This window comes from Oryx dammah, unplaced genomic scaffold, assembly GCF_014754425.2.
Source record: "Oryx dammah isolate SB20612 unplaced genomic scaffold, SCBI_Odam_1.1 HiC_scaffold_26, whole genome shotgun sequence".
Taxonomy (NCBI): domain Eukaryota; kingdom Metazoa; phylum Chordata; class Mammalia; order Artiodactyla; family Bovidae; genus Oryx; species Oryx dammah.
The window spans coordinates 95608204-95752382 of record NW_024070210.1 but is presented as its reverse complement, the minus strand read 5'-3'; the positions used below and the strand labels follow the sequence as shown (position 1 = coordinate 95752382).

Below are 144179 nucleotides of genomic sequence, written 5' to 3'. Positions count from 1 at the left end.
TTAAATTGAAGAAAGTAGGGAAAACCATTAGGCCATTCAGGTATGACCTAAATCAAATCCTTTATGATTATACAGTAGAAGTGAGAAATATATTCAAGGGATTAGATTTGATAGAGTGCCTGATGAACTATGGACAGAGGTTCATAACATTGTACAGAAAGTGGTGATGAAAACTATCCCCAAGGGGAAAAAAAATGCAAAAAAGCAAAATGATTGTCTGAGGAGGCCATACAAATAGCTGAGAAAAGAAGAGAAGTTAAAGACAAAAAAGGAAAAAAAGATATATCCATTTGAATGCAGAGTTCCAAAGAATAGTTCACTCACTTTTTGAGTGAACAATGTAAAGAAACAGAGGAAAACAATAGAAAGAGAAAGACTAGAGATCTTTACAAGAGTAGTAAAGATCCAAGGGAGTATTTCATGCAAAGATGGGCACAATAAAGGGCAGAAATGGTATGGACCTACCAGAAGCAGAAGATGTTAAGAAGAGGTACCAAGATTACACAGAAGAACTATACAAAAAAGATCTTAATGACTGAGATAACCACGATGGTGTGATCAGTCACCTAGAGCCAGACATCTTGGAGTGTGAAGTCAAGTGGGCCTTAGGAAGCATCACTCCAAACAAAGCTAGTGGAGGTGATGAAATTCCAGCTGAGCTATTTTAAATCATAAAAGCTGATGCTGTGAAAGTGCTGCACTCAACATGTCAGCAAATTTGGAAAATTCAGCAGTGGCCACAGGACTGGAAAAGGTCAGTTTTCATTCTAGTCCCAAAGAAAGGCAGTGCCAGAAGTGTTCAAACTACTGCACAATCGCATTCATTTCATATGCTAGCAAAGTAATACTAAAAATTCTCCAAGTGAGGCTCCAACAGTACCTGAAACAAGAACTTCCAGATGTTCAAGCCGTATTTAGAAAAGGCAGAGGAAACAGAGATCAAGTTGCCAACATCTGTTGGATCATAGAGAACATGAGAGAGTTCCAGAAAAACTTTCCTTCTGCTTCACTGACTGTGCCAAAGCCTTTGACTGTGTAGATCACAGCAAACTGTGAAATTCTTAAGAGATGTGAATACCAGACCACCTTACCTGCCTTCTGTGAAACCTGTATGCAGTTCAAGAAGCAACAGGTAGAACTGGACATGGAACGACGTACTGGGTACAAATTGGGAAAAGAGTATGTCAAGGCTGCATATTGTCATCCTGTTACTTACCTTATATGCAGAGTACATCATGTGAAATGCTGGGCTGGAAGAAGCACAAGCTGGAATCAAGATTGCCGGGAGAAATATCAATAACCTCAAATATGCTGATGACACCACCCTTATGGCAGAAAGTGAAGAATTAAATAACCTCTTGATGAAGGTGAAAGTGGAGAGAGAAAAAGTTGGCTTAAAGCTCAACATTCAGAAAACTTAGATCATGACATTGGGTTTCATCATTTCATGGCAAATAGATCGGAAAACAACAGAAACCGTGACAGGCTTTTTGCGGGGGAGGCTCCAAAATCACTGCAGATGGTAACTGCAGCCATGAAATTAAAAGACGCTTGCTCCTTGGAAGAAAAGCTATGACCAGCTTAGCATACTAAAAAGCAGAGACATTACTTTGCCCACAAAGGTCCATCTAGTCAAAGCTATGGTTTTTCTGGTAGTCAAGTATAGATGTGAGAGTTGGACCATACAGAAGGCTGAGCACCAAAGAATTGATGCTTTTGAAACTGTGGTGTTGGAAAAGACTCTTGAGAGTCCCTTGGACAGCAAGGAGATCAAAGCAGTCAATCCTAAAGGAAATTAGGCCTGAATATTCATTGGAAGGACTGATGGTAAGCTGAAGCTTCAATACTTTGTCACCTGATGCAAAGAGCTGACACATTAGAAAAGACCCTGATGCTGGGAAAGATTGAAGGCAGGAGAAGGGGATGACAGAGGATGAGATGGTTGGATGGCATCACTGACTCAATGGACATGGGTTTGAGCAAGCTCTGGGAGATGGTGAAGGACAGGGAAGCCTGGCGTGCTGCTGTCCATGGGATCGCAAATGGTCGGACACAACTACATGACTGAACAAAACAACAGGGACATTTACATTATAGAAGTTGGAGACAGGTTGCCCTGAGAATTGGAAGTGACTTCGAGCTGTTTAGGTAAGGAGATCCATGGAGAAGCCTGGCAAGCTTCCCAGCAGCTGAGAGAATATCACTCTCCTATGTGGGGAGGAAATGGGCTACACAGCACAGAATTCCCCCCCTGCCCCCATGATCTAGAGATGCTGATCTGAGAAAGCCCAAGGAGATGATGATTTTTCTAAGTTTTATAACTGTCATTTTAACAGCAATACTTCCTTTATAATTCAGAATGTTGCAAATAGTTAATTGATTAAAAAAAAAAAAACCTAGAACAATTTTAGAAAGCAGAAAAATTGCAGATACTGTGCAGAGAGTACCCCACACCCAATCTCCCCTGTTATTAACATCTTAGGTTAATACAGCATATTTGTTACAATTAATGAACAAACTAATGTTACAATTAATGTACCAATACTGATACATCAATATTAACGAAAACCCATACTTTTTCAGATTGCAAGGGAGAAACTACTCAATTCTAGATATAGAACTGAGAATGGGCAGATTAGATTTGATTGGATTGTCCTATATGAATACAACAATGAGGAACCTGGGTAAAGAATCAGACGAACCCCGTGTTGTTTTCCGAGGCTCTAAGGAGGCAGCTTAGGGCCCCTCTGGCTATTTGGCTGGTTAGAAGCACTGCTTTGTCTTGGTAATGCTACTCTGACTGTTCCTGGAGGATAATAACTGTGCCGTCTGGTCAATTTATTAATCTAAGCACACGGTATAAAGCCTTTAAAAATCTTGTGTAAACAACAGGGAGTTACACTGAAGAGACATATGATTGTATTCGCTTCAAATGCAGTTAGTATTCATAAGTTATTTTGGACTTTTCCTTGAACACAAAAATATCTTAAGTACATTTGATAATTAATAAATTAATATTACAAATTACCATGAGAATGATGTTTATACTTGGATCAAAGTATTTTTATTGATATGTGACTCTTTCAGTAATATATTAAAAAATAACTTGAATGTGTAACCAATTCACTTTGTTCTCATATTTTGAATAATAACTTTATTCTTTTTATATTATTAGAAATTAAAGCAGTACAGAGAAGTACAAAGTAGAGGGTAAAAAATTATAGAGAACCTTACCAACCTGAAATAATACTGTAAACATTAGCCAAACCAAATTCCAGTAACCTCTAGATGGATGTTTTTCTAGATCTCAGTCTATAGGCAGTTTTTGAAAGCTATATATGGCTATATAGAAATAGTTTTATCAAAGTGGATAAGGAAGGAAGAGAAATGGAAGGAATTTCAGGCTGGAAAAGTTGTTTCTTTAACAAAGTCGAATCTTCCTCTAAGGCAGAGGTCACAAACTCAAGCAGCTTTAGGACCAATGAACCAATGACAACATGACTTGTGAAGTAAGCTATGAATAGTAAATTGTTGGTGTTATTTTCAAAATAAAAAAACTCTCTGATTACATTGGCAGTTCACCACTGAGTAGGTCAAAGAAAATGAAGAAGTAAAATATTTTTGTAGTCCACTAGCCATAAGCAGCCGACAGCTCTCTAGGCTGTTACCCTTGCAAAGATTATTGAAGGCAGGAGGAGAAGGGGATGACGGAGGATGAGATGGTTGGATGGCATCACCGACTTGATGGACATGAGTTCGAGCAAGTTGGTGATGGACGGGGAAGCCTGGCGTACTACACACCATGGGGTTGCAAAGAATAGGACATGACTGAGCAACTGAACTGAAGAAGTTACAGTCAATTTATTTTTTAAGTAATGTATTTCACCTTAAAGTAGAATTGACTGATACCATGCCATAGAAGATTAGGAAACCAGTACTCTTAAAACTTTATTTCATTTATTTTGTGCATTATATAAATTAGCTCTTTTATCTGTAGATTAAATTTATGCTTTCAAACATTAAAATATTTAGATTTAATTTCATAAACATAATTCCCACTTTAACTCTTGTTTCTAAATGGACTTAATGTTCACTGCATGTTATCGCATTTTCATTCCTGTACTCTTTATTTTGATAATCTCTTGGTTGGCTTGTTTTTAACTATCAGGTTTCCCAAAAAGAACTCATGAAAACTACAAATATGATTATATTTGAGAATATCTGACTTTTGCTTTAATAGCCAAATAGCATTGTGGCTGAAAATTATAAGCTTTTCTCAAAATTTGCAGACATTGCTGTGGCAAAGTCTGAGGCTTGTTGACTTCTTTCCTCTGGTGACTTAGTTTTTTCACCTAGATTCCTGAAGCATGTATTCTTTATCCTTGGAGTTTGATAATTTCAGCAGAATTTTCCCCAGCATCATCATTCTATATCAGGTTCTTCCAAAATACAATTTTACTCTTCCATCAAAGTACAGACTCAGTTTCCCCCACGTTATAGGAGTATATATTCACTGTGATCATCTCATAGAGGGGAGATGGGCTCCCCAACCCAAATTTGGTTTTCTGTTGAGACTGATGGTATCACACATATACTCCAAGAAGACAGGAAAAGGCTTATTACTCACACCATGAGGCTTTCTGGGGTGAGCAGGACACGCTCCCAACAGGTCCAGAAATGGAGATAGCAGGGGAGGTGGCTGGCTTGGGGCTTGATGGTGTTTAGGGAGGGGGGACCAGGAGGAGAGTTCTACACAGTTAGGGGCTTGTGCAGTTTGAACGTCCTGCCAGTGCCAACGGAGGGAGGGGTGGGCCTTCCTCATCAGTTTGCCTGAATGTGGGTCAGAAGGGAAGGGGGAGAAACGGGGCTTGAAAACTGTCAGCAGTCACAGAAAAAATGGAGTCAGACTATTACAGAGGCCGAATGTCTCTGTGTCTGTCTTTATTGGGTTCTTGCTTTGGGGACACAGGTATCCTCAGGCTGACTTTTCTTTGTTCTCAGCATCCACTTTGTGTTTGCCTCTTCTTTGCATTTGCTATGAATAGCCCTTCCTTTCTGTCGCTAATTCAATTTGCAATTGTATCTAGTCTGTCTCGTCCAGTTTCTGATTTACATTTTAGGAAACGATGTGCTTTTAGTCCTCCATTTCTTTCTTTGATTTTGCAATGCCTTTTACACCTAAGTTTGTTGTTTCATCAGGTTATTTTTTAGCTCTTGTTCCACTGAATTTATTTTTGTGTTAAGTTCTGTCTTGAGCAAGCACATGGCAGCTGGCATTTTCTTCTATTAGGTTATAGTTTATCCTAGATTGAACTTTTCATCTCTTCCTTGTATGCAGTATACCCGTTTTCCCTGCTTTATTGGCCTACTTTTCCCCTCCCCGAGGGTCACTCGAAGACTACTTCCTGGGGGTTCCTCCATCCCCCGTGGAGCCCTGCCTCTGCCTTCACAGATGTATATTCTCTAAGGATGTCCCATGATTCCCCCGGCTGACAGTTGGCACAGTCCCCACATCCTCTGCTCCTCCCCAGGTTGGAGACTATAAAGAGAATTCTGGCTTGTGGATGCCTTCTTTTCCCAGCACTGTTTCAGCAGTTTGGGGATCACCTCTAAGATGCATGTTAGGCAGTACAGATGCTCGTTCTTGTCTTGGCAGATGCTTATTTCAAGTGGATTATTAAATACTGCGTGGTGCTTCCCTGCTTGCTTGCTCTTGATGGGTGGATTTTTTTTTTCCTGTCTCCTATTTGTGGTATTTGCTGTTTTAATATCCTTTACTAATCATTGAGTAAAGGGAAGTCGGCAATTGTGCCTCTGTGGGTGTGTCTATAAGGGAAGCAACATCCAATTCTTTTCAAATTGTGCTCACTGATGAAAATTACTGAAGAAACCACTCAATGTTTCACACATCCTATGTGTAAATATCTGTCCTGTTAATGGCACAGGTCTCTGAGAGGTTGAGTGGAGGAAATTAGGTGCAAATGAAAATGGAGAGGTGATAATTTGAAATGGTTTTCAACTTTAAGTTTGAGAATAGACCAGAAAGGGGATCTATTCATATATCACAAAGTATATATATATAAAGTTTTAATAAAAATTTCCCTCCCATTCCCTTCCCCACTCTCCATTCAGTTAAAGGTGGGTGAACATAAATACCGTTTGTGGGAACAAATGTGGCCTGCGCCCTTGACACTATTCCTTCTTTTTTTAAAAAATCTAATTAATGAATTTATTTTTGGCTGCACTGAGTCTTTGCTGCTGTGTGTGGGCCTTTGGGTTGCAGCAAGTGGAGGCCACTCTGTCGCAGTGTGCGGGCTTCTCATTGCGGGATCGTCTCTTGCTGTGGAGCACGGGTTCTAGGCGTGGGGCCTTCAGTGGCTGTGGGACCTGAGCTCAGCAGCTGTGGCGCACGGGCTTGGTTGCTTTGCAGCATGTGGAATCTTCCCAGGCCAGGGATCGAACCTGTGTCCCTGGCACTGGCAGGCAGAGTCGGTTCCACCGTACTACAAGGAAGTCCAACACTTTTCCTTCTTTTCTTTTTTCCCCTAAGCTTCCTGCTTGCTTTTCACCTCACATCCTGGTATGCAAATACTCAAGGAATAGTTTACATTTATGCTCTCTTGATTCCTAATGTATCTCACATTAAATAGGAACATGCACAAAACCAACTCATAAATTAAAATATGTGACTTTAATACTTCATTCCCCTGAGAGTCTGGGAGAAAATGTGGAAACGTTACTTGTTTACCATCTAGAAGGTTTTTCTTCCCTGACACCCAACCGATTCACTTTCACTTGTCAGGCAAATGCTGACGACAGAGCTAAAAACAGGTCTAGAAAGTGTGACTGAGGCTGGTGTGGAAATGAGGAGGTGGCGGGAAGGAGGAAAACTGGGCCAGTGGCTTCTACAAGTGACTGTTCCAAGCAGCTGAATGTGGCTTTTGTGTTTGCTCATCGTCTGGGGATGGGGCATGGGTGGCGGGCAGTTCTCGTCCTCTGCCAGGATGTGACTCTAAACAACCTTTGATCATGAGTTGTAGGACTACAGGCTTTCACACTGTTAAGGACCTGGGTCAAATCCTTGGCTAACCCATAGCCAGAATGACTTGGATTATAACAAAATGCTTGTACCCTTCAATTTGATGATCTATATCAAGAGCTTATTTAAACGGTCATTTCAGCTAGACTGGGCTCCTCGGGCTCAGATACTGTTCTAATGGCTGAGTAGGTATTATCCCTCCTCCAAAGATAACCATTCACGTCTGTGGCTAGAATGGATTTGGACTGGATTCCTTGATGTAGCCAAGGTTGACTAAAGTGTTGGAGGAGACTTCTTGGGGGGAGAAAAGGCCCACACTTTGGCTCTACTTCACTGAGTGATGAAGATATACATCATGCCCAGTGGGGAAAAGGCAGTTGCAGAGTAAGGCTACACTGCAGGACACTGCCATGGGGACCTTAAGAAGGAGGGGCTCCGAGGTCTTCCCTGGAGGTCCAGTGGTTAAGACTCTGTGCTGCCTTTGCAGGGGACGCAGGTTCGATCCCTGGTCAGGCAACTAAGATCATACGTGCTGTGCAGCCTGGCCATGCCACCTCCCGCCCGCCTCCTCCCACCCCCCGCCAAAAAAAATGGAGGGGCTACTAGGACAAAGGTCATACTGAGTTCTCAGGACACAGGGCAGGGCTGTAACCGATCTCACTCCAACCTGTGCTCTGATACATTTTGGTAAAACAACTAAGCACACACGAATAGAAAAGTTGCATCTATCAAAATGAAAAATCAAAAGAGCTGAAGCACTCAAGGCCAAGCAGCTCTTGTGCTGAGATTCCGCTCTAAGAGTAAAACTGTCTTCAAGTTGTATTGTATACCTCCAGAGAAGGAAGGCTTAGCCCACTGAGTCCCAGGCTTCAGCCTGCTGCTGATTTTCTCAATAATGTGACCCAAGAAATGCTGAATTATTCCTGTGATCTTAAAGCCCCTGCAACTTGCTGCCAGGCTTGGCAGGGCAGGGATTGGAAAGATCTCTGAAGTGAGTGTGGGCAGGCTTTGGGCCGTAGGCTCTTTCGTACAGCTCCAGGACTCACTTTATTCTACCCAACTGGTGGGAGCTCTGGATTTTCCAGTGGCTGCCTAGACGTTCCAGGTGACATATCTTAGGGTTCAAGGGAGGTGTGAACCATTGGATAAATCTGGACCAAAATAAGACAGCAGATTGGAGAGAGTTTGCAGACAAATTTTCCCTCACTGCAATCTCTTGGCTATTGCAATATACAGTACCTTGGTTCGGACGGTGAAGAAACTGCCTGCAATGCAGGAGACCCAGGTTCAATCCCTGGGTCAGGAAGATTCCCTGGAGAAGGAAATGGCAACCCACTCCAGTATTCTTGCCTGGAGAATCCCATGGACAGAGGAGCCTAGTGGGCTACATGGAGTTGCAAAGAGTCGGACACTACTGAGCAACTAATATTTTCAACTTTTTAACTTTCAAGACAGCAAACTGGAAAGAGTTTGCAGAGAGAAAATTTTGCCGCCACTGCAATCTCTTGGCTATTGCAACATACAGTGCCTTAAAATAGTTTCTCTCAGAAATAAGCCAAGTTTTATCCAAGTCACGACATCAAAAAAGAAAGAAACAAAGAAGCTAGGTTTTGAAGCTGTGATAAGCTGGATAACATGCCACCTTGTATTTGCTTGCTTCCTTCCTTTCTTTGCCCTCATTCCTAGTTCCCTACAGGTACAGCCCCCAATGAAACACCAGCATGTAACTCAGGTTGCTTTCTAGAGAACCCAGACTAACACAGAATGTAAAAAAGAGGTGAGTTTGGCAGAAGTTTGCAATAGAACCAAGAGTATGGAAGCAAATTTGGGGCACTGAGCAGGTTTAATAGACATAATAGATCAGGGGCAGCAGATCTAGACTCTGGGTCCATCATAAAGACGAGTCGACAAGTTGTGGGGTCAGGAATAAAGTGTGGTTATGGAGTTATGCCTCCAAGAGGTACATTTCACGTTCTCCAGCAGGTGGCAACAGGAAGATAACTACCAGGACTTTCCCATGTAGTTTTGGATATGTATGCCTGTACTCCAGAGATTACAGAAATATTGGCTGACAGTCTCATTTTGGCGGTGGAATTATTCACTGCATTAAGTCTTTATAGGAAAAAGAAGTAACAAGAAGTGATCACTCCATCAGTGAATATGAAGAGAAATAATATCAGAGTGTCCACTGGACACTCTTTTGCTAAAACCTTGGAAGTCTGTGCTTCGTTTTATACGGGAAACTAGAGCAATTCTCGCACATAGAAATCAGGCTGTTTAATCCCCACCACAGCCCGGGCCGCCGAGGTTTTTCTCACCTCCCTTTTGCAGATCGGGAACTGGAAACTTGGTACAGTAAAGTGCTGTTTCAGGTCATACAGCTTCAGGGCTCAAGCTACCCTGAGGCTCTTTGGCTCAAAACCCCCACTATGGTTTCGGAGGGAACTGAGAAGGAGATTAACCTCTCCTTCTCCTAGAGATTCAACATAGTTTTAGCTGGTTAGCGGCTCAACTGCAGGCAATGAATTAAGACATAGGGGAAATGATTCACAAGTTGAGGGAATTGGGACTCTATTAAAATGGTGTTAGGTAAGGTAATGTGTGTTTGTGTCAGAGACCTATAATTTATGTAGATTCACATGCACTTTTTTTTTCAGATACTGCATAAATTGGGAAATGTGTGGAGTATTGAGGAACCAAATATATTTGTATGTGTTCAACACACTGTACCATTGACTCAATTATCCATGTGGGGATTGGTGGTGTTATTTGCTCAGTCGTGTCCAACTCTTTGCAACCCCATGGACTAGAGTCCGCCAGGTTCCTCTGTCCGTGGGGATTCTCCAGGCAAGAATGCTGGAGTGGGTAGCCATGCCCTTCTCCAGGGGAATCTTCCCGACCCAGGGGTCGAACCCAGGTCCCCGGCATTGCAGGCGGATTCTTTACTGTCTGAGCCACCAGGGAAGCCATGTGGGGATTACTCACTTTTTAAAAATGGATTAATTAATTTTAATTGGAGGCTAATTACCTTACAATATTGTAGTGGTTTTGCCATACATTGACATGAATCAGCCATGGGTGTACATGTATTCCCCATCCTGAGCCCCCCTCCCACCTCCCTCCCCACCCCATCCCTCAGGGTCATCCCAGTGCACCAGCCCTGAGCGCCCTGCCTCATGCATCGAACCTGGACTGGTGATCTGTTTCACAGATGATAATATACATGTTTCAATGCTAGTCTCTCAAATCATCCCACCCTCGCCTTCTCCCACAGAGTCCAAAAGTCTGTTCTTTACATCTGTGTCTCTTTTGCTGTCTCGCATATAGGGTTATCATTACCATCTTTCTAAATTCCATATATATGTGTTAATATACTGTATTGGTGTTTTTCTTTCTGGCTTACTTCACGCTGTATAATCGGCTCCAGTTTCATCCACCTCATTAGAACTGATTCAAATGCATTCTTTTTAATGGCTGAGTAATACTCCATTGTGTATATATACCACAGCTTTCTTATCCATTCATCTGCCAATGGATATCTAGGTTGCTTCCATGTCCTGGCTATTGTAAACAGTGCTGCGATGAACATTGGGGTACACGTCTCTTTCAATTCTGGTTTCCTTGGTGTGTTTGCCCAGCAGTGGGATTGCTGGGTCGTATGGCAGTTCTATTTCCAGTTTTTAAGGAATCTCCACACTGTTCTCCATAGTGGCTGTACTAGTTTGCATTCCCACCAACAGTGTAAGAGGGTTCCCTTTTCTCCACACCCTCTCCAGCATTTATTGCTTGTAGACTTTTGGATCACAGCCATTCTGACCAGCATGAGATGGTACCTCGTTGTGGTTTTGATTTGCAATTCTCTGATAATGAGTGATGTTGAGCATCTTTTCATGTGTTTGTTAGCTATCTGTATGTCTTCAGGGAGAAATGTCTATTTAGTTCCTTGGCCCATTTTTTGATTGGGTAGTTTATTTTTCTGGTATTGAGCTGCATGAACTGCTTGTATATTTTTGAGATTAATTCTTTGTCAGTTGCTTCATTTGCTATTATTTTCTCCCATTCTGAAGGCTGTCTTTTCACTTTGCTTATAGTTCCTTCATTGTGCAAAAGCTTTTAAGTTTAATTAGGTCCCATTTGTTTATTTTTGCTTTCATTTCCATTATTCTGGGAGGTGGGTCATAGAGGATCCTGCTGTGATTTATGTCAGAGAGTGTTTTGCCTGTGTTTTCCTCTGGGAGTTTTAGATTATTCATTTTTAATTTGCAATCTGGCTTTTCCTTTCAGTTAGGATGTTTCAGGGCTGCTCTTGGAATGCCAACTAATTAAAATAATTTAAGTAAAACATAATTAGGTACAAAAATAAAATCCAATCTTTTCTCAGCTCCTGAGGATTCTGCAGCTGAAATGTAACTGTAATTCATCCACTATCTTTTCATTCTCCAGCACCATTTTATTGCAGAGAACTTTATTGCTTTCCATGCATTATCATAGTAGTTCCCTATCTGGCTTTCCTGCTTACCTCTTCCCCATCCAATAATCATTCTGCTGACAGTAATCTTCAACAAATAAACACACCTCTCAACACAAAATTTTCTTTGCTTGAATACACTTAGTGACTCATCAGACTGAATGTACATACCAAACTGATGATTTAAGGCTTCTTCGTGCCGCCTGCCCCAGGAAGCTTACCTGATCAAAGCCCCATGTCTTATCACTCTTCCCAGCTCTGAATCCTCTTAATGCACTCGATGTTTTTCTCTAAGGGAGACTAAGGTATTCCTGAACTCGTGTTGTCTTTCTGCTGTCCTGTCCTTTTATTTTATTTAAAATATTTTTTATTTTTATTGAAGTTTAGTTGTTTTACAATGTTGTATTGCTTTCTGCTATACAGCAGAGTGAATCCGACACACACACACACACACACACACACACACACACGTGTGCCCCCTTTGCCAGCACAGAGCACTGAGCAGTGTTCCCTGTGCTGCGCAGCAGGTTCTCCTTTGTTTCCTATATTCTTACAGAATGCTGCTGCTGCTAAGCCGCTTCAGCCGTGTCCGACTCTGTGCGACCCCGTAGACAGCAGCCTACGAGGCTCCTCTGTCTTACATAATAGTATATATCTATCTATGTCAGTCTCCCAGGCCATCCCAGCCCTCACCCACTTTCCCCCTTGCTGTCCATACATTTGTCCTCTACCTCTGTGTTTCTATTTCTGCTTTGTAAATAGGTTCATCCGGACCATTTTTCTAGATTCCACATATACGCATTTATATTAATTAGGGTCTCCACAGGAATTCATCTCAGCTACTATGCAGTACAGTAGCAAAGAGATGGGGAAACAGTGGAAACAGTGTCAGACTTTATTTGGGGGGGCTCCAAAATCACTGCAGATGGTGACTGCAGCCATGAAATTAAAAGAGGCTTGCTCCTTGGAAGGAAAGCTATGCCCAACCTAGAACAGCTTACTGAAAAGCACAGAGATTACTTTGCTACAACGGTCTGTCTGGTCAAAGGAAATCTACTCTGAATTCTTGGAAGGGCTGATGCTGAAGCTGAAGCTCCAATACTTTGGCCACCTGATGTGAAAAGCTGACTCATTGGAAAAGACCCTGATGCTGGAAAGACTGAAAGCAGGAGGAGAAGGGGAAGACAGAGGATGAGATGGTTGGATGGCATCACCAACTCAGGGGTCATGAGTTTGAACAAATTCTGGAAGTTGGTGTTGGGCGGGGAAGTCTGGTGTGCTGCAGTCCATGGGGTCACAAAGAGTCGGACATGACTGAGGGACTAAACTGAATTATGCAGTACCTAGCTTGGGGACTGACCCCAAAGAGGTGCAACTTGCCTACTTAACTAACGGCTCTAGGTGTCTCACCACCTAGAGCCAGACATCCTGGAATGAGAAGTCAAGTGGGCCTTAGGAAGCATCATTACGAACAAAACTAGTGGAGGTGATGGAATTCCAGTTGAGCTATTGTAAATCCTAAAAGATGATGCTGTGAAAGTGCTGCACTCAATATGCCAGCAAATTTGGAAAACTCAGCAGTGGACACAAGACTGGAAAAGGTCAGTTTTCATTCCAGGGCCAAAAATGTTCAAACTCCCACACAGTTGCACTCATCTCACATGCTAGTAAAGTAATGCTCAAAATTTTCCAAGCCAGGCTTCAACAGTATGTGAACCATGAACTTCCAGATGTTCAAGCTGGATTTAGAAAAGGCAGAGGGAACCAGAGATCAAATTGCCAACATCCACTGGATCATTGAAAAAGCGAGTTCCAGAAAAACATCTATTTCTGCTTTATTGACTATGCCAAAGCCTTTGACTGTGTGGATCACAACAAACTGTGGAAAATTCTGAAAGAGATGGGAATACCAGACCACCTGACCTGCCTCCTGAGAAATCTGTATGCAAGTAAGAAGCAACAGTTAGAACTGGACATGGAACAACAGACTGGTTCCAGATCTGGAAAGGAAGACGTCAAAGCTGTATATTGTCACCTGCTTATTTAACTTATATGCAGAGTACATCATGCAAAATGCCAGGCTGGATGAGGCACAAGCTGGAATCAAGATTGCCGGGAGAAATATCAATAACCTCAGATATGCAGATGACACCACCCTTATGGCAGAAAGCAAAGAAGAACTAAAGAGCCTCTTGATGAAAGTGAAAGAGGAGAGTGAAAAAGTTGGCTTAAAGCTCAACATTCAGAAAACGAAGATCATGGCATCCGGTGCCATCACTTCATGGGAAATAGATGGGGAAACAGTGGAAACAGTGTCAGACTTTATTTGGGGGGGCTCCAAAATCACTGCAGATGGTGATTGCAGCCATGAAATTAAAAGACACTTGCTCCTTGGAAGGAAAGTTATGACCAACCTAGACAGCATATTCAAAAGTAGAGAAATTACTTTGCCAACAAAGGTCCATCTAGTCAAGGCTATGGTTTTTCCTGTGGTCATGTATGGATGTGAGAGTTGGACCATAAAGAAAGCTGAGCACCAAAGAATTGATGCTTTTGAACTGTGGTGTTGGAGAAGACTCTTGAGAGTCCCTTGGACTGCAAGGAGGTCCAACCAGTCCATCCTAAAGGAAATCAGTCCTGAATATTCATTGGAAGAACTGATGCTGAAGCTGAAACTCCAATACTTTGGCCACCTGATGCGATGAACTGACTCATTGGAAAAGACCCTGATGCTGGGAGAGATTGAAGGCAGGAGGAGAAGGGGCGACAGAGGATGAGATGGTTGGATGGCATCACTGACTCTATGGTCATGAGTTTGAGCAAGCTCTGGGAGTTGGTGATGGACAGGGAAGCCTGGCATGCTGCAGTCCGTGGGGTTGCAAAGAGTCAGACAGGACTGCATGACTGAACTGAACTAACTGCTGACAAATCCCACGGTCAGGAATTTTGGTCTTTTATCCCCTGAGTGTCTAGCATAGTGCCTGGCACACAGTAGGTGCTCAGCGAACACTACTGAATGAATAAAGTACCAAGAGCACAGGCTCTGCACCCACGACAGAGCTCCAGGGATGCAAACACAGGAAGAGCAGTGGCAGCAGGACACGGGATGGAGCTGTCCTGGGCCCCTTGAGGGAGCGATCCCCAGCCCTCCCAGCTGTGCAGGCAGTGCGTAAGACTTTTCCTCAAAGGAAAATCCATGTGTATATGTACGCACTCCTAAATATTTGTTTATACACACACTATCTACATAATACATAAAAATATCCTCACTCCGTATGTGTATGCATACATATGGAGTGTATACATATAATATCAGTTCAGTTCAGTTCAGTCACTCAGTCGTGTCCAACTCTTTGTGACCCCATGGGCTGCAGCACGCCAGGCCTCCCTGTCCTTCACCAACTCCCGGATCTTACTCAAACTCATGTCCATTGGGTCGGTGATGCCATTCAACCGTCTCATCCTCTGTCGTCCTCTTCTCCTCCCGCCTTCAGTCTTTCCCAGCATCAGGGTCTTTTCAAATGAGTCAGCTCTTCTCATCAGGTGGCCAAAGTATTGGAGTTTCAGTTTCAACATCAGTCCTTATGATGAATATTCAGGACTGATTTCCTTTAGGATGGACTAGTTGGATATTCTTGTAGTCCAAGGGACTCTCAAGAGTCTTCTCCAACACCACAGTTCAAAAGCATCAATTCTTTGGTGCTTGGCTTTCTTTATGGTCCATCTCTCACATCCATACATGACCACTGGAAAAACCATACCCTTGACTAGACGGACCTCTGTTGGCAAAGTAATGTCTCTGCTTTTGAATATGCTGTCTAGGTTGGTCATAACTTTCCTTCCAAGGAATAAGTGTCTTTTAATTTCATGGCTGCAATCACCATCTGCAGTGATTTTGGAGCCCCCCAAAATCTATTTGCCATCAAGTGATGGGACCAGATGCCATGATCTTAGTTTTCTGAATGTTGAGCTTTAAGCCAACTTTTTCACTCTCCTCTTTCACTTTCATCAAGAAGCTCTTTAGTTCTTTTTCACTTTCTGCCATAAGGGTGGTGTCATCTGCATATCTGAAGTTATTGATATTTTTCCTGGAAATCTTGATTCCAGCTTGTGCTTCTTCCAGCCCAGCGTTTCTCATGATGTACTCTGCATAGAAGTTAAATAAGCAGGGTGACAATATACAGCCTTGATGTATGAACCAGTCTGTTGTTCCATGTCCACTTCTAACTGTTGCTTCCTGACCTGCATACAGATATCTCAAGAAGCAGGTCAGGTGGTCTGGTATTCCCATCTCTTTCAGAATTTTCCAGTTTATTGTGATCCACACAGTCAAAGGCTTTGCCATAGTCAATAAAGCAGAAGGAGATGTTTTTCTAGAACTTTCTTGCTTTTCGATGATCCAGTGGATGTTGGCAATTTGATCTCTGGTTCCTCTGTCTTTTCTAAACCCAGCTGGAACATCTGGAAGTTCACATATAAAATAGGTAAATATATAAAAATGTGTGTGTGTGTGTATACATATATAATAGGTTAAAAAGTACATGTAAGTAAATTAATTCGTGTGCAGCTTTGACTCGGAATGGCGAGAGATGGGTCAGGACAGCCGGGGCCGCCCCCTGGCCCCTCGGGGACCGCCAGAGTGCTAGGGCGCGGCCGCAGCGCGGTGGGCGTTTGTGGCTTGCTGTCCGCCGCGCCGCCGTTGGGTGGGCTCCGGGCGGCTGATCCGGGCTGCGCGGTCCGGGAGCCGGGAGGCTGGCGGCGGCCGCAGCGCCCATCCTGCAGGAGAGCCCCAGGTCGCCCGGCTGCGCGCGGGGCCCCCGTCCCAGAGCGGCGCGGGCAGGGCCGGCCCGCGGATGCTCCTGCTTCTGTCCCCGGGCGGAGGCGGGGCGCCGGCCGGCGGAGGCGCAGCGCGGGAGTGCGGACGCGCGGGCGCCGCCCCTGCGCGCTGGCTCTCACTTGCGCGGGCTTACAGTGAGTCTGGAGGCTGCGGTCGGTGCGACGGGGTCTTGTCACTGTCGCTGTTCCCCGAGGCTGGTAGCACAGGTACCCAAGCCATCCTGGAGTTGTACTGAAATCACGTGAAAAAGTGATCCGTTTCTATTTTCAGTCCCTTCAGACTGAGTATGAGAGAGTCCCATTGGTCCTTGGATGGTCTTTAATACCTAACACGTGTTAATAAATACACCTTTCAATCAAGATAGAATAGGCCCCAGGTCAGGAGTTTGGGGCTGGTAACAGCATCTGACCAGAATTTGATAACATTGCTTTTGTTTTCACTTTCTTTTTGTTCATATATATATATATATAGTTAATTTCTATTCATGGTAGGTAAGGTCGGCTGTCGATGGTGGTGATACAAAGTTCTGTTTTAAAATAAAATTAAGTAAAAATGACTCCATTTATTGAAAGATAAGTAATAGTGTAGTTGGTTTGTGGATGCAGAAAAGTGTGGAAGTATAACAGGCTGGAGAATGACTTCCTTGTGTCTAGACTGGACAAGGGTCTTTTTGAAGAGACTTGTCATTTTGAAGTTTTTCCGTATTTGATTGAGCTCTGAGAGCTAATTCCTTTTCTCACACGTGTCCTGGGTGACACACTACATCGGTGAACCATATCCAACGTGGTGCAATAGAATTGTTTTTATCACATAATTTGAAGCTGATTACGGTTTAGGCAGGGTTTTATTTTTAATTAGTTAATTTTAATTGGAGAGTAATTACATTATTGTGATAGTTTTTGCTACGCATCAAAATGAGTTGGCCACAGGTATACATGTGTCCCTCCCATCCTGAACACACCTCCCACCTCCCTTCCAACCCTATCCCTCGGGGTTGTCTGAGAGCAGCAGCTTTGGATGCCCTTAAGCAGGGTTTTAAAACAACTGTGTACTTAGTGACCCCAAATGATATTGCACATTAGTGTTTGTTTTTATTCCATTATCTGCTATGTAGGGTGTTTTTTTTTTCTTCCTTTTTTTCTATTTTTGGTGTAATTGCCACTTCCCTCCTCTCACTCTTTTCAGAGTTCTGAGTTAAGGGGTACATAAACATCCACTTCTAAATTGATACAGTTCCCCACCAAGTGCAGGCTTTCCTAAATAGAGTCCCTGGCCCAAGAAGAAAGAGAAAATGTGCCAAATAGACATTTTCAATAGAAGTACTTCTGGGGGTATATTTTGGAAATGTCCTGTCTTCTTTGCTGGCCGTCATCCGTTTTTCTTAATTTCACTTTATAGCAGTCAGTTGTTGAAAACTTAACAGTCAACTGTACTTACAGCAATGACAGTACCACTTGGGGAAAACTCACTTTAAAACTTTGTTTTGTGAATTTCTTTAGCATGAAAAAGCAGTGTCCCTGATAAATGAAATAGATATAGGAAGATTTCCATGACTGCTCACCCGAATTCTTCAAAAGCCTCACCTGAAGGTTTGTATGTTTGAATTTCTATAGCTTATAATTTGTTCTTATGATTCTACTGCAACTCTAGGTTTCTACTTGAAGAACTTTTTGCAAGGTGTTGTTCTGCAGCAATACTGGAGAATACTGGGTCTTAATGGCAACCCACTCCAGTATTCTTGCCTGGAAAATCCCATGGACGGACGGGCTTGGTGGGCTACAGTCCAGTCCATAGAGTCATGAAGAGTCGGACACGACTGAGTGACTTCACTTTCACTTTTCACTTTCATGCATTGGAGAAGGAAATGGCAACCCACTCCAGTGTTCTTGCCTGGAGAATCCCAGGGACGGGGGAGCCTGGTGGGCTGCCGTCTGTGGGGTCGCACAGAGTCGGACACGACTGAAGTGACTTAGCAGCAGCAGCAGAAAGTTTGATGATAGTCCATGATCAAAAGTTTGGGAAATTCTGTCTTCATTCAAAATACTGTTTTTAAAAAAAGTTATGGAACTTTTCAGAGTATATTTTATGGTAGTGTTAATAATAAATATTTAAGGGTGAATATTGTGTGCAGAATTTTCCATACGTATTTGACCATGGAACTGTTTTATCTGTTTTGGGACAAAAGCTTTGTGGAACTTGCTTTGGGAAAATTCTGATATCATGATTTCATTTTTCCTCTTAATAATAATTCTGTGGTTTTGCTATCAACCAGTATATAATCTTTCTCTTCTACTTTTATTTCAAGAGTGTGGTTATCTTGAAAGTATTGATAGTTGGTAATTCACTACTTGGTCACTAAACTTATTTCTTTATTGGGTTATAGAAGAATTATGAAAATCAGACACAAGAAATACCCAACTCATTACCAGAAACTAGTGTAATCCAATATACTTTGTTTACAGAAGTCTAGAATGGGTACCATACATTTCAGAAAGATTGATTTTAAAACTTTAAGTTATCTCATAGATTGACTTGTGGGTACCACATTTCCCTATTATGATAATTAGGTCTTAGTATATTAACATAAAGGACAATCACAGGTGTAAACCCCAGCATATAGAAATGTGTGAGGATTTTGGTTGTTGTTGTTACAGTGTGTTTAGGGTGCTGCTGGCATTTCTCTATATAGAAAAATTAATATCCACTTTCCATTTAAAATTTAAGTTTCTTGGACACTTGATTTCTAATTTTATAACATGGGCCTTAAATTTTTTCTCCCATTGAGAGGATAAAAATGAATGTATCTCTTTAACTTTCTCTTTAATGCCCATTTATGTGTGGATTACTTTTGGTACAGAGGGAGAAGTTAAGCTGCTGTTGGAAGCAAACAATATGACTTACATTTAATATTTATCTGCCCAGGGATGTTGTTGGATTAAGATGTTGAAGAGTGTTTGGAACTTTGTTTTAGAGCTGTGTTCTCCATTTGTTGTTCTGCTCACATATTTTAATATTTTAAGCTCCACCTTCTTTTAAGGGTGCGTGTGTCATGTATCAGTTAACGGGGGGAGATAAATGTTTCCTTGTCCCCCTTCACTCCAAACCACTTTATTAATAAAATGCTTTTGAAGATCTTAAGAATGTTCTTTTGTTTTTACTCTCTCTCTTTTTTTTTTTAAAATCTCACTTTCTTATACATTTTGAGGACATTGAAGTTTGTTTTTCTATGTGCTCAATCACTATTTTTATTTTGTCAAAAAAGCACCTCATTTGGCGTATGTTAAAAGGAATCAGTTGACAAACTTGGGTGTTAGATTGTACATATTCATCGAATTCAATGCAACACGTGGCTCAGTGATTATACATTAGTAATACTGTTATTCTGCTCCTCATATTGACAAACTCTGGTACTGTAAGTCATTATTTCAAGAAGGTATATGGTAGTCACAGAAAATTACATTAAGCGATTCATAATTCAGGTTGACCCAAGTCTTTATGTTCAAAGACTGCCTTTATTAACCCACATAGTTGTCCCTAATCCTCATTTCTGCCAGCTCCTCCCATAAGCTTCCTGCACATTCATGTTAGAAAGAGTGATGGATGGTTTCTTTTTTTTTCTTTTATGTATAAGGAATCTCATGGAGAGATGGGTTTTAGGGTCTCTAAGGTCAATGCAGAAGGTGACGATCTCATAGAGACGAGACTGTTTCAGGGAGGGAGAGAATTCCTTAGGAAAGCACCGCGCTGGATCCTAACATGACACTTCTTCATAAGTCAGTTTCAGTTGTATTATTTCTCTTCTGAAGTTTGTTGGAGCTGTTTGCTCTTTCTGTAGTGGAACACTTAGATTTGGGGTGCATGTTTGTCTTTTAGCCCTAGAATCACCCTAGTACACGTGAGATCTCAGTACACACTGACCGAGGAAGCAGAAGACACATTCTGCATCTCACACTCACACTGACTTCAGGACTTAACTCGTTCAGGGAATGGTGGCCCTCATTGTTTAGTCTGGAGAAGGAAATGGCAACCCACTCCAGTATTTTTGCCTGGAGAATCCCATGGACTGAGGAACCTTGTGGGCTACAGTCTATGGGGTCGCAAAGAGCTGGGGACGACTGAGTGAGTAAGCAACAACAATTATTTAGTTAGTATTCTATCTCTGTTTGCAAAGTGTATAGTTGAAGTCATATAAGTGAATCCTGTTTGAATTCACATAAATTAAAATGTCACTCTGTTGTATTAACTGATGGCTTATTTACGCTTTGTCCCTTTTGTGTCTTTGCAACTTATGCCTTCAGAATCTTCAGGTTCTCTTGTCTTAAAATTTAAAAGTACGACTATATCTATTAAAGAAAGGCTCTAACCTATCACCAGTCTCTTACTGATTTATAGGATTAGAGCCTGTGAGGAGAGAGAAAAGTTTCTTAAACATAAACTCACTGGTATTCTGTCTTTGTCAGGTAAGTATATTCTTATAAAAATCTTGTAGGTAAACAAATATTCTGTGTGTCCTAGTGGAAAAAAGGAGGGGATAAGATAGTATAGATTTAGGTGTTAACTTTTAAAGTGGGAGGAATGTGAGTATCTTCACCTAGTTGGTGCCAATTTGAGGAATTTTAATATGATTCCCTGTTTTCCTTCAAACTGTATTGAGTTGGGTTCTGTTGCTGCAAGCCAAGTTATTTTAATTGAATTTAGATTCAGACATGACTGTTTCCCATGGCTTCCATTCCTGTAGGCTCTAGTTATACTGCTTTGTACAGTAAGGGTTTGCCTTTATTTATATTCACCTATTAATTTTTCATTTTAGGTTATTAAAACATCACATTCATTAGTATAATAATTAGAGAGTCTTATCCTCCTAAGGACCAAAACATTTGAGAACAACTGTGATATTTAATTTCTTATATTTTAAAAGGTCTGGCTGAAGATTTTGATTTGAGTTTTGTCCCCATGTTAATATTGTTGTAGGGAGGTTTAGACTTATTAAATAGGTGTGTGTCCTGGAACAAGACATTTCTCTGGATCCTAGTGATTTCTACCATCCGGCTAAAAACTAACCGTATTACATTTGGTGGATAGTGGAGAATAAGGCGAAGGATTTGAAGGTGGCATTGATATGTACTAAACACAACACAGGCTTTGGGATCACACTGTTTACCTCTTGGGGACTAGCTAAAGAATCTCGAGCAGGTTACTTACCTAGTTGAGACTTAAATTCTAGTCTGAAAGTTTGGACAATAATAGCAACCTTTCGAGGTTTTTCTGGAATTAAATCAGTCGTGTATGACTCTCTTGCAGCTCTGTGGACTGTAGCCTGCCAGGCTCCTCTGTCCATGGGATTTCCCAGACAAGAACACTGGAGTGGGTTGCCATTTCCTCCTCCAGGGGATCTTCCCGACCCAGGGATCCAACTGTGTCTTTTGTGTCTCCTGCATGGGTAGGTGGATTCTTTACCAGTGCACCACCTCAGAAGCCCTTAAATATGGTCAGAAATGTTAAAGCATCTATTACAGTACAGCACATTCATATCTTAATTTTTTTAAAAAGTCTTTCCAGTTTAGGGCAGGAGACTAGAAATGCCTAGCTCCTTATAAGGCCGTTGTTAAGTTTTGCCAAAAGTGAAACTAGTTGTGAAAGTAGAAGGCATAAAGAAGATAATTCCTTCCTCTTCTTTTTTTTTAAAAAATAGTCTCTCTATTATCTTTAGGATAAATTTAGGAAGAAAATGTTTAAGGGAAGATTCAGTTCAGTTGCTCAGTCATGTCCGACTCTTTGTGACCCCATGAATTGCAGCACGCCAGGCCTCCCTGTCCATCACCAACTCCTGGAGTTCACCCAGACTCACGTCCATCGAGTCAGTGATGCCATCCAGCTATCTCATCCTCTGTCGTCCCCTTCTCCTCCTGCCCCCAATCCCTCCCAGCATCAGAGTCTTTGCCAATGAGTCAACTCTTCACATGAGGTGGCCAAAGTATTGAAGTTTCAGCCTCAGCATCAGTCCTTCCAATGAACACTCAGGACTGATCTCCTTTAGGATGGACTGGTTGGATCTCCTTGCAGTCCAAGGGACTCTCAAGAGTCTTCTCCAACACCACAGTTCAAAAGCATCAATTCTTTAGCACTCAGCCTTCTTCACAGTCCAACTCTCACATCCATACATGACCACTGGAAAAACCATAGCCTTGACTAGGCGGACTTTTGTTGGCAAAATAATGTCTCTGCTTTTTAATATGCTATCTAGGTTGGTCATAACTTTCTTTCCAAGGAGTAAGCGTCTTTTAATTTCATGGCTGCAGTCACCATCTGCAGTGATTTTGGAGCCCCCAAAATAAAGTCTGACACTGTTTCCACTGTTTCCCCATCTATTTGCCATGAAGTGATGGGACCACATGCCATGATCTTCGTTTTCTGAATGTTGAGCTTTAAGCCAACTTTTTCACTCTCCTCTTTCACTTTCATCAAGAGGCTTTTTAGTTCCTCTTCACTTTCTGCCATAAGGGTGGTGTCATCTGCATATCTGAGGTTATTGGTATTTCTCCTGGCAATCTTGATTCCGGCTTGTGCTTCTTCCGGCCCAGCGTTTCTCATGATGTACTCTGCATATAAGTTAAATAAGCAGGGTGACATAGATCTATTAAATGTCCTTACTGAATATTGTTCTTTGGTGCTAGTGACCTTTCCCTACCTGTTTGAACCAAGTGAAAAAGGTTAATAAAGCTCTACAGTAAAACAATCTGACTAAAAATAAAGCTGCATACTTAATAGAAAGCCTGGCCCTTTGGTTATAAGTGGGAGAATATAACTGAATGTTTGATGAATGCAGAACTTTCATAAGATTTGAGACTATACCAGTTCAAGTTTAAAATAAAGAGGAAAAGAAGTTCAAAACGTACAGATCACCAGATAAGAGTATAAATTATATGGGAAATTGTATATAAAATAGAAATTAGAGAGGTTTTGGGCATCCTAATGTTCCATCTATACTGAAGATATAAAAAATTAAAGTGTCTTCCAATTTTGTATTTTTAACCAGAGAAAAGTCGTTTTCTGTGAATACTTCTGTTTACCAAAACAACCACTGACTTGGTTCTAAAAGAGTTAGATTATTTAAGTCCTGTAAGAATTTCATCTGAAATAGTTTTAGCAGCATACAGTATCAGTAATTATGATATGAAGTCAGCATAACGTTTGCATCTTCTAAAACTGGTTTGATATTTGCTTAGTGCAGTTTTACCCAATGATGTTAGTGACCTTGAGAATTAAAAAAAAAAAAAGTTGCAGCAGTGTCCTGTGAAAGAAGTTTCTGTAACCTGAAGTTAATTTAAAATTACTTATGATTGTCACTTATTTTGGCTCCTAATAAAATCCAGTTACAATTTTAGGACCTAGCAAAATTCAGTTAAAATTTCTATTTGCTTTATTCAGAGTACGAAGGAGTAAATTTCCCCCCTAATTTGTTTATGGAGACCTACTTTTCATAAAGGACTTAAACAAAAGCATCTTGGGTCAAGGATTTGCATAAAATATTCGTTTCTCCCAATGCAGTTAAATGAATCCTCTTTCAGAAGATGTTCTTGCTTGCAAAGATGATCATAAAGTCATGCCTATTCCCACATGGAAGAAAATTTGTTATATGAAAATGCTCAAAGGTTTAGGACAACCTGGGGCAGTTTTTTGAGGAAGCTTCAAACAGCCCAAGAAAGAAAGGACTCTTTTGAGGATCAGAGTGATGCAGAGGCTTCTTGGAGCAAAAAGATAAGCCAGAGTTCAAAGGGGAAGACTTGAGTTAGGTAGGGCTTTCCTGGTGGCTCAGCTGGTAAAGAATCTGCCCGCATGCCAGAGACATGGGTTTGTACCCGCGTTCGGACGATCCCTTGGAGAAGGGAAGGTCTACCCTCGCCAGTATGCTGGCCTGGAGAATTCCATGGACTATCCATGGGGTTGCAAAGAGTTGGACACGATTGAGGGACTTTGACTCACTCACTGAGTTAGGTAAGTGATGGGAGGGGTGTTAACAGGAGTGGGTAGCTCAGTAGCTTTGGCCCAAGGGAAGGAATGTGGGGAGGTGAGCCTAGATAGGTCACCAGAGGTCCCTTCACTGATATGAAGGGATGTGGGATGTTATTGGCAGAGGGGAGTCACTGAAGTCTTCATAGGAATCAGATAAAGACGTTTCTGATTTAAGAAAATCATCATGACCACAATATTCTGGGTAAATTTAGGGTAGGAAGAAATTGTGGGCAGTCGTTTTAGGATGAGATGGCAAAACTGAGTGAAGAAAATTATACCTACCCTTACATCACCTGTAATTGCCTAAGATAAGATTCACCTGGAGAGCTTTTAATTATTGCAGATTATCACGATTTTCATCCGCGAGTGGTAACCCCAGTAGGACTGGCATCTGACAGGGAATTGATCATCTTAAAAACAGTTTCATGCGGTTTTATCTCCAGATGGCTGGGGAAATGCTGAATATTCATTGGAAGGACTGATGCTGAAGCTCCAATACTTTGGCTACCTGATGGGAAGACCTAACTCATTGGAATTGACCCTGATGCTGGGAGTGATGGAAGGCAAAAGGAGAAGGGGGTTGCAGAGGCTCAGATGATTAGATAACATCACCAACTCAATGGACATGAATTTGCGCAAACCGCGGGAGGCAGCAAAAGACGGCATCTTCACTGGCTGTAGTGTATGCTGTCCCAAAGAGCTGGACGCAACTTAGCGACCGAACACCACCACCACCACCTGGAGGAGGCAGGTGCTGCTTGCTTCCCGTTTTGGTCCTGCTTACAAGTATGAACCCTGCTACTAATATGAACCCAGCAGTTCCTGGAAGAGGGTCCCTGCTCACTTCAGGTCGTCTTAGTCAAAAGTGCCTTCATATCTCTCCGAACGTCAACTTCCCTAAATGAAAAAGGTTTGAGAGTGTCACTTTACCGTGCTATCTCAATCTGTCCTCCGCCTGTTACAGGCCCAGGCATAGAATGCTGGTCAAGGGGCGCTTTTCTTCTGGGAGCTGGCGGATTCGACACACGGAGCCCTGGCCCCAAGACCGTCGGTGCCCCTGATGATCCTGGGGCTTGCCGGATCGTGGACTACAACTCCCAGCATGCTCAGAGCCCCGCCCTCATCCTGCCAGGTCTCGCGTGAAGTGACGCAGCCTCGGGAGAGTTTATCAGGGAGGCTGCCGGCCGCTGGTATCCTGTTCTCCCTCCCAGGTTTGCGTCTGGGACCTGTGTCGCCACAGGCACAGCGCCGCTCACACCATGGCTTGGATCCGGACTGCGCAACAACCTTTCGAGAGACGTGGGTCTTTGGAGCCTCTTTAGTCCCGGGCCGCAGGCAGCTCCGCGGCAGCGGCGGACGGAAAGGTAACTGGAGGAGCCGGGCCTGCCCTCCCGGGGGCTCGGGCTCCGCTGCTGAGGAGGAGCCTGGCCCCCATCCCCGCCAGGCCCGGGCCTGGGGCCTCGTGCTGCCCTCACTCAGGCGGGCTTACTCAGGCTCGGAGCTTGGCTGGACCGCACCGTGCAGCTTTCGCTCCGCCTTCTGGGGGGGGGTTTCCTCCCACCGCGGGGTTCCTCAGCGATGACGCCCCCGCGGCCCCGGCCCCGGGCCCCGCCTCTGCCAAGCCGGCCTAGTCCTGGACAACCCTTCCTCGCCTTCAGCTCCCCAGCCTCCTACTAGCCTTGCCCCGGGAAACCATCTTGAGCCAGCCCCTGCCCCTAATCTCCGCGGTCTTTCTTAGCCTCGCTGGGTGGAAGAGGCGGTGAGTCAGCCCAGGCCTTTCGCCTCCTGGTGGCGTTGTCTTGCATCTGGTAAAGGAGAAGTCAGAGCTCTGCGGGGCAGGGGGAGGGCCGGGCCCCGGGAAGTGAAAGGGGAGGTGGCCTTGTCGGAACGCTCCCTGGACTCCGAGGTTGACGGAACTTTGGCTTCTGCGATGCTCTTTACTAAGTGTTTGCCGTCTGAGCTTCATCACGGTAGGGGGGTCAGTGTAGCAAGTTGAAAGCAAATAACGGCTTCCTCAGAGCTTCGTTTGAACTCGGAGAAATGGGGCTGAAATCTGCCTTACAGATGGGCCACTTATCTGTGACCTTGGACAAGTCACTTCTCCTTTTTAGTTTCTTTCTTTTAAAGTGGGAGTAATCAATGGATTGCTCCAAGGGTTAAAACACAAGATAAGCGTTGTCTGAGTATCAGTCAGTACTAGCAACAAAGAATGAATTTATTGACTTGGTCCCTAGCCCCTTGCTGTGGGTCAGGTTATTTTGACCCTGAGCCCTAACTTACTGAAAAAATGAGTATAGTATCTCTTTTCAGGTTGTTATGGCAAAAACATGAAATACAGGGCGATGTTTGGCAGACTCTGCAGGGCTGTGCCAACGCTGGTTGTTTGTTGTTCTCAGAACCTCTGGAATGGATGGACTCTTCCTGAGCAGTTTTGCTAATTTGCAGCAGCTGGACAATGCTCCTCATTAATAGCTGTCTGTCGGCATAATCGTCGCATCACCTCTCTCTGGTAAGGGGACCTTTTCACTGTGCATGGCATCTTTGTCGTATCATGGGTGTTAAGATCAGTGACGGGCACGCTGAGTCCTTTGACTTCATCCTTTTTTTTTCCTCCCTTGGCATGTTTGTCACTCATTGGCTCTTTTATGTGTTAAAGCCATAAAACTGTGTGCCTGTTGAAAGAACAGCATTGGAGCTAGTCTTTGGTGTTCCCTGTAAGAAAATACCCTTTGTTATTTTTATTAGGTGGCGGGGAACTCAGCTCAAAATCTGTGTAGGAAAAGTGCCTGGATCCCAGTCTTTCAATGGCTTCGAGACAACCAGAAGTGCCTGGTAAACTTAGTTCTTTTTGGTAAAGTTATGTTTTACCCTTTAAGGTTTTAAACTAGACAGAAACCACTTTTTCTGAACCAGATGTTAATAGTTACTCTCTGCCATTCAGACTTACTATTTAAATTATGCCAGTCTATTGTCCTATTAATATAATCCTATTAATGATTAGTATTATCTTATTATCACATTAAGTCTTATCATATTATCTTATTAACCCACCCAGGGTGTGAACCCAAAATCTAACTTGAAAGAGTACCTTTATTGCACTTAGTAGTAGTAGTTAGTAGTTTGTCGCGCAGTCGTGTCGACTCTTTGCGACCCCATGGACTATGTAGCCTGCCAGGCTCCTCCCTCCATGGGATTCTCCAGGCAAGAGTACTGGAGTGGGTTGCCATTTCCTTCTCCAGGGATCGAACCCGGGTCTCCCGAATTGCAGGCAGACGCTTCAACCTCTGCGCCACCAGGGAACCCCTATTGCACTTAAGGGTATGACAGATTTATCACTTTCTTATGTATCAAATCAAAATTCAGAATAGTTCTTGTACCAAAATGACTAAACTCACCGCTTTTTTTTGTGAGGAGGAGGCAGGAGATTGGGAGGAATGAAAGTCAAAGCAGAAAAGACACCAGCCTGATTTCAAGGCAACTTGAACTTAGTTATGAGGATATTCACTGCAATTAGTGAGTCCTGGGTTCTTTACAGGGTGGTAATTTCTGGGTTAGTGAAGTCACTGATCCTTCCTTGGGCTGTTTTAGTGGGAGTGGTTAGTGATTTTTAAAATCTGAATCACTCAGTTTTTAAAACAAATTAAAAAAATCTGTTTATCATCATCCTGGCTGCACTGGTCTTCATTGTGGTGTGCGTGCTGCTTTCTCCAGTTAAGGTGCACGGGCTTCGTTGCCCCATAACGTGTGGGATCTTAGTTCCTGGCTAGGGAGTGAACCCCTGTCCCCTGCACTGGAAGGTGGGTTCTTAACCACTGGACGACCCGGGAAGTCCCTGAATCAGGTTTTGATTCTCAGTATAGGTGATAGTGCCTGTCTCTCAGGGTTACTGTGCAGGTCACACATCAAATAAATGAAAATTGTGAATCAAAAGTTAATATTGAATAGTTACTTACTGCCCAGAAAAATTTTTGTTTTCTCATATATGGGAATATGTGTGAAAGTCCCTCAGTCGTATCCGACTGTTTGCGATAGTCCATGGAATTCTCCAGGCCAGAATACTGGAGTGGGTAGCCATTCCCTTCTCCAGGGGGTCTTCCAACCCAGGGATCCAACCCATGTCTCCCGCATTGCAGGCAGATTCTTTTCCAGCTGAGCCACTGGGGAATATATTTCCTCATAAATACTACCTGACTTTATTATTTTTAGGAAGGCTATTGGGATGTCTTCGGAGAAGGCAATGGTACCCCACTCCAGTACTCTTGCCTGGAAAATCCCATGGATGGAGGAGCCTGGTAGGCTGCAGTCCATGGGATCGCGAAGAGTGGGACACGACCGAGCGACTTCACTTTCACTTTCATGCATTGGAGAGGGAAATGGCACCCCACTCCAGTGTTCTTGCCTGGAGAATCCCAGGGACGGGGGAGCCTGGTGGGCTGCCGTCTGTGGGGTCTCACAGAGTCGGACACGACTGAAGTGACTTAGCAGCAGCAGCAGCAGCAGCAGCACTGGGATGTCTTTAAGATGTTTGTGAAATTGCTCCCAAATTAAGTGGAGGGATAGGAGTCTCCCCTCTGTCTTTTGGTACAGATCCATCCTGGGTCTCAGCCTTCCATCAGCTTGTGCTTCAGTTTGTCTTTCGTTGTGGTTGTGCTGACTGTAAACTCCCTGTGGGCGTCTGGGCCCCAGGGTTGCATGCACCAGGTTGCTGCTTGAAGGGTGGGGAGCATGGAGGGTGTGAGTGCTGGCTGATTTCACCTCACACTTGATAGTGGGGTGTTGTTTAAGATCCGTGCCTCAGTTTCCCAGGCTGGAAAAGGGGAAGAACATCTGCTTAATGAGGATTAGAAAAGATGAGGGATGTGTGCTTAACAAGGAAGGGTACTTGGTCATTGTTATTTGCTTATGTGTGTGTTTTGAGTGAGATAATCCACATACTATACAATCAGCCATTTTAAAGTGAACAGGTCAGTAGCGATTTTTAGTGTAGTGACAAAGTTGTGCAACCATCACCACTGTAATTCCAGAATATCTTCTCACCCCCAAAAGGAAGCCTTGTCCCTGCAGTAGTCATGCCTTATCCCTGCTGTGGCTCCTCCCTCCACCCAGTTCCAGGCAACTACTAATCCTCTTTCTATGGATTTGTTGGTAATTGTTACAAATCATAATAGTAAGGGTAACTGCTTGTCCCCCTCTGTGTACATAGAATGTCTTTGCTGGTTTGGGACTTAACTGCCACACAGGTTGATGTTTTGGAGAAAGTGGTTGTGTAATTATAGCAAGAGGAAAATGTCAGCCTGAAGGCAGGATTGGGGATTAGTCCTGATTTGAAAGGATCCTCAAACAAAGTGAACTTTGCTCCCTGGTCTGGTAGAGCTGAGCGCGCCCTTGAAGTGGGAGCCTGGGTCAGGGTGGGGCGTTCCAGTGGGCAGGAATAGCAGGGTCAGCTGGTAGTGCTTTGAGAGAATGGTTGCCAGTAGTTTCTGGATGGACGTTGCCTCTGCTCTTTTGAGTCATAGGGAACATTTGAAACTGTTTTGGACGCTGCTGGACACCCAGTGTGTCCAGCATGTCATATTGCTCTTGTTTTCTGAGGAGATGTAGGGAAGGCAGGATTTGTCACCACTGAGCCTTCATTCACTCATCTATAGTATAAAATGGGAACAAGACTTCATATTTTTTGGGGGGGGGGGGTGGTGCAGGCCATGAGGCTTATGGAATCTTCGTTCCCTGACCTTGGATTGAACCCGGGGCCTCAGCAGTGAAAGTGCCAAGTCCTAACCACTGGACTGCCAGGGGATTCCTAAGACTTCATATCCTCAGTTTTGCCTGAGTTGAGATGCTTGGGATTGCCACGGGGGCAATGGCCTAAAGAATACAAGCTTTGAAATCAGGTGGGTTTGGGTTTTGATTCCTTACTGCACTTTGAAGTTATGTGACCTGGCTCAGGTAAATTGAATTGTTTGGTTTCCTAATCCATGAAGATGGATTAGGGCTGCTGTGTGGGTGAAGTGGAGAATCCAAAGTGGCAGGCTGAGAGGAAGGGCTTTGTCCTGTTTCCTTACCTTGCCTGGGTTAGCTCTTCCAGAACCAGCCGCTACTGCTTTGTCCCAGAAGTGTTTCAGAGCCTTCCTGCCTACAGACAGATTAGTTTAAAGCTACCAGTATGTTCAGCTGGTGAACCCATCCTGACCGGTGTCTCTGTTCTTAGCTCTTGAGCCTAGTGGGCCTCTAGGCAAGATGTCCCTGCCCATCGGGATGTGCCGCCGGGCATTCAGCTATGATGATGCCCTCGAGGACCCTACACCCATGACTCCTCCTCCATCGGACATGGGCAGCATCCCCTGGAAGCCAGTGATTCCAGCGCGCAAGTATCAGCACCTCGCCAAGGTATCTGGCCCTGCCGAGTGCCGCTGGCAGGCCCAGCCCCTCCTTCTCCCTCCTGTGCTCCTGAAGCTGCCGGTGGCTCCCAGCACCCAGCGAGTGGGGCACCCACTCATCTCTGTACATGTTAATGTTCTCTGTGGGGTTGGTGGGCCTCTTCTCCTTTATCATTTGAAACTAGGGTGGCCTTGTCTTCTCCCGTTACCCGCCCCTGCTGTTTCCACAGTATTAAGTCCAAGCTCCTTAGTCTGGCTTTGCATGATCCTGGTCCTCTGAACACCATGCCCCCCACATGCTGTGATCCAGCCTTGCCAGTTTCCTAAGATTTCTTGTGCTTAATAGGGTGTTTGATGCCTCTGAGTCTCTGCTTGTCACTGCTCCGATTGCCTGGAACAGTCCCAGTCCCCGTCCTGTCGTCCTGTTCCATCTGTCTGACAAACGGCATCCTTTGAGTCTTAGCTCGATATCAGTCTCTTCTGTGGTCTTCCTCTGTCCTCCCAGTAAGCCGTCCCCCTGCTTTTCAGGTCTCCAGTGTCCTCTGGACCCTGTCAGCATCCCTGCTGTGTGTACGGCACCCTCCATTAGCATCCTGGGGGCAGGGCTGCGTCTGATCTGTACCCCTCTGCAACATCTGGTGGAGGGCGTGGCAGACGTGCTGCACTGCTCCTCGTGCGACCCTGTCTCGGGTGCCCGTCCTGTGCCGTCCCCGGGGAGCTGCCTCCCCATTGGCCCTCCTGCCGCAGGCCCACGCGCCGATCTGCACTCACAGCCCTCTGTGCAGCTGGGCTCATGCTGCTTACATGTTGGCTGCAAGCGTGTTATTGGAGCCTCTGCTTCCTGACTGTCTGTTCTCACCTCTTGACTTCTCACGACCAAGATGCCGGAAAGTGGGCCCACTGCCTGAATTAGCTGGTGCTCCTGCTGCTGCTAAGTCCCTTCAGTCGTGTCCGACTTTGTGCGACCCCATAGACAGCAGCCCAACAGGCTCCCCCGTCCCTGGGACTCTCCAGGCAAGAACACTGGAGTGGGTTGCCATTTCCTTCTATGCATGGAAGTGAAAAGTGAAAGTGAAGTCACTCAGTCGTGTCCAACTCTTAGCGACCCCATGGACTGCAGCCCACCAGGCTCCTCCATCCATGGGATTCTCCAGGCAAGAGTCCTGGAGTGGGGTGCCATTGCCTGAATTAGTTAGCCTTGCCCAGTTCAGGTGACTCCTCCTCACCCACACCTGCGGTCGTGCTGCACTGTGGGGTCGTGTGACGGCTTGGGTCCTGAGGGCAGGTAAAGCCCCCGTGTAAGCAGCCCTGGGGGTGAACCCCGAACAGCCTGTGCCCCCGCCGTGAGCCTGGCCTCACCCCCGAGCCAGCGTCTCATGTGAGAGATGAAAATACTTTTGTCATGGAGCTGCTGTGGGGATGAAAGAAGAGAGAGCGGGGAGGCTCCCATCTTCCGTGTGGAGCCGATGCTGTGACTGTGGCTCCCAGCCCACCTCTCTCGGTAGAGCCGTATCTGAGCCTTCCTTTCCAATGGGGGTGCCCCACTCACCCGCGCCCGCCCTGTCAGGCTCTTAGAATGGGGCGCCTCTTGCCGTCGCCATGAAGGCGTCCCCTGCAGCTCCAGGCACATTCCCCACATCAGTCATCTACCAAGGTCTGACGCAGTCAGGTGTTGAGGTGGAAGCACTCGGTGTAAAAAGTGCTGGCAGTACCAGGAGAGAAGGGCCCGGCAGCCTGCCTGTGGCGCCAAAGCAGCAGGCTCCCGGGACTGGAGCAGGAGATCAGGGCGGCTCCTGATGGGGCTTGGGGCTTGGATGGCGGCCCACCACCCTCTGCATCTGTGAAGGCTCCTGCTTGCTTCACGAGGCAAAGAATGTGCGTCCAGTCTTCGGTTGTGCCCCAGCTGGGACAGCTGACGTTTGGAACAGCCGCTCTCCACGGGGAGCCCAGCCTGACTCTGCGTGCATGCTTCCACTGGTCCTGACTCTCTACGCCCTAGGCATCCGCGTCCCCACCCGCAGCTGTCCTCCAAGTGAGGAAGCAGAGGTTTATTTAGGTTTTACTTCCTTCTACTCCCCTCTATTCTGACCATCTTTCCTCTCAGCTCCTTTGGAGAAGCAGAGAATAAAGAGGAAGCCCACTTCTCTGCTTCCAGTCAGCGCTGAGCACCGCGTCAGGTGCTGAGCTGAGGGAAGGCAGCATGCTCCAGCTTGCTCGCGTGAAAGATGAAGCACTATGGAGACTTTCTGGTTTGTTTTAAATGACCATTATTGGACCTTTAGAGCCGTGGTCCAGAAAGTGTGGTCTTGGGACCTGCAGCATCAGCATCACTTAGGGGGTTGTTGGAAATAACGTTCTTGAGCCCCTGCCCAGACCTCCTGAATCCCCTCTGCGTGCCCAGCAGCCCTCCAGTGGATGCTGGTGCTCGGCAGAGTTCCAGAACTACTTAGTAGATGCAGTGGTTAATCACGTAGGAATGGTGCTCAGGACACAGTCAGCACCTAGTGATAGGTCTCCTCTGCGTCCTTAGGGCATGGTAATACAGTGTATTGGACACAGTCCGGGACGACAGTAAAGCCCAGAGCTTCAGATTCTGGCTCTCCCACTTCTATGAATATATAAATACAGGCTCTTTGTATCATGTTATATGTGCTGTCGCTGTGCATCATATATATCTATATATATCTAACCAGGTGGGGAGGACAGCCCCCTTCACGTGTTTCCTCCTGAAGGGGGCTGAGGCTGTGACTCCGTGCCTGGCTCACGCGCCCCCTCCCCTCTTGAGCAGGTGGAGGAGGGAGAGCCCAGCGTCTCCCCACGCACCCCGGCCCTGCCGCCGGCCACTGACAGTGCAGAGAAGGCCCCTGTGGTGAAGGCCAAAGCGACCCATGTCATCATGAGCTCTCTGATCACAAGTAAGCCTCTGCGCCCTCGGAATAGAGTCAAGTGGGGCGGGGGAGAGCTGAGTCCCCGCAGCCAGCTGCCAGGGGCTCTGCATGCCCGCCTGCCTCAGCCTGTCCTCAGCGAGCCCCGCCGAGGCCAGCCTGGCTGCTCAGGCGGTGCCAGTGCTGAAGCTCCCTTGAGGCGGGAGATTGACCCAGCGCTTTTCCCTGTCCATCAGCGTGGCCTGGGGCAAGTTGTCTTAACTGTGGCGGCTGTTCCCCCTCCATGAGGTGGGGGATCTGGCCGGCAGTAGGTGGCAGGGTTAGATAGCACAGTGCTCAGGGGCTGCTGCTGCTGCCTTCTCAGGCTCTGCTAGAGGAGACCCCCTGAGGCATCGCCCACCTGCCCCGCACTTCCTTTTTTAAATTAAATGGCTCAGAGTTGTTCCTTTTCCTGGACCTTGAGGCACCAGTCTTTAGTCTTAAGAATATGTGATTTATGGTCCTGATGAGACCAGAAACAAGATAGCCTGAATTAGAAACATCCTGACAAGTTCTCTAAACTCAGTGGTTCTGGAGGGTCCTTGTAGTTGCTGTGGGAGGTTAACAGTTGCTAGATACAGAGCTCTGCTTGTCCGCAGCAGCCTCTGCCGGGGGCAGGGCACGTTGGAGGTCAGAAGCCCTTGTGTATGCGCTCGGGGAGGGTGCCAGTTAGTCTTGGGCAATTCCTGAAGAGCTCACCCAGGAACCAAAAGTTCAGACTCTTACCTGGACTTAGTTTCTTATTCACATAGAAATGCACTGTTTGAATCAGCAGCTACTGCTTGTATTTTGCAACCTTGAGAATGTGTCCTGGCAGTGTTAAGAAGCTTAGTCATTGTTCTTTCTGTGCAGTAGAACTTCTTTATTGAAAATACAGGTTACCAACAGCATAAAACATCATAGAACCCCAGTATATATTGTTATCACTCAGATACTTATTTGGCTTAGTTATGTCCACCTGTAAGCATATTTTTATATAATTGTAGGTATAATAAACCATTTTATTTTTTCAGCTAATACTGCCATGAACTTTTGATGTTGCTATAATCTTAATTTTTTAAAAAAAAGCTACATTTAAATTAGTGTATTGTATCCATGAAGAAGTCCTTTCCTGCTTTTAAAATTTTCAGGGGACTACCTGGCAAGACTGGAAAACACCTTTATACGTTTAGTGTGTGTGTATGTTTTCCCTTGCTTCTATTTCTGATGGAAATAAACTAGCCCCTTGGAAGGGGAAGAACTAAGTCCTGAAGGGCCTGTGGCATCTGCACTTGTGGCCCACAGCCGCCACATTCTCATCCATGAGGGGTGTATTACGTAGAGGGTACAGGTTAAGCAGAAATTCCAGTCGTCCAAGACATCACTGACACTGATGATGAGACGATCAGATGTTGTGCCAGGCCCTGTGGCGGGCAGCTGCGCGCACCACGGCAAGCCCTGCATCAGTAGACCTTGGCCAGTTCAAGGCACATTCTCTCTGGTTTGGATCTAAGTGCTACCCTGGTGCCGTCTGGCCTAAACGTGGCCTGGTTTCTCTTTGGGCAAAGGTCTTAGAGAGGGTGGTGAGTCTCCGAGAAAGCTTTGTATTGGAGAGCTTGCACTGTTTCTGAATGTCAGCTGCCTTTTCCGTGTTGCATGTCTAAATATGAATAACACAGAAAATGTCCTGGGGTACAAATGAGAGGACAGTAAGGAGTGTTTCCCTGGAGGATGGCCGGCTGTCTCTTTAGGAGTACCCTGCTCTTTAGCTTGTGTCAGGGGCCTTCCTTCTGCTCAGAGACGCTTTGTGGGAGATTCAGAATTGCTGCCATGATGCCTGTCTGGGGGATCCCCTCTCAGACGGCCAGTGTGCGCTCTTGCTTCCGGGGAGGATGGTGGCTATCTGTTACCTCCCCCAGGTTGCGATGGGAGGGGGCGCTGGCCATAACTGTCATGTCTTCTGTCCCCAGAACAGACCCAGGAGAGCATTCAGCGTTTTGAGCAACAGGCAGGGCTGCGAGATGCCGGCTACACCCCCCACAAGGGCCTCACCGCTGAGGAGACCAAGTACCTTCGTGTGGCAGAAGCACTCCATGTAAGCTTGTTCTCAGGAGCTGAACACACACACCCTCGTCCTTTACAGCCTGAGCGCGGCTGTGGCTCAGGAGTTCCCAGCGCAGCTAGCTGGGGGTTGAGGAGAGTGGTAGGGAGAGACTTGAATGAGGAATTTAGAGCTGGTTTAGTCCCCCTCCAGAGTGGTCGCACTTGAGCTGAAAGGTCCAGGGCTCTCAACCTCGTTTCTGCTTATCTGCCTATAAAGCTTGGGTTGGTGGGATTCTGGGCTGATCCGTGTGAGCACGTGATGGACAGCAGAGCCAGCGTGGGTCACTCTGTGTGCTGGTGAATGACCGAGGGTGAGAAAGGAGAGTTGGGAACCTCAGAGGTAACGCTGGATGGGAAGGAGTGTCAGGTTCTAATTTAATTTTTAAAAAATTAAGATAGTGTAGAATTGGGATGTTTTTGCTCTTTGATTTTTAAAATTGGAACGACTAATTTTCAGTAGGGCTTTTGTTGTTTAGTCACGAAGTCCTGTCTGACTCTCTGCAACCCCATGGACTGTAGCCCACCAGGCTCCTCTGTCCATGGGATTTCCCAGGCAAGAATACGGGAGTGGGTTCTCATTTTCAATTTCTCCAGAGCATCTTCCTGAGCCAGGGATTGAACCCACCTCTCCTGTACTGGCGGGCAGATTCTTTATCACTGAGCCACCTGGGAAGCCCCTTCAGTAAGGTTAATAAGGACCAAATAATTGTATCAATAAAATAGTTTTAAATGATTTCCTTTCAGGGACTATCATTTTATAATTAATGCTGCTTTGAAGATTTATCAAGCATTCATATTCACTTCATCTTATTAATTCTCTGACATAGACACTATTACCCGTGTTTTGTAAATGAAGAAACAGGGGTTTAGGGTTATGTATTTAAACATCCTGAGTATCTGAACTCAAATCTCTGGATACCCTATTCCCTGTGGATTCTTTCTCATATTCCAAAATCTTCTGAGAATTTGGCTCCTGAAGGGGCTTACTCGGAGGCATGAGATGCAATATATAGAAGGAGGAATAATGTAGAGTTAGTGGCCTGTGGCAGAGATACAAGACACTGGAGACGATGGTTGCCTTTTGTAATGAGTGTCCTGGATGATTTTTGCACACTACACATAAAACTATGCTGTGGGGAAGTCAGGGTTGGTTTGGTGTCCAGCTGAAGCTCTCAGACAAGACAGATGCTTCTGGAGAAGAGCACTGTCAGCCTTTGACACTGAGAACTTTCCAGGCTGTCATTCTGAATTCCCTTGCCCAGTTCACCCCATGTAACCATGGGACTGAATCTGGCACATCTTCTGCGTCTTGGCCATAGGAGTAGAACATGAGATGGCTGAGATGCCAGCTCACATAGCTTCCCATGCTGAGGGTGGAGAGGATTCACACGTGGGCACTGAAGCGTAGCCTGGGCATTGGCACACTAGCCACAGGGCATGGAGACGTGTGGAAGCCTTGGCCCAGGAGCAGTGAGACAAGCAGGCTTGTCTCCCTGGGAAACTGCTGGTCTGTGGTTAGGCGTCTATTTACTACACCCAGAGCACCAGGTGGCTGGGTACGGGAGGGAGAGGCTCACAGAGGGAGCGTTGAGCTGGAGAGAGTGGCGCGCTGAGGCTGGGCCTAGGAGAGGCAGGGAGGGGCGCTGAGGAGGGCCCGTGGCGGGGCTTCTGGCTTCTCCACTTACTGGCTGTAAATGTGCGGAAATCAGAAGCTCTGGTGTGAAGTTAGTACAGAGATGTTTGAGATGCATTTGATGAAAACATGTTTTTAAAAGACGGCCTTTAACCTAGCATGGCAGAGCCCGAAGAACATCTGTCCTGTAATCCAGATGGGGCACCTGTTAACATTTCCTTTTCCTGAAGTTAGTGTGAAGCAGGTTGTTTACACCCTCACTTAGCTGTTTTGTATCTGCTCTGAATTTTACAAAGTCTCTCTTCTTAACCCATGTGAGCAGAAACTAAAGCTCCAGAGTGGAGAGATAGCAAGAGAGGAGAGGCAGCCGGCTTCCACGCAGTCCACCCCGAGCAGCAGCCCCCAGGCCTCCCCTAAGCAGAAGAGCAGGTGAGCACCTCGCCAGCCCCAGCAGCTGGGGGCTCAGCCCGAGGCTTCCACGTCAGGGGCGGGAGCTGGTGGTCCCTGGCCTCAGCAGGGAACACTTCTAGAGCTGGAGCAAAAGGATGTGTTCCCTGGCATTTTATCCTTTCTCTTCCAGAGGCTGGTTCACTTCTGGTTCTGCCACAGCCTTACCTGGCCCCAGTCTTAGCACCATGGATTCTGGAAGCGGGGATAAAGACAGAAGCTCGGCCGATAAATGGAGCTTCTTTGGACCAAGATCCCTCCCGAAGTCTGAGTCAGGTGGGGCACCCTCTTCACTAAAGAAAGCAGCGTGGCGGGCGTTTGACCACGTATGCTGGTAACTGCCGACAGATCTTGAAATTGTCTGCTCTGTGGTTTACTTCTGCAGGAGGCTTTGCCATCCAAGCCTACAAAGGAGCCCAGAAGCCTTCTCCAATGGAAGTGATGCGCGGACAAGCCACCCGAAGGGCGGAGGAGCCAGCAACATTCAAGCCGCCCAAGATGGATATCCCAGTGATGGAAGGGACAAAACAGCTGCCACGGGCCCACAGCCTCAAACCCCGGGACTTGAATGTTCTCACACCCACTGGCTTCTAGAGCTTTCTGTCCCGGGGACTCTGCATCGAGGGTATCGAGCCCAGCTCCCTTTACCTTGGCTCTGACATAGGAAAAGTTTTGTCTTTGTGAAAATCAGACTTAGGCTAGATGGAGACATAATTGGTTTTTGCGAAACATTAGTGCAAAGCTTGTCCTTGTGTGGAAAAGCCATTTTGTATTGCTTTAATGTTAGACTAAACTTGAGCAGTGGTGTATGGGGACCTCCCCAGAACTTGGACCACTGCTTACTAGGTGACTGTCTGCATTGTTCCAAAACCAAGGCTTCAGGATTCCTTCACCACTGTCCAGGTGCGCGTGGACAGACCATGGCGTGGGGATGTCCGTGGACGAGTGCAGGCGACTTTGGTCCTCACAGCCGTGCTGGTGCTGGGTGCTCCGGTCTGGTTAGTCAGGAAACCCAAGGCCTGCTTGAGATCTGGGTACAGCTAGGAGCCAGCCCCGGCAGGGACCCCCCGTTTGTGCTGGCACCGGCGTCTCCTCGTGTCCTGGGGGACCTCGTGGGCCCCTGTGTCCCTCAGCCAGCCCTTGCTGTGGTACCTACTGCTGGGGCCTGTGCTGTGGGAGGGGTGCTTCTCTTCTGCGTGTCACAGAACAAACACTAGTCTTAACACATCCTTTGTTGCACTTTAAAGTGACATTAATTTAGCTTCCATTTGGTTGAAAACTTCCTAAAGGAGAAAATTCAGTCTACTGGCTTGCTATAGATAAATGGATGTTAAACATTTTTAAAGAGGTGGCAGCTGCAGTTGGAATGTAGTCTTGAGGTTCATGGGAAACTACTGTCTAGTTTGATTTTCTTGCTCCAGGCTAGGGCTTCAAAATTTTTTTCCTGGGAGGCGGAAGAATTAAAAAATTTCTGTATGCAATCATTTTCCCCTCAAATGAGCCTCATGCCTTTGTAAACATACCTCGCTGAGGAAGGAACTGGGGAAGCCACTCGCATCTCTCTTCACTGTACATGTGCAACCACTGTCTTGAACACCGTCTGTTCCTGCTGTCTTTTGCTTTGGACAGTATTGTGTCTACACAAGGAGCTGAGCTGACCTTCCCCCAGAGACACCCTGGAGTCTCAAATGATCAGAATTAATTTATTTGTGTCTTCTGTTATGCTTGTGTCTCTTACTTGTTTCGACAATAAAAATCCGTACTACTTTCTCAAATGTAGATGGAAGTTTTTTTTCATTAAGTTACTCCATTCTGCCTGCTCAGTCATGAAGCCTAAGCATGATAAACTTGATATTTTGAAACACCATTGCCTTTTTATTGTATCCTTTTAACATCAATCTTTTATGCAGCACACTCAATACTTTTGTTTCTATCCCCCTTCATTACATTAGGTCTTAGCAGACTGGCCACAAATAGGCAATATCACAGGTCCGATATAGGATGTTTGTTTTCCATTAGGGAGACAAACATCTTTCTCTTTCGAAACAGGTTCTCAGTACCTTGAATGACGTAACATTGACGTCTCAAATTTGTTCAGCACATGGATTCTTTTTTTCACATCTTGAATGGAAATGTTAAACATATAGTGCATACAGTATTACCTGTTTCAAGAAAAGTATACATAAATAATTTATTAAATATATACACCGTATGTATTTTAAGTCATATCTGAGAAGAGGCTAGGACAGGGTTGTTAAAAAAAAGATGTTTACTAAAGAGTTATCATAGCCTACAGATAAATAAGGTAGGTTTGGTCCTGTTAGATTTTAAACTACTTTCTATCCTGGGACTTCCAAGTAGTTGGTGGTGGAGTTCAGGAGGTATTCTTGGCGTTAGTGCCTCGGACGACCTTGGGCTGCTCCGGGCCTAGGGAGAGGCCTCCGCGTCAGGGTTCAGGTCTGCGGCAAAGAAGAGCAGGAGCCTGAGGAGGCGCACCTTGTCCTGCAGCTGCGGGACGAGCGGCTCCCCGAGTGTGCGGACCAGGCGGCTGCGGAAGGCCTCGATCTGCTTCTCCACGTCTACCACGGAGATGTCGTCTCCCTGCTGGGGCTTGGGCTTGATTCTTTTGATTATTAAGTCTTTCCGGTCAATCACTGAGCTCCGCAAGTGCTCTGCAAGAGGGAAAAAGTCAGTGGCACTGTTCCGAATGACTTTCTATTCCTCTATGACTGGGGAAGACGGAATTTTGGTAGCTAGGGTGTAGGCAAAGATTTGTTGATGAGTGACTAGACTACAAGTCAAAGGCCCATTTCTGAAAGGCCCTTTCTTCTGGTTCTCTCTGGACCTCAGGTTTTAGTATTTAAAAAAAAAAGCCTTGGTTTTAGTTCTTTTTCCTTTGTTGATTTAGACAACAAACCTATATTAATGAAACTTTCAAATGGATATAATTGGAGAACTATTCTTTGAAAAGAATTGCAAAGAAATATTAAATTTTACATGGTAAGTTTGTCATGATTTTGGTTTGTTGTAATTCTATTGAAAAGAATCCATTTTGTATGTATTGCAGGATAGACCAAATGAATAAATATATTTGTGTTGTTGAGAATAAAGCAAGGGTTCTCACTATGGGAGAAAAGACTGAATTAAGGAACAGGAAGAGGAAGAATTCTGTGGAAGTGGAAACAGGTATCAGTATTAACTTTCATTGTTTTTAAATTACATGATTTACTAGCCCTTGTCAGAAAGGGCCTAGAAGTAGTAATAACTGATGGCTGTCCCAGCAGCAATCAGCAGACTCAGCACTAGATCTTGCTTTCGAAATACTATTTCCCACTCCCCACTAAAGAATACCAGAACTCTTGGCAAAAAGGCTGATTTTAGGATCATGGCAAGGAAGTTACAAGGGGAACCTGGAACTTTTTTTATAAGAAAGTAAGGGAATGCTTAGAAACTAATGGGGACATATTAGTTTCTGTTGGCCACATTTTGAACAATATGATGGTAAATAATGGCCAAAAAAATGGGACTATAACACACTGAATTTTAAAATGTCCCAAATCCATAGTAAATAAGAGTGAGTGCAGGGAGAAGGGAAAGGTCATTTTTATCAGAAGGCCAGTTAAGAAATGTAGCAGGAATACATAACTAGAAACGGACCACTTTTCAATCTACTAAATCAATTCAGTAGTTCACCAGATGAAAGGCTGAACAGGATATTGAGTCTCAAAGTTTCACCCTCTGGGAAGAGAACACAGGAGAAATCTCTTAGGGACTCCTTGACCATACGGTCCACCTTCACATCAGTGAGCCCACACTGATGTTCCTGCCTCATGATGTAATGCACTGGGAAGGGGTGGACACCCTCATCTCTTCTGTGTTCTTGCTGCTCATGAGAGAATAACCTGCCCACCCCAGTTGTGCGGTGTTCTATGAACTAACTGACATGGACTCTTCAAAAGTGTCCAGTTACAAGAGACAAGTAAAGGCTGGCAGCTGTGTTAGATGACAAGAGGCAGAAGAGCACACCAACCAAGCACAATGTGTGGTGCTTGACTGAGTCCTGACCCAAAGCAAAACCAAACAGCAGTCAAGGGTGTTACTGGCACCTATTAGATGACATTCTATCAAGGACAGAATCAGAGGGATAATGAATAATGGCATGTAGGAGAATATTCTTAAGCTGAAGTATTTAACAATGAAGGGTTATGATAGCGCAACTTACTCTGAACTGGTTCAGCAAAAAAAAAGTATGTGGATAGAATAGATAAGCCACATATGGCAAAATGCCACATATGGCAACAGCTTCTGAATCAAGGTAAAGGTTACAGGAGTGTACGTCAAACTACTCCTTAAGCTCTTCTGTAGGTCCAAAAATAAAATGCTGGGGAAAAGTAAAAACTTCTAAAGGTACCCATTACAAAACCATGACTCGGTCCCAGCAGGGCTCTGGAAGTGTGTGGAATCGAGGCACACAGGGCACAGGGTCACAGGCAAATGGAGGGGAAGGGCCCTGCAGGCCTTTTGAGTCCAGGTGCACCAGAGACCATGCCAGCATCATTTTATCCATCTCATTTATAAAAGGGGGAATGGCACCTTCATTAACAGGGTTACTAGAAGGACTGAACTACAGGGTCTAGAAATTTCAGAAAATAGAATCAACTGAAAAAAAAAAAGTATAATAAATAGATTGTAGAATATCCAAAAAGTCTGCAAACAGGAGGCACAGCTGCTCTGAGATGTCATCATAGGGGCATTTCAACATTTAATCAACGTTACAGTGAGCGCCTACCCTGCCTCTGGGACAGGGCTAGGCTCCGAGGAGACAGTGGGATCAGAGACCTGGATCCAGCCCTCACGGACTGACATTCTAGCCGCAGGAAGCCTGACAGTGAACCAGTCAACAAAGACAGTTGTGGTTTTGGTGAGTGCAACCAAATAAATAAACTGGATGCTGTGATAAACAGGAACACTGAGGATCAAGGGAAGCGGTGCATTCTAGCTGGGGAGGGCCTCTTAGTTGAGTCCCAAAGGATAAGGAGGTAAGCATGCAAAAGTCTAGCGGAAAAGCAGTCCATGTAGTGGGAAAAGGCGCAAATGCCATGATGTAGGAAAAGTTGTTTGGAAAACTAGAGGTTAGAGCTGGGTAGTAAGAAGGAAAACGGGACTAGAACAGACTGGCAGGCAGCCTGGGTCACAGACCAACATGGAGTTTGTCTTCTGAAAGCAAAAGGAGATACATGGAATGTTTTAAGCGGTGAAATGTGTGATACTTCAGTCTGCTACTGGGGAAGAATGATCACAGGGGACAAAATCCTTTTAGTAGAATTTGATTTTCTTAAAGCATGTGCTACTCTGAAAAACATGAAAACGACTTCAAAATAACAGAAAGAATTGGCTGCAAAGAGAGGGATAGGGGAGACTTGGGAGCAAGAGGAACTTGGAATTTACTAATACAGGAAATTCAGAGAAGCAAAGGTTAGCAGTGCCCACCTACCCACCGCCCAAGGGGAGGAAGTCCTGGCCAGTGGACTTGAACCATCCTGGCCCAGCCGGCGGGGCTTTGGATTTCATGCTTCAGTAGGGACGAGAGTTCTTACTGCAGAGGTTCTTGGGGTTGTCGTGTGAGGCAGTCTTTGCAAAGGGCTTATGTGGCATAAGGCCTGGCTCAAGATACTTGGGCTGGGAGTGCTATTACTAGTCCCTGGGTCAAAACTAGGGCTAGAGGTTATCATGTCAAGGTCATCGTCACCAGGGCCTCCAATCCAACGGTCACATGGAGCCCTTTACCGTCTCTGCAGCTCTTCCATGCACCTCCGTGTCAGTATCGGCAGAACCCTGGGTGTACCTTCAGCCTCGACACCCCTGCCCTGCCACACCCTTGTCACCATTACCCTCGCCTGACCTCCCGCGTCCTCAGCCAAGTTGTTCGCCACCCATCGGGCCTTACGTCAACCGTCTTGCCGGGCTCCCTTCACTCTGGAATCAAGACGAGTGAGCTCCCTAGCCGGGGGCCCTTCACGCCCGCTCCTGTCTAGGCCCACGGTCTTGTTTCCTGCTGCGCTCCCCTTGCTCACTGAATCCTAGTCCTACTAGTTTGCTCTACGTTCCTTGGACTCATTAAGTTGTTTCTGGCCTCAAGGTCCCTGGACATGCTGTTTCTTCTTTCTGGGAAACTTTGCCCTCCCTATTCGCCTGGCTAATACCAGTACTTCACATCTTAGTCTGAGTATTACTCCTTTAGGGAGGCCTTCCTGAGTTCCCCCATAAACAATTTAAGTCCTACTTTTTCCCTTCACAGCATTTATTTTCATCGCAGTTATGTTACTAGTGTGATGGTTTGTTTCAAGCCAATCACTTCACTAGACAGTTAAGCTCTAGGAGGGCAGGGGTCACGTTGGTCTTAGACACTGACGTTTTCCCAATGAGCCAGGCACAGAGGAGGCACTGGGTAAATATTTGTTGTCTGGATGAATGTATGAACTGAACCGGTTGTGCCTGAGTCTGCTTTTCTCCCCTCCGTGGATGAGGCTCCTGCAGGAAGGCCGTGTGTGAGACTCTCCTTGGAATGAACACGTGTCTGACTTCCACATCACCCTCAGTGGCTCAGAGTGAAATTCAGGAAAAGCATTTTGTTCATTTAAATACCATATGTTTAAATTCCTAGATTCATAGCTTTAAAGTATATTCTAATTACTCACATGCATCAGGAAAACTCACAGCATATGGCAGCTCATAATTTTGGGGAGGCTCGGACTTGAGTTTCATGGCTGTGAAACTGGGGTGTGGGGGCTCACTTCCCTCAGCTCAGGTGACAGCCCAGCATCCACCTCTTAGGGGCTGCTGTGCTCTCTATGGGAACATTTACAAAACGTGGGGGTTCAAGATACATTGCTCCCCAAGGCCAAGGGTCAGTATGAAAGTAATTTAACCATGTATAGAGAGTTTAGAAAGTGGGCATCAGAAATTCCTCAGAACCTCATCTTCTAATCTCATCTCGGATTTCACAGAAAATTAATTTCCTCCAGTGTGTCTCCACTGTACACAGGCTCTGGCAACAGACCTAGGTTTGAACCCTGGCTCCGCATGTACTTTCCTCTCCGCTTCTGTCTGCCCATATGTGAAGGCGGTTGGTGCTCATCTCACAGGCTTACTGGGTTAGATAAGCCAGTGTATGTGACTTTGCCTATGTCCTCTTCCTCTCTTCCTCCTTAGAAGTTCCCACAAACAAAGGGCATACTTGGACTCCCCAGCCTCTTTCTTTCCTCCCCACCCTTGGAGCTGGACAATTCTGTGTGTGTGCTCAGTTGCTTCAGTCGTGTCTGACTTTCTGCGACCGCGTGGACTATAGCCCGCCAGGCTCCTCTGTCCATGGGATTCTCCAGACAAGAATACTGCAGTGGGTTGCCATGCCCTCCTCCAGAGGATCTTCTCCACCCAGGGATCGAACCTGTGCCTCCTGAATTGCAGGGGGATTCTTTATCTGCTGCGCCACCTAGGAAGCCCATTGGACAACTCTGCTGCTGCTGCTGCTGCTAAGTCGCGTCAGTCCTGTCCGACTCTGTGCAACCCCATAGACGGCAGCCCACCAGGCTCCACCGTCCCTGGGATTCTCTAGGCGAGACTGCTGGAGTGGGTTGCCATTTCCTTCTCCAATGCATGAAAGGGAAAAGTGAAAGTGAAGTCGCTCAGTCGTGTCCGACTCTTCGTGACCCCATGGACTGCAGCCCACCAGGCTCCTCCATCCATGGGATTTTCCAGGCAAGAGTGCTGGAGTGGGGTGCCATTGCCTTCTCTGGCTGACCTCAAAATGCACTCAATGATGTCCTCCACCCACTTGAACCGGGCAGAGATGACTAAGGAGCCGTCACAGTAAAATGCCTCCTGATAAAGACACTGACTATTTCAGGGAACCATTCAGTTGTGTTCTTCACAGGACAGTTTTCAAACTTCTAGTTCTAAATATTTCTTCTCCTTAACTCTTTTCCAAAGAAGTTGAAAAGGATGCTAAGGATAAAACAGGATTGGAACACCCCATTTATTCTTAGTCAGTATACACTGGTCTGAGAGCTTCCTCTCCCTTATTCAAGGCAGAAAATAATATTGTGTAATAAAAGTAGATCCCATGTCCACCTTAAATCACTATTGCCCCTGACCCAGGTATACTCCCTGGGAAACAAAACAGAAATGAACAACAAGTATTAAAGGTGAACTTTAAACAAAACCAATCTGCTTTAATATTAAACTTTCTGCTAGATCTCCAAAAGAAACAATTACATAAACTTCAGTGAAGCTGAGGACACATGGAATTTGCCTTTGGGGCTTTGTTCTTAAAAGGACAGGTACCTTTCTTTGAGCATGTTAAAAAATGCACAAACCACACAACCACATGTCATGGCCTTGACAACGCTCTGTTATGTTTTAGTTACAAGTATCTGAAACAGAGAAGACCCTTGTAGCATACTCCTGGCCTGGCCACAGGCAGTCTGAGAGTCAGCAACACTGACTGAGCACTTTCTGCTTTATTTCACACTGCTGCTGCTGCTAAGTCACTTCAGTCGTGTCCAACTCTGTGTGACCCCATAGACGGCAGCCCACCAGGCTCCCCCGCCCCTGGGATTCTCCAGGCAAGAACACTGGAGTGGGTTGCCATTTCCTTCTCCAGTGCATGACACTGAAAAGTGAAAGTGAAGTTGCTCAGTCGTGTCCGACCCTCAGCGACCCCATGGACCACAGCCTTCCAGGCTCCTCCATCCATGGGATTTTCCAGGCAAGAGTACTGGAGTGGGGTGGCTTTATTTCATGCCTATTAGCAATTAAGTCTTGGCAAGTTATGTATTATCATCCCTATTCTATAGAAGGAAGAAACTGAGGTCTAGAGATATAAAATTAGCTGCCCAACGCAGAGTAAGTGATGGAATTTGGGATTCAAACCCAGAACTTCTATATTCAATCCAGTGCTTTTAATTTTTTTTAATGTTTCTGTAATACCTTCCTCAATTCCAGGCAAAAGAGGGTGTAAGGATCATCTTATCTTCCCAAGAGCACTGCCGAGCTAAAATCAACCTCAATATGATCATGGCAGGTAGATCATGTATGTGTGTATATAGGTGTATACATATATACACACACACACACACACACACACATGTATATATATATATATATTAAGGACAGAATAAATGGCAGAAATAGCAAGGACCTAAAAGAAGCAGAAGAGATTAAGAAGAGGTGGCAAGAATACACAGAAGAACTGTACAAAAAAGGTGTTAATGACCCGGATAACCATGATGGTGTGATCACTCACTTAGAGCCAGATATCCTGCAGTGTGAATTCAAATGGGCCTTAGGAAGCATTACTATGAACAAAGCTAGTAGAGGTGATGGAATTCCAGCTGAGCTATCTCAAATCCTTAAAATGATGCTGTTAAAGTGCTGCACACAATATGTCAGCAAATTTGGAAAACTCTGCAGTGGCCACAGGACTGGAAAAGGTCAGTTTTTATCTTACCCAATCCCAAAGAAAGGCAATGTTGAGGAATGTTCAAACTATCTTACAATTGAGCTCGTTTCACATGCTAGCAAGGTAATGCTCAAAGTCCTTCAAGCTAGGCTTCAACAGTATGTAAACTGAGAACTTCCAGATGTACAAGCTGGATTTGGAAAAGGCAGAGGAACCAGAGATCAAATTGCTGATATCTGTTGGATCATAGAAAAAGCAAGAGAGTTCCAGAAAAACATCTACTCTGATTCATTGACTGCGCTAAAGCCTCTGACTGTGTGAATCACAACAAACTGTGGGAAATTCTTACAGAGATGGGAATACCAGACCACCTGACCTGCCTCCTGAGAAATCTGTATGCAGCTCAAGAAGCAACAGTTAGAACTGGACATGGAACAACAGACTGGTTCCAAATTGGGAAAGGAGTACGTCAAGGCTGTATATTGTCACCCTGCTTATTTAACTTACATGCAGAGTACATCATGAGAAATGCCAGGCTGGATGAAACACAAGCTGAAATCAAGACTTATGGCAGAAATATCAACAACCTCAGATATGCAGATGATATCAATATAATGGCAGAAAGTGAAGAGGAACTAAAAAGCTTCTTGATGAGGGTTTAAAGAGGAGAATGAAAAAGTTGGCTTAAAACTCAACACTCAAAAAACTAAAATCATGGCATCCAGTCCCATCATTTCATGGCAAACAGACGGTGAAAAAGCAGAAACAGTGGCAGATTTTATTTTCATGGGCTCCAAAATCACTGTGGTTGGTGACTGCAGCCATGAAATCAAAGGAAGCATGCTCCTTGTAATAAAAGCTGTGACACACCTAGACAGCATATTAAAAAGCAGAGACATCACTTTGCCAGAAAAGGTCTGTATAGTCAAAGCTATGGTTTTTCCAGTAGTCATGTATGGGTAAGAGTTGGACCATAAAGAAGCTTTTTTTTCAGGATCCCCTCCAGGATCATGTTTTGCATATAACATTCATGTGTTTTGGTTTGATTTTAATCTGGAATAGCTCTTCAATCTTCCTTTGTTTTTAAGACATTGGGACTTTTGAAAGCATAGGCCAGTTAGTTTGTAAAAGGCCCTTCAACCTGGGTTTGTCTGGTGCTTCCTTCTGATTAGATTCAGGTCATGAATTTTTGGCACCTAAGTGATGAGGTGTTCTCAGGGTATCACATCAAGAGGACTGTCAGTTTTCTCCCTTGTAAACTTACTGTCTTTCCTTATGTAACTTGTAATCACGTTAGTTTTCCTAAGGGCCTCGTTAATCCTTGGCTGATCAAATCACTCCTATTTGGAGCACCTATTCCACCATTCTCCTTGTTGATATTTGCCCCTGAGTGCTAGTTGACTGATTAGCCCCACTCTCCCAGATCCTCCCTGGCTTTGCCTGTGACTGGGGCAGAGCCACGTTCACAGCCTCACATCACCTGCAAGATGTGCATGTCGACCTTGCCAGTGACCTTCTGTGTATTTGTGTCATATTGACCCATGTTTACAACATCCAAGTCAGTGAGCAGGAGACCCAACAGAGGTTCTGCAGTGACGGGCCAGGGAAAGCTGCCAGGGCTCGGTCAGGCCATTACTGAATCTTGCTCATGTTAGGGTAATTCATTTACCTACACAACCCTAAGGACTGTGAGGACCACTGTGGTATCTGCCGTAACAAAAATACTACGTGAATTCTTCTGTTTCAGAGCAGCGATTCCAGCTATGTCCTTTCTCGTTTCTTGCAATTACACTAAGGAACAATGATTTACGGAAGTTAACAGGGTCCCTTGCGTGACTTTAATTCATAATAATGTCCACTGCCAGACTCCCACACCACCCGGTTTGTGCCCAAATGCTCCTTACCTCTTAAAACATGCTGGTAACTGGACAACAGGAACTGTAGGTGCTCAACCAGCTCATCCCATTTCTGCCACTGGGTTTTATCTGACTGCAGAGATGGTAAAAGCAGTTGGTAATAAATTCTTTCCTCAGTAAGAGGTTTATACAGTTTTTAAGTAACTTAAAAAAGCTCAAGGATTAAGGAAAAGGTGGTCTAGGCCTGGGACTGAAGTAGGGAAACCATACCTGACACTTGAGCAGTGACGTGGAATTGTTCAGAAAATAGAGGGCCTGGGCCAGAGACAAGGGTAGGCGGGTGGGCGTCTCACAGCTGTGGAGAAATATGATTTCCAGCACTTTGCAGCGTAGCAGGTGGCTTTCCATGGTAGTAAAGAACATCTCTCTGCATGGAGGAGAGAGAGAGAGTGCACCATCGCAACTATTATTTTAAGGAACATATACCACAATTCTCCCTGAAGGCTCTAACCTTTGCCTAAACCAGAGAAGGCTAAGAAGGAATACAATGAAGGCCTACAAAATCACAAAGCCTGTGGACAGGGCAGAAACAGATTCGTTCATGAACTGACAACTGCCAGAAAACTCCTTGATGTTTGAAAGCGAGAGACTAGTTTAGGACACTTGAAGAATTACAGCATACTCTAACCAAGAGAATTAATCATGAGATTAAATGTTTCTGAATGGCCATAAAGTGCCATAATTGGCACAAAAGAGGAATATTATTAAGAGGAATAAAAGAGGGTATTGCTCTCGAAAAGCTGATGGTTGAACAGGGGCAAGAAGTGTGCAACAGGAACCTAACGCGCAGGGCCGGTGTGGACACGGTGTGGTGGTGCCCCCGTGACGTGGACGGGAGAGCAGCCTCTGACGGGGAAGGCAGCACGGGTGGCAGTGGGCTAGGGGAGTAAGGAAGGCCCAAGGTAAGAGGCACTCCAGTGCTAGGAGAGACACGGCGAAAACCAAGAAGCAAAGAAATATACACATCTGGGGCGCCACAGCCTTCTTCAGTTTCAAGTCTCTAGGACTGAGGAGTCCCTGAGGGACTTGGCCAGCGAGGGTGGGCTGGAGCACACTCAGAGGCTTCTGAGAAGGAGAGCTGTAAAACAAAGGCTGAGCTTCGGGAAGGTGAACCCCACTGTTCTAAACACAGCGTCAGCTTCCCCCCAGAATGTGATGAATCTCAGATGCACACGGTGCATCTCTGGACTGCCTGAAGGCTTTTGCCTGAAGGTTTGGTTGGTGGTTCTTGCCAGGTCTGCGCATCAGAGCAGTTTCTGAGGAGTAGGCAGTGAGCAGATAACGAGATGGCAGCAACAGAACCTGCCCCAGATATCAAGGTTCTTTCTTCTACAGCTGTCCCTTTGCAGTGGGGCAACATTTGGAAAAATAGGGGGCTCTTGGTGCCACTGCCGCTTGTAACAATGATAAATAACAAAGTATCTATTCATTTTTATTTTCTTCTTCCCTTTCCTTTTGCTGTTCCACCAGACATGTTATTAGTGTAAAAGCAAAATTTTAAAAAGCAGAATAAATAATTTTAAAACCTTTGCTTAACATTCTAAAGTATTAAAGTCTAAAATATTTATGAAAATCCATTTGATCTCTTTAATGTATTTTTTAGTACCATTCTATACCTTCTCTGACAAATTTTCTTTAATACAAAGGACTCCAAATTATTACATTCCTAAGATATTCGCCAAATTCTTTTAAAGTCTAATTTCTACTCTGCATTTGGTGTATGACTTTCACAGACAGTTGATCTATTCAATAACTTTTAATTTCAAACTGTATTTTCTTTTCCAGTTTTGACTCCAGAGCCTGCATTTGTCCTGGTTTTATAATCCAATATGGCAAACCCAGAAATATACAAAGGACAAGAAAGTAATTTTAATGTGTTGGACATAGTAGGAAATGGAGATACAATTATCTATAGCAATTCAAATTCACATTTTAAAAACAAGATAGAGAGGAAGGCTAACTTCCAGATCCAGCCTTAACAAGTATACCTGGTATTGGATTTACTCTCATTTTATCAACAATTATAAACCCGAACAAAATATATGAAAAAATATTTTCAGGCATTGGATAACCTACTACAAATGACTATTGTTCTTGAGAGAAAGAGGAACAAAGGTGGTGAACTCCATGTTTACCCCAGATTTCCTGCTGGGGGCACTTTCTAACTAAGGCCAAGGAAAGTATGGGTCCTAAACAGAAAGCAGTGGATTTGTTGGACAGAGCAGAGACTGGAAGTCAGGGGAGCTGAGGTGGCTGGAATATCTGTAATGGTCCCCCTTGGCACATGGACAGGGAGATAGCCAAAGCCTGGGAGAGAACAGTTAGTGAGGGCTGTGAGATGAGTGGGGATTCGGGAAAGTGCCCAGTGTTGAGAGAGATGGGGTTTCAACGAACTAGAAGAGAAATCTCAATTGAACATGTTGGGCTTTCAGGGACAACCCCAGAAGACTAAGCTACAGGACATTAGTCTCTTAAGAAAGGCTGCTTTAGAATACCCTTACAATTCCTAGAAACAAGCTTCAAAAGGAGAAAGCTAATTTGCTAATAAATCACTATCTGCCAGATTGGAAGTCAATATTCTTTAAAGGAAATCAGCAAATTTCAGATTCTCAACAACGGACCATTCATAATGTTAGGCATGCAATAAAAAAGTATTAGACAAGGGAAAAAACAGGAAAATGAATCCATAACCAGGATCAAAATGCCCAAAGAAACAGACCAATAGATGACACAATGTTGGAATTAGTAGACAAGGACTTTAGAACAGCTGTTATAAATATGCTGATTAACCAACCAACCAAGATCTATATACACGAATGAATAGAGGGGGACTCTCAGCAAAGAGAAATGGACACTCTAAGGATGAACCAAATGGAAGCTCTTGTTCTGAAAGATATAATATCTGAAATTAAAAAAAAATTCACTGGATAGGCTTACCAACAAATTAGGCACCACAAAAGAAAAGAAAAATCAAGGAGGAGGAAGTGCAACAGAGAGAGAAAAAAAGACGAGTCAAAACAAAATAAAACAAACAAAAAACAATAGTAGAAAACACCAGAGCCGTAGTGTTCTGTGGAACAGTGAGACACAGCCTAGCATATATGTACTTGAATTCCCAGAAGATGAGAATTCAGGCCAAAAAAAAAAAAAATGCCCAAGATATTTCAAACTTTGATTAAAAATATCAACTCACATATTCAAGAATCTCAATAAACCCCAAGCAGGGTAAACATAGTGGAAACTACAACTAGTTACCGTAATCAAGTAGACAGAAAAAAAAAAAGCAGCAGCCAGAGAAAAATGACACATGACCCAAAGGGAACAACAGTAAGAAATTCTAATGACTTCCCATCAGCAAGCCAGAAGAGAGTGGGGCAGCTTCAAAACAAGGAAAAATGCCTATCAATCTAGAATTCATATCAAGTAAAACCACTATTCATAAATGAAGGTGAGATAGCATATACGGACAAACAAAAGCTGAAAGAACGCATTACCAGTAGACTTGCCATACAAAAAATATTAAAGAAGCTAAGTTCTTTACCTGGAAGAGAAATAATACCAAATGGAACTTGGATAGTCAAGAAAGAAAGAAAGAACACCAAAAATGGTAACTGTGTGGATCTGATATGTGTTTTTTCCAGCAACACTAAGCAATTAACTCAGTTTTGACACTATTCATCATAGGGTCGGATTCTGCAGGTTAAGGGCTCAGGCCTACAAGGCTGCCCTCGAATTCTCTCTTTAGATGCCAACCCAAAGTCCAGGTTGTCAATCTGTGTGCTTCTGAACCACATAACTATAGATGGGAGGTTCCCAGGACCCCCACTTAGCTTTGATTAATTTGCTACAGGGCTTACAGAACTCAGACAAACCCTTTGCTTACTAGGTTACCAGTTTGTTATAAAAGGTATAACTCAAGAAAAGCCACATGGAAGAGATGTGTAAGGTACGGGGCAAGGGTGAGGCATGTCCATGCTCTCTGGGTGCATCACTCTACAGGCAGTCTCCACCTATTTATCAACCGGCTCTCTGGACCTAGCCCTTTGGGGTTTTCAAGGAAGCTGCATCAGACAGGCATGGCTGATTAAATCAGTGACCACTGGTAACTGAACTCAACCTCCAGCCCCTGTCCCTTCCCTGGAGGAGGGGGTGGAGCAGGAGAGGGGAGGGCAGTGGAGAGCTGGAACGGAAAGTTCCACTCTCTATTCACGTGGTTCCCCTGCCAACCAGCCCCCAACCTTCAGGTCACCAAGTGGTTTTCTGAAAGATACCTCATTAACGGAACAAAAGATAAATTTATTAATTACTCTTATCACTTAAAAAACTCCAAAAGAGCTCTGTGCCGGGAACAGGATGAAGGTCTCTCTCAAATGCGCCCCCACACAAGCTTGGATGGTAAAGAATCTGCCTGCAATGTGGGAGACCCAGGTTTGATCCCTGGGTCAGGAATATCCCCTGGAGAAGGGAATGGCAACCAACTTCAGTATTCTTCCCTGGAGAATTCATGGACAGAGGAGCCTGGTGGGCTGCAGTCTGTGTGGTCACAAAGAGTCGGACACGATTGAGGATTAACACTTACTTCCTTCATATACATATTTCTTATTACAGGTTACAATATCACAGATAGGTGGAACAAAGACCGCTCCCCACCCCCATCCCTGAATTTCTTTTAAAAACAACTGTTTAAAGCAAAAACATGATTCCATCCCAGAGTAAAATGCATGACAACAATAGCACAGATAGTGGATGGGAGTGGATAAATGAAAAAATGGTTATTAAGATTTTAACATTACATGTTATGACAGAGTATTAATTCAAGGTAGACTCTAATAAGAACACATATTGTAATTCCAAGAGCAACCATTAAAGAAATAAAACATCTCTGAAAAAGCATTTGATAAAATTTAATATCCACTCATGATAAAAACAGAAAACTAGGAATAAGAAGGGAAATTCTTCAACTTATTAATGAACATCTACCAAAAAAGTCCTAGAAATAGCATCATAATTAATGGTGAACTGATATTTTAATTAATCAATAATTAATTAATGAACTGAATGCTTTCCCCTAAATCATGAACAAATCAAAGATGTCTGCTTTCCTCTGGATCATAACCAAAGCAAAGATGTCTGCTTTCCCCATTGCTATTCAACATAATATTGGAAATTCTAGTCAGTGTAGTAAGGCAATAAAAGCCATACTGATTGGAAAGAAAGAACTAAAACTTTTTCTACTTGCAGATGACATGATGATCTACACAGACAATCCCAAGGAATCTCTGGCATGAGAGCATTTTCCATAAAAGAAAATCTGATAAGACAGATTTCATCAAAATTTAAAACTTGCTCTGTGAAATATCTTGTTAAAGAGGAAGAAAAGACCATCTACAGAATGGGAGAAAATATTTGCAAACTACAGATCTGAAAAAGGATATATCTAGAATATAGAAAGACTCTGAAAACAGGAAAAGGCAAAAAATCTGTTAAGAACATGAGAAAAGAAATATTTTAGTAAACATGTTATACAATTGGCAATTAAGCACATGGAAAGATATTCAACTTCATTAGCGATTAAAGAAATGAAAATAAAAATCACAATGAGATACCATCATACACTTATCAGAATAGCTAAAATAAAAAACTGTTTTAACAACACCAAATGCTGGTTAGGATGCAGAGAAATTGGATCATTCATACTGCTGGGGAGAATGTAAAATGGTAAAGCCACTCAAAGAAACAGTTTGGCAGTTTCTTAAAAAACACTAAATAAGTAGCTACTATATAATGCAATGGAGAAGGACATGGCAGTTCGCTCCAGTCCTCTTGCCTGGAGAATCCCATGCACAGAGGAGCCTGGTGGGCTACAGTCCACAGGGTCACGAAAAGTCAGACACAACTGAGTAACTAACAAACAGCACATAAAGCAAAAATTGCACTCCTTGGCATTTATTCCATGGAAATGAAGATTTATGTTTATTCACAACTTTGCACATGAATGTTTATAAAAGCTTTATTCATAATAGTCCCAAACTGCAAGCAACACAGATATCCTTCAATGGGTAAAATGGTTTAAAAAAAATACCCACACTATGGAATACTATTCAGCAATAGAAAAAGCTACCACAACCTGCATGAATCCCAAGAGAACTATACTAAGTGAAAAAGCCAATCCCAAAAGGTTCCCTACTATATGATTCCCACTTATATTATATCTTGAAATGATCTAATTTTAAAAATGGAAAATAGATAAGTGGTGGCCAGGGGGGGGGGGGGGGGGGAGTGGGTAGGGTTATAAAAGGTCAGAATTAAAATCCTTATGGTGCTGGAAATGCTCTAAATCCTATCTTGTATCGTTCTTGGTGTCCTGATGGTGACACAGGCACTAAGTTTCGCAATGTTACCACTGGGCAAACCTGTACAAAGAGCACATGTGGTATCTCTGTACTATTCCTATCAACTGCATAAGAACCTATAACTATGTCAAAATAAAATTTTATTTAAAAAAGTTAAAAAGCTTTGCTTGTGCTCAGTCACTTCATTCTCTTTGAGACCCCATGGACTATAGCCTGCCAGGCTCCTCTGTCCGTGGAATTCTCCAAGCAAAAATACTGGAGTGGGAGGCCATGCCCTCCCCCAGGGGATTTCCCAATCCAGATATCGACCCCAGGTCTCCTGCATTGCAGGCAGATTCTTTACCGTCTGAGCCACCAGGGAAGCCCAAAGGGAAGAATAGAAAATACTTGATTAAGCCAAAAGAAGGCAGAAAAGGAGATAAAAATGAACAAAGAACAAATAGTAAGCAAATAATAAGATGACAGATGTAAAACCAATAATTAATTAAATGTAAATGGAATAAATAACTCCAGTTAAAAGGCAGAGATTGTCAGCTGCATAAAAAGCAAATCCGACTATATGCTGTTTACATTAAACATACCTTTTATAAAAAAAAAACTTTATGTTAGACTCAAAGAAGAGTTGCAAGAATAGCACTAATAATTCCCAAATACCCTTAGTACTTTTCATTCAGATTCCCTAAATGTTAAACATTTACCATATCTTCTTTATCCTTAATATCTTTTAACTTTTTTTTTAACTATTTGATAGAAAGGTGTAGGCATGATGCCCATTTATCCCTAAGTTCCTCAGTGTATAATTCCTAAAAACATTTTCTAAGGTAACCAAGTGAGTGAGTGAGTGAAGTCGCTCAGTTGTGTCCCGACTCTTTGCGACCCTGTGGACTGTAGCCCACCAGGCTCCTCCCCCATGGGATTCTCCAAGCAAGAGTACTGGAGTGGGCTGCCATTTCCTTCTCCAGGGGATCTTCCCGACTCAGGGATCGAACCCGGGTCTCCTGCATTCCAGGCAGACGCTTTAACCTCTGAGCCACCAGGTACAATGACCAAAAAAAAAAAAAAAAAAAACCCCAGAAAATTAATCTTAATGCAACAGTATTATATTAACTGTAGACTTTAATCAGATTCTTTTCATTGTCCTAATGTTGCTATTATTAATAGCAAAGAAATCGCAGGTTAGCACTGCGTTCAGTTGCCTGTTTTTTTCAGTGTCCTTTGATCTGGAACAATTCCTCATTCTCGCTTTGTCTTTTATGACATTGACATTTTGGAAAAGTGCAGTTCAGTTTTTTTCATAGGACATTTCTCATTGGGGATTTCGGATATTTATCCATGATTTGATGGAGGTTATGCATTTTTTGGCAAGAGGACTGCAAAAATGTTTTGTGCATCTTATCAAGGAGCATATGATGTCAGTTTGCCCCACTGCTGGAGTTAATTCTGATTACTTGACTCCATAGTAATTTTTCACTTCATAATTAATATCTTGTGAGAATATACTTTCAGACTATGCAAATATTTTGGTATGCCACAAAATTTCATCATTTTAGTACCCAGTCATACCTGAATTAATTATTATGATGCATGCGGCTCAGAGGGTAAAGCATCTGCCTGCAGTGCGGGAGACCCAGGTTCAATCCCTACATTGGGAAGATCCCCTGGAGAAGGAAATGGCAACCCACTCCAGTACTCTTGCCTGGAAAATTGCATGGACAGAGGAGCCTGGTAGGATATAGTCCATGGGGTCGCGAAGAGTCGGACATGACTGAGCGACTTCACTTTCATGATGAATGCCAAATGGTATTTTCCCCCCAAATTCATCATTTCTTCTTATATTTATTAGCTGGCTTTCTACTATAAGGAAGAGAGCCCCTTCTCTTCCTTCCTATTAGTATTAGAATCATGGGTTATTATTCTACCCAATAGTGTGTGGTCTTTTACTGCCAATATTTATTTTGATTCTCAAATTATCTCAGATTTAGCCAGTGGAAGCTCTTTAAGCTTCTTTTGTCATGTTCCGAACATTCTTTGGACATTTCCTCACTTTTTGGATCAAGATATTCTGGGCTCATTTTATACTTTATCTCAGGCCTGGAATCGGGCATTTCTTCTTTTTTTAACATAAATTTATTTATTTTAATTGGAGGTTAATTACTTTACAATATTGTATTGGTTTTGCCATACATCAACATGAATCCGCCACAGGTATACACGTGTTCCCCATCCTGAACCCCCCCTCTCTCCTCCCTCCCCATACCATCCCTCTGGGTTGTCCCAGTGCACCAGCCTCAAGTATCTAATATCATGCATCGAACCTGGACTGGCGATTCATTTCATATATGATATTATACATGTTTCAATGCCATTCTCCCAAATCATCCCACCCTCTTCCTCTCCCACAGAGTCCGAAAGACTGTTCTATACATCTGTCTCTTTTGCTGTCTCACATACAGGGTTATCGTTACCATCTTTCTAAATTCCATATGTATGTGTTAGTATACTGTATTGGTGTTTTTCTTTCTGGCTTACTTCACTCTGTATAATCGGCTCGTTTCATCCACCTCATTAGAACGGATTCAAATGTATTCTTTTTAATGGCTGAGTAATGCTCCATTGTGTATATGTACCACAGCTTTCTTATCCATTCATCTGCTGATGGACATCTAGGTTGCTTCCATGTCCTGGCTATTATAAACAGTGCTGCGATGAACACTGGGGTCCACATGTCTCTTTCAATTCTGGTTTCCTCAGTGTGTACGCCCAGCAGTGGGATTGCTGGGTCATAAGGCAGTTTTTCTTAGCAAACTCTGGTTCCTTTTAGTGTAAACTAGTATTTAGAAACAAAGATCTGAGTACTAGGTCTACTCATTGCTACTAGGGTGTAGTTGTTCCTATGCTCTCTTAGTGGGTAGAGGTAGGAAAGAAATGTATGAATGCACACACACATATAATATATATATAAGTGCTGACACATCTACATTTGTTCCTGTGTCTATCTATTTATTAGGAACCACAAGTTCATACTGATGCCTCCAAATCCAATCCAGCACCACAGGGTTCCTTCTGTCCTTTCCACTTTTCATATGTGTAACTCCCTTCTCTGACAGTGAGAAACTTGGCTCTCGTTATCCACAATACATTTAAGTGTTTAATCCTAGAATACATATAAGATAGTTTTTGAATTGTTAATACTTCCTGTGAAAAAGAAATTTACTAACTAGAGTTTAATATTTATTTACACTTCATTTTTTGTCTTTAGCCTGAGGGTATTTAGTCCAAATACTGCGTTTTAACTTACTTGGATGGGCTGGGGAAGATGAACAGTTATCATAAAAGGATAGTATTAGGGATCTTTGTGGTGATGGAACAGTTCTGCATATGTTGATTGTCTTGGGGACTATATGAAGCTACACATTGTGATAAAACTTAGAACTACATATGATGAGTGCAATCTGGGTGAAATGGGTGAATATGTTCTGTAGATTATACCAATGTCAATTTCTTCTTTGTGATACTGTTACAGTTATGCAAAATATAATCACTAGGGGATAGGCAGTGAAGGGTACAGAGGACCGCTCTTACTAGTTTTTGCAACTTCCTGTGAATCTTTATTTAAAAATAAAAAGCAAAGAAAAAAAAGTTGCTTGGGCTCGTCCTCCCCGCAACTCTCATCCCTCAGCCCCATTTAAATGAATAATAATTCATTTAAAACACAGGTTAATTTGTTTGTATTGCTTGTTAGGCTCTCCTCCAACTTCCTTACTGATTTATTTTTCTTTTTTGAGTATATAAAACATTAACATGGTTCTAAAAGTCTAAAAGTTATAACTATACAAAGAAGTATATTCAGGAAGTACTATACTATCAATACCAAATTAAGGTCATTATCACTCCAGCCCAGCACCCTAGCTCCTTTCCAGCCCATCTACCCCTGTATGTAAACAATTTGATTGGTCTGCACTTATCTTAACTATGTTTTTTTTACAATTATAATAATGTATATTAAAAATGTTCTCCTTCTTATATGTATGTTTATTATGCATACTTTATGTATTTTGCTTTGTTTACTTAACAATATATTTTGGAAAACAGTTCATAAAAATTTTGCTATTTTTAATATTTACTCTTTTATAGCTACATCTTCATTGTGTAGATATACCACAGACATTCAACCACTGTCCTATGTATGGGAATTTGGGTTGTTTCTAGTATTTTGCAATTATAAACACGCTGTTGTGAATATCATTTTGCATATGTATTTTCATACTGTTAAACGTGTATCTTTAGGATAAATTCCTACACATGATCTTTCTGGGTCAAGAGGTTATGTACATTTAGTTTTGTTAGATATTGTAAAATTCCACCACACACACCCCCGCCCCCCACAGGCTGTAACACTTGCCCACCTGTACCACTTGTAACACTTGTACCCCTTTGCATTACCACCAGCCATGTATGGCACCTACCTGCTTTCCCAAACCTTCACTAACAGAGTGTTTTATAGTACTTTAAAATTTTTACTATTTGTATAGGTTGGAAATAGTATCTCAGTGTAGTTTTAATTTATATTTATTTATTTTTTATATACATTTCTTTAAAGATAAATGAAGTTGGACATTATACAAAAACAAAATTACTATCTCTAATAAACATAGATGAAAAAGCCCTTAACAAAATATTAGCAAATTGAATCTGTCAATAGAAAAGAATAATATATTACAATCAAGTAGCGTTTTTATTCCAGGAATGCAAAGTTGGCTATGATTATTTCAATAGATGAACAAAATACATTTTATAATTCAAATACCTATTCTTCACAAAACACTGAATATCTTAGACAAAGAAGGAGGCCTCTTCAATCTGACAATGGGCACCTATGAAACATCCACAGCTAATATTATATTTAATGGTCAAAGACTGAATATTTTTCCTCTCAGATCAGGAATAAGGCAAGGATGTCTCTTCTTATCACTTCTCCAACATTCTATTGGGGGTACCAGCCCTTGCAATAGGGTAAGACAAAGAAGGAAAAGGCATACAGATTGGAAAGGAAGAGATTAAACTTTTCATTTGCAGACAATATATTGTATATATAGAAAATTCTAAGGAAATCACAGAAGAATTCCTTCTAGAATAACTGAATTCAGCAAGGCTGCTGGATTTCTACCACTATCAATGAGCCACTGGAAAATAATAGGTCATATAAGTTATACTTTTGTCAGAACTTTGGAATGATACCTATGTAAATTAGTTTATATCATTTAACTGCATGTAAACTATACATAAACTTTAAAAGATGAAAAGGTAAGGCCATATAAAGTATCTTCTAGTATAATTTGGGATGGTTGCAAATTTTCCCTTCCTGAAAAGTTTTAAATTAGGACCAGGTTTCATTTAAACTATTTTTGTCTATGTTTAGTTTAAATTTGTTTACAGTTACCCACTCCTTAGATTTCCCATCTCTCACTAGAATCTGGGCATAAATAAATAAACAGTATGGGAACTGGATCCAAATGAAATACTAACAAAGTGATAGAGCAAGCATGATTTTATGAATGCTTCCTTCTGGCTGACCATTGTAACGTACTGCCTTCTTTGAACTGACCTTGCAATTAGGAAGTCCTAGGTTTAAATCTGGATTCTAAATCTGATTAGCGATATAAACTTTGGCTAGTTATTTAACTATTTAGAGTATTTTTTTCATTTGTTAAATGGGAACAACATGATAAAGCTTTATAAAAACATGAGATAATTAATGTAACAATGATTGGCACATTGTATGGATCCAATTAATGTTTGTCTTAATCTTAGCAGGATAGTTTAACTAAATCTTTATTACAATTCTATTTGGAATGAAATTTGCTTCTAACAGAGGAACCAGAAATGTACAAGAGTAGTCTTGGCTACCAACTGGGAGCTTGCGGGATGGGGTGGGAAGCAGAAAAGGAGCTGACAGAGATTCCCTCAAGGGTTACCGCCCTGCAGTGGCTCTCCCATGGTTATTTCCTGTTCCAGCAACTGTTCATGACATTACAGTCATGGTAGCTTATTTTCCTTCCTTTGGATTCTAAAATTACTGGTTCAAAGGAGGAATCATTGGTCCTAGCCAAGAACTCGTATTTCTTTGTCTCTTCCTAACGGAATGCTTCACTAATTAATGTTTAGAGAAAGTGAATTCCCTACTCTTAATATCTGGGCTCATTCTACAGGTTCAACTGTATTCACTCTTGGATCACCTCTTCTTCCCCTTATATGGACAGGCCTATTTCACCCAACAAGACTTTAGTGAACACTTATACCAGGCTCTCTGGCTGAGGGTCAGAGAAGATGGTAGTGCTTAACAGCTAAAAACTTGAGGAATGACTAAAGTTATTAGACAAATGGATAAAGTGGGAAATTTAGGCTGCATTTAAGGTACCCTGCCTCTTCCTAAGAAATTATGCCTTAGTTGCAAATAGTAACAGTTGGTTGAGAAACTATTTCTTTCAAAGGTTAAAGAGACAGGAACTATTTCTCTACCCTTTTCCCCCCTAATTTAACTACTGTTTGGAATTTTCTTTTGAAATTATGTTCCCAGATCAAAAAATAAAACAAAGCTAAGACTCACCTCTGACTCCTCTCAGGAATGTCCAGCACAAACCCAAACATCATTTCAGCAATTTTATTGGAGCTGCACGTGGGGGTCCTGTCCACCTCTACAGCGATAGACAGCATCCTCTGGAGCTGGCATACAATCCTGAGTCCAGAACACAGAACACAAATGAGCAGGAGGGTCCCTGCTGGCTGGGATGAGGTGCCCGCCAGTGTACTAAAGGCTCTTGTAAAGCACACACTAGGTCAGGGAGAACTACTCAAGCATCAGCATGCTTTTATTAGCAATTTCACCTACCTGAATCCCTTTTGCCAGATCATACTATCAACCTCTCAGAACCTGGGGTTGCGCTACAAAAGCAAGCTGCTTTTAAATTCGAAAATAGAAACATACAATCTTTTAAGAAATATAGTTCTTGTTGCTTATCTATTTATTAAAAAAAAAATGTTGGCCATGCCACAAGGCAAGTGGGATCTTAGTTTCCTGACCAGGGATCAAACCTCTAGAACCTTCCTCAATCTGCCCCTGCATTGGAAGCATGGTGTCCCAACCACTGGACTGCCAAGGAAGTCCGTAGGAACATATAATCTTAAGGATCTAGAGAACTTTAAGGATATCTAACCTAAAACTTCTATATTCTACCGGTGAAGAAACAGCTCAGAATGACTAACAATTATCTGAATTTCTTTGATAGGAGAAAATACAAATTTACTACATAGTTTTCTCCTGTTACCAGTTCCTTTACAACAATCTTTCCCTAAGTTCAGTGTCAGAATTTCAACTGGTGAAATGTGACCCTCTCTCCCATCAGACCGAACTGTGGGAGAGACCCAGGCTGAAGGAAGGAATCTGAGCAGCCCCTCAGAAGGTGAGCCTCACCTGAAGGTAGCCTTTTCTAATGTGCGCTGTTATTTGTGAGGCAAAGAGGGGCTCTGTTTGCAGAAAATCTGCAGCCAGGGACACAATAGGTAGACCAGAGTCAGATCAGATTCTGGCTCTGCAATGACAAGCTATTCAATTTGTGACAAATTACTAAACTGCTCTGAGTCAAAATTCTCTCATCTCAAAAAAGGGGAAATAACACCACCTATTTCATAAAGTTGTGCTGAGTAACAGATCTGGCATATAGGCACTAGTTAATGGTAAACAGCAGTGCCTATTGTTGTTAAGACCATGATAAATTTTCAAGGACTCTAATTTTATTTTTCTAGTATCTACTTATAATTACTATTATCTTTCTATTTTACTATTAGCTTTCTCTTAAGGAACAGTATCTGCCTCTCTCTTGGTCTATATACTGGGGTTCTGACATAATCTTATTTTCCTACTTTAGGACCTTCCCCATTCTGCCCAAGCAAATGCTTCATCGTTCCAAAACATTCTTCCTTTAGATACACAATTGTCTCCTAGATTAGTTAAAATCCACAGTACTTATTTAAGAATCTGGTCAGTGCAACTAAATTATAGCACTGTGAATTTAGTTGCTATATTTGAACAAATGCTATATTTGAAATATCAAGTTTAACTGGCTTTATAAACATAATTGACATAGAATAGCAGGTTACTTGTACAAGGCCAGCTCCAGCCCATAAAATCCTGGCATTTCCCCCAAAATGCCAAGACCACTTTCGATTCTGTTAAAGAAATGCCAGGAATTTCTTTCCGGTGCAGTCTGAGGGAACGGGACCTGATCTGGTCTGAGCCATTGCTGTTACAACTTGTTGGAACCTGCAGGTTGAACTGCTATTCTTCTTCCAGGACCGGAGGAGAGAGACCCAGGCCCTTGAGGATTAGAGGCTGCTAGAATGTCCACTACCCATGAGTCCCCATCTGTCAGGGGACAGATGAAGTGGTGAGTGGCTTTGATCCTGCACTGTCTCTGGGAATCTAGGAAGGGGAGGCACTGTTGTTCGCTTTTGCTCCGCTTCAGCTGAATTCACTTAGTGATGTCCTGTTCACCTAGGGAGAAAGATTTGCTTTTGTTTTACCTCTGGAATTAGGAACTTAGCCTTTGGTCAAAATAAGGTAGTTTTTAGTAAGAATCAGCCTATGTTATAAGAGCTGTTAATTTTGGGGAAACTGCTCATAGAGAGTGGTGCTAGTTTCCAACACAGTAAACCGCAGAGCTCCAGGAAAGATAACTTCTGTCTGCTCCTTACAGCTGATTGGCGTTCTTTGTCAGGTTAGGTTGGGAAGAAGGGTGACTACTGCTGGTCTTCAAGATTCCTTTTCCTGGAGAGGTTTGATTCTCATTTGGGGGCTTGATTAATCTGTCTTCAGTTACTGCTCTGATCAACCACTTGATGACATCCCTGCAATGGAGAGAAAGATAAGAAAGAAAAAGTTTAAACTTCTGTCTTACTGTTAGGGTGCTCAGAACTGCAACTTTAACATGGACTCCTAGACACTTAGATTTCCCTAAAGGCAACAGAGAGGAGCCCTTAGGCTATTTTCAACATTTTACAAGTCTAATGGAAACCCTGCATTTAATTGCAGGAAGGTTACAAAGATAACTAAAACGTCAACAATTTTCTTTAAGTTAGAATTGTTGAAAGGGATCTCCAAGGTTAAAGTGTACTACCTGTGGCTTCCTGACCAGGAACATGCCTTGACAAGGCACAAAGTTGGACTAGACAACCTTGCTGGCTTTCTATTATTGGGCTAATAACCAAAGGTTAGAGTCTGTTCAGTGTAGTCATATCTTTTACAGGGTGTAGGTGCTCAGTGTTAGGGAGATAAAAGCTTCTCATACAGTCCACATTTAATTTTGTTGCCTTCTAAAATCTCACTAATAGTAAATACTTTTTTAAAAACCCACAAAGAAGGGAAGAAAAGGAAGGCAGATAATAACGGTAAAAATCTGGAAGTTGGAAAGAAAATGAGTACTTCACAAAACAGAATATTATATAGTAGTGGAAATGAATACACTACAGTGGATAGGTAACAATATGGACAAATTTTAGTACACTATAATATTAAGTGAAATAAAAGTACCAACTGATTACATACAGCATGATACTCTTATAAACAGCTAAAAGGAACTAGAATAAAAATATATACTTCACAGGAACACATACAGATGCAATAAACTACATGAAAAAGAAAGAAAAATGATGAACATTTGGGATGCCAATTACTTTGGATGCAAAAAGGTGCAAAAGTGGGTGATAGAGTATGGATGTGTGGTTAGATATAGGTAACTGTCAAGGTCCTAGCCTTTGATTTAAGGGGTGGGGTAAGAGATGCTGATTACAAAATTCAGAGTAACCAATTAGCTAAGTGAATAAGGCAACTGTCATATTTCGATGATGTTTAATCTAACTCTATGCCTTTGGCAAAGGAATACATTTGAACTGACTTGGCAGAATTGAGGAAGCTGAGTCCTAAGCCACCAGTAGAGAAGAGTAATCCTATTTAAAGGCAGTACAAGGTTTCCGTGAAGTTAGGATAAAAGAGGGTAAATTAAAAAATAAATATAATGGTTTATAATCTGTTTAAGAAACTTTGAGAGCCCTAGATCTTCTTTTCTAATCCTGAAGACTACAGGTTAACTCTGTGGAGAGATAAACAGGGTCTCTGGACTAGGATATCAGGCACAGCTGGGAAACAAAGGCATCAAAGCAAAAACAGGGGCGTTAAGTAGACCTGCGCATGCTCAGTGCAGAGATCCTCGCCATCTTCCCACACCTGTCTTTCAAAAACCTGGCATCCTGGTCTCTATCCTTCACGGAGGAGATCTGAAGTCTTTTCTGGAAAACCCATCCAGCCCAAGCGGAAAGATCTAAAGTCATTGACAAGGTATTTTCTAAGAAATGAGAAGCCAGTTCCACCTACAGGAAAACTCAGAAATGACAAGTCCTCACCTGTACTCAGAGCTTCCATCAGCTTTTGAGCACATCAGCTTTTTGCCCTTAAACAAGAATAGAGCGCCAAATTTTTCCAGACATCTATGGACATATTCTAACAGAAGAGATTAAGGGAAAAAACCCCAAACCAACCCGCCTCTCTCCTCAAAAAAGCAACTTGGAGAAAACAGACATTATACAGAAAAGTAACAAAAACAAAAGCTATCATTAGTAACATCAAAGATATTAAAAGATACAGATCTAAGAAAGAAAAAGACAAGAACAGATTCCTATTTATTAATTTTAAAAAGGAACATTTAAAGAAAAAGTAAAAGAGCTCTTGGAAATTAAAAATATAGTAACAGCAATGAAAACTCTATTTTCCAGAAATGAAGGATATGAAATGGCCCACTGAATGTCCAGCATAACAGATGAATATAGATCTAAAACAAGTATACTGGGAAAAAAGATTCTGCAAACATCCAGAGAAAAAAATCAAGGCACATACAAAGAATCAGTAATCAGAGTAGCCTATGGCTTTTTCACAGCAAGAAGCTAGAAGGCAATGGAAAATTTGGAAAATTTCCTTTAATACTCTGTAGAAAAGTTATTTGTAACCTAAATATCTATACTCACACGAATCAATGTGTGGAAGATAAAGATATTTTCAACATACAAAAACTCAAATTTTACTTCCCACATACCTTTCTAAGAAGCTACTGGAGACTGATCCATCAAAACAAGGGAGAAACCCAAGAAAGAAAAGATATGAAACATATCCAACACTGGGAACAGGTGAAGGGAATTTCACATTTATGATAGAGACTTGGCAAAGAGGACAGCCAATCCAGGTTAAAGGAGGTCGAAGTACTCCACCACAGACCTTCAAGAAGAAGAACTTCAGAAGTGGGAACAAACGTCTTGACAGGATATTTAAATCAAACAGCAGAGAATTTGGGACTGACTTCTGATATGCAAAAGAATAGGAGGAAACTAAAAATGAGGCAATTACTAACTCTAAGGAAAACAAAAAATTATGAGTGGAGGGAAAAGTAATCATAGTTTAGTACTGGGCTCAACTCTAACTAGCACACAGTTATAGTGATCAGAACATCAAATACTGATCTAAAAAAAATTCTGATATAGCTATATGATGGTATGGGGGCTGGGAAGTGTATGTGTGTGTGAGGACGGAGAGAGGAAAAAGAGCTAACTCCTCATCTTACAGGTGGGGAGTCAACAGATAGTCAATAATAGTCAATTATAGCCAACAGCAGACAGCAAGGAGATCCAACCAGTCCATCCTAAAGGAGATCAATCCTGAGTGTTCATTGGAAGGACTGATGCTGAAGCTGAAACTCCAATACTTTGGCCACCTGATACGAAGAGCTGACTCACTTGAAAAGACCCTGATGCTGGGAAAGATTGAGGGCAAGAGGAGAAGGGGACGACACAGGATGAGATGGTTGGATGGCATCACCGACTCACTGGACATGAGTTTGAGTAAACTCCGGGAGTTGGTGATGGACAGGGGGGCCTGACGTGCTGCAGTCCATGGTGTCGCAAAGAGTTGGACACAGCTGAGCGACTGTAGTGAACTGAACTGAACAATAAAACATCAATAATTAGCAACACAGGCAAGTTATTCAGCCATGAAGAAGTTAAATCCAAGAAATCTCTTAAATGAAAGAGTTGAAAACAGTTACCCCTGTTGGAAAAGAAAATGGGGGTGAGATCATCTGGGGACAACTATATTTCTTAAATTGTATAGAACTAGATTACTCTTTGTATGCACAGTTAAAAAGAAAAGAAAATCCCTTAAGGGGCCACATGGAGACTGACTTACCACCACTCTTTTAAAAGCTTATTTTTGAGGTATAATTTATATAAAATAAATTGCACACGTTTTTTGTTTAATGAGGTTTTTTTTTTTTAATTTTAAGACAGAAAATGGAAATTTTAATTGCACCAAGCTGAGGATTACAACCCAGGAATAGCCTCTACTCTGGCAACTAAAGGTCAAAGCACAGTTATATCATTTGATGAGTTTAGATAAATATATGCACATATCCATGTACCACAACCTCAATCTAATAGCCATCTCTTATTGAATCAAAGGGCTTCCCAGATGCTCAGACGGTAAAGCATCTGCCTGCAATGCACGAGACCCGGGTTCGATCCCTGGGTCGAGAAGATTCCCTGGAGAAGGAAATGGCAACCCACTCCAGTACTCTCGCCTGGGAATCCCATGGATGGAGGAGCCTGGTAGGCTATCGTCCATGGGGTCGCAAAGAATCGGACATGACTGAGTGACTTCAATTTAGTTTTAGTTTTTTATTGAATCAAATATAGCTGGTTTTCTCTCAGGCTGGAATTGACTTTTTTCATTAAGAAAGCACAAAATAGTGTATTTTATTTGCATTTAGAGGTCATAAATTGCCATCTTTAAACTCAAGAGTTTAGTGTTGGGTACACTGAGAGGCTCACGCCCTGAAAGGTGGAAATCAAAGTGAGCAACTTGTTAACGGACTGAGTTGGGTTCATGTCTCCCATCTCCCAATTCAACGTCTAAGCTCATAAAGCAGAATGGTCAGGAGAGCTGCTGTCACTATTTAAATTGTTGTTTTCAATTTTATACCCAGTTATGCTATCCTGTGCTCTTGTAGTTTCGCTACTTACTGATTTTCTACCCCTATAATTAACATGTAAACTTTACAAAAAATGCCACATTCACGGAAATGGATGGAAGCAGGCAAACCTAGGGAGAAAAAGCCGTTGTCATTGTTATTGCTCAGTTGCCCAATTGTGTCTGACTCTTTGATACCCCATGGACTGCAACACGCCAGGGCTCCCTAGCCCTCATCATCTCCCAAAGTTTGCCCAAGTTCATGTCCATTGAATTGGTGATGCCATTCATCCATCTCATCCTTTGATGCCCTCTTTTCCTTCTGCACTCAGTTTTCCCAGCTGACTGATAATCAAAAACATAGTGAAATGTCCTTCTTTTTTAATTAAAGGAATTATAATAGTCAATATCCCATATTGGCCTGTGAAAACTATTCTTAACAAATATGTAAGAACATATGAGAATGTATATGACTGAAAAAATCTCAGTGATGTTTTAAAAAAAGGAATGCTGAAGAGAACAGTTTCCAAAAGAAGCAAAAGAAGGGGGTAGTTCCAGGATGAAAATTCTAGTCTGAGATCCCTACCCTAGAAACCACATTTCCCCCTACTTTTATAAGGATATGGTAGTTTCCCACTCTGAAGCTTCTAGAAGCTTTAGCCCTGATTTTACAGAAAAAACATGTGTTTGCTACCTTATTGTATCTTGTTCCATGTAACCTATTATCATAAAAGATTTCTCAGAAAGCTCAGTTCAGTTCAATTCAGTCGCTCAGTCATGTCCGACTCTTTGCAACCCCATGAATTGCAGCATGCCAGGCCTCCCTCTCCATCACCAACTCCTGAAGTTCACTCAAACTCATGTCCATTGAGTCGGTGATGCCATCCAGCCATTTCATCCTCTGTCGTCCCCTTCCCCTTCTGCCCCCAATCCCTCCCAGCATCAGGGTATTTTCCAATGAGTCAACTCTTTGCATGAGATGGCCAAGGTATTGGAGTTTCAGCTTTAGCATCAGTCCTTCCAAAGAACTCCCAGGACTGATCTCCTTTAGAATGGACTGGTTGGATCTCCTTGCAGTCCAAGGGACTCTCAAGAGTCTTCTCCAACACCACAGTTCAAAAGCATCAATTCTTCGGCGCTCAGCTTTCTTCACAGTCCAACTCTCACATCCATACATGACCACTGGAAACCCAAAAAAGATGTCCTTTTCATTATAGGGGACTGGAATGCAAAAGTAGGAAGTCAAGAAACATCTGGAGTAACAGGCAAATTTGGCCTTGGAATACAGAATGCAGCAGGGCAAAGGCTAATAGAGTTTTGCCAAGAGAATGCACTGGTCATAGCAAACACCCTCTTCCAACAACACAAGAGAAAACTCTACACATGGACATCACCAGATGGTCAACACCAAAATCAGATTGATTATATTCTTTGCAGCCAAAGATGGAGAAGCTCTATACAGTCAGCAAAAACAAGACCAGGAGCTGACTGTGGCTCAGGTCATGAACTCTTTATTGCCAAATTCAGACTTAAACTGAAGAAAATAGGGAAAACCACTAGACCATTCAGGTATGCTGCTGCTGCTGCTGCTGCTAAGTCGCGTCAGTCATGTCCAACTCTGTGTGACCCCATAGGCTCCTCTGACCCTGGGATTCTTCAGGCAAGAACACTGGAGTGGGTTGCCATTTCTTTCTCCAAAGCATGAAAGTGAAAAGTGAAAGTGAAGTCGCTCAGTCGTGTCCGACTCTTGGCGACTCCATGGACTGTAGCCTACCAGGCTCCTCTGTCCATGGGATTTCCCAGGCAAGGGTACTGGAGTGGGGTGCCATTGCCTTCTCTGATTCAGGTATGACCTAAATCAAATTCCTTATGATTATTCAGTGGAAGTGAGAAATAGATTTAAGGGCCTAGATCTGATAGATAGAGTGCCTGATGAACTATGGACAGAGGTTCGTGACATTGTACAGGAGACAGGGATCAAGACCATCCCCATGGAAAAGAAATGCAAAAAAGCAAAATGGCTGTCTGGGGAGGCCTTACAAATAGCTGTGAACAGAAGAGAAATGAAAAGGAGAAAAGGAAAGATATAAGCATCTGAATGCAGAGTTCCAAAGAATAGCAACGAGAGATAAGAAAGCCTTCCTCAGCAATCAATGCAAAGAAATAGAGGGAAACAACAGAATGGGAAAGAATACAGATCTCTTCAAGAAAATTAGAGATACCAAGAGAATATTTCATGCAAAGATGGGCTCGATAAAGGACAGAAATGGTCTGGACCTAACAGAAGCAGAAGATATTAAGAAGAGGTGGCAAGAATACACAGGAGAACTGTACAAAAAAGAGCTTCACGATCCAGATAATCATGATGGTGTGATCACTCACCTAGAGCCAGACATCCTGGAATGTGAAGTCAAGTGGGCCTTAGAAAGCATCACTACGAACAAAGCTAGTGGAGGTGATGGAATTCCAGTTGAGCTATTTCAAATCCTGAAAGATGATGCTGTGAAAGTGCTGCACTCAATATGCCAGCAAATTTGGAAAACTCAGCAGTGGCCACAGGAGGAAAAGGTCACTTTTCATTCCAATCCTGAAGAAAGGCAATGCCAAAGAATGCTCAAACTACCGCACAATTGCACTCATCTCACACGCTAGTAAAGTAATGCTCAAAATTCTCCAAGCCAGGCTTCAGCAATACGTGAACCATGAACTTCCAGGTGTTTAAGCTGGATTTAGAAAAGGCAGAGGAACCAGAGATCAAATTGCCAACATCTGCTGGATCATCGAAAAAGCAAGAGAGTTCCAGAAAAACATCTATTTCTGCTTTATTGACTGTGCCAAAGCCTTTGACTGTGTGGATCACAATAAACTATGGAAAATTCTGAAAGAGATGGAAATACCAGACCACCTGACCTGCCTCCTAAGCAGCCTATATGCAGGTCAGGAAGCAACAGTTAGAACTGGACATGGAACAACAGACTGCTTCCAAATAGGAAAAGGAGTACGTCAAGGCTGAATATTGTCACCCTGCTTATTTAACTTATATGCAGAGTACATCATGAGAAACACTGGGCTGGAAGAAGCACAAGCTGGAATCAAGATTGCCAGGAGAAATACCAATAACCTCATATATGCAGATGACACCGCCCTTATGGCAAAAAGTGAAGAGGAACTCAAAAGCCTCTTGATGAAAGTGAAAGAGGAGAGTGAAAAAGTTGGCTTAAAGCTCAACATTCAGAAAACGAAGATCATGGCATCCGGTCCCATCACTTCATGGGAAATAGATGGGGAAACAGTGGAAAGTGTCAGCCTTTATTTTTAAAAACATGTGTTTGCTACCTTATTATATCTTGTTCCATGTAACCTATTATCATAAAAGATTTCTCAGAAAGTAGCAGTGGCAAATAAGGCTTATCCTGAGCTACTCAGTAGGGGGTGGGAGTAAATTCAGGCTTATAGCAGCTGTGAAGGTTACACAAGTTCATGTTTTCCCCTGTGTCTCTTGAGGCTGTCTGAACAAAACTGAAATAGAATAATGGAAGTCTGATGGTCTCAGGAGGAAAAACCACACAAGTTATGGCACCTGACACACAGTTGGTACAGAGGTTTTTTTTCTAGGACTGTCTATATATCTGCCTGCAACGCAGGAAACCTGGGTTCGATCCCTGGGCCAGGAAGATCCCCTGGAGAAGGGAACGGCAACCCACTCCAGTGTTCTTACACGGAGAATCCCATGGACAGAGGAGCCTGGTGGGCTAGAGTCCATGGGGTTGCAGAGTCAGACACAACTGAGCAGCTAACACTTTCCCTTTCATAGTAATAATAACTATCCCTGTTACATTTTCTAGTTACTAGACAGTCTCATCCACCTGATGTGTTCTCCGGACTTGATGACTCTTGTCATCCCAGGCTTCGGATGGCTGGTTACCTGACATTGTGGGGTTGCTTGTCACAGGACAGCACAGTGCTTGCAATGGCTTGCTGCAGGTGCTGTCGCTGCTTCCTCAGGATCTGCTGGAAATCATCTTCCAGGGTCTGTACTACATAACGCAGAAAGAAGACTCGCCCAGGCAGGTTTTGTCCCTTAGGAAGAAAAAATGAGAAGTAAGTATTTGCTCTCAGTCTCCTGGATGACACTGAGCACTGGGCTCTCATAAATACTAAATCAAGGGAATATGCATGAGTCAACAAGTGTGTCTGTATCCAAAGGAGAGGCCTGTGGGAGAGAGCAAGCAGCCTAGGTCATTACAGAAGTGGGCAAACAAGGCAATCCTAGAGCTTGAAAAGTCAGTTTCTCTCTCTCACTGAACCTCAGTGGTGAACCCCAGTCTCAAGAGAGGCCCCAAGCTGTGTATATCGGAACAGAGAGATAGAAAAATGACTGCTAAGCTGCTATATCAAACCACCATGATCTTTATCCCACTCCCAAACTTCTAGTAACATGAGCTGATATACAGTCTATTGTTTAAGCAACTCTGAGCTGGGTTTTTTGTTACAGGTGAAATGATCCTAATTGCTGAAGCCCAGCTAATGCAGGTAAAAAGCCATGGGCTTTGGTGATGCAGAGACCTTATTTATTTGTTTGAAACTCAGCCCCATTCCTTATTTAACTTACTGCTCTGAGTCTCAGTGTCCTCATGATTTACATGGTGAACACCCTAACCTTACCAAAGCCAGGCAGGCATGCACAATTTGTTGGTTTCCTTTTACTGATAAAGAAAGACTTAATTCTGGCCTTGTTCTATTTGTTTTCTAAATGCCTTATAGTTTTTTGGTCCTTCATTTCCTACATCAGTCTTTTGCCTTTAGTTGATTTTTTTTTTGTAATGAAATGCTTATATTCTTTTCTAATTTCCTTTTCTGTACATTCTCTAGCTAGTGTCCTTGTGGTTACCATGGGGATTACACTTAACATTCTAAAATTATAATACTTTGAATTTATACTATGTTCACTTTAATAACACACAAAAGCTCAGTTCTTTATGGCTCTGTTCCCACCTGTTTTAATTGAAGTCACAAAACTACATTGTGTGACCAAAAATAAACTCATAATTCTTTAAAAACTTTTTGGTTTATTTATTTAGTTTTGGCTGCTCTGGGTCTTCACTGTTGTGCTCAGGCTTCCTCCAGTTGCTGCAAGTGGGGGCTCCTCTCTAGTTTCGATCTGTGAGCTTCTTGCTGTGGTGGAGACTTCTCTTGTTGCAGAGCATGGTCTCCAGGGCGTGTGGGCTTCAGTCGTTACGGCTTGCGGGCTCTAGAGACACAAGGGCTTAGTTGCCCCATGGCATGTGGAATCTTCCCAGTCCGGGGATGGAACCCGTGTCCCCTTCACTGGCCGGCAGATTCTTAACCACTGGACCACCAGGGAGGTCCAATAATTCTTTTCAGTTCTTTTCAATCTTTCAAATTATGTAGAAAACACAATGTGGAGTTACAAAGTTAAATAACATTAGCTTTTAAATTAATAATTTAAAAAGGTATTAGTCACTTAATACATTATAGAAAACCAATGTGGAGTTACAAATCACTGTCATAATGGTTTTTATAATTGCCCATGTATTTATCTTTACTAATATCTACTTCTTCATATGTCTTCAAGTTACCGTTTAGTATTTCATTTTACCCTGCAGGACTTCCTTCAGCGTTTCCTGCTGAGTAGGACCAGTGGGAATGAATTCCTTCAGCTCTTGTTTATCTGGGAGTTTCTTTACCTCTCCCTCATTTTTGAGGGACAGTTTTGTTGAATACAGGAATCTTGGTTGAGTTTTACTCTTTAGCACTTCAAATGTATCACCCCACTACCTTCTGGCCTCACTTCTGATGAGAAATCTTGCTGAGGCTCTTGTATCGACGTGTCACTTCTCTCCTGCTGCTCATTCTCATTTCTTGAAGGCAAGTTTTGCCAGATATGGTATTCTTGGTTGACAGCTCTTTTCTTTTAGAACTTTGAATACATCATCCCATTACCTTCTGACCTACATGGCTTCACTGAGAATTTGCTGAGAGACTTATACAAACTCACTTGTATGTGATAATTCACTTTTTCCTCGCTGCTTTTAAGTCTGACTTTGGACAGTTCGATTATAACGTTTCTTGGTGTGAGTCTCCTTGGTTTACCCTCACTGGTGTTAACCTTCTTGACTCTGTGTGTCTATTTCTCTCCTCAGAGTTGGGAGGTTCTTTGATCACTGGGCTCTCTGCCCCTCTCTTTTCCTTCTCTGGACTTCCCATAATGTATGTGTGGTCTGTTTAATGATGCACCATAGTCCCGCAGGTGCTCATCAATTTTGTTCACTGTTTTCTTTTTGCTACTCCGTCTCAAGGATTTCGAAGACCTTTCTTCATGTTCACTGATATGTTTTCCTCCTGCCTGATCAAGACTGTTGTTGAATTCCTCTATTGAAATTTTCAATTCAGTTATTATACTTTTCAGCTCCAGAATATGTTTGATTATCTATAGTTTAAAATTTTAATATTCTCATTTTGTCCATGCATCATTTTCCTGCTTCATTTTGTTTGTGTTCTGTTTTAGCTCCTTGAGCATCTTTAAAATTCTTTCTCAGGAAGTTCAGAGATTTGTATTTCTTTAGGGTCACTTTCTGGAACTTTATTTCATTCTTTTGATTGGGCCGCACTTCCCTGTTTCTTTGTGTGCCTTGTACTCTTCTCTTGAGATTTAAACATTCGAAAAAAACAACCAACTTTCCCAGTCTTTATGCATTGAGTTCATACAGGGCAAGGCCCTTAACAATCAGTCTGGCTAAAGGTTCTCAGCGCTCTCAGAACTTTTCTGGAGATATGTTTTCTGAGCTTGTGTGTATGCTTTTATCTGTTTTAACTCCCCAAGCAGCTTGCCCTTGTTTCTTCTCAAGAGCCACAGTCTCTTGCTCCCCCAGTACCTGTTTATGGAAATGCATACTCTCTGAAGCTCTAAAATGCTGCAGTGCTCACCTTTCTTTTCAGCTAGAAAACTAAGCCAGGGTTTTCAATAGTGTTCTGAGTCAGGTAAGACAAAAACTAGGCCCATAACAAGCCAAAACACTGGACTTGATGTTCTCTCCTTTGTTTCCATCCCGAGGGAGAAGCCAGGGTATGGGAGATTTCCTCCCAGTAGCATTGCGCTAAGCTGGGTACAGGGAGGGGCACACAAAAAATACCAAAAGCATTCCTACTCCTTTTAATGGAGTCCCTTCTTGGTTATGCTTTGGTCTGGGTACTGCAACTTTTCAACTGGTTTCTAGAGTTTTCACAAAGGTATTCTGGTCCATATATTGTTGTTAAGTTGGTGTCTCCATTGGGGAACAAGGGCCTGGAGTGTCTTTATCTACCATCTTGGTGGTATTTCTCAGATCATCCTTTCTTAAAGCCCTGTGGTTTTTTGCTCCAATCTGGAGTGACTTTAGGTCTATTATTATGGTAGTCTCAGGACCTCTCTTTCTTATTCTTCTGGATTAGATTTCTCCCCTATTCTTTGTAGGCATATCTTCAAGTAACCTATGAAATGAGGTGTATGAATATTTTTTCAAGCTTGTACATGTCTGGAAATGTCTTTATTCCACCCTCACACTTGATCAATATCTTGGCTGACTACAGAGTTCTAAATTGACAATAATTTGTTCCATCCATGTTCTTTTGGGTAAGTAGACACAAAGCTGGCAATTAAGCTCAAGGATCCCTAAAGGTCAGAATGTAGACTTTTTTCTGGAGCACCAACTCTACACTGAAAGGAAGTGAAAGTGAAAGTAAAGTCGTGTCCAGCTCTTTGGGATCCCAGCCTACCAGGCTCTGGCAGGACTGCAGCCTACCAGGCTCCTTCATCCATGGGATTCTCGAGGCAAGAGTACTGGATTGGGTTTCCATTTCCTTCTCCAGGGGATCTTCCTGACCCAGGGATCGAACCCAGGTCTCCCGCACTGCAGGCAGACGTATTACCCTCTGAGTCACCAGGGAAGCCCATGTAAGAAGTCCAAAAATTCTCTGTTCTAAAGGGCAGATTTCCTTCCTCTTTGGCAAGCCTGTGTTCTAGCCTGTAGCTTTTGCTGCCTAGCCTCATCAGTCATCACTTTTACATTTCCTTTAGCTTTTCCAGTCTTCATTCAAATCTGTTGTCTTTCCCCTTATTTTCAGTGCCGTAGGTTCATAACTTCTTCTATTCATTTACTGTTATTTTAAGTGAAATCTTAAGAAGAGGAGGAATAAATGAGTATATTCAATCTTGAACTGGAAGACAGCACATACCACTTCAATAGAAATATTTTGGTCTGGATCGGGGGAGTAAAAGCTAAAAGGAAGGAATAATGGCAAAGACTGTACTACCAGATTTACTGTCACTTTTGTTTCTAGTTAAAACTTCCTCCGCAAAAGATTTCTGCATGCAAACTGTTGTTACCTCTTCCTCCATGACATAAGCGAGCAGCTTCCAGTCCCACTCCACCGTCTTGACATTAGCTGGATGTAGCCTGAAAGTCAAGCGACAGCAGTTAGAATTCTGGAGATTTTAGTGGAAGGAAGGATGGGATCTGGAAGACAATAGAAGCAAGAAGCCTCTTCTTATCCTCAGTGCTCTTGCCCACCCTTGTCTCTGAGGGAAGTAGAACTTCATTTTTTTTTTTCTGGCTACCTAGTATCTACTTCTATTTTGGGAGGCATTAGCACTCCAATTTTGCCTTGAAGAAATCAACTCTTTATTACTCTTAGCCCAGTGGCTTTCACCCACTAGGACCCTGGGATGAAGCCTATGAAGCATGTTGAGCTAATCATGATATTCTGTCCCACCGTTCACATGACTGGCTCAAAGACAGACTCATGTCGTATATCATGCCAATTAAAACCTGTAAGACTCAGTTTCAGAACTCTCATGTGATTATAAAGGAAATGGATGCTCTCTTGTATTAAGAGTGTCTGAGAAAGCCACCATATGAAGCCTAGAAACAGAAGCAAAGTAAAGCTGAAAAATGGATACTGGAAACCATTTTGGAGCTGAATTAAGTCACATCTTACTCCTAGATTTCTAGGTTTTTAGTAACATGTGTCATTAAATTCTCTTTTATCATTTGTTAAAGCCAGTTTGGATTGAGTTCCTGTCACTTGCAATCCAAATAATATTAATATACTGTCACCCGCTCTAACATTTAGTTGAATAAATCTTAGGCAAGAGAAAATTGTGCCCTGATTCCAGGTTCCCTAAAAGATTTGCCAACAGCCAAGGTTCATACTGTTGAATTTTCATGAGAAGCATGTAGGCCTCCTTTAGAACATCCACAGTCTCAGAGCCACTGAGCAGGATTTTCTGGATGATGTGAGCCACAATTTCTCGGGGCGGGTAATGCTGGGGTGACACAAAGTCCATCAAAAACTGCACAGTCCCCAAGGGGAAATTTTCTTCAATGGTGTTTATCACCATCCTTAATCTTCGATGAGGGATAGGTTCTAATTTTTGACCCTTGTTCTGTAGAGATAAAAAGAAAATAAATTAGGATAGGTTTCTATAGACAAAAACACCATAGGTTCTAGAAAAAGTTGAAGACAGCATTTGAAATATTCATAATTAGAAAAACTGAGATTGGAAAGCCTTATCTAAAAAACTTCTAATGATATGGGAAATGCTTATATTAAGTTAAATAAGAATTCAAAGTTCTACATGTAAACATGACTTCATCTGTTAAAATATAGCATAGAAAGGAAAGTACAAGAATAAAGAGCTAGCCTAAGTTGATTCTGAAGTGAGGGTGGTAAGATATTTAGGGGTAGTTATGATACTATATCAGATATTAAAACAAAAAGATGAAGAAAGATGTTTTAAATATGTTTCATTGTTAGAAGAATTTCATTTGTTGATTTTTTTTTTCAGTTCAGTTCAGTTCAGTCGCTCAGTCGTGTCCGACTTTTTGTGACCCCATGAATCACAGCACACCAGGCCTCCCTGTCCATCACCATCTCCCAGAGTTCACTCAAACTCATGTCCATCGAGTCGGTGATGCCATCCAGCCATCTCATCCTCTGTTGTCCCCTTTTCCTCCTGCCCCCAATCCCTCCCAGCATCAGAGTATTTTCCAATGAGTCAACTCTTCGCATGAGGTGGCCAGAGTACTGGAGTTTCAGCTTTAGCATCATTCCTTCCAAAGAACACCCAGGGCTGATCTCCTTCAGAATGGACTGGTTGGATCTCCTTGCAGTCCAAGGGACTCTCAAGAGTCTTCTCCAACACCACAGTTCAAAAGCATCAATTCTTTGGCACTCAGCTTTCCTCACAGTCCAACGCTCACATCCATACATGAACAATGGAAAAACCATAGCCTTGACTAGATGGACTTTTGTTGGCAAAGTAATGTCTCTGCTTTTCAATATGCTATCTAGGTTGGTCATAACTTTTCTTCCAAGGAGTAAGCGTCTTTAATTTCATGGCTGCAATCACCATCTGCAGTGATTTTGGAGCCCCCCCAAAATAAAGTCTGACATTGTTTCCACTCTTTCCCCATCTATTTGCCGTGAAGTGATGGGACCAGAGGCCTTTTTTATTTTTTAGTCAAGAGTAAATATTAAGCTGCTTCACCCCCTGCCCCTACCCTCAAACAGCACGTATATAGACTGAGAATGTGTAAAAAAACTTTCCATTATCTAGGTGGTGAAATGATGGATACTTTTTCCTCTGTATGTACCTTTGTATTTTTCACTTTTTCTGTAATAGACAAATAATCAGAAGAAAAACAAATGCTAAAAAGTCTGTTATGGGAATAGTATAATAAAAATAATTATAATAATTTTTTTAACATCTAACTTATTCTCACTTAATTCTCACAACTCTAAGAAATACATGTTATTATTATTCCTATTTCATACATAAGGAAACAGACTTAGAGAGAAAGCACTTGTCATGAAACAGAAGTTGGTTTCATATGGTGCTATTACTTCAGAGCTACCCTCTACATTCATACTCTCTATAAACAACAAACCCAACAATAATAAATATATTTTTGTTAAAACTCCCAATTATTAAAAAATTTAAAGTGCCTACAAAAAGGCCAAAAGGAAGGAAATATACCCAACTATTAATATTAATAAATGCTGACTGATAGCATCATGTGGGTAATTATTTTTTAATATTATATACTTTAAAATGTTTTATACTAAGCAAGCAAGCATTATTTCAAAATCTGAGAATAAGCATTAATTTTGAAACACCAACTAGACAAAATTTTGACAGTTTACGTGTAACAGTAAAATAGTGATTGCTAGAATTGCCCTTCTAGGGAGAGGGCAGTTAGCATTTTGGAGGAAAGAAGTTCAGCTAGTTTTCTTACGTCTCAAGCCACCTGAGTAGAACTCCGCTGATCTCACTGATGAGAAACCAACACTGTAAATAGTATGTAATAAGAATTAAGAGCAAGAGAAGAATAAAAATCTTGCTCGGTGACTATTTTATGTGTGATGCACTTTATGATCTTGAAACTGTATTTTATTCATTACTTGCCTACAAATGGGGACCTCTACAAATTTTAGATAAAGTTTATAAACTGTTCTAATGCCCTTATCCTTAAGGGGAACTACTATTCATAGAACATTTCTATAAACCCTGAAAGGTTGCTTCATGTGTCTATGTGTTTACCTTTAAACCAAACAATGGCGTGATACAGGCGTTATGACCCATTCTAGAGCTAAAGTGAAAGAGACTCAGCAGAGTTAATTAAGTGGCAGCATAGAGCCTGGCCAGGAAGTCACTGGGCGAATTACTGTATAGCTTAGCAAGCGGCAGCACACAGGCTTCTCTCTAGTTGTGCTATGTGGGCTCCAGAGCACGTGGGCTCAGTAGCTGCAGCACTTGGGCTTAGCTGCCCCATGGCATGTGGGATATTAGTTCCCCAACCAGGGATTGAACCAATGTCCCCTGCACTGGAGGGGGACATTGGAGGGTTTTCTAATATAGGGGATTATATTCAACATCTTGTGAAAACCTATAATGGAGTATAATCTGAAAAAATAATGGAACCACTCAGCTATACACTTGAAACTAACATGATATTGTAAACCAACTATATTTCAATAAAAATATTATTAGAGTGATCCTAGCAGATATGATTTTTTTTTTTTTTTTTTTGCAGTTCCCTAATGACTGGCTTAAGACTCAACATTCAAAAAACTAAGGGCATGGCATCCGGTCCCATCACTTCAAGGCAGACAGATGGGGAAACAATGGAAACAGTGACAGACTTTATTTTCTGGGGCTCCAAATCACTGTAGATGGTGACTGCAGCCATGAAATTAAGACACTTGCTCTTTGGAAGAAAAGCTATGACCAACCTAGACAGCATATTAAAAAGCAGAGACATTACTTTGCCCACTAAAGTCCATCTAGTCAAGGCTATAGTTTTTCCAGTAGTTGTGGATGGATGTGAGAGTTAGATCACAAAGAAAGCTGAGCACTAAAGAACTGATGCTTTTGAACTGTGGTGCTGGAGAAGATTCTTGAAAGTCCCTTGGACTGCAATGAGATCAAACCAGTCAATTCTAAAGGAAATCAGTCCTGAATATTTATTGGAAGGACTGATGTTGAAGCTGAAACTCCAATACTTTGGTCACCTGATGCAGAGAGTCGACTCACTGGAAAAGACTCTGATGCTGGGAAAGATTGAAGGCAAAAGGTGAAAGGGGCACCAGAGGATGAGATGGTTAGATAGCATCACCTACTCAGTGGACATGAATCTGAACAAACTTTGGGAGATCGTGGAGGACAGAGGAGCCTGGCGCGCTGCAGTCAATAGGGTCACAAAGAGTCAGACATGACTTAGCGACTGAACTACAACAATGTGATGTCTCCAGTGCTGGTTTCTAAGTGTGAGGCTGAATTTGAACCCGGACCCATTCTATATTGGATGGTTCCACAAATGGGAGAAAGATAATGTGAAACTCAACTGGTCCTATTCTCTCATGTGTGGACCCCCTTGAGCATATACAAGGCCTATACAAAGGACACTTGATCCCCAAAGGAAGGCATGTTAGCTCACCTCTCTTGTGTCTTTATCTGGTATTAGTGTCTGGAAGAAGAGGTGATGCACTGGAGGTCGTAAGAAGTACTTCAGTCTATGTAGGCACGGTCTGTTGTACAACCCGCCTTGCGGTATCTGTGTCTGTATCAGGGCACACCCAGGGTTGACAGGCTCTGACAGTGATCTCTCTTTTCTGGCTGGATATTCTGTGACAGAGAGCCAAGGAACTTCCTCTAAGGAAGTCTCAAACTCTGGGGACTGTGGGCTGGGAAAGGAGCTTGGAGAGGCTGGAGCTGAGATATCCATAGGAGTGTCACGGTTCTGTATGTCATTCTGCGGAGAGGCAGGCCCGATTTTTGGTAAATGAGCCAACTGTCCAACTGGGGGTGGCATGTCCCCAAGTGAATGCAGGGCATCTCCTGATAAGTGTGAGACTTCTCTAGATGAAAGTGGCACACTTGCTGGTGACGCGGGCACATCTCCCGCTGATGGTGGCGCACCTGCTGATGGGGGTGTGTTGACGGGTGACTGTGACGCATCTGCGGGTGGCTGCGGCATGCTGACCAGAGGCGGTGGCATGCCTCTCGGTGACTGCGGCGTGCTGACTGGTGACAGCGGCATATCTTCGGATGACTGTGGCATGTCTCCCAGGGACTGTGGCACGCCCTGTAGATGGACCACATCTTCCAGATATGACATATTCTGAGGTGGACCTGGTACATCTTGAGGTAGGCCCAGTGAGTGTTGCGGTGGGCAGAGTGAGTCTTGAGGTGGGCTTGGTGAGCACTGAGGAGGCCATGATGAATCATGAGGTGGACTTGGCATACCCTGCTGGGGGCCTGGCACATTCTGAGGGCAGGGCATGTCTTGAGGAGGACATGGCTCTTCCTGAGGCAGGTGAGGCACAGTTTGTAGCTGGTACTGCATCGTTTGTGATGGGCATGACAAGGCTCGCGGTGGGCATGAGGAGGCTCGAGGTGGACATGGTGAGGCTCGCAGTGGGCATGGCAAGGCTTGTGGTGGGTATGGCACATCTTGCTGTGGGCATGGCAAGGGTATCCTTTGATGGTTACTGCTACTATTATTGCTGGTCTGGGGGAGGGAGTGAATATTTGAAGAGGATTGTAGGCTTGCCAAGAAGCTGAGGTCACCTTTGAATATGGTTGAGCTACAGTTCGGCTCTACTGGGTAAACAGAGTCCCCTCTGATAGACATGGGTGGCTGGGGACCTTCGAATGCTGTTTCTTCCAAAAGGTCCAAGTCCACAGGATCACTGTTGATGATTCTCCGTGCTGCAGGCCTAGAGCTTCTGTCCACCCACCCTTCCATTACCTCTTTGCTGGAGAGGCTGGCACATGCTTGAAGACTGGCTGGCTCTTTCTGGGAAGGAGCAACAGGTTCTAGAGTCAAGTCAAGCGTGGCAATAGGTCTACTTTCTTCCTCAGATCCTGTTAGGTCAATCACACAGAGTCCACTGCGATCCTTTGCCCTTGGTCTGGTTTCTCTAGTTAAGTCGATGATGTCCTGTTGAAGGATTGTGAGAAGATAAGAGGTTAAGTTATAGGGGGAGAGGGGGTGTCTTAGCTTTATCTAAGAGGACTTAAAGCTTAACTTTTAAGCCTAAACCTATTTTACCTTTTCATTTCGCTGGCAATTTACATATCTTGTGTAACGTAAGTATTAGTTTATTTCCTTTGGTCAAAATTTCACTATTGTCAAAGCTGCCAACTTCCATACCTTCTTAAATTATCCAAAGGCCATAAGCACATAACAGAGGGCACAGAGGGAAATGTTTTATGATCCATGGTAGACAGGGGAGTAGTAGCGAAGATTTCAACCTTAAGTCAAAGTGAAAAGCAACCTTTGTTTGGAAAAGCAAATACACAGGATAACCTACAATAGAAGCAAAAGAAGGGGAGCTAGTACAAGAGAATCTACTTTGTGCCAAGAACACGGTGAGTGCTTCCATACATCTTTAATTTTCACAGTTACCCTGTCAGGAAGCCATTTTATCATCAGGAAGGCATTATCATCTCCATTACACAGGTTGGGGAACTAGAGTTTAGAGGGTTATGAATTATTTAGCTATGAAGCAGAGAAAGACACTCAAACCCAGGCCTGTTTCTTTCTTTTCCTGTTAGGCCCTAAGAATGTACCACCTCATTCAATGTATAATCAGCTTATAGTCAGATATGGAGGATAATACAATAAGGGTTATAAACCTAACCATTGTAAGTTTAAGCCTACATTAATTACAGAAATATCTTCTATCTTCACTACCATTCCTTGGCAAAATGATTAAGCAGTTCACAAAGTCTAATGATGCCAGTTGAGGTACTTAAACAACCTCTGTGTCAGGAGCCAGGAATAATATCGCTCTATCTTCCAGGTGTCTCTTCACTTGGTTGGGTACCACTGCCACTGGTATATTAGGTAGCAACTGCTGGGCTACCAATACTATCGCTGCTACCACAGTTTCCACACTATTTCTTTTAGCAAATGTGATGGTTACCACTGTCAACAGCACCAAAGCTGGACACAGGATTCTGGGTGAGTCAAGTGAGAAGTTGGCATGCATCTAATCCTGGAATAGGGGTTGCTTGGTGAAACCAAATGCCTCACTCCTAAGAAGCAGCCATAGAGCATCACTGCCTCTCTACTGCTGGCTGAACTCAACATAAAGAGCTGTAAGGTCTGAATTGAACTCCTCTGCCATGGCCAACTCCTAAAACACAATATTATCATGTCTCTTTCACTTAAAACCCACCATATGAGGTACAGGATAAAGGACAAAGGCCTTAGTAAGACGCATGAAAAAGTTGAAGTCCCTCAGTCGTGTCCCACTCTTTGCAACCCCATGGACTATATAGCCTGCCAGGCTCCTCCGTCCATGGAATTCTCCAGGCAAGAATACTGGAGTGGGTAGCCGTTCCCTTCTCCAGGGGATCTTCCCAACCCAGGGTTCAAACCCAGGTCTCCCAGATTGCAGGCTGTTTCTTTACTGTCTGAGCCACCAGGGAAGCCCATGAATACTGGAGTTGGTAGCCTATCCTGTCTCCAGGGGATCTTCCCGACAACAGGAATCGAACTGGGATCTCCTGTATTGCAGGTGGATTCTTTACCAGCTGAGCTAGAAAGTGAAAGAAAGTGAAGTAGCTCAGTTGTGTCTGACTTTTTGCGACCCCGTGGACTGTAGCCCACCAGGCTCCTCCCTCCATGGGATTCTCCAGGCAAGAAAACTGGAGTGGATTACCATTTCCTTCTCCAAGGGATCTTCCCACCCCAGGGACTGAACCCGGATCTCCCACATTGCAGGCAGACTCTAACCTCTGAGCCATCAGGAAGCCCTTTAGCTGAGCTAGAGTCCTTCATAATTTAGTGTCTTCCTGATTTCTCTTCCTCATTTGAGCAAATCACATAGAAATACTTCAGATCCTTAAATATGCCATGCTTTCTCAGTATTTCTATCTTTATGTTTGCTTATGGTTCTTTCTTTTGCCTGAAATGACTATTTGTTTGATTGTTTGAAAGTTACTTGTCTTTCAAGAATCAGCACAGATATCACTGTGTCTGAAAATTCTTCCAGATCACTTCTCGTCTCAAATTATTTGTTTCCTTCCTTATTTCCCTACTGCATCTATATAAACCTTTTCCTTTTTTAAAATTTATTTTTAATTGGGGGAAAATTGCTTTGCAATGTTGTGTTGGTTCTACCATACAGCAATGCAAATCAGCCACAATTACACATATATCACTCTCTTGAAGAAACACTTTAAAAATATATATTTATTTATTTGGTTGTACCATGTCATATTTGTAGCATGTAGGATCTAGTTCCCTGATCAGAGATTAAAGCTGGGCCTCCTGTATTGGGAGCATGGCGTTTTATCCACTAAACCACCAGGGAAGTCCCCAAAACTTTTCTTTTGATCCCAAAGAATGTGATGCTTTTAAATGATATTGAAAACGGAAATTTTTTTTCATTTTCCAATTATTCATTGCTAGTATAAAGCAATACTATTGATTTATGTATGTGTATTATCCCTGTGTCCTTTGACCTAGCTAAATTCATTTACTAGTTCAAGTAACTTTTTTTTTGTAGATTTCTTAAGGTTTCCCATATAAAAAATCATGTCTGTAAATAAAAGAGTTTTATTTCTTCCTTTTCAATCTGCATGCCTTTTATTTCCTTTCATCACCACTGCAGTGGCTAAGGCATTCAGCACAATCTCAATAAAAGTGCTAAGAGCAGACATATAATCATTAAGCACCATGTTAGCTGTGTTGTTTTCATAGATGCCCCATATCATGTTGAGAAACTTTCCTTATTTTGTTTTCTGAAAGTTTTAATTGGGAATGGTCATTAATCAAATTATTTTTCTGTACCTGTTATTTTATGGTTTTCTCTTGTACTATTAATATCAAAAAATTATATTCATTGATTTTCTAATGTTAAATTAGTCCTGGGGAAAATTCCACTTGGTTATAATGTATTACTCTTTTTTGACAGTTTGGTTTATCAATATTTTGTTAAGAATCTTTACATATTCTTGAGGGATATTCAGTTCAGTTCAGTTCAGTTGCTCAGTCGTGTCCAACTCTTTGTGACCCCATGGACTGCAGCATTCCAGGCCTCCCTGTTCATCACCAATTCTCAGAGTTTATTCAAACTCATGTCCACTGAGTCAGTGATGCCATCCAACCATCTCATCCTCTGTCAAAACCTTCCCCTTTGTAGTTTGTAGTTTTCTATTCTTATAATTTCTTTTACTGGTTTTGCTATCAAAATAAAACTGGCTTCTTAAAGTGACTTGGGAACTATTCTCATCCCCTCTATTCAGGCTGTTGTTGGATTGGTACCCCATCTTTCTTCAGTGTTTATAGAAGTGAAGCTATCTGGGCCTAAAATTTGCTTTGTAGTTAAAATTTGGAAGACATAAGGCTATTAACATTTTCTACATCTTGTGTTAATTTTGTGACTTGTGAAACTGGTCTATTTCATCTAAATTGTCAAATTTATTAGCATAAAGTCATTCAAAATAGTGTTAAATATCTTTTAAATTCTAAACTCCATATAGATTTATCCCCAATTTTCTTTTTTATGCTCAATATTGGTAACTTATATCCTCTGCATTTTCCCCCCAATCAGCCTAGCTGGAAGTTTATCAATTTTACTGATATTTACAAAGGACCAGGTTTTTCATCTATTTCCTTTATTTCTATTGTTATCATTATCATTTCCTTCATTCTATTTACTGTGGGTTTGAATTTGCCTTCTTTTTCTAACTTCTTTTTTAAAACCTTTATTCATCTTATATTTATCTTTGGTTGTGCTGGGTCTTCACTGCTGTGCCTAGGGACTACTCTTCATTGCAGGGCATGGGTTCTCATTGTGGTGAGTCCTCTTGTTGTGGAGCACAGACTCTAGGTGTGTGGGCTCAGTAGTTGTGGTGCATGGGCTTCATTGCTCCACAGCACGTGGAATCTTCCTAGACAAGATGGAATCTGTGTCCCCTGCATTGGCAGATGGATTCTCATCCACTGTACCACCAGGGAAGTTCTTCTACCTTCTTAATGTGGAAGCTTAGATAACTTGATTTTTGAAATCTTTCTTTTCTAACATTAGCATTTAAAGCTAGAAATTTTCCTGTTAAGTACTGCTGTAGCTTCATCCCACAATTTTAAATACAAAGTCATTTTATAATCATGCAGTTCAAGCTTACCATCACTATGGTCAGAAAACAAAACCCTGTAAAATCTCAATCTTTGGAACTACACTGAGGCTTGTTTTATGCCCTACATAAAACATGGCCTACTTGCTGAATGTTCCTTGTATATTTGGGGGAAAAAATGCGCATTCTGCAATTGTTGGCTATAAATGTCAATTAGGTCATGGCTGTTGACAACTTTTGGATCTTTGACTTTCTTCACCTTTGAAGCAATGCAGCTGTGCTATTAATTACTGAGTGTATTAAAGTGTCCAACTAAGATTGTGGCTTTGACCATTTTTCTCTTGTGTTTGGTTAGTTTTTGCTTCATGTATTTTGAAATTCCGTTTATTAAGTGTAATAATATACTTAAAATTATTCTACTTTCTTAATGTATTAACCCATTTATCATTGTTAAAACAACATTTATCCTCTCAAGTCTCCAGCAATCTTCCTTGTACTGATGTCTATTTTTTCTGGTAAATAATAGAGACATCTTCTTATGCATATTGTTTGCCTAGTGTATTTCTATCTTTCTATTCTCCACATATTTGTGTCTTTGTATTTAAACTGCACCACATATAAATAGCTAATAGCTGTTATTGCTTTTTTGTCTAATCTGACCACCTCTGCCTTCTGATTAGTTTTTGGTTCATTTACACTTAACTGTTGATATATCTGCATCCATATATTTATTTCTTATTTGTCCTATCTGTTAACTCTTCCTCTGTTCCTCCTTTCCCACTCTCCTTTGAGTTAATCATATATATATTTTGGAATTCCATTTTAATTCCTCTGTTGGGGTTCTAGCTATATTTTTTAAATTATATTCTTAATGGTTACTCAAGGGCTTTTCTAGTGGCCCAGATGGTAAAGAATCTGCCTGCAATGCAGGAGACCTGGGTTTGATCCCTGGGTCAGGAAAATCCCCTGGAGAAGGGAATGGCAACTCAATCCAGTGTTCATTCTTGCCTGGAGAATTCCGTGGACAGAGCAGCATGGTGGGCTTCAGTCTAACACCTCTCTTCAGCTCTTATTTGGGCTTTCCAGGTGCTGCTAGAAGTAAAGAACCCACCTGCCAATGCAGGAGATGTAAAAGACCTGGGTTCAATCCCTGGGTTGGAAGATCCCCTGGAAGAGGGCGTGGCAACCCACTCCAGTATTCTTGGCTGGAGAATCTCATGGACAGAGGAACCTGGTGGGCTACAGTCCAAAGGGTCGCAAAGAGTTGGACATGACTGAAGTGACTTAGCACACATGTGGTTACAGGGGCTTTCCTGTGGCTCAGATAGTAAAGAATCAGCCTGCAATGCAGGAGACCTGGGTTCGATCCATGGCTTGGGAAGATTACATGGAGAAGGGAATGGCTACCCACTCCAGTGTTCTTCCCTGGAAAATTCCACGAACACCAGCGCCTGGAGGGCTATAGTCCATGGGGTCCCAAAGAGTTGGACACAACTGAGCGACTAACACTTTTACATTTTTCATGTGGTTACAGTATACAGATTCAATTTATTCCAGTGTACTTAGGAAAAATATTAAAATACTTAAGATAAAAAAGTAGAAATCTTACAAAATATTTATTGCCTTGTGCCCCATTCTTTATTTTTATTGTCATATATATTATACTTATATATATACAGCCTAAGTATTTACTTTCAGTTATTCATTTTTAAGGAAATTAATAGAAGAAAATACTTTCTTTTATACACATATTTACAATTCCTAGTTCCTTCATTTGTGTAGATCCAATGTGCCATTTGGTGTCATTTCCCTTCAGCTAAAATATCTTATAGTACAGGAGTGCTAATGATAAATTCTCTCATTCTATCTGAAACTGTCACTATTTTGTCCTTATTTTTTAAAAAATTATTTATTTTTGGCTGTGCTGGTTCTCCATTGCCATGCAGACTTTTCTCTAGCTGCAGCAAGTGGGGGCTGCTCTCTAGCTGAGATGCACGGAGTTCTCACTGCAGTGGCCTCTCCTGTCGTGGAGCACCGGTGCTGGAGCACAAAGGCTTCCCTGCTGCGGCTCTCGGGCTCTAGAGTGTGGGCTCAGTAGCTGTGGTGCATGGGTTTTTAGTTGCCACAGGATCTTCCTGGACAAGGGATCGAACCTGTGTCCCCCACACTGGCAGGCAGATTCCTAATCAGTGGACCACCAAGGAAGTCCCTATGTAACACATTTTTTTCTGGACAGTAAAGTAGTGGTTTTCTTCGTGTTCATCTTGTCTTGAGTCTGCTCTGCTTCTAGGATGTGTAACTCATTTTTTTCCTCACCAAATTTGAGAAAATTTCAGCCATTATTTCTTAAAAAATTTTTTTACAGTTATTCCCACCTCTCCTTAAAAGACTCTATTTTTTGAATTACTTGGTATTTCCTTGCAGATCTCTGATGTTCTGTTCAACTTTTTCCATCTTTTATTCTACTCTATTCTTAAAATTGGGTGGTTTCTACTGTTCTATCTCAAAACATCTCTATCCCTCTCCACCTGCCATCACCTGCTTTCTTTCCTAATTTGCCATTGAGCCCATCTAGTTACTTTAAAATTTTAGTTACTGTATTTTTAAACTCCTGAACTTTTCTTTTCTAAAAATTACAGAACTTTATTGTCTCACAGCTCTGAAGTCCAAAACTGAGGCATCAGCAGGGCCATGCTCTCAGGGCCGTAGGGGAGATGCCCTCCTGGGCTCATCTAGTCTCTGCCCACCAGCAGTCCGCAGCACTCCTCGGCTCGCAGGTGCAGCACTCCCACCACATGGCCATCTTCTCCCTGTGTGTCTTCACACTGTCTTCCCTGTGGGTGTCTCTCTAATATCCAAATTTTCTGTTTTCATGAACTGAATTTCTGTTTCTTATAGCTTTCATTTCTCTGCTGAGATTTTCTATCTATTCACTCACTGATGTCATATTTTCTTTAACCGAATAAATGTATTTATAGTAATTATTTTGAAGTTTTTGTTAAATCCAACACGTAAGCTCATTCCAGTCAGATTCCATTGACTGCCTCCTTTTCTTTTCTCCCCCTGAGAATGAGTCACACTTCTGTTTTTTTTGAATGTCTAGTAATTTTTGGTTGAAAATTGAGTTTTATAGCTACATGTAATGATTTGATTGTTTTCTTCCAAAAATTGTCCTTTCATTGTTGTTGTTGCTCTAGTAGTTAATCTGCCTGAAGTCAAAGTGCAAGCTTCATCTCCTTCACACAACGTAGGTGCTGGTATCTTTGTTCTTATGCTTTCCAGCTGCTACCCTTTTGACCTGACCTTTTGGTGGTGAGGGACAGGGTGGTTCTCATTTGGGCAGAAATTTTACTTTAATTTTGGGGTTTGCTCTTACTGTGATTTTCTTGCTTCAAGAGATTAGGGATTGCAGCCCTAATTCTTTGCTACTCTGCTATCCTTTACCTCTATCCCCTGACATTTCAAAACCATAAAAATTACAGCTTTCTGTCACTTAAGTGGTAAGGGATTAGGGAATGCAGTCTGTTAAAAGAGCAGCAAATTCATAGATATTGCCCTATGAAGCTATCTTTCAGTAGATTTCTCACTAGTGTCTGCCTGATTTTTAACTGGGCACTCAGGGAGTATTTTGGCAGGTGAGTTTCACAGATTGGAAGCACAATTCAACTGCATTGCTCAACCTTGGAGAGCTTATTGCTTACCTTTTTGGTTACTCCAAAGCACTCTGCACATACCAATATCACTTTAGTGCATATCACAGAGCACTTCCATATCCTTGCCCTCATTAGACAGTAACTTATTCTTGTATCCTGTACCCTTACAGAGTATTTTACTTCAACTCGTAGTATTTATTAACTCATTAGGTAAATGAATAAATTTAATCTCATGACAATTGTTTGTTTATCCTCTCATCTCATTGTCCTCCGATAGTCCTAACTCTTAATTATTTTGCATTTTATCACATATTACTCTAAGTTTTCAGAGATAACAAATTATCTTTCTAGTTTTAATAATTATGTCATCAGATGGAAATACAGATGACTAAGACTCTCCAATGGGCTTCCCTGGTGGCTTAGTGGTAAAAAATTCGCCTGCCAATGCAGGAGACTTGGATTCAGTCCCTGGGTTAGAAAGATTCCCTGGAGAAGGAAATGTCAACTCACTCCAGTATTCCTGCCTGGGAAATCCCATGGACAGGGGAGCGTGGCAGGCTATAGTCCATGGGGTCACAGAAGAGCTGGACATGACATAGCAACTAAACAACAAGAAGGCCCTCTAACAGTCTGCATCTGCAGAATGAAACCCAGCAATAAGCCCATAAAGCCCTTGTCTACCCCAATAACCCTATTTTCTGACCCAGATGCCTCACAATAACCCTGTGAGGTGAATATCATTCATATTTTCTAGCTATAAAAACTAAAACCCAGAAAGCAAACGACTTCTGGGTTTCTGGATCTGTTTAAATGAGAAGTCTCATTTGTTTACAGCTTCAAGGGGCTGGTCCAAGACTTACTTCCTGATTATGGTGCTGCTAATGGGATTTGTTCGTCACCAGTCCAGGTTATCTCATGATTTTGGTTTTACTTTTACTTTTCTCCTTCTAGGTTTCTGTTAATTCCTGCCAACCCAGCAAGCGGGAAAAATTAGTTCCTTTCAGAATCTAGTTGTTGTTTTAGCAGAGATCCCTTTAAAGTCAGTCAGTCATATTGCTGAAGGAAGAAGTTCCTAGATCCAGGTCTTTTTACAATATTCCAATATCGGCTGCTTATCTTTCCCTCTAGGACTGAGCATAATGCCATAATGACTGGCACAGCATCTTTTGGAAAATGGCAAAGTGCTCAAGAAACATCAACTGAATCTAAAAAAAAAACAATTTTGAGGTGGAAAGCTCATCTTCCATACCTCACATATGGACCTTCCATTCAACATGACTGAAAACAATAGAGATACTTTAGGTTTCTCTCTACCTATCACTCTTTTCCAACAAGGCAAATGGAATGGCTTCATTATTTGGTGAAATTAGAACCAAGGGCTGAACTCAGGGTCCCCTTTCTTTGTTTTAAGCCCTCTTCCCTAAAGATCCTATCTGCTTTTTCCATGGGTAAGGTTACCATGCAGGCTTTTAACTTGAAGCTTGTTAAGTAGGAAGGGGACAAAGGAGCATTAAATTTAATTATAGTTTTAGGGAGCCAAACGGAGCTACAGATCCATGAAGCTTATTCTAACTAAGCACTATTAGTAACATAGCTATTATATCAGTCTCCAGCTATCTGACCTATATATCCTTTTCCTGTCTCTATGAATCTGCCCATTCTAATATTTCATATAAATGGAATCATAATTACGTGGCCTTTTATGTCTGACTTCTTTTTTATTAATATACATATTTTATTGAAGTATAATTGACTTACACTGTTTCAGGTGCAGAGCAAGGTGATTCAGTCATACTTACATACAAATATTATTATTGAAATTATTTTCCATTATAGATTACTAGAAGATATTGACTATAGTTCCCTGTGCTATATAGTAAACCGCTGTTGCTTGCTGCATATCTGTTTTTTTAATTATAAATCTAGCACTCTACTCAAACTAAGTCAAACAAGTAGAATCAAAGTTTCATAAATGTTTAGGCAAAAATTGGTAAGTTTTCTAAAAAACATATATTACACATATTATTTATATATATGCATACAAAATTTTTCTATTAAACTTGATAAAGGCTTGAGAAAGAACACCAGGAAAAAAAAGAGATGGAGAAATTGGCAAGCAAACTAAATGAAATGAAAGCACTCAATACTAAATAGAAAAAGTGAAACAAACTAGATAAAAGTAAAAGATCATCATATAGTCCAGTTCTTTTTAAACATGACTGCTTATTAGAAACCTATCTGGAACTCTGGAGATAAAAAAAGCAATACATGAGCATTTGTATTTTACAAAAAATTTCAAGATAATTCTGATTTGCATCTGGATTTTTAAAAGTGATTAAAGGTTTTTCTATTAAATTACAGTTTTGGTGATATAGAATTCTATTATTTCTCTGCTGACAAATCATGATACAATGGTATTAAGTGAATAATAGTTAGACAGTCACCATAGTGAAAGATGTTCATCAGTTTTCAAAATGAATAGCCAGAAAAAAAACCCAAGATAATTATAACTGCAAGCCATAATAAGAATATGATTCACTTAACAATACAAAATAATTACAGACAATTTGTGGGGGTCAAGAAGAGTGACGTGGTAAGTGGAAATGTATACATGCACATGTTTTCATCTGCCTAGCCAGTCTATGTCTTTTGGTTGGTACATTTGATCCATTTACGTTTTAGGTAATTATCAGTCTGTATGATCTTCTTAGAAAGCCTTGCTCAGTGCTCAGTGCAAAGAAATAAAGGAAAACAGTAGAATGGGAAAGACTAGAGGTCTCTTCAAGAAAATTTGAGATACCAAGGGAACATTTCATGCAAAGATGGGCACAATAAAGGACAGAAATTGTACTGACCTAAAAGAAGCAGAAAAGAGGTGACAAGAATATACAGAAGAACTATACAAAAAAGATATTCATGACCAAGATAACCACAATGGTGTGATCACTCACCCAGAGCCAGACATCCTGGAATTTGAAGTCAAGTGGGCCCTTAGGAAGCATCACTACAAACAAAGCTAGTGGAGGTGATGGAATTCCAGTTGAGCTATTTCAATTCCAGTTGAGCTAAATCAACTGGAAATCAAATCCTAAAAGATGATGCTGTCAAAGTGCTGCACTCAATATGCCAGAAAATTTGGAAAACTCAGCAGTGGCCACAGGACTGGAAAAGGTCAGTTTTCATTCCAGTCCCAAAGAAAGGCAATGCCAAAGAATGCTCAAACTACCACACAATTGCACTCATCTCACACACTAGTAAAGTAATGCTCAAAATTCTCCAAGCCAGGCTTCAGCAATATGTGAACCATGAACTTCCAGATGTTCAAGCTGGTTTTAGAAAAGGCAGAGGAACCAGAGATCAAATTGCCAACATCTGCTGGATCATCGAAAAAGCAAGAGAGTTCCAGAAAAACATCTATTTCTGCTTTATTGACTATGACAAAGCCTTTGACTGTGTGGATCACAATAAACTATGGAAAATTCTGAAAGAGATGGGAATACCAGACCACCTGACCTGCCTCTTGAGAAACCTGTATGCAGGTCAGGAAGCAACAGTTAGAACAGGACATGGAACAACAGACTGGTTCCAAATAGGAAAAGGAGTACGTCAAGGCTGTATATTGTCACCCTGCTTATTTAACTTATACGCAGAGTACATCATGAGAAACGCTGGGCTGGAACAAACACAAGCCAGAATCAAGATTGCTAGGAGAAATATCAATAACCTCAGATATGCAGATAACACCACTCTTATGGCAGAAAGTGAAGAGGAACTCAAAAGCCTCTTGATGAAAGTGAAAGAGAAGAGTGAAAAAGTTGGCTTAAAGCTCAACATTCAGAAAACGAAGATCATGGCATCTGGTCCCATCACTTCATGGGAAATAGATTGGGAAACACTGGAAACAGTGGCAGATTTTATTTTTTGAGGGCTCCAAAATCACTGCAGATGGTGACTGAAGCCATGAAATTAAAAGATGTTTACTCCTTGGAAGGAAAGTTATGACCAACCTAGATAGCCTATTCAAAAGCAGAGACATTACTTTGCCAACATAGGTCCATCTAGTCAAGGCTATGGTTTTTCCAGTGGTCATGCATGGATGTTAGAGTTGGACTGTGAAGAAAGCTGATCACCGAAGAATTGATGCGTTTGAACTGTAGTGTTGGAGAAGACTCTTGAGAGTCCCTTGGACTGCACAGAGGTCCAACCAGTCCATCCTAAAGGAGATCAGTCCTGGGTGTTAATTGGAAGGACTGATGCTAAAGCTGAAACTCCAATACTTTGGCCACTTCATGTGAAGAGTTGACTCATTGGAAAAGACCCTGATGCTAGGAGGGATTGGGGGCAGGAGGAGAAGAGGACAACAGAGGGTGGGATGGCTAGATAGCATCACCAACTCAATGCATATGAGTTTGAGTGAACTCCGGGAGTTGGTGATAGGGAGGCCTGGCGTGCTGCGATTCATGGGGTCGCAAAGAGTCAGACACAACTGAGCGACTGAACTGAACTGAAGAGGGTTTACACCAAGAGTGACCTTTGTTGCCTGATGCTGCCAGTGTGCCTGTCCCTGTGGTGAGCCCCTGCCAACCCTTGCCTCCACAGGAGACCCTCCAACAGTAGCAAGTAGTTTTGGTTCAGTAACCTAGTGGTCACTGCTCCTTTCCTCTGGGACTTGGTGCACACAAAATGTTTGTACCCTCTAAGACTGGAGTTTCTGTTTCCCCAGTCCTGTGGAAGTCCTATAATCAAATCCTTTTGGCCTTGAAGGCCAGATTCCCCAGGAATCCCAAGTTCCTTTATCATATCTGATTTTTATCATGATTGCACCCCTCCTGCTGTCTCGCTGTGGCTTGTCTTCGGATGTGGGGTATCTTGTTTTGGTGGGTTTCAGTGTTCTCTTGTCAATGATTGTTCAAAAGCTAGTTGCAATTTTGGTGTTCTCACAGGAGGACATGAGCGTACATCCTTCTACTCCGCTGTCTTGAACCAGAACCTATATGTGAGCTTCATGGTAACCACAAAGCAAAACTCTCTAATATGTACATAAAAGATAATATGAAAGGAATGTATGCATAACACTAAAGAAACTTATCAAATCACAAGGTAAGAGAGCAGAACAGAAACAAACCAGAAAACAATTAACAAAATGTCAGTAAGTGCATATCAGTAATTACAAACCTATTGATAATTACTTTAAATAGGCTAAATTCTCCAGTCAAAACACATAGAGTGGCTGGGTGGATTAAAAAAACAAACATATGCTGCCTGTTAGATTTACTTCAGATGTTAGGACACATTCTGACTAAAAGTGAAGGGAAAGTCGCTCAGTAGTGTCCGACTCTTTACAACCCCATGGACTGTAGCCTACCAGGCTTCTCAGTCCATGGGATTTTCCAGGCCAGAGTACTGGAGTGGGTTGCCATTTCCTTCTCCAGGGGATCTTCCCGACCCAGGGATCGAACCCGGGTCTCCCGCATTGTAGGCAGACGCTTTACCCACTGAGCCACCAGGGAAGCCCGACTAAAAGTGAAGGGATAGAAAAAGATGTTCCATGCAAATGGAAACCAAAAGAAAGACTGGGTAACTATACTTATATCAGACAAAATAAACATTAAAATAAAGACTGTAGTAAAAGACAAAGAAGAGCATTACATAATGATAAAGGGGTCAACCCAACCACAGGATATAATATTTGTAAATATTTATGTACTCAACATAGCACCTAAATATATAAAGCAAATATTAATAGATGTAATGGGAGAAACTGACAGTAATAAAAAATGTGATACACTTTAATACCCCATTTACATTAATGAGCAGATCATTCAGACAGAAGATCAATAAGGAAACACTGGTCTTAAAAGACACACTAGGCCAGATTAATATATATAGAACACCCCAGCCAAAAGCAAGATATTATACATTCTTCTTATGTGCACATGCAATACTCCAGGACAGATCCTATTTAACAAAAAAAAAAAAACAAACAATAAATTTAAGAAAAAGAGACGTTAAAAAAAAATGCCTTGAGACAAATGAAAAGGGAAAAACACAACTTACCAAATCTACAGGATGCAGCAAATGAGCTTGAAGAGGAAGCCTGGCAGGGATGCAGGCCCACTTCAAGAGACAAGGCAGATCTCAAATATGTCATTTACCTTTACAACCAAAGGACGAGAAAAAGAAGCGAAGCCTAGAGTTAGCAGGAGGAAGGATATAATGAAGATCAGAGGAGAAAGACACGAAAGAAAGACTAAAAAGACAACAGAAAAGAGCAATGAAACCAAGAGCTGGTTCCTTGAAAAGATAAACAAAATAGACAGAGCTTTAGCTAGACTCACCAGGAAAAAAAAAATAGGAAAGGCTCAAATAAATAAAATCAGAAATGAAAGAGAAGTTACAACTGATACCACAGAAATACACAGGATCATAAACAATACTAAGAGCAATTATAGGTCAACAAATTGGACAACCTAGAAGAACTGTATAAATTCCTAGAAACACAATCCTCCAAGACTGAATCATGAAAAAATGGAAAATCTGAATAGACAGATTACTAATAATAATGAGATTGAATCAGTAATCAAAAACTGCCCATCCCCCAATAAAAGTCCAGGACCATGATTTCATTGGTGAATTCTACCAAATATTTAAATAAGATTTAATACCTATCCTTCTCAAACTCTTCCAAAAAACTGAAGAGAAAGGAATGCTTCCAAACTCATTTTACAAGGCCATCATGGCCTTGATACCAACCAGACAAGAATATCAAAAGAAAAGTACAGGCCAATATCACTGATGTACATAGATACAGAAATCTTCAACAAAATAATAACAAACCAAACCCAACAATTTATTCTAGGAATGCAAGGATGGTTCACCACCCACAAATCAAGTAACAAGATATACATGAACAAAATGAAGGATAAAAATCAAGATTAAAGCAACAATTGCAGAAAAAGCATTTGACAAAATCCAACATTCATTTATGACAAAAACTCTCCAACAAAGTGGGTAGAGATGAAAACACACCTCAACATATTAAAGGCTATATATGACAAACCCACTGTTAACATCATATTCAATGATGAAAGCTGAAAGCTTTTCCTCTAAGATCAGGAATAAGACAAGGATGTCCACTCTTGTCACTTTTATTCAACATGGTATTGGAAGTCCTAGCCAGAGCAATAATGCAAGATGCAGAAATAAATGGCATCCAAACTGGAAAGGAAGAAGTAAAATTTTCACTATTTGTGGACAATATATAAAATGCTAATAACCATATCAAAAAAACTATAAGAACTAATAAATTGAGAAAAGTTGCAGAGTACAAACTAAATATACAAAAATCTGCTGTATTTCTACACACTAACAATGAACTGTTAAAAACGAAGTTGAGAAAACAATCCCATGTACAATAGTATTTAAAAAAAAAATACCCATGAGCAAATTTAACCAAGGAGGTAAAAGACCTGTATATCGAAAACTGTAAGACACTGATGAAAGAAACTGAAAACACAAATTAATGGAAAGATGTTTTGTACTCATGGTTTGGATGAATTAATATTGTTAAAATGTCCATATTAGCCAAAGCAATCTACAGATTCAATGTAATCCCCATCAAAATCCCAATGGCACATTTCACAGAAATAGAACAATCTTAAAATTTATATGGAATCACAAAAGACCCCAAATAGCCAAAACAGTCTTGAGAAAGACGAACAAAGCTGAAGACACTGCACTCATTGATTTCAAACTCAATATGCTTTGGCATAAAAGCAGACATGTGGATCAATTTTAAGAAAAATAGCCCAGAAACAAATCCCATGCGTACATGTTCAATTAATTTATGACAAAGGAGGTTAAGATTATACAATGGACACTCTTAATAAATGGTGCGAGGAAAACTGGAAAGCCACATGCCAAAGAATGAAACTAGACTACCATCTTATACCATACACAAAAATTAACTCAAGAGACTAGAGACTTGAATGTAAGACTTGAAACCATGGAACTCCTAGAAGAAAATAGAGGCAGTAAGCTTGAGGACATTAGTTTTGGTGATTATTTTGTATCTGATTCCAAAAGCAAAGCCAACAAAAGCAAAAACAAACAAATGGGATTACATCAAACTAAAGCTTTTGTACAGCAAACAACACCATCAACAAAATGAAAAGACAACCCCCTAAGTGAGAGAAAATCTTGGCAAATCGTGTATCTGATAAAAGATTAATATCCAAAATACATAAAGAACTCATACAACTCAATAACGAAAAGCCAAAAATCTGATTATGGAATGGACAGAGGACCTAAATAGACATTTATAGATGGCCAGCAGACACAAGAAAAGATGCTCAACATCACTAATCATCAGGGAAGTAAAAATTAAAACCACAATGAAATATCCCTTCATGCCAGTCAGAGTGGCTCTTATTAAAAAGGCGATAACAAGGGTTGCTAAGGATGTTGAGAAAAGGACACCCTTGTGCACTGTTAGTGTAATTATGTTTAGCACAGTGCTATGGAAAATAGTATAGAAGTTTCCCCTCAAATTAAAAATAGAACGAACCTGTGATTCATCTAGCAATTCTACTTCTGGTTATTTATCTGAAGAAAATGAAAACATTAATTTGAAAAAATATATGCACCCCTACATTCACTGAAGCATTAGTTACAATAGCCAAGAAATGGAAACAACGTGTCTGCTGATAACTGAATAGTAGTCCATATATGTATCTATATGCACACACATGTTGGGCTTCCCTAGTGTCTCAGACTGTAAAGAATCTGCCCAGGATGCGGAAGACCTGGGCTCAATCCCTGGGTTGGGAAGATCCCCTGGAGAAGGGAATGGCTACCTACTCCAGTACTCTCACCGGGAGAATTCCACGAACAGAGGAGGCTGGTGGGCTACAGTCTATGGGGTCACAAAGAGTTGGACATGACCGAGCAACACACACACACACACACAACAGAATACTACTCAGCCATAAAAAGTATGAAATATTGCCATTTGTGACAACATAGATGGAACTTGAGGGTATTATGCTAAGTAAAATAAGTCAGACAGAGAAAGACAAATACCATATGATTTTACTTACACATGGAATCTAAAAACAAAAACACACAATATGAAATTCACAGGTACAAGGATTCTAATGGTGGTTGCCAGGAGGGTTGGGAAGGTAAGCAAAGTTGGTTAAGGGGGTCAAGAGGTATAAACTTCCTATCAATAATGTTTTATAATATGTTGATGTATGATAAATGATGTAGACAGACTTATTATGGATGTCATTTTGCAGTGTGTATAAATACTGAAGCATTATGATGTACACCTGAAACTAATATAATGGTACATGTCAATTAAAAAGTGAAGGATTTTTGGAAAGTGGGACATGACACTAAAGTTCATTTATAATGTGTGAAACTTTGATTAAAACATAAAAACTTTATTAACTGAACTTTGTTAGTTAAATCACCATGATATATACTTAAAATATCTTAGTTGCGTCAATTATAAATCAACAAAGCAAACATTTTAAATAAATAACTTAAAACAGGAGAAATGTGAGAAAACCTAGAAAAAAACTCTGGAAAATAATGAGCTGGGGACTAATACTACCCTAATTTTCATTGCATACCATTCTCTAGTATTTGAATTTTTTGGACTGGTACATTTTTTAAATTGAAAAACTTTACTTTTTAGAGCAGTTTTTGGTTCATGGCAAAACTGAACAGAAAGTATGGAACGCTGTCATATAGTCCAACTCCCCACATATGTACAACTTCCCTACCATCAGTATCCAGCATCACAGTGGTGTGTTAGTTACAAATGGTCAACCTACACTGGCACATTATCAATACCCAAAGCCCATAGTTTCTATTAGGGTTTACCCTTGTACATTTTATGGGTTTTGACAAACATATAACAACATGTATCTACCAATGTAGTATCATACAGAACAGTTTCACTGCCTGAAAAATCCTGTGCTCTGCATATTCAGTACTTTCTCTCCACTAACCCCTGAAAACCAGTAATGTTTTCACTGTCCCCTTAGGTTTTACTTTTCCAGAATGTCATATTGTTGGAATCACAGAGTATAGTCTTTTCAGACTGCATATTACTAAGTGAAAGAAGCCATTTAAGTTTCCTCCAAGTGGCTTGATAGATCATTTCTTTTTGGTGCTGAATAATATTTCTGTGTCTGGAGGTAAGTTTTCTTATCCATTTACTTACTGGAGGACATCTTAGTGGCCTTCCAAGTTTGGGCAATTATGCATGAAGTTGATATATAAACATCTATATTCAGTTTTTTTGTGTGGATTTAAGTTTCAATTCATTTGGGCAAATATCAGGGAGCACAATTGTTGGTTTGTACTATAAGAATACACTCAGTTCAGTTCAGTCGCTCAGTCGTGTCCAACTTTTTGCGACCCCATGAACCGCAGTACGTCAAGCCTCCCTGTCCATCACCAACTCCCGGAGTTCACTCAGACTCACGTCCATTGAGTCAGTGATGCCATCCAGCCATCTCATCCTCTGTCGTCCCCTTCTCCTCTTGCCCCCAATGCCTCCCAGCATCAGAGTCTTTTCCAATGAGTCAACTCTTCGCATGAGATGGCCAAAGTACTGGAGTTTCAGCTTCAGCATCATTCCCTCCAAAGAAATCCCAAGGCTGATCTCCTTCAGAATGGACTGGTTGAATCTCCTTGCAGTCCAAGGGACTCTCAAGAGTCTTCTCCAACACCACAGTTCAAAAGCATCAATTCTTCGGCGCTCAGCTTTCTTCACAGTCCAACGCTCACATCCATACATGACTACTGGAAAAACCATAGCCTTGACTAGACGGACTTTTGTTGGCAAAGTAATGTCTCTGCTTTCCAATATGCTATCTAGGTTGGTCATAACTTTTCTTCCAAGGAGTAAGCATCTTTTAATATCATGGCTGCAGTCACCATCTGCAGTGATTTTGGAGCCCAAAAAATAAAGTCTGACATTGTTTCCACTGTTTCCCAATCTATTTCCCATGAAGTGATGGGACCAGATGCCATGAGCTTTAAGCCAACTTTTTCACTCTCCTCTTTCACTTTCATCAAGAGGCTTTTGAGTTCCTCTTCACTTTCTGCCATAAGGGTGGTGTCATCTGCATATCTGAGGTTATTGATATTTCTCCCAGCAATCTTGATTCCAGCTTGTGCTTCTTCCAGTCCAGTGTTTCTCATGATGTACTCTGCGTATAAGTTAAATAAGCAGGGTGACAATATACAGCCTTGACGTACTCCTTTTCCTATTTGGACCCAGTCTGTTGTTCCATGTCCAGTTCTAATTGTTGCTTCCTGACCTGCATATAGGTTTCTCAAGAGGCAGGTCAGGTGGTCTGGTATTCCCATCTCTTTCAGAATTTTCCAGTTTCTTGTGATCCACACAGTCAAAGGCTTTGGCACAGTCAATAAAGCAGAAATAGATGTTTTCCTGGAACTCTCTTGCTTTTTCATGATCCAGCAGATATTGGCAATTTGATCTCTGGTTCCTCTGCCTTTTCTAAAACCAGCTTGAACATCAGGAAGTTCACGGTTCATGTATTGCTGAAGCCTGGCTTGGAGAATTTTGAGCATTACTTTACTAGTGTGTGAGATGAGTGCAATTGTGTGGTAGTTTGAGCATTCTTTGGCATTGCCTTTCTTTGGGACTGGAATGAAAACGGACCTTTTCCAGTCCTGTGGCCACTGCTGAGTTTTCCAAATTTGCTGGCATATTGAGTGCAGCAGTTTCACATCACCATCTTTCAGGATTTGAAATAGCTCAACTGGAATTCCATCACCTCCACCAGCTTTGTTCATAGTGATGCTTCCTAAGGCCCACTTGACTTCACATTCCAGGATGTCTGGCTCTAGGTGAGTGATCACACCATCGTGATTATCTTGGTTGTGAAGATCTTTTTTGTACAGTTCTGTGTATCCTTGCCACCTCTTCTTAATATCTAATGGACTGGAATGGGTGAATTTAACTCAGATGACCATTATATCTACTATTGCAGGCAGGAATCCCTTAGAAGAAATGGAGTAGCCATCATGGTCAACAAAAGAATCTGAAATGCAGTACTTGGATGCAATCTCAAAAATGACAGAATAATCTCTGTTTGTTTCCAAGGCAAATCATTCAGTATCACAGTAATCTAAGCCTATGCCCCAACCAGTAATGCTGAAGAAGCTGAAGTTGAAGGTTCTATGAAGACCCACAAGACCTTTTAGAACTAACACCAAAAAAAGATGTCCTTTTCTTTATAGGGGACTGGAATGCAAAAGTAGGAAGTCAAGAAACACTTGGAGTAATAGGCAAATTTGGCCTTGGAGTATGGAATGAAGCACGGCAAAAATTAATAGAGTTTTGCCAAGAAAATGCACTGGTCATAGCAAACACCCTCTTCCAACAAGACAAGAAAAGACTCTACACATGGACATCACCAGATGGTCAACACTGAAATCAGATTGATTATATTCTTTGCAGCCAAAGATGGAAAAGCTCTATACAGTCAGCAAAAACAAGACCAGGAGCTGACTGTGGCTCGGATCATGAACCCCTTATTGCCAAATTCAGACTTAAGTTGAAGAAAGTAGGGAAAACCACTAGACCATTCAGGTATGAACTAAATCAAATCCCTTATGATTATACAGTGGAAGTGAGAAATAGATTCAAGGGACTAGATCTGATAGAGTGCCTGATGAACTATGGAATGAGGTTCATGACCTTGTACCGGAGACAGGGATCAAGACCATCCCCATGGAAAAGAAATGCAAAAAAGCAAAATGGCTGTCTGGGGAGGCCTAACAAATAGCTGTGAAAAGAAAAGAATCAAAAAGCAAAGGAGAAAAGGAAAGATATAAGCATCTGAGTGCAGAGTTCCAAAGGATAGCAAGAAGAAAAAAGAAAACCTTCCTCAGCGATCAATGCAAAGAAATAGAGGAAAACAAAAGAAGGGGAAAGACTAGAGATCTCTTCTAGAAAATTAGAGATACCAAGGGAACAATTCATGCAAAGAAGAATACATTAGTTTTGTAAAAAACTGCCAAACTGTTTTCCAAATTTTCTGTACCATTTTGCTTTCCCACCAGTAATTAATGAGAATTCTATTATTCCACATCCTCACCAGTATTTGTTGTTGTGTTTTGGAGTTGGCTATTCTAAAATCCAAATGTAATAATAGTTCACTGTTGTTTTAATTAGCAATTCCCTAATGGTGTATGATGTTGAACATCTCTTCATACCTTTATTTGCCATCTGTATGCCTTCTTTATGATGTATCTGTTTATGTCTCTTGCCCATTTTTTAAGCAGGTTGCTTGTTTCCTTACTGTTGATTTTGGGAGTTATTTGCATATTTTCAGTTACAGTCCTTTATCAGATGTGTCTTTCATAAATATTTTCTTCCAGTCTGTGGCTTATCCTCTCATTCTATTGTCTTTCACAGAGAAGTTTTTAGTAGTAGTGAAGTTCAGTTTAGCAATTATTTCTTCCATGGATTATGTTCTTAATGTTATATCTAAACATCATCACCAAATTCAAAGTGATCTAGGTTTTCTCCCATCTTCTAGGAATTTCATAGTTTTGCATCCTAGGTTCAGGTCTATGATCCAGGTTTTGAGTTGATTTTTATGAAAGTTGTAAGGTCTGTGTCGAGATTCATTTCTTTGCCTGTGACTCTCCAGTTGCTCCAGCACCATTTGTTGAAAAAACTATCTGCTCCATTCTATTACTTTAGCTCCGCTGTAAAAGATTAGTTGACTAGCATAATTTGGGTCTATTTCTGGGCTTTCTATCGTGTTCCACTGATCTATTTGTCTATTCTTTTACCAATTCCATACTGTTTTGATTACTGTGGTTTGTAGTAAGCTTTGAAGTCAAAAGTGGCAGTCCTCTGACTTTGCTCTTCTCCAATATTCAGTTGGTTATTGCATCTTCTTAAAGAGAAAGAGAATACCAGACCACTTTACCTGTCTCCTGAGAAACCTGTCTGTGGATCAAGAAGCAACAGTTAGAACCAGACATGGAACAATGGACTGGTTCAAAATTGGGAAAGGACCACATCAAGGCTATATATCATCATGCTGCTTATTTAACTTATATGAAGAATACATTGTGTGAAATGCTGGGCTGAATGAATCACAACTGGAATCAAGATTACAGGGAGACAATGTTCACTACAGCACTATTTACAATAGCTAAAAAATGGAAGCACCCTAGATGTCTATCAACAGATGAATGGGTAAAGAAATTGTGGTACATATACATAATGGTTATTACTTAGCCATAAAAAAGAAGGCATTTGAGTCTGGTCTAATGAGGTGGATAAACCTAGAGCCTATTATACAGAGTGAAGTAAGTCAGGAAGAGAAAGATAAATACTGTATACTAAAGCATATTTATGGAATCTAGAAAGATGGTACCAATGAATTTATTTGCAAGGCAGCAGTGGAGAAACAGACATAGAGAACTGACTTATGGACACAGGGAGAGGGGAGGAGAGGATTAGACATATGGAGAGAGTAACATGGAAACTTACGTTACCATATGTAAAATAGATAGCCAATGGGAATTTCCATTATGTCTCAGGGAACTCAAACAGGGGCTCTGTATCAACTTACAGGGGTGGGATGGGGAGGGAGATGGGAGGGAGCTTCATGAGGGAAGGGATATATGTATACCTATGGCTGATTCATGCTGATGTTTGACAGAAAACAACAAAATTTCTGTAAAGTAATTATCCTTCAAAATAAATAAATAAAAAGATTACCTTTTAAACCTCAGATGTGCAGATCATACCACTCTAATGGCATAAAGTGAAGAAGAATTAAAGAGCCTCTTGATGAGGCTGAAAAGAACAGACTGAAAAAGCTGGCTTAAAACTCAACAGTCAAAAAACTAAGATTGTGGTATCTGGTCCCATCACTTCACGGCAAATAGAAGGAGAAAAAGTGGAAACAGTGGCAGATTTTATTTTCTTGGGCTCCAAAATCATGGTGGACTGTGACGAAAGCCATGAAATTAAGATGCTTGCTCCCTGGAAGGAAAGCTATGACAAACCTAGATAACATATTAAAAAACACAGGCATCACTTTGCTGACAAAGGTCCATATACTCAAAGCTATGGTTTTTCCAGTAGTCATGTATGGATGTAAAAGTTGGGCCATAAAGAAGGCTGAGTGCTGAAGGAATGCTTTCAAATTGTGGTGCTGGAGAAGACTTGAGAGTCGTTTAGACAGCAAGGAAATAAAATCAGTCAACCCTAAAGGAAATCAACCCTGAATATTCATTGGAAGGACAGATGCTGAAAGCTGAAGCTCCAACACTTTGTCCATCTGATGCGAAGAGCCAACTCACTGGAAAAGACTCTGATGCTGGGAATGACTGAGGGCAGAAGGAGGAGGGGGCAGCAGAGGGTGAGATGGTTGGGAGCATTACTGACTCAATGGACATGAGTTCGAGCATATTCAAGGAGGTAATGAAGGACAGGGAAGCGAGGACCATGGAGTCTCAAGCAGTCAGACATGTAAGTGACTGAACAACAACAAATTGCCTCTCCATATAAACGTTAATCAGTTTACTGATACCTACAAAATAACTTGCTAGAATTTTGATCAGGATTGCATTGAATCTATAGATAAGGTTCATAAGAACTGACAATCTTAACAATATTGTTTTCCTTTCCACGAACATGCGATCAGTTCAGTTCAGTCGCTTAGTCGTGTCTGACTCTTTGCAACCCCAAGGACTGCAGCACGCCAAGCTTTCTTGTCCATCACCAACTCCCAGAGCTTGCTCAAACTCATGTCCATCAATTCGGTGATGCATCCATCCAACTATCTTATCCTTTGCTGTCTCCTTCTCCTCCTGCCTTCAATCTTTCCCAGCATCAGAGTCTTTTCCAGTGAGTCAGTTCTCATTAGGTGGCCAAAGTATCGGAGTTTCAGCTTCAGCATCAGTTCTTCCAGTGAATATTCAGGACTGATTTCCTTTAGGATTGGCTGGTTTGATCTCCTTGCAGTCCAAGGGACTTTCAAGAGTCTTCTCCAGTACCATAGTTCAAAAGCACATCTTCAGCACTCAGCTTTCTTTATGATCCAACTCTCATATCCATATATGACTACTGGAAAAACCATAGCTTTGACAAAATAGATCTTTGTTGGCAAAGTAATGTTTCTGCTTTTTAATATGCTGTCTAGGTTGGTCATAGCTTTTCTTCCAAGGAGCAAGCGTCTTTTAATTTCTTGGCTTCAGTCACCATCTTCAGTGATTTTGGAGCCCAAGAAAATAAAGTCTGACACTGTTTCCATTGTTTCCCCATCTATCTGCTATGAAGTGATGGGACTGGATGCAATGATCTTAGTTTTTTGAATGCTGAGTTTTAAGCATCACTCTCCTCTTTCACTTTCATCAAGAGGCTCTTCAGTTCCTCTTCACTTTCTGCCATAAGGGTGGTGTCATCTGCATATCTGAGGTTATTGATTATTTCTCCCAGCAATCTTGATTCCAGCTTGTGCTTCATCCAGCCCGGCATTTCGCATGATGTACTCTGCATATAAGTTAAATAAGCAGGATGACAATATACAGCCTTGACATACTCCTTTCCCAATCTGGAATCAGTCTGTTGTTCCACGTCCAGTTCTAACTGTTGCTTCTTGACCTGCATACAGATTTCTCAGGAGGCAGCTCAGGTGGTCTGGTATTCCTATCTCTTTCAGAATTTTCCACAGTTTGTTGTGATCCAGCCAAAGGCTTTGGTGTAGTCAATAAAGCAGATGTTTTTCTAGAACATGGAATATATCTCCATTTATTTCTTCTTTGATATATTTTATCAGTTTTACAGTTCTCCTCATATAGATCTCTCTTGTAGCTGTTTTATGAGATTTGTATTTAATTTTTACAGTTTTGATGTAAATGGTAGTATGTTTTTAATTTCAAATTCCCCTTGTTCACTGCTGGTATACAGGAAAGTGGTCACTTTTGTAAAGTGATCTTGCATCCTGTGATGACTTTTGTAAAGTGACCTTGCATCCTACAATGTTGCTATTATTACTTATTAGTTTTTTTTTTTGGTTGCTAATTCTTTTGGATTTTTTCTACATAGGCAATAATGACATCTTTGAGTAAAAATTTTATTTCTTCTTTCCTAATCTGTATACTTTTTCTTGCCTAATAACATCAGCTAGGACTTCCAGTACAATGCTGAAAAGCATTGGTGAGAGAGGATGTCCTTGACTTGTTCCTGGTCTCTTTGTTGTTTTTCACAGTTCTGGAGGCTCAGAAGTTCAAAATTAAGGTGTCTGCAGGACCACGCTCTCTTAAATGCTGTCGGGATAAACTGTTCTGTGCCCTTCTCTTACCTTCTAGTGTTCCCTGATTTGCAGTTGCATAACTCCCATAGTCTCACAGTGTTCTTCCTCTGTCTTCACATCTTATAAAGATATTACTTATATCAGACTAAGGGCCCACACTACTTTCTATGATCTCATCTTCACTGATTACATCTGCAATGACTTGATTTTCAAATAAAGTCACATTCTGTAGTGGCATTGGGAGCTTCAACACATCTTTTTGGAGGACCCAATCCAACCTATAAGAAGTCTTTACTATGTAAGTAAAACTATGCTAAGTTGCTTCAGTCATCTCTGACTCTACTGATTGCAACCTGCCAGGCTCCTCTGTCCATGGGATTCTCCAGACAAGAATATGGCAGTGGGTTGCCATTTCCTTCTCAGAGATCTTCCCAACCGAGGGATTGAACCCACGTCTCTTTTGTCTCTTTACTACCTGCACCACCTGAGAAGTCCAAGTAAAACTGACAAATTAGTAAAACAAAACCAAAAAAATCCACAAAAAATCCACCAGGACAAGAACAGGCAATTAACTCTCATAAACTATATATACACACACTCACACAGATATAGCACACTACATTTAAGAATTCATGAATCCTTCCTCTAACCCTGTTCCTCCACAAGACATCCTCATGTCAATGACTGACACCAACCTGCATCCAGTTGCTAGGGACATACCAAGGCATCATTCAGGAATCCCCCCTTCCCCTCATTAACCACAACCGAGGATCAGGACTATAACCAAAAGTAGGGTCTGGCTGCTTGTCATTCAAAAAGTCAATAAAGAGGCAAGGTTGTTGGAAAGGAAAGTTTGCTTTACTTTGGATGCCAGCAGCTAGGGTATGGGGGGTGTAGAGGGTGGACACCTGTCCAAAGGCCAACTCCGCCCCCTGAAAATCAGTGGACAAGAGCTTTTATAGGCTGAGGGAAGGGGCTACATGCAGAAACTGTACAGTCAGCTCTGACAATCACCTTGAAATTGGTCATCAGTGGTCTGATCAGTGTCACCTTGGTTGTTTTAAGTACAGTTAGTCTTCAGTTTCAGGGTTGGTTTGTTCTCACTTCTTTGAAGCCAATTCTTGGAATTGTGGCAGCTTATGTCATGGTTTCCCTGGTGGCTCAGAGGTTAAAGCGTCTGCCTGCAATGTGGGAGACCTGGGTTCGATCCCTGGGTCAGGAAGATCCCCTGGAGAAGGAAATGGCAACCCACCCCAGTATTCTTTCCTGGAGAATCCCATGGACAGAGGAGCCTGGTGGGCTACAGTCCATGGGTCGCAAAGGGTTGGACACAACTGAGCGACTTCACTTCACTTCATGTCATGGTTACAGTCTGGTCATTATGTGGTTAACTTCTACCTGGTTGGGGTTTCAGTAACCATAAGACAGCTCACAGGATTTGGCTCAGAATGTTATCTATAGTGCTTGAGAAGGAAGGAAAGGTCCTTGACTTTGTTTATGGACTAAATTATTATTACTTGGTCTCCTTGACTGCTTTCCTTTGTTTCTGCATGTTCTTACTTCTCTGATTAAACTTACTATGTAGCTAAAGTTTTCCACAGACAAAAGGCAGAGGACGTACAAGGCAATGACCTCAGGGTCCTGCTGTTTTATGACCAGTTGATTTTACTTCATTGGTACCTTCCATATCCCTCCAGTTATCTAGTCGTACCACCTACAAAGCTACGATGATCTCTGGTCCGGACTACTACTGCAACCTCCAAGACAAATCTCTTTGATTCCACTTTTGTTCCCTTACAGTAAAGTGAAACTGGTTTGTATGGGGCAGTTTCAGTTTTTACTTGTTGTTTGACACCCTGTCCAGTTAGCAACCTCTTTCATTTGCAAAAGGATCCCCATCTGGATGATAAATTATATGGTCACCCTACCTTACAGTCTTTTCTTCTCAGAGTAGCTAAAGTCACTTTTTAAAATATAAATTAGATCATGTTATTCCCCTGCTTAAGACCCTTCCAAGATTTCTTATTACATAAGAATAAAATCCAAATTCCTTATCGTGGTCTACAGGCCTTAGCCAACTCTGTCCGTCACTTACATTCTAGCCCCACTGGCCTTTTGATTCCTCCAGTTAGTCATGCGCCTTCTTATTTCCAATCTTTGCTTTTGCTACACCCTTTGCTGTTACTTTATTCCCCAAGATCTTCTCCTAACAAATCTGTCATTTTGTTCTCAGATCAAATATTAACTCTTCAGAGAGGTCTTCTTTGAAGACACAATCTAACGTTCCCAAACCCACCTAAGTTGTTCTCTATTATACTGTTCACTTATTTCTTAGTTTATTGCTATTTCCCCACTAGAACATAGGTTCACTTTCACCTTGTTCGCCTTTGGTACCCAGGGACAGAGCATGTGCTCAACAAGTATTTAATGAGAGAATGAATCACTACCTACAACCAAAAAAAAAAGAATTAAAACCATGACAACTCACAGAATCTAGCTATCAAACCAGCAAATACTGAAAAACCAAAAATGCCTTACTTTTCTTTCTAACACTCTCTGTATCATCTGATAGGACACCTATGTGATTGTTTACTCTTTGTCTCCCTCTGACTAAAATGAAATCTCCACAAAAACAAGGACTTGGTTTTGTATTTTTAGCTGCATTCTTAGCAACTGTATGCCAACAAGAGTGTCTGGCATATAGTAAGTGTTCCATAATTATTTACATATTTGGTAAATTGACAGTATCTAGGGGTAAGTAAGTAGTAGAGAAAGGGGTACGGTGAGAATATAATTGGTGTACAATTTCTGTAGGAAATTTGACAATATATATCAAAAGTCCTGGAAGAGGGCATACCTTTAGACTTAGCAATCTCACTTCTAAGAGGAACTTATCCTAAACAAACGAACAAAGGTACAAAGATTATTTATGAGGAAATTTCTGACTTGTTTTATAATAGAGAAAATTTAGAAATGGCAGCATAATACCCATTTATAGGAAAAGGTACATGTAATTATAAATCTGTATAATGAAATACATTATAAATATTGGTGAAAATGTATATTTGTTGATGTAGAAAAGTGTATTAAGACAAAAAGGCAAACCAAAGAAAGAAGTATAGCAAGATTTCATTTTTGCAAAAACACAGTGGGAGACACATTTGTGTATGAGCGCACACTGGCACTCACAAAGAAAAGTTTAGGCAGGCATACTTCAAAATGTTAGCATTGGTTATCTTTGTATGGTGAGATTAATGGCAATTAAAATTTTCTTTTGTATACATTTCTCAGCCTTTGTAATTAGGCCAACCAAAATTAGCTGAACATGTTCTGCTTTTATAAGTGTGTGTGTAGGGGGAAGAGGGGGAAGCAATAAATATAAACACAGACACATTTCATCAACTTACTGAAGTCTAAAGCCCAGGTTAAGACCAGAAGTTCAGAAACATCAACTTCAGCATAGGAGGTGGCTTTCTGATTTCCTGAATTCAAGCAAGTTGTTTCCCCTCAGTCAATATTTGCAAAAAAGAAAAAAAAAATCACAAAACTTGTTTCTTTTATTTCATTGCTTGCCAAGCTTAAGAAAACAGCATAAAGGGTAGCAAAAGCTATCATTTATGTTGGGCACTATCCTTGCATTGTTTCATTAAAAACCTTCTAATGGTCCTGCCAGGTAGGTATTCATGTTCTCAAATGCAGAAGGTGAAAGAGACAACAGAACTTGCCAAAGCTCCCAGAGCTGTTGGGCGGTTGGGAAGTAGAGTTGGGGGAGTTCTTGATTTAAACAGAGGTTTCTCTGACCTCAGGGCCTTGAGGAAAAGCTGAACAAAGGTGCTTAAGAGTCTCTTAATGCCTCTGATATTTGTGTGGTTATCCTACCACCCTTATAACTTGCAAGAAGGATAAAAGGAGAACCAGCCAGGAATTCTGAGAAAGCCGGAGTAAATATCTGGAGAAGCGAGATTTACACTGGGTGCTACTCTGGAACGTACCTTTCACTTCTCTTCAGTTCTAAACGGCTCCCACTCAAAATGCTTGATTGAGTGGTCATAGAGGAGGAGGGGAAGTTTGTGAGCACCCCTATGTATGTGCAAGGAGGGTTACAGCACATATCACAGACTTGGCTAAGGATGACATCTGGACACTTGAAGAAGGAAGCTGGCTCAGGATGACGGGAGGTGGACACCACTTGGGTGGAAAAAGCAAAGTTGGTAGGAAGTACAAAGTTAAAGGGGGACTGAGAAGGAGGAGGAGGGAAGAGGAAAAACTAGGAGAGGCAGTTGAGGGTTATTCTGCAGTACTTTTTTCTTCCACCTTTTTTCTTTCTACTTACTTTCCCTTGATGATCTCAATCATAATTAGACCTTCAGTACTTCTTTCTATTTAGATAATTACCAAATCTTTCCAATCCTGACTGTTCTCCAGAGTTCAAGTCCTCTGAGGCCCAAACTGAATGCAGCTTTTCTGCCACCTTAAGCCTGCTTCTGTTATATTCACTCTCACCACCAAACGACCATCTGAACTGCTCTCTCCCCCATTCCATCAACCACTTTCATCCAACAAATATATCTAGTATGTCCCCCCCCTCACTGTACTAGGGACATCCAGTCACTTTTACCTTGAAAATCTCTTGTCTGTCCATCTCTTCTAAATTATTTACTGAAAGTTATAGAGAATTCCTCTTGCTTGAACCATGGCCAACACAGCAGTATAAGTTAATTGGTTTTGCATGCCATTCATTCTTATAGTGACCTCCTAGATTTAACACTATACCTGAGACACAGAAGTGGCTCACAGTGGAGGCTTAGGGACTCAAAACGCTGGGAAGGGGATTGGAGGAGCAGAAGCTGGACTTGTATTGATTAAGTATTTACATAGGAAGAAAGGCATTTACAAATAACATCAGCTTGACAATTCTGTTATTTCTGGGGTGTGGCTTTAAGAGGCTAGGAAGATTGTTGGAAGTCTGATGTTGAGAGTCTCCTGATACCGAAAAAGCCTCGCCCACCTCCCATCCTTTTGAGTATTCTATAGCTACTTGTTGATTCTATCACCTTCTATGACAGAAGCCAGGAATGCTGTGTTCTTCATCGTATCCCCAGCTCTTAGTACCACCTGGCCCATAGTAGGGGCTCAATAAATATCTGTGGAGGATTCTAGAAAGGCAGGGACCATAGATGTTTTATTCACCACTTTAGGCAGAAGGACAAAGACGAGCCCGAGGGGTAAAGAAATCGTGGATATTTCCCTCCCTATTCCTTTAGAGCTTGGTAAATGTTTGCGAAGCGCCATAAACCGCCCTCCCGCACAACTCCAAAATCTGGCCCCTCGCTCGACTGCCAGGCCCTGGAGCTTGGCCACCGTCGGGCCCAGGCCCCAGCTTCCCTCCCTCCCCGCCCGGGCTCCTGTTACCTCTCTGCACACATCTGTACACACCACAGGCCAAACAATTACGCGCTCCCGCACGCCCGCCTCGAGGTCCGGGTCTCCTCAGAGGACCCCGTATGTCCCCGGCCCCCGCCCAAGGCTCGGGGCAGCCCGCGGCCTGGCCTGAGGACCGCCGCCGGCTGTGGGCTCCAGCGGCCCCCACACCTGGCGCGCCAGGACCTCGTCCATGTGCCCGGCGGCCACTCTCCAGCCTCAGCCGCTCTCGGGCTTGAGCGCGGAGCCCGGGAGGCCCAGCTTCTCGACCCGGGGCCCGCCGCGCTCCTCGGGGCGAGTAACACCGGGAAGGCGGGAAGCGGCTGCAGCTGCGAGGCGCCCGGGGGCGGGCGGCGGAGCCGCGGAAAGCAGCGGGCTGGGCCGAGGGCTGTGCGAGCGGCGGGGGCTCCGGCCGCAGCGGGGCTCGGCGAGCGGCGGCTCGCTCACTCACCACAGTCCGGCGGGGCAGCGCGCCGGGGGTCCGGGACAGGGCCCGGCGGAGCCTCCGCGCCCGGCCCGAGCGGGTCCCCCCGGAGCTCTCGGAGCCGCTGTCGTCCGAGATCACAATGAAGTCCTCCATGGCTGCGGGACCGGCCGAGGCAGCGCGCGGGCGACCAGCGACCCTGGCGGCAGCGACTTCGGTTCCTGCCGCTGAGGTGGGGACCGACGACAGCCAGAGCTCTCAGCCCGCTGGCCCCGCCCCTTCCCGCCCCGCCGGCCCCGCCCCCTGCCCTCCGGGGGCCCGCCCCCTGGCGGCGGGCGGCGGGCGGCCGAGTCAGGGCCGTCCTCACGGTACTTGGCAGGGGCCCTGGTTCTCCCTTCCAGAGGAGAAAACGGAGAGGAGGGGAAAGATCAAGTCGCAGCCGGCTTGGGCTGGTGTTGGGGCCGGTCGCGCGGGACGCTGAGGCTGTGAGGGCTTTCCCCGCTGCTTCCAACTGACTCCAGTGTGAAGTGAGGTGTGAATAGGCCTTTCCAACCACCATAAAGGGCTTCAACGGACTCACCCGGCGAGGCCCGTTGAGTATGGGGCCCAGGCTTGGATTGGCGGAGTGCGGTTAGGTGGGGGGGATTGACTGAAGGTGGGAGAGCTGGCCTTTGGTTGAGTAGGGGGAGAAAGGCCCCCTTCTTTGTGCACACATGCAGGCCTCTCTGTAGGATCACTTCCCAGAAGTGGAGTTACTGAGTCGAAGGCGCTGTTGCTGTTGTTTAGATAAGTGAGGCAGAATAACTAAGTTGTACCAATTTGCGGGTTTCACCAACAATCTATGTCACTCAGGAATTTAAACTGAGATTTAGAGATTTGTTCAGTTGATAGCAGGATCAGAGATTGGGAAAAAATGCACAAAGAAAAGCAGCGAAGGAGCAGACAGTTGTGAATAGTTAGAGGTAATGAAGAGCAAAAAAGATAACCCAGTGGACGGAGAAGTGGTCAGTAATTCATATAGGATAGGAATTGTGTTACAATAAATGTGGAGTATTGACCCAATCTTGCTGCTCAGGCTCTAGCAGTTTGGCAACATGTTATTAACAGATCCAAAGGAAAATGAGTTTATCAAAAAGGGAATTGGTTCCTAAAGGAATGGCTATCAGGTGCTATCTAAGCACCTTCTAGAGCAGCGATTCTCAAACCTTAGTGAGGATCAGAATCACCCACGAGGCTTGTTAAAGCAGACGCCTGGACCCCACCCCAGAGTTTCTGATTTAGTAGGTATGAGGTGGGGCCACCCAAATTCATTTTTAACGAGAACCCAGGTGGATGTCAGTGCTGGTATTGTGGGGTCCACTGCATCGAAAACCCACAGGTCAGTGGCCAACAGATGGTATGTTTGAAATCATGGTATGTTTGGTGGTATGTTTGAAATCATCCTTGTGAAGGGATTCATTAAGTTTTTTATCTTCACCAAATGCCATTAAACATTTAGTTTAACTTCTTTTCTGGGTTTCTGTGACTTGCACCTGTGTTACGACTTCTTTTCATTCTCCTTAGCTGACTTAGTAAGTCCTCTAACTTACTCCTTAAATTAAAGAGTTCCTCATGATCTTTGCATACTCTGCCTACACAATCTCAACCATTTCCAATGCTTTAATGATACTTTTTATGGTGGTAACTCCCATATGTTTATCTTCAGCCCAGCCCTGTCTTCAAAGTTCCAGATGTATATATCCAAATGTCTGTTGAGCCTCACAGGCTTCTCAAGTTGAGTATGTCCAAAAGTGAACTCAAAAATACCTGTCCCCTACCCTGTGAACTCCGGGAGCTGGTGATGGACAGGGAGGCCTGGCGTGCGATTCATGGGGTCGCAAAGAGTCAGACACGACTGAGCGACTGAACTGAACTGAACTGAACTGAACTGAACCCTGTTCTCCAGAAATAAAGCCTGTTTCTTCTCTGTGTTCCCTCCTTCAGTGACTGGTGGTACCACCAGCCAGTATTGCTCAAGTCAGAAATCTGAGCTTTATGCTCTCAACAAATCCTATCTCTTTTACCCCCTAAATAATTCTTGCACTCACTTGCATATCTACGTCTCTCACCTTAGCTCTTGCTCCTGGTAAGTAGGGATGAGGAGAAGGGAGAAAGAATGTTCTCTGCAAGACTGTCTATGAAGAGTTGTCTGCTCATTTTCTTTTGGTTTTTGCTACTTTAGTAACAGTTCTCCTAATGTGTCAGAAGTCCAGATACCAGCTCTCTTACTTGGACTGGGAACATCCTTGCTTTCTGGGGCCTCCCCTGTGCACTCTCTAATGTAGCAGGGGTCAGTCTCAACTCTTTCTCCCGGGACATCCCCATCAGTCCCTGCCAGGGGTAGTCTAATATATAGCCTTTTGTTGTTGGGAGATCCTTGTCTAGAGGAGCTTCGTGGGGAGCGATAGCAAGGGACTGAAGTCTTGGCCATCTTCTGTGCTCTCCAGTTGACTCATGCATGGAGAATTTACAGGTAACTCAAGGAGGAAAGGAATGCAGGCAACTCCCATCTTGGTGCCCTTCTGTCAGCATCAACTAGCTCTCCCCACCCTTCCTTCACCACAAAGGTTATCAGGGGCTTGTTGAGGCAATAGTTCAGTGACTTTGAGACAGGGTCTCATCTTGGGGAGTAGAGAGAGTAGTTTATTGCATTTTAAACTGTGGGAAGGGATTGGAGAACAAAATGAATGGCTTGCATCTTCTTTAGCTAGGGAAAAGCAAATGGATGGTTGCTATCTATAATAAGTGATGTTCATTCATAGATATATGGAACTAACTGGAAAAAATTCAAATATCTACCTCTGTTGCAGAAAATATGATAACGTGATAAATATTAGTAGCTGACTTTCAAGCATATAACTAGTGATAAGACTTTAGGGGCACAGCAGTTTTATGATTGTCTGTATCTTTCTCATCAGCCATCCTGCCTGAAACTCAAGAAATATAGAATCCCTGGGAATGTAATGTGAGTACACTTGCAAAGTTCCTTGTCCTTAGCTGGCAAGCTAAATGGATGAATACTAGCCCTGAGGTTGCCTTTCTTAAAACCATAAGTAGTGTCACTTATGTTTTCTTGGCTATCCTGGATCTTTATTGAAGTAGGCTGTTTACTCAAGACTTCCAAATTTATGATGATGTCTTTTTCAGAAATTAGTATGTATGTGTATTTTTATTTTTCTTCTGGGTGACTTATTTTTTCCAGATTTAATGAGATACAATTGACATATAACATTGTGTAAGTTTTAAATTTGTGATGTTTTGATGTATGTATATGTTGAGAAGTGTTCACCACAATAAGGTTAGTTAACACATCTTTTCCCAGGTAGCACTAGTGATAAAGAACCCACTTGCAGGAGACGTAAGAGATTCAGGTTCAACCTCTGGGTCAGGAAGATTCCCTGGAGGAGGGCATGGCAAATCCACTCCATGCCCCACTCCATGTATTCTTGCTTGAAGAAACCCATGGAGAGAGGAGGCTGGCAGTCTATGGTCCATTGAGTCACAAAGAGTCAGGGATAACTGACTTTTTTTTAACACATAGTACAGCACATCTTTTACGTTACATAATAACCATTTTGTTTTTGTTGTTATGGTGAGAACAGTAAAGAAACGTTCAAGTATATTACACAGTATTGTTATCTGTAGTCATCATGCTATGCATTAGATCCCTGGAACTTATTCATCTTATAATTGAAAGGTTATAATTTTAACCAACATCTTTCCCAGCCCCCAGACACCAGCAGCCCCCATTCTACTCTCATTTTCTGTAAGTTTGCTGTTTTTAGATTTCATGTGTAAGTGAGATCACAGAGTATTTATCTTCCTCTGTACAACTATTTCACTTAGCATAGTGCCCTCAAGATCTATCCATATGGTCCCAAATGGTAGGATTTTCTTCTTTTTTTTTTGTGGCTGAATAATATTTGTGTGTCTGTTTTGCAAGGTGACACTTCTTCATGACTTATTCCCCTCAATCATACATAAATTGGAAGGATAATGCAGCCATTTATTCCTCAAATGTATACACTAATGAATGAGTTCCCACTAGGTGCCAGGCACGTTGTTAGGGGTTGGGAATGCAACAGTGAGCAAGACAGCCCTGGCCTCAATCTCCACAGTGTTTTGTTGTTGGTCAGTCACTCAGCTGAGTCCAGATCTTTGGAACCCCATGGACTGCAGCACGCCAGGCGTCCCTGTCCTTCACCATCTCTTGGAGCTTGCTCAAACTCATGTGCGTTATGTTAGTGATACCTTCCAACCATCTCATTCTCTGCCTCCCCTTTTCCTCCTGCCTTCAATCTTTCCCAGCTCAAGGTCTTTTCTGAGTCAACTCTTCACATCAAGTAGCCAAAGTATTGGAGCTTCAGTTTCAGCATCAGTCCTTCCAATGAATATTTAGAACTAATTTCCTTTAGGATTCACTGGTTTGATCTCCTTGCAGTCCAAAGGACTCTCAAGAGTCTTCTCCAACACCACAGTTCAAAAGCATCAGTTCTTTGGTGCTCAGCCTTCTTTATGGTCCAACTCTCACACCCATACATGACTACTGGAAAAACCATAGCTTTGACTAGACAGACCTTTGTTGGCAAAGTAATGTCTCTGCTTTTTAATACATTGTCTAGGTTTGTCGTAGCTTTTATTCCAAGGAGCAAGCATTGCCACAGAGATTAGCAATGAAGAAAAAGTATCTCTTGTCTATGAATGAAGAAAAGAAATCCTGATCCCTTACTTTCTTTTTCTGAAATAATTTTTAATTAAAAATTTATAGTACATGAAAAAATAATACATAAAAATGCAAATCAAAACCACAGTGAGATACCATTTCACACCCATTACAGTGGCTCATTATTTTAGAAAAGAAGTGAGGATGGGAAACAAGTTTTGGCAAGGATGTGGAGAAATTGGAACCCTCAATCATGGGAATGTAAAATGGTGCAGCTGCTGTGGAGAACAGTTTGGCAGTTCCTCAAAAAGGTAGAATTACCATATGAACCAGCAATTCTGGATATTTTCCCAAAAGCATTGAAAGCAGAAACTCAAACAGATACTTATCCACCAATCTTCATAGTATTATTCAAAATAGCCAAAGGTGGAAATCAAGTATTCATCAACAGATAAATGGGTAAACAAAATGTGGTATATCCACATAATGGAATTCTACTCAGCCTTAAAAAGGGTGGAAAATATGACATATGCTACACCATGGATGAAAATTGAGAAACCTATGCTAAATATAATAAGCCTGTCAAAAGGGACAAATATTTTACGATTCTACTAATATGAGTTACCTTTAATAGGTAAATTCATAGAGACAGAAAAATATTGGTTATCAGAGGTAGGGGGAAGGGAAATGGGGAGTTATTTAATGGGGGCAGAGTTTCTATTTGGGATAATGAAAAAGTTCTAGAAATGAAGAGTGGTGAAGTTTGTATAATACTGTGACTTTACTACTGAATTGTGCATTTAAAAATGGCTATAATGTGAATTTTATGTGTATTTTAATCACAACATGTGAATACTTTCCTTTTACTAGAAAATTAAACATTATAGACAAGATTAGAGCCCTCTTTGACCACTTCCTTCATCCTGATTCTAGTCACCCCTGTTCAGTGCTTCTGTGCTTACTTCGCTAGAGTTTTTTTTTTTTTTTAATATTTATATGTATTCATATGTACTTAACCAAAATGCTATGTATTTTCAGCTTTATCCAAAAAACATATCTGCTTTAGTATGGAGATGTGAATCCATGGTTTGCAGTGAAAATGTTCTAAGCAGCAAGGCTACCTGGCTTATTAATGGAGACTTCTTTTTTTTTTTTGATGGATATACATCTTTAAAAAGTTTTTTTTTCTTTTTTTCAGTTTTCTTTTTTTGTTGTTGTTGTGGCAGGGTTAGTGCCTGCAGACCCACTTTTGTTTATGCTAAAGCTGGCCAGCTCAGGTTTCACTCCTGCCCTAGGGAACACTCTGTTCTCCTTGCTGAATTCCAGGTATAGACTCCCAGTTTCGGGTCACTGCTCTTTTTTGCACAGGGCTGCTTTAGTAGGCAGTCTCTCAGTGTGCATAACTTTATTTAAATCATTTTCTTTTCCTTTTCCCATTTCTATTACAGCTTCTAGTTTGCAGAAATATCAAATAGATGTCAGAATTTATATTAAAAAATTTTTATCTTCTGTGTTCAAAGATGATGCATCCTCATTCTGAGAAAATTAAGGCAATTTAGAATGGTTGCAAAGCAGAATGTATATGCATTTTGATAATCTTTCCAGACATTTCTTAATGTAATTACCCACAGGTGCCAACACATAATTTTACATAAGTAGGATCATACTATGTACATAGTATTGCAATTTGCTTTTTTAAATTAAAAAAGGAAATCTATATAGTTTTCTGTGTCAGTGAATAGATATACAAACCCATTTTTGACTCACAACAATACTTTTAAAAATAGAATGGGATTTGCTCTTATTCTATAGAAAAGCACAAAGAAGCAAACATTCTCCCAACCTTGAATGCTTACAGGGAACAGTTTGTTAAATTAAAAGAAACACATCTATGTGATTAAAAAATTCATACTACAAAAAGTTCCCTTTTTGGGGGGGTGACTTCCCTTGTGGTTCAGCTGCTAAAGAGTCTGCCTGCAACATGGGAAACCTGTGTTTGATCCCTGGGTTGGGAAGATCTCCTGGAGAAGGGAAATGCTACCCACTCTAGTATTCTGGCCTGGAGAATTCCATGGACTATCCAGTCCATGGGGTCGCAAAGGGTCGGACACTACTAAGCAACTTTCACTTTCAAAAAGTTATAAAGTAAAAAGTGAATGTTGAGAGCCACGCTCCCTTTCTTAGTTCATTTACCCAAGGCTAAAATGCCTTTCTTAGTTTCTTGTGAATCCTTCAAAACATACAGAATTATTTACATATACTTATTTCTGTCTCTTTTTTTGTCTTTAACACAAAAGATCATAGTATACAGTTACTTACTTTGCTTTTATCATTTAATACATTATGGGGTTAGTTCCCTAACAGGAAGGTATAAAATATAGTATCGTATAATATAATATGCATGCATGCTACATCACTTCAGTTGTGTCCAACTCTTTGCAACCCTGTGAACTATAGCCTGCCAGGCTTCTCTGTCCATGGGATTCTCCAGGCAAGAATACTGGAGTGGGTTGCCATGCCTTCCTCCAGACCTTCCTGACCCAGGGATCAAACCTGCACCCCTTACGTCTCCTATAATTGCAGGTGGTATTTGCAGGTGGGTTCTTTACCACTGGTGCCACCTGGGAAGCCTATAATATAATATAATATATGATAAATATATTTCTGGGCTGCTAAAAAAGTCAGTTGTTAGAATGTGCCACAATTTATTTAATCAGTTTCCTATCATGGTAACTTTGACTGTTGCTAGAGTTTTCCTTGTTTGTTTATTGTAGGTTTTGATTTTACTGTTACAAATAATATTACAAGAATACCTATGTACTTATGTTACCGAGTCCAAGCTTGTTTCGCTGGCCACACAACAGGCCAATGACTCGGAGACGAGGTGTTGAGGCAAAGTATGTGACTTTTTTGCATTCACAATGAAAAGCAAGTCAAAGAAATGATTACAACATAGAGTCAGAATTGATTCTTCTCTTCAACATTTATCTTAAGAAGTCTTGCCAGCATATCCACAGAGAGAATCCTAAGCAGTGAGGACTGGGTTAAAGGATGTATGTGTCTTACATTTTGAACGAAATTACCAAATTATTTTCCAGAAAGCTTGTATATAATATGCCAACAAAAGTGTCTGAGGACTTGTTTCCTAAAATTCCACAAGCACTGGTTATCAAAAGTTTTAGTTGTTGCCAATCAAATACATTCAAATTAGTTTCTTGTTCTGATTTGCATTTACTGTAGTATGAATGAAGTTGGGATACTTTAAAAATGTTCATTGGCCATTTGTAGTTTTTTCCTTGAAACGTTTATTCACTGTGATTTTCTCCTGGGCTGTTCATCTTTTTCAATAGTTACCAGTAGAAGATGGCGGAGGAATAGGATGGGGAGACCACTTTCTCCCCCACAAATTCATCGAAAGAGCATTTGAATGCTGAGCAAATTCCACAAAACAACTTCTGAACGCTGGCAGAGGACATCAGGCACCCAGAAAGTCAGCCCATTGTCTTTGAAAGGAGTTAGGACAAAATATAAAAGATACAGAGAGACAAAAGAATTAGGGACAGAGACCCGTCCTGGGGAGGGAGCCTTAAAAGAGAAGTTTCCAAACACCAGGAAGCTCTCTTCACCGGCAGGTCTGTGGGGAGTTTTGGAATCTCAGAGGACAACATAACTGGGAGGAAAAATAAATAAAACCCATAGATTATGTGCCTAATGGCAACTCCCAGGGGAGAAGTAGCCCAGACGCTTGCATCCACCACCAGCAAGCAGGGGCTGAACAGGGAGGTGCGGGCTGCGTTGCTTAGGGTAAGGACCAGGCCTGAATGCCCTGAGGGCAATCTGAGGGAGCTCACGTGAGACAGCAACCCAAACTGTGGGATAACCAGAAAGAGAGAGGGAAAAAAAAAAAGGAAAGAGAGAGAGAACTTTTCCATGAAAATCTCTAACCTAAGGCACTGCTGGCGGCTCACAGAACAAAGGACTGAGCAAATACCAGAGGAAAGCTAGCCGGCTGCGGGCTGGCCCATCCCCCGCTGGAGGCAGGGAGGCAGGCGGAGGCAGCCAGAGCTGGAAAGGGGCAATCTTGCCCCAGAGTCAGCATCCTCTACCAAACTGCGAGCAGGCTCCCAGTTGCTAACCAAGACTTCCTGGGATTCTGGACTGTTGACATCCACCAGGAGGGTTGCAGCCAGAGATCAGGGCCTCAGAGGAGACACACGACACACCTGAGATGCCGCTCCTGCTGCGCACCCAGGAAACTGAGCAGCTGGGATGGAGGAGGTGATAAGACTCACTGGCCCACCTAGGGAGAGTGCACTCGCCAAGCACCTGGCCACCTGAGCTGCTTGGACCTGAGAGGGGCACAAAACGCAGGCCCAACCGAGTCTGTGCCTTCGTGGAGTACCCGAGAACCTGAACCTGAGCAGCTTAGACCTGGGAAGTGCACGCAACCCAGGGCCCGCTTTAGGCAGTTCCCCTGCAGAGCAACCTGGAGCCTGAGCAGTGTAGACCAGGAAAGCACACATACTGTGAGTGGGGGCAAACCCAGTGTGGCCCAGACACTGGGAGCACTCCCCATACACGCCAGTGATATTTGTTTTCAGTGTTCCTCCCTCCCTACAGCACGACTGAACAAGTGAGCCTAAATAAGTGACCACCTCTGCCCCCTTGTGTCAGGGTGGAAATTAAGCACTGAAGAGACTTGCAAACAGAAGAAGCCAAAATAAACAGAGGGAACCGCTTTGGAAGTGACAGGTGCAACAGATTAAAACCCTGTAGTTAGCACCAACTACATTGGAAGGGGCCTATAGGTCTTGAGAAGTATAAGCTGGAACAAGGGACTATCTGAAACTGAACTGACCCCACACTGCCTGTAACAGCTCCAGAGAAATTCCTAGATACATTTTTACTATTATCATTTTTTAAATTAAAAAAATTTTTAAAAAATTTTAAGTCCTCTATTACTCCTTTAATTTTCATTTTTTATGACCAACCTAAATAGCATATCAAAAGCAGAGACATTACTTTGCTGACTAAGGTCCATCTAGTCAAGGCTATGGTTTTTCCAGTAGCCATGTATGGATGTGAGAGTTGGACTGTGAAGAAGGCTGAGTGCTGAAGAATTGATGCTTTTGAACTGTGGTGTTGGAGAAGACTCTTGAGAGACCCTTGGACTGCAAGGAGATCCAACCAGTCCATTCTAAAGGAGATTAGCCCTGGGATTTCTTTGGAAGGAATGATGCTAAAGCTGAAACTCCAGTACTTTGGCCACCTGATGCGAAGAGTTGACTCATTGGAAAAGACTTTGATGCTGGGAGGGATTGGGGGCAGGAGAAGAAGGGGACGACCGAGGATGAGATGGCTGGATGGCATCACTGACTCGATGGACGTGAGTCTGAGTGAACTCCGGGAGTTGGTGATGGACAGGGAGGCCTGGCATGCTGCAATTCATGGGGTCGCAAAGAGTCGGACACAACTGAGCGACTGAATTGAACTGAACTGAACCTACTATTACCTTGCGAAAAAAGACCCTATTTTTTAAAGCAAACTTCATATATATTTTTTATTTTTTGATTTTTTTTTAATATTGTATTTTTGAGAGTCTAATGTCTACTCTAGATTTTTAATCTTTGCTTTTTTATCAATTTTGTTATCAATTTTGTACCTTTAATAATCCAATCTTCAATACCCATCTTTACTTAGGAGTGTGATTACTGGCTTGATTAGTCTCTCCCCCTTTTGACTCTCCTTTTTCTCCCCCAGGTCACCTCTATCTCCTCCCTCCCCCTTCTCTTCTCCAAACACTGTGAATCTCTTTGTGTGTTCCAGGCTATAGAGAACACTTAGGGAACCAATTACTGGCTAGATCTGTCTCTCTCCTTTTGATCCCCCCTTTTGTCCTCCTGGCCACCTCTGTCTCCTTCCTCCCTCTTCTCTTCCCTGTGTATCTATGTGAACACCTCTGAGGGATCCAGACTGTGGAGAGCACATAGGGAAGTGATTACTGGCTAGCTTACTCTCTTCTCTTTTGATTCCCCTCTCTCCTCCTGGTCACTTCTATCTCCCTCCTCCCTCTTCTCTTCTCCATGTAACTCTGTGCACATCTCTGGGTGTCCCTCACTGTGGAGAAACTTTTTATCATTAACCTAGATGTTTTATCATCAGTGCAGTATGGATGGAGAAGTGTTGAGGCTACTGTAAAAGTGAGACTGAAAACCAGAGGCAGGAGGCTTAAGTCCAAAACCTGAGAACACCAGAGAACTCCTGACTCCAGGGAACATTAATCGATAAGAGTGCATCCAAAAGCCTCCATACCTACACTGAAACCAGGCACCACCCAAGAGGCAACAAGTTCCAGAGCAAGACATGCCACGCAAATTCTCCAGCAATGCAGGAACATAGCCCTGAGCTTCAATATACAGGCTGCCCAAAGTCACACCAGACCCATAGACATCTCAAAACTCACTACTGGACACTTCATTGCACTCCAGGGAGAAGAAATCCAGCTCCACCCACCAGAACACTGACGCAAGCTTCCCTAACCAGGAAACCTTGACAAGCCACTCGTCCAACCCCCACAGGGAGGAACCTCCACAGTGAAGAGGAACCACAAACTGCCAGAGTACAGAAAGGCCACCCCAAACACAGCGATCTAAACAAGATGAAAAGGCAGAGAAATACTCAGCAGCTAAAGGAACGTGATAAATGCCCACCAAACCAAACAAAAGAGGAGGAAATAGGGAGTCTACCTGAAAAAGAATTCAGAATAATGATAGTAAAAATGATCCCAAATCTTGAAAACAAAATGGAGTTACAGATAAATAGCCTGGAGACAAGGACTGAGAAGATGCAAGAAATGTTTAACAAGGACCTAGAAGAAATTTTTTAAAAGCCAATGAATAATGCAATAACTGAGATAAAAAACATTCTGGAGGGAACCAACAGTAGGATAACGGAGGCAGAAGATAGGATAAGTGAGGTAGAAGATAGAAGGGTAAAAATAAATGAAGCAGAGAGGAAAAAGGAAAAAAGAACTGAAAGAAATGAGGACAACCTCAGAGACCTCTGGGACAATGTTAATGCCCCAACATTTGAATCATTGGAGTCCCAGAAGAAGACAAAAAAAGAAAGGCCATGAGAAAATACTGGAGGATATAATAGTTGAAAACTTCCCTAAAATGGTGAAGGAAATAATCACCTAAGTCCAAGAAACCCAGAGAATTCCAAACAGGATAAACCCAAGGTAAAATACCCCAAGACACATGTTAATCAAATTAATGAAAATCAAACACAAAGAACAAATATTCAAAGCAGCAAGGGAAAAACAACAAATAACACACAATGGGATTCCCATAAGGATAAAAGCTGATCTTTCAATAGAAACTCTTCAAGCCAGAAGGGAATGCAGGACATACTTAAAGTGATGAAAGAGAAAAACCTAAAACCAGATTATTGTACCCAGCAAGGATCTCATTCAGATATGAAAGAGAAATCAAAAGCTTTACAGACAAGCAAGAGCTGAGAGAATTTAGCATCACCAAACCAGCTCTTCAAATGCTAAAGGATCTTCTCTAGACAGGAAACACAGAAAGGGTGTAAACTCTAACTCAAAACAACAACGTAAATGGCAATGGGATCATACTTATCAATAATTACTTTAAATGTAAATGGGTTGGATGCCCCAATCAAAAGACAAAGACTGGCTGAATGGATACAAAAATAAGACCCCTATATATGCTGTCTACAAGAGACGCACCTCAAAACAAGGGATACATACAGACTGAAAGTGAAGGGCTGGAAGGATATTTCACACAAGTGGAGACCAAAAGAAAGCAGGAGTAGCAATACTGATATCAGATAAAATAGACTTTGAAATAAAGGCTGTGAAAAGAGACAAAGAAGGGCACTACATAATGATCAAAGGATCAATCCAAGAAGATATAACAATTATAAATATATATGCACTCAACATAGGAGCACCACAATATGTAAGGCAAATGCTAACAAGTATGAAAGGGGAAATTAACAGTAACACAAGAATAGTGGGAGACTTTAATACCCCACTCACACCTATTGATAGATCAACTAAACAGAAGATTAACAAGGAAACACAAACTTTAAATGATACAATGGGCCAGTTAGACCTAATTGATATCTATAAGACATTTCACCCCAAAACAATGAATTTCACGTTTTTCTCAAGTGCACATGGAAGCTTCTCCAGGATAGATCACATCCCAGGCCATAAATCTAGCCTTGATAAATTCAAAAAAATTGAAATCATTCCAAGCATCTTTTCTGACCACAATGCAGTAAGATTAGATGTCAGTTACAGGAAAAAAAACTCTATTAAAAATTCCAACATATGGAGGCTAAACAACACACTTCTGAATAACCAACAAATCACAGAAGAAATAAAAAAAATCAAAATATGCATAGAAACAAATGAAAACACAACAACTCAAAACCTATGGGACACTGTAAAAGCAGTGCTAAGGCGAAGGTGCATAGCAATACAGGCTTACCTCAAGAAACAAGAAAAGTCAAATAAATAACGTAACTCTACACCTAAAGCAACTACAAAAGGAAGAAATGAAGAATCCCAGGGTTAGTGGAAGGAAAAAAATCTTAAAATTAGGGCAGAAATAAATGCAAAACAAACAAAGGAGACCATAGCAAAAATCATCAAAGCTAAAAGCTGGTTCTTTGAGAAGATAAATAAAATTGACAAACCATTAGCCAGACTCATCAAGAAACAAAGGGAGAAAAATCAAATCAACAAAATCAGAAATGAAAATGGAGAAATCTCAACAGACAGCACAGAAATACAAAGGATCATAAGAGACTACTATCAGCAACTATATGCCAATAAAATGGACAACTTGGAAGAAATGGATAAATTCTTTTGAAAACTGAACCAAGAAGAAGTAGAAAATCAACAGACCCATCACAAGCACAGAAATCAAAGCTGTAATCAGAAATCTTGCAGTAAACAAAAGCCCGGGACCAGACGGCTTCACAGCTGAATTCTACCAAAAGTTTAGAGAAGAGCTAACACCTATCCTACTCAAACTCTCCCAGAAAATTGTAGAGGAAGGTAAACTTCCAAATTCATTCTATGAGGCCACCATCACCCTAATACCAAAACAGGACAAAGATGCCACAAAAAAAGAAAAATACAGGCCAATATCACTGATGAACATAGATGCAAAAATCCTTAACAAAATTCTAGCAAACAGAATCCAACAACATATTAAAAAGATCATACATCATGCCCAAGTGGGCTTTATCCCAGGGATGCAAGGATTCTTTAATATCCACAAATCAATCAATGTAATACACCACATTAGCAAATTGAATGATAAAAACCATATGATTATCTCAATAGATGCAGAGAAAGCCTTTGACAAAATTCAACATCCATTTATAATAAAAAAAAAAAACCCTCCAGAAAGCAGGCGTAGAAGGAATGTACCTCAATATAATAGAAGCCATATATGATAAACCCACAGCAAACATTATCTTCAATGGTGAAAAATTGAAAGCATTTCCCCTAAAGTCAGGAACAAGACAAGGGTGCCCACTCTCACCACTACTATTCAACATAGTTTTGGAAGTTCTAGCCATAGCAATTAGAGAAGAAAAAGAAATAAAAGGAATCCAGATTGGAAAAGAAGTAAAACTCTCCCTGTTTGCAGATGACATGATCCTCTACATAAAAAACCCTAAAGATTCCACCAGAAAATTGCTAGAGCTAATCAATGAATATAGTAAAGTTTCAGGATATAAAATTAACACACAGAAATCCCTTGCATTCCTATATACTAACAATGAGAAAACAGAAAAATTAAGGAAACAATTCCATTCACCATTGCAATGAAAAGAATAAAACACTTAAGAACATATCTACCTAAAGAAACAAAAGACCAATATATAGAAAACTATAAAACACTGATGAAAGAAATCAAAGAGGATACAAATAGGTGGAGAAACATACCATGTTCATGGATTGGAAGAATCAATATAGTGAAAATGAGTATACTACCCAAAGCAATCTATAGATTCAGTGCAATCCCTATCAATTTACCAACAGTATTTTTCACAGAACTAGAACAAATAATTTCACAATTTGTATGGAAATACAAAAAACCTCGAATAGCCAAAGCAGTCTTGAGAAAGAAGAATGGAACTGGAGGAATCAAGCTGCCTGACTTCAGGCTATAGTACAAAGTTACAGTCATTAAGACAGTATGGTACTGCTACAAAGACAGAAATATAGATCAATGGAACTAAATAGAAAGCCCAGAGATAAATCCATGCACCTATGGACATCTTATCTTTGACAAAGGAGGCAAGAATATACAATGGAGAAAAGACAATCTCTTTAATAAGTGGTGCTGGGAAAACTGGTCAACCACTTGTAAAAGAATGAATAGAACACTTTCTAACACCATACACAAAAATAAACTCAAAATGGATTAAATATCTACACATAAAAACATAAACTATAAAACTCCTAGGAAAACAAAGGCAAAACACTCTCTGACATAAATCTCAGCAGGATCCTCTATGACCCACCTCTCAGAGTAATGGAATAAAAGCAAAAATAAACAAATGGGACCTAATTAAACTTAAAAGCTTTTGCACAATGAAAGAAATTATAAGCAAAGTGATAAGACAGCCTTCAGAATGGGAGAAAATCATAGCAAATGAAGCAACTGACAAATAATTAGTCTCAAAAATATATAAGCAACTCCTGCAGCTCAACTCCAGAAAAATAAATGACCCAATCAAAAAATGGGTCAAAGAACTAAACAGACATTTCTCCAAAGAAGACACAGAGATGGCTAACAACACATGCTCAACATCACTCATTATCAGAGAAATGCAAATCAAAATCACAATGAGGTACCATCTCATGCCAGTCAGAACGGCTGCGATCCAAAAGTCTACAAGCAATAATTGCTGGAGAGGGTGTGGAGAAAAGGGAACCCTCTTACACTGTTGGTGGGAATCCAAACTAGTTCAGCCACTATGGAGAACAGTGTGGAGATTCTTTTAAAAACTGGAAATAGAACTGCCATATGACCAGCAATCCCACCGCTGGGCATACACACCGAGGAAACCAGAATTGAAAGAGACATGTGTACCCCAATGTTCATCGCAACACTGTTTATAATAGCCAGGACATGGAAGCAACCTAGATGTCCATCAGCAGATGAATAGACAAGAAAGCTGTGGTATATATACACAACGGAGTATTACTCAGCCATTAAACAGAATACATTTGAATCAGTTCTAATGAAGGGGATGAAAGTGGAGCCTATTATACAGAGTGAAGTAAGTCAGAAAGAAAAACACCAATACAGTATACTAATACATATATATGGAATTTATAAAGATGGTAACGATGACCCTATATGTGAGACAGCAAAAGAGACACAGATGTAAAGAACAGACTTTTGGACTCTGTGGGAGAAGGCAAGAGTGGGATGATTTGAGAGAATAGCGTTGAAACATGTATATTATCATATGTGAAACAGATTGGCAGTCCGGGTTTGATGCATGAGATAGGGTGTTCAGGGCTGGTGCACTGGGATGACCCAGAGGGATGGGATGGGGAGGGCAGTGGGAGGAGGGTTCAGGATGGGGAACACATGTACCCCCATGGCTGATTCATGTCAATGTATGGCAAAAACCACTACAATATTGTAAAGTAATTAGCCTCCAATTAAAATAAATAAATTTTAAAAAAAGAAATGCTGATAATATATATTAAAAAAATAGTTATCAGTAGAATTTGTGTGAATACCGAAGGCAAAGCACCACATTATTTTATAATTTATTCAACTACCTAATAATGAACACTTAGGGCATTTACAACATTATACTGCAGTTTCGAGCATTCTTATACCAACATACTTATCTGTACCAAATATCCCTTTAAGTTAGATTTTTAGAAATGGAATTCCTTATTTACAGCCAAAGTATTTGTCAAAATTTTCAAAACACCATTGTTTGATGGGGGGGAAAATGCACGTGGGAGAAAAGAGGAATGAAATACTTTCTCCTAAGTGTAAGGCTGCTGCTAAGTCACTTCAGTCGTGTCTGACCCTGTGTGACCCATAGATGGCAACCACCAGGCTCCCCCGTCCCTGGGATTCTCAAGGCAAGAACACTGGAGTGGGTTGCCATTTCCTTCTCCAATGCATGAAAGTGAAAAGCAAAAGTGAAGTTGCTCAGTTATGTCTGACTCTTAGCAACCCCATAGACTGCAGCCTACCAGGCTCCTCCATCCATGGGATTTTCCAGGCAAGAGTACTGGAGTGGGTTGCCATTGCCTTCTCTGAAGTGTAAGGCTAATCAGCTCTAAATTAGAGTTGAACTATTAGTCTAATTGATGTTATCATCTTCATTGCTTTCATTAGTAAGCTTCTAAAAAAAATCCCAAATCTCCTTCTCTATTTGTGTTTCTCTATTTACAGACCTCTTGGGAGTCTATAAATCCTATGGAGAAAAAAAAAAGCTATAATAGTTTTGTAATTTTAAATTGAATAATAGTGTTTAAAAATTGTAAGCACATTCTGAATCATTTTATGGCCATGCAGTTGTTATGTTGGCTTTAAATTTCTGTTTACAATTGTCTGAGTTGGTACATACTGTTTGAAGGAACATTTAACATTGTGGTAGTTCATGAATTTAAACTGAATAGAGAGAAGTAGTGGGAGAGTTAAGTCAGTTACCTATGGCACTAGTGGACTCCTGGGGAAGCAGAGTTCAAAAGAAACTGCACAAACCAACCCATTAAGTTAGAAGAATGCAGGAGACTATTTGGTGGAGGATGAATTACTTAAATCCTGTCTTTGTACCTAACATGTTAATTAATGATAAGTGTGATAGAAAATATAGAGTGAAGAAACTTTCAGTTCAGTTCAATTCAGTCAGTCAGTCGTGTCTGACTGCGACCCCATGAATCGCAGCACACCAGGCCTCGCTGTCCATCACCAGCTCCCGGAGTCCACCCAAACTCATGTGCATTGAGTTGGTGATGCCATCCGGCCATCTCATCCTCTTTCGTCTCCTTCGCCTCCTGCCCACAATCCCTCCCAGTATCAGGGTTTTTCCAGTGAGTCAACTCTTTCGCATGAGGTGGCCAAAGTATTGGAGTTTCAGCTTTAGCATTTGTCCTTCCAATGAACACCCAGGACTGATCTCCTTTAGAATGGACTAGTTGGATCTCCTTGCAGTCTAATGGACTCTCAAGAGTCTTCTCCAACAACACAGTTCAAAAGCATCAATTCTTCAAGAACTTTACATTTCTGATTTGAGTAATAACTGGATTAGAATACCAATTTAGGCCAAATTGTATTAATGACCACAGTGCCAGCCTCAGTCTTATAGGAATTATGGAGATTTTAAATTTTAACTGCATTAAACTAGGTATTCTGAGATTGCTTGGGTGGGCTGCCTTGAATTAGTAAAGAATGAAGTTATTAACACAATTTCATACAACATATTATCTGAACAGATGTTTTCTGCATTTGTATTATTGACAGACAAAATCAAGTGGACAAAAATTGGTTCTCATTATTGATCAAATATGGATTTATTTGATTATATGAGGATATATACACATAAATACATATAAACCATTAATGTTTTTCTTTTTTCCAGCATTACTTACTTGACAAAAACTCCAAAATGAAAATCTATGACTTCATTTAAGTTTTCCTTAGTCCTCGTTACCACTACATTCAGTTTTACATCCTCATTTGTAATGTTATTACTACTAGAGTTTTGATTTCTATATTTCATTTAACATGTACCATAAATAGTTTTCCATGTTTTAATCTGATTTAATTCTTATTTTCTTTTGCCTATGCACTCTTTCTTGACAGTCATCATGTAACCTATGTCATTTGCCCAGGTATATGAGCCCACACATTTTTCTCCATAACCATGTAAACATCTAATATAGATATAGATATGTACAAATAAATACATAAAATATATGGAAGATTGTGAGTTTATCATTTGGTTTTCCAAAAGTGAGATAATAAAATCATAAGTCATATATATTTCTTAGTTATATCCTTTCTACTTAATTTATCAGGGTAGTCCACCAGAGAAGGAGCTGTAGATTCAACTTGATTTTTTAAAATAGCAACATAGTTGCTATTAATGGATACATTAATTTACTCTTCTTCCATTGGTGGAAATTAAAGTTGTTTTCAAGTTTTTTGTCATTATAAATAATGCCACAATAGATATTCTCATAGGTTCATCCTTAGATGGTTAGAACTGGAACTATTAGATCAAATGATATGTATATTTTTTGTTTTTAATATATAAGGCCATATTACTTTAAAAAGCTGTGTGTGAATATCAAAAATATACAAGCAACTCCTGCAGCTCAACTCCAGAAAAATAAACGACCCAATCAAAAAATGGGCCAAAGAACTAAACAGACATTTCTCCAAAGAAGACATCCAGATGGCTAACAAACACATGAAAAGATGCTCAACATCACTCATTATCAGAGAAATGCAAATTAAAACTACAATGAGGTACCATTTCACACCAGTCAGAATGGCTGCGATCCAAAAGTCTACAAGCAATAAATGCTGGAGAGGGTGTGGAGATAAGGGCACCCTCTTGCACTGTTGGTGGGAATGCAAACTAGTACAGCCACTATGGAGAACAGTGTGGAGATTCCTTAAAAAACTGGAAATGAAACTGCCTTATGACCCAGCAATCCCACTGCTGGGCATACACACCGAGGAAACCAGAATTGAAAGAGACATGTGTACCCCAATGTTCATCGCAACACTGTTTATAATAGCCAGGACATGGAAGCAACCTAGATGTCCATCAGCAGATGAATGGATAAGAAAGCTGTGGTACATATACACAATGGAATATTACTCAGCCATTAAAAAGAATACATTTGAGTCAGTTCTAATGAGGTGGATGAAACTGGAGCCAATTATACAGAGTGAAATAAGCCAGAAAGAAAAACACCAATACGGTATACTAACGCATATATATGAAATTTAGAAAGATGGTAATGATAACCCTGTATGTGAGACAGCAAAAGAGACCCAGATGTATAGAACAGTCTTTTGGACTCTGTGGGAGAGGGAGAGGGTGGGATGATTTGGGAGAATGGCATTGAAACATGTATAATATCATATAAAAAATGAATCACCAGTCCAGGTTAGATGCAGGATACAGGATGCTTGGGGCTGGTGCACTGGGATGAACCAGAGGGATGGTACGGGGAGGGAGGTAGGAGGGGGGTTCAGGATGGGGAACACGTGTACACCTGTGGTGGATTCATGTTGATGTATGGCAAAACCACTACAATATTGTAAAGTAATTAGCCTCCAATTAAAATAAACAAAGTTAAATATAAATAAATAAATAAAAAGCTGTGTCTGGACCTTATTTGGATCTCAATTCACACAAACTATGAAAGTAAGTATGACATTTGTAAGACAATTGGAAATTCAAACACTGACTAGGTATTTCATTAAATTGAGTAATTTTTGTTATTTTTTAGATTTGATAATGGTATGGACACAAAATGAAATATTTATGGATGAAATACTTCAGAAAATTGCTGGAGGGAGAGAAGTGAATGAAAGGATGGATGAAATAAGAGTGGTTGTGACTTGATAGTTGTTGAAGCTGGTATAATGGGAGTTTATTACATCATGATGTTCTTTTTTATATGTTTGAAATTCTCCACAATAATAATTTTCAAAAAATTAACTAGCCATACTATATCTAGTGAGAAAACTTATTTCCATACATTTCCCTTAAAACTGAGTGTTACTGCTTTCTAGTTTTGAAAATCTGATGTGTGAAAAAAAGGTGTTGCTGTAATTTGCATTTCCTTTATTGTTAGTGAGGTTTATCATCTTGAGAGAGTGTAAATCTTCCTCACTGGCAGTTAGCATCTAGGCCATGGTGTTCCCAAAGGAACTTACATAATACTTTCTAGAATCTAAATAAGCTGTACACAAGGCCACTCTGACATATCTGGAACGAGAGAGACAAGACCACTTTGCAACCATAGAAACAATAAAACATCCCCCCACTCTGCCTAGCTTGAGTGACAGCTGCTCTTTTACCAACAACAACTTTAGCCTTGCTTTAATGCTACTTACTAGATAAAAATTATGAATCTATCCAGCTACTAAATTGCCCCAGTTTCTTGACAACCTTCAATCTGTAACTGGTCTCCACTTCTTTAACTTTTCTGGAATAACCCAGCACAAGTGCAAGTTCTGTGAGAAGCCCCTTCCAATCCTCTTGTTGAGGCCTATAGTTCCTCTGGAGAACTTTCTCCCTTGAGGCAGCAAGGTAAAGAAACCTTTTCTTGTTTTTAACTATGGATATGATGGTAAACAATCCACCTGCAATGTGGGAGGCCTGGGTTCGATCCCTGGGTTGGGAAGATTCCCTGGAGGAGGGCATGGTGGCAGCCCACTCTAGTATTCTTGCCTGGAGAATCCCCATGGACAGAGGAGCCTGGCGGGCTATAGTCCATGGGGTCTCAGAGAGTTGGACATGACTGAGCAACTAACCACAGTGCAGCACATGTTTCTGAAGGTCTTTGGTCAGTGGTCTTTAAAACAATCTTTGCAAAGTTTATCGTCCACTTGAATTTTCTCTTCTCTGGGACATTTTCCCAGTTTAGTGGGTAGTTCTGAAATTTTCCCTTTTGTTTTAGAGTCAGTCCCATTGATAACTCTAGGACCTGTATGTACTACTTCTTAGTCAGAAGGGGCAAAAGATAAGGATTCTTACTCAGGTTGGATCATTCCAGGTTTGATGGCATTAGCAAGAATTTTCAGGATCTTATTAATTCATCAGTAAGGCTGCTGAGAGATGAGGTTGAAAGTAGGAGCTCAGCTAAGTTGGACTTCTCTATTTGCTGCAGACAATTCTGGTTATTTTCTTGGCCACCAATCTTATTTGGCCAGTGTTGATGGAGTGTGTGTAAAAGTGTGTATGTGTGTTTGTGTGTGTATACCATTTATTGCTTGTTGCATTAGGTATTGAAAGAGAAAATTTATCATCGTAGCTCAGAAGTCTAATGTTTCTATTAGATTTTGTTTTATATTTTTACAAGGTCTAATGTGAGATAAATAAAAATTCAGTGCTACTTTGTTCTTTGTTAATTGTTCTTGTATTGATATGAAATATTACTGTTTGTCCCTTTTAGTGCTTTTCATCTTGAATTCTACCATTTGTTACATTAACGTTGTAGTGTACATAACACAGTCTTTGTTTGGTATGCTGGGAAAATATTTTGATATTTAAAGCCGTGTGTTTCTATCCAGTATGTAACTGTTTTTCCATTTAGATGACTAAACCCTTAGTCATCCTTTGCCATAAGGGAGATTGTCACAATAGAATCAGAGTAAAAGAGAGGCAAATTCCTGGCTAGTGAAGTTCCTGGCTGAGGCTCAGGTATAGCTAGCTATAGGACATTCAGAGCCAGTCTCTTCACCTTCAGTTAGCGGAGAGAAGAGACATGTCTTGTTCTGTTTGCTCTATTCGTTCTGTTTCCTTAAGTGTTAATGTCTGTCTTTTGTGAGATGTAGTGTTTATCAGTTTTGATGTTAGAATGTTTCTCAAATGTTTTGTAATTCTTGGGTTAGGTGTTCATTTTGATTTTTGAAGTTCCCTGTTAGTCCACATGTGAGTGCTAGATCTGTGTATCTTATCTTGTTGCCAGGAATTTCAGGAGAGTTTGAATTTGCTGCTGGACATAATAGTGAGGCAGATATGATAACCTCTACGCTATGGAAACCAGCCTGGATGGCTGATATTAGTGTCCAGTCTTCTGGGACCAGGGACGACCACATTACTACCATAGGCACTGCAGAGCCCTGCCTCTGTGGCTCAGTTACTTACACTCACTGCCCTTACTGGAAGCAGAGGTCTCTACTGCTAGTTGCTTTGCAAAATCTGGGGAAGATTATTTTAGTAGTTGCCTCTGCAAAGTCTCATTCCTATTTCCCTGTATCTGCCATCTCTGAGGTTGGAGAACCTTCAAGTTGCTGTCCACATTTGCTTCAGTTGTTTCCTCTGAATATTTTAGGTTATAATTTTCTATTCCAAGTAGTCATGTATGGATGTGAGAATTGGACTATAAAGAAAGCTGAGCACCAAAGAATTGATGCTTTTGATCTGTGGTGTTGGAGAAGACTCTTGAGAGTCCCTTGGACTGCAAGGAGATCCAACAAGTCCATCCTAAAGGAATTCAGTCCTGCATATTCATTGGAAGGACTGATGCTGAAGCTGAAACTCCAATACTTTGGCCACCTGACGCAGAGTCAACTTATTAGAAAAGACCTGTTGCTGGGAGAGATTGAAATGCAAAAGGAGAAGAGGATGACAGAGGATGAGATGGTTGGATGGCATCAATGACTCGACGGACATGAGTTTGCGCACACTCCGGGAGTTGATGATGGACAGGGAATCCTGGCATGTAGTCCATGGGGTCACAAAGAGTCAGACACTACTGAGTGACTGAACTGAACTGAATGTTCTCTTTCAACCTGATACCATTTGGTTTTCATTTTCCAAAGATTTCCTTATCATTCCAGCAGATTAATGTCATTCTCAACATCATATCAGCTCTCAGCACTTCTGGATAATGATCCACTTTAAAAATCAGTTGGATTTTCTGCTCCATATTTATTCTATACTGCTTGAACTTTTGACTATTCTAAGTCAGAAGGCCTTGCCATTTACTGCATTACCCCTCTATACTCTACAGAAATGGTGCTCACTCAGTAAATCTGACTTCTGTGGTGGTTTTAAAATCTGGGTACAAATTCTTTAATCTTCCTCCTTCAAAATGTAGAGTCTTATTCCCCTACCCTTAAGTGTAGGTTGTACTACCTGACTTGCTGCTGATGAATAGAATGTGCCAGAAGTGATGGTATTTGACTTCCAAGACTGGGTCACAGTATAGCTTCAACCGCTCTGTCCTGGGTTGTTTGCTCTGTGGAACCCAGCTGTGAAGGGGCCCTGCTGGGAGGGGGTCCTCCGGTCCTGGAAGGGGGTCCTCTCAGCCTGGAAGGGGGTGCTCCCGTCCTGTACACTCTGCAGAGGACCATAGCCTGCCTGGAGTCCTGACTGTAGTCTTGTGGGAGGCTGAGCCAGAACCATAGCTCAGCAGCTCCTGGGCCTTCCTTTCAGAAATCATATTCCATTGCATGTATATACTACATTGTGCTTATCTGTTCACTCACTGGTGGACACCTGCGTGTGTGCTGCTGGGAACATGGGCGTACAAGTATCTCTTGAGGACTCTGCTTTCCATTCTTCTGGATATATACCCAGAAGTGGGGTTGCTGTGTCATGTAGCACACTAGTTTTAAGTTTTTGAGGAACTGCTATAGTGTTTTCCATAATGGCAATATCAGTTTACATTCCCACCAACAGTGAACAAGGATTCCAGTTTAAGCAGTTTATCAAATTTTGCTTTTATGGATTGTTGCTTTTGTGTGATATCTAAGGACTTTTTGACTAACCCAAGGTCATGAGGGTTTACTCCTGGTTTCTTGTAAAAATTTCATAGTTTTGGCTCTTACATTTAGATCTTTAATTCATTTTGAGCTATTTTTTTAATGAATGGTGTGAAGTGAGGACCTAAATTCATCTTTTTCACTTGTTAATATCCAATTGTTCCAGCAGCACTTGTTGAAACTAATATTCTTTCCCCATTAAGTTATTCTGGCACCTTTTTTGAAAATCAGCTGACCGTAAATGTTAAGAGTTTATTTTTGGACTCTCAATTCTGTTCCATTGATTTATATATCCATTAAAAATTTTTTATTTGGCTGTTCCAGGTCTTTCTTGCTACCCACCAGTTTTCTATAGTTGTGGCGAGCGAGGCTACTCTCTAGTTGTGGGGTGTGGGCTTCTCATTGCAGTGGCTTTTTTTGTGGAGCATGGGCCTCTAGGGTGAGGACTTTAGAAGTTGTGGCTCGCAGGCTTAGTTACATATAGATTCCATGTGGAATCTTCTTGGACCAGGTATTAAAGCCATGTCCCCTGCATTGACAGGCAGATTGTTGTCAATCACTGAACCACCAGGGAAGTCCCATATATCTATATTTATGCCAGTACACTGTCTTAATTTCTGTAGATTTAGAATTTATTTTGAAATTGATAACTGTAAGTCCAACTTTTTTTTTTTTTTTTTCAAAATTGTTTGAAGCAATTCTGTTCTGGGTCTTTTGAATTTTTAAATGAGTTTTAGGATCAGATTGTCAATTTCTGCAAAAAGGTGGCTGGGATTTTGGTTCGCTTGCACTGAATCTATTGATCAATTTGGGGAAGAACTGCCATTTAAGAAGAGTAAGTCTTCTAATCCATGAGTATGAAATGTCTCTCCTCTTATTTTAATCTTCTTTAATTTCTCTTAGCAATATTTTATAGTTTTTTCTTCCAGCTTCACTGAGATATAAGTGATATGCAGCATTGTGTAAGTTTAAGATGTCCAACATAATGATTTGACTTAAATATAGTATATGGGTCTTATGCTTTTTTGTTAAATCTAGTCCTAAGCATTTAATCTTCTTGATATTATTGCCAATGGAATTCTTTTCTTTTCTTTTTTTATTAGCACTGTTGTTGTTGTTTAGTTGCTAAGTCATGTCTGACTTGTTTGCCACTGCATGGACTGTAGCCCACCAATCTCCTCTGTCCATGGAATTTCCCAGGCAAGAATACTGGAGTGGGTGGCCATTTCCTCCTCCAGGGGATCTTCTTGACTCGGGGATGGAACCTGCATCTCCTGCAGTGTGAGGCAGATTCTTTACCACTCGAACCACCTGGGAAGCCTATGTTGATGCAAAAGATAAGATAAATGGTTTTCAGGTGAAAGCTCATTACACATTTTTGCCCTTCTACTTAAGAGATTTTACAGTTTGGTTAGTCTCTCTTATCTTGCATATCACTATCTATGAAATGGGGTTAAAATGTATTTTAGTTGCTCTGGATCCCAGCTCTCAGAGCCTCAGGAGACTCTGCCCTTTGAGGGGTATTCCCCTCAGAGTGTCACCATGGCCAACAAGAAGGGGTGCTGGAGGTGGGCCATTGTTAGCAGTGTCAGTACGGTTCTAGTGTTTGCTATTGCAATGATCCTGGGCTTCTCACTGCAGAAGCGCACCGTCCCGCCAGGCTATGAACAGGATGGGATCTGCTGCTCTGACGCAGACATGCTGGGCTGCCTGCTAAGTCTGGGTCAGATCAGCCAAAGGGACGGCCTGCTGGTCACCTGGTACCACGCTGCCAACAGCAAAGAGCAGATGAAGGCTGCCCTCAGCAGCAGCGTCATGATTCTGGAATCAGATGTCACAACAGAAGGGTGTGACACAGTCGACGAGACAGGGGTCCCCATCACGGTGCACCCCCCAGCCATCTACAGTGACAACACCTGAGAGCAGCGGCTGGAGGCTGTGCTGGCCTCTTCCGAGAAGGGCATCAAACTAGACTTCGAGAGCATCAAGGCTCTGGGCCCCGCCCTGGACCTCCTGCGGCGGCTGACAGAGGAGGGGAAAGTTTGAAGGCCTGTGTGGATCAATGCCAACATCCTGAGGGGTCCCAACATGGTCAAACCAATAGAGGTCAATTGAGACCAATAGAGGCCACACAGTTCCTGGCCTTGGTCCAGGGCAAGTATCTTGAGACAACCCTGTCTCCAGGCTGGACTACCATCTACCTGCCCTTGTTCCCAAATGGGACATACACCCAGACCACGGTGGAGAAGATGCAGGAGCTGGTGGGAGCAGCGCCACGGAAGGTGACCTTGTCCGTGTGGCTTGTCATGGCCAGGGCCACCCGGCCCCACTTCAGCTGGCTGCTGGGCCAATCTGACAGGTACAGCCTGACAATGCGGCAGTCCGCCTCAGATCCCGCGACAGTGGATCCAGGACAACACCGCCACCCACCAAGTCTGCTGTGACTTCTTTGAGCCTCTCCTGTATCAATTCAAGCAGCTTGCCATACCTCACGGAAGCAAAGGTACTACACCAGGGGCAGCCTGATCCCTGCTCTCCAAAACCCTGGAGATGAGGGTCTGAGAGTGGAGTGACTGGTTCCTGACATCCAGGGCAATGGAAGCACAGCAACAGTGTGGCTCCCAGACTGAGAAGGCATGATCCTGCTGGACGTGGGCCTTCAGGAGCCTGCGGCTGGGGATCCCGTGCCCATCGTCCACGCCCCAGATGGCCATGCCCTGATGCTTGAGTCCTGCCTGCAGCAGCTGGCCATACGCCCTGGACGCTGGGGCCCGCGTTTGCACGTAACAGAGCCCACCACCCTGCAGCCATCCCTGGCCACGCTGGCCACGCTGTGCGCCCTTGGCCACCTGTCTAGGCCTGTGGGAGTTGGGGCCACAGTCTCCCACAGGAGTTTTATGGTCCCTGGCTCCGTGACTGGCAGGGAGTTGTTTACAGCTGTGGCCGAGGTGTTCCCCCATGTGACAGTGGCACCAGGCTGGCCCGAGGAAGTGCTGGGCAGTGGCTACGGAGAGCAGCTGCTCACAGATACACTGGGGCTGTGCCAGGGCCTCTGGCAACCCGCGTCCTTCCAGCTGCAGGCTGGGCCTCTGGGCCAGAGTCCCGCTGGAGTCATGGTCTGGCTGCTGGCAGCCTTCTCCCGGGCCACGGTCACAGTGGAACACAGCCCTGGCCAAGGCCACTATGCGTCTATGTGGGCAGTGCTGCTGGCAGCCAGGGCCGTGGAGAAGACCCGAGTCTACTACAGGCTACCCTGGAGCTACTGCCAAGACTTGCAGGCAGATATTGGCAGACATTGAGCACCCAGGAGTGCTCGCCTGGTGGACCCTGGCTTCCCACGGGGGAGGCAGGAGGGAATAAATGCCTCTGCTTCCTCAAAAAAATATATATATTTTAGTCCTTTTGTTGTAAGGACTAAAGGGGAATTTGTAGGTAAATGTGAAGGAATCAAAATTGTGATCCGTAACTGATAGTTCCCCTCCACTGAACAGGATCCTCTAGAATGAACCTTGGAAGGAGAGTGCTCTGGATAGTAAAACCAGGATAGTAAAATCAACTCCTTTTCATCTTTTTTTTTTTTTTTCGGTTGTGCAGTGTGGCATGTGGAATCTTAGTTCCCTGACCCGGGATCAAACTCACATTTCATGCAGTGTAAGTGTGGAGTCTTAACCACCCAGCTGCCAGGGAAGTCCTTAAAATTGGCTTCTTTTAATTAACAGGTTCTCTATCACTTCATTTCTCTTACAATTTATCCTTTGAAAACCCATGACCCATGGAAAATAATATTCCCATGACTCATAGAGATCCTCCAAACCTGAAATTTGCTGATTCCATACTTTTGATACAATTGGGCATGCTCCTCTATCTTATATACTTCCTGCACACTGGCAGTTGTATCTAGAGGCTTGATCAGATTTAGCTTTAATGTCCTTGGCAAACTGGAGATGTTGCATGCTTTCATCAGAGGCTTGTAATGTCTGACTGTCCCTTTATTTCTGTGTGTGTGTTGCTTGCAGCTGTTGGTGCTCATTGCCGAGGATATTAATTTGTGATTGCAAAATAGTGCTATTGTAATTCTATTACTTCTTTTTAATTTATTTGTTGAAATGTTTTTGTAAAGAGATATTTACCTTTATATGGTTACTTAGTGATTCATTTCTTTTCAAAAGTTTGGACAAATGTTTGATTTTTGCCTTTGTTTACCAGTTCTCAAAATAAGAAATTTTCTATCCTTTACCTCAAAATGTGGTTAGTTTTTAAAAACATATTATTGTGACTTTATGTCCTTAAACATATTTGATATGGTTCACTGTATTCTAATTACTATTCTTATTGAAGCACAAATTAAGCTCCAGATAATATTCCTTAGGAAGTGCTCATGCAAATAATATTCCCTGACTTCTTGCTTATTACTAATAAAGTTGATTTGTGTCCTTTACACTTGAAATTTAGTTTTGCTGGCTATAAAAATCCTTCACTTGAAATTTCTATTTTGTTTATCTTAAATGTTTTCCTCCTTTTTTATCTGCACAGATATGAGTCATAAAGTGTGGCTTTCAAAGAGACTGATGATTTTTAACTTATTTTCTTTGAAGAAACCAGCTTTTTGCCTAGATGCCTAGAGACTTTTTTCAGTAATTTATTATAGTATATGCCTTGACATTGGTTGTTCTGGGTTCAGATTTTCAGGTTCAGTTCAGTTCAGTTCAGTTCAGTCACTCAGTCATGTCCGACTCTTTGCGACCCCATGAACTGCAGCATACCAGGCCTCCCTGTCCATCACCAACTCCCAGAGTCCACCCAAACCCACGTCCATTGAATTGGTGATGTCATCCAACCATCTCATCCTCTGTTGTCCCCTTCTCCTCCTGCCCTCAATCTTTCCCAGCATCAGGGTCTTTTCCAATGAGTCAGCTCTTCGCATCAAGTGGTCAAAGCATTGGAGTTTCAGCTTCAACATCAGTTCTTCCAATGAACACCCAGGACTGATCTCCTTTAGGGTGGACTGGTTGGATCTCCTTGCAGTCCAAGAGACTCTCAAGAGTCTTCTCCAACACCACAGTTCAAAAGCATCAGTTCTTCAGCACTCAGCTCTCTTTATAGTCCAACTCTCACATCCATACATGACCACTGGAAAAACCATAGCCTTGACTAGACGGACCTTTGTTGACAAAGTGATGTCTCTGCTTTTTAATATGCTGTCTAGGATGGTCATAACTTTCCTTCCAAGGAGTAAGCATCTTTTAATTTCATGGCTGCAGTCACCATCTGCAGTGATTTTGTTGGAGTCCAGAAAAATAGTCAGCCACTGTTTCCCCATCTATTTCCATGAAGTGATGGGACCAGATGCCACGATCTTAGTTTTCTGAATGTTAAGCTTTAAGCCAACTTTTTCACTCTCCTCTTTCACTTTCCTCAAGAGGCTCTTTAGTTTTTCTTCACTTTCTGCCATAAAGGTGGTGTCATCTGCATATCTGAGGTTATTGATATTTCTACTGACAACCTTGATTCCAGCTTGTGCTTCCACCAGCCCAGCATTTCTCATGATGTACTCTGCATATAAGTTAATTAAGCAGGGTGACAATATACAGCCTTGACATATTCCTTTTCCTATTTGGAACCAGTCTGTTGTTCCATGTCCTGTTCTAACTGTTGTTTCCTGACCGGCATACAGATTTCTCAAGAGGCAGGTCAGTTGGTCTGGTATTCCCATCTCTTTCAGAATTTTCCACAGTTTATTGTGATCCACACAGTTATATGATGTATTCTTTCAGTATGTAGCTTGAAATGGTTTTTTATTTCGGGAAGGCTTTCTTGAATTAGTTTTGGGTATTTGTT

General features: G+C 41.9%; 2 protein-coding genes and 1 pseudogene across 12 annotated transcripts; 2 read left to right on the top strand and 1 right to left on the bottom strand.

The window, feature by feature from the left end:
• The first annotated feature begins 25494 nt into the window (after positions 1–25494).
• Positions 25495–39590, top strand: LOC120853596 (putative monooxygenase p33MONOX). 11 transcript variants are annotated; one of them, XR_005718819.1, is made up of 10 exons: positions 25496–25721; positions 26754–26866; positions 27103–27189; positions 30566–30744; positions 33520–33649; positions 35608–35732; positions 37696–37802; positions 37954–38096; positions 38206–39091; positions 39176–39590. XR_005718819.1 is itself a non-coding variant. In XM_040227555.1 (9 exons), the coding sequence occupies exons 3-9, from the start codon at positions 27162–27164 to the stop codon at positions 38412–38414; spliced, it is 921 nt and encodes a 306-aa protein (XP_040083489.1). In that variant the 5' UTR covers positions 25496–25721; positions 26754–26866; positions 27103–27161; the 3' UTR covers positions 38415–39590. The 11 variants fall into 11 exon arrangements, 7 of the variants coding, with proteins under 7 accessions (XP_040083494.1, XP_040083489.1, XP_040083496.1 ...); XR_005718820.1 differs by having other exon boundaries at positions 25508–25721; positions 33523–33649; XR_005718821.1 differs by lacking the exon at positions 27103–27189 and having other exon boundaries at positions 25495–25721.
• An 84-nt stretch (positions 39591–39674) lies between these two features.
• Positions 39675–114309, bottom strand: LOC120853595 (SUMO-interacting motif-containing protein 1-like). Its single transcript, XM_040227554.1, has 10 exons — positions 114120–114309; positions 81611–83116; positions 77825–78057; positions 76999–77068; positions 72538–72692; positions 64301–64453; positions 62157–62285; positions 49407–49563; positions 49185–49269; positions 39675–40492 (listed from the first exon to the last, which is right to left on the bottom strand). The coding sequence occupies exons 1-10, from the start codon at positions 114246–114248 to the stop codon at positions 40248–40250; spliced, it is 2862 nt and encodes a 953-aa protein (XP_040083488.1). The 5' UTR covers positions 114249–114309; the 3' UTR covers positions 39675–40247.
• A 25574-nt stretch (positions 114310–139883) lies between these two features.
• On the top strand, positions 139884–141640 carry LOC120853753 (annotated as a pseudogene).
• The last annotated feature ends 2539 nt before the right edge of the window (positions 141641–144179 follow it).

Coding starts and splice junctions, on each gene's coding strand:
- LOC120853595 (XM_040227554.1), bottom strand. CDS start 114,248: ATGGAGGACTTCATTGTGATCTCGGACGACAGCGGCTCCGAGAGCTCC. Junction 78,058..81,610: donor CAGATAAAGACACAAGAGAG/GTGAGCTAACAT, acceptor TTATCTCTACAG/AACAAGGGTCAAAAATTAGA. Junction 49,270..49,406: donor CGTCACTGCTCAAGTGTCAG/GTATGGTTTCCC, acceptor CCATCTCTGCAG/TCAGATAAAACCCAGTGGCA.
- LOC120853596 (XM_040227555.1), top strand. CDS start 27,162: ATGGCTTCGAGACAACCAGAAGTGCCTG. Junction 27,190..30,565: donor GAGACAACCAGAAGTGCCTG/GTAAACTTAGTT, acceptor CTCTGTTCTTAG/CTCTTGAGCCTAGTGGGCCT. Junction 33,650..35,607: donor CATGAGCTCTCTGATCACAA/GTAAGCCTCTGC, acceptor TTCTGTCCCCAG/AACAGACCCAGGAGAGCATT.